This window comes from Marmota flaviventris, chromosome 17 (assembly GCF_047511675.1).
Source record: "Marmota flaviventris isolate mMarFla1 chromosome 17, mMarFla1.hap1, whole genome shotgun sequence".
Classification (NCBI taxonomy): Eukaryota; Metazoa; Chordata; class Mammalia; order Rodentia; family Sciuridae; genus Marmota; species Marmota flaviventris.
In genome coordinates, this window is record NC_092514.1 from 18,017,424 (window position 1) to 18,161,602 (window position 144,179).

Sequence of the window (144,179 nt, forward strand, 5' to 3'; positions counted from 1 at the left end):
TTGAACATGGATCCCTGAAAAGGGCAAACTCTCAAAATATAAATATGGATTCTAAGTACCCAGTGCTCAAACAGAATGAGGTGGGCAGCCTGTGGCTCCATTCCTTGAGAATTTAATGAGCAATAATAATTGGTTAAAAGATATGAATGTGACCATAGGAAAATGGACACTGTAGGTAGCATGAATGGAATTAAGAATATCTACTTAATGGAAAGGTAGTAGAGAGAAATTTATAGTTAGAAAAAAATTGCCTCTAAACAGGTTCCCTTTTCTGTTAGGCACACACTTCAGCATCAAAAAGAAAATGACAGAGAAATCATCACTTAACAAGCTTACCTTTCTCCTTTCTGTATCAAATCCTCCACCGGCTTCTCTTGCTTGCTCCTAACTATGTCAAACAGGGGAGAAGTGGAAGGGAACAAAATGTAGACTTTAGCAAATAGTTAACTGGCATTATACAAAACTTTAAGGTTTGGGTATCCACTGGCCCTTTCTGTCTCTTGTTTCTTTTCTAGCCACATGATGAGGTTGAAGAGGTTCAGAACAGTTCCAGAAATGGGAAGAAGCTGCACACAGAGCAAAGGAAAGAATCTGACAGCAATACTGCTGTTTATATAGTGTAGAAAAGAAAAATATTCTCCTCTTCTACCTGTTTAAGTTTTTGGTTAAGGCCCCTAGGACAAAAGACAGATTAACAAGGGAAAGTACTGACATTTATTTAATATGGGTTTTACGTGTGGCTTGAGAACCTTCATAAGGAAATGAAGACTCAAAAAATAGTTAAACCTGAGTGTTTTTTTTTTTTTTTTTAACCATAGGTTTGATGAAGAGTATCAAATAGACAAAAGGGGTATGAGATGCTCATTTAGATTCTCTCTGACCCTTTGTCTTTGGAGATAAGGATGTCCCTTTCCTGTGGGTATGGGTAGAATATTTCTTTTCTGAGGGTCCTGTGGTCCGCCTCTGGGGAAGGTCAGAAAATCCTTCCTAGATTTTCTGATCAACATCAGAAAATCAGAGACCTTCCAACTTTCAGGCATTTTATCAAATTTCTTCATTTTCAAATATTCCATATGCCAAGGTGCCATATTTTAGAGAAACATGTCCTGATCTCAAAACAGAAAGCTGTAAAATGTGGATCAACAAAGTTAGCTTACTGGGTTTGAAAATGAAGATTCACTAGCATGTAGGTGTATCACGGCACAAATGATGATGCAACTTAGGGATTTCAGTTCGGAGATGAAAATCCTTGTGCTAGATCCATTTGATTCAAGAGATCTGTAAACCTCTACCCAACTCTTGAGTTCAGTGATTTCATTTGGGGACCTTGAAATCAACCGTGATCGAAGAATTTACAAGGACATTGGCTGAGCCTACATATTGGGGATTCTGACCCCTTCGGAAGGGGTGAGTTACCAGAATTGCCAGAGACTTCAATTGTGCCACCAAACCACTGGTATCAATTTCTCCATTCTTATTACTTTTCCTCCTACTCTCAGTTGAGACAAGAGTAGAATTTTTTTGCTTGTTTTCATTTATTCATCACCCGCTCTGTCCAAAGCAGTGCTGGGTGCTCTGGAGAATTCTAGAATGACATAGACAATGTTGTCAACCACTGTCAGTCAGTCAAGGGCAGACTGTTGCAAATTAAATGAATTCAATAACAAATCTCTCTGTCCAGTGCTGTGAGGGCTGGGAGATTTCCATGGATGAGGTGGCATATGAGTTTCTCTTTGAAGAACAGAATAGGATTTTAATTGGATGACAGGGAGACGGAGGGCACTTGCACATAGGGTATAATGAGGACAAAGGGGCAGGACTATGAAATGTTGGAATTTTAGGGGTGGGAGGGTTGGGAGGGTCGGGTGGAGGGACATAATTCAGTCATCTGTGACCAAAAGGAGTTTGTAATTTATGAAGAGTCATAGTGAGAGCATATTTTTCAGAATTTGAGATGTGGTTATCATTTATAGGGAAATTAACATGCCACTCCTTCATCCATATAGTTAATTAAAAAAATATCAGAGTATTCATTTTTGATCATAGTGTGTATCAAATTCCAAGTGTTCTTCACAAGACATGCCTACAATCTGGTTCGATTTTATTAAACTCCTTAGCTTGTTTAACATGAGCTATGAAAAAAGAAACAAATCTAGTTTCTCATTGTTTTTAAAACACTTTCAAGAAGAATCTAGTATGTTTCATATGTGATGGTATTTAAAAATATATATCTATAAGTAACATTGTGAGCAGCAGAATTCTGGATTAAAGGGCACATGTATTTAAAACCCCTGAACGATATGGTTATAATTCCCTCCAAGAAATTGCACAACTTTATTTATATCCTACCACATCTGTGTAAGAGTGCTTATTTATTAACACTCTAATCTGTATGGGGTATTAGCAACTTTTTAAAATGCCAGCTTGAAGAGTGAAAATTGTATATTGGTATATTTCCATTTTTCTAATTATGAGTGAGAGATTATTTTCATGTTTCTCGGACATTACATTTCTTCTTTTCTGTAAGCTTCTTGCCTCTTACTCTTTATTCTATTTGCTTACCACCTTTTTATATTGATTTGTACAAATGTTTCACAAACAAAGAGAATTCACCAGCCTGCTTTCTTATATTGCTCTGATTTTTGTTCAATTGCTGTTTGTCTTTCATTTTGTTTATGGTATTATTTGTCTGATACCACAGAGATTTTAAAATACTTTTTCCATCCAAATTAATGAATATTTTTCTTACGGGTATGGTACTGGAGACCTGTTCAGAAAGCACTTAAAGATGATACATCAGATCTTTCTGTCTTTGTTATAGAAAACTGATGACTTTATTTCTTTTTAAAAATATTAAAATGCCCCCTTTAAAATAATGTATAACAGACATCCATTTCCACAGCAAATAAGTGACAGAGTTGTTCATTTCCATAGCATTTACTTAAAAACTTCAATGTAGATACAGAAATATGGAGAAAACACATTTTTTTTTCCTCTAAGAACTTTCCCTGCTGGGGAGACATATAGCTTGTTAACTACATATATAATTATATATTTTTCAATTATGTACAACTAAGTATGTCATGGATTTAATTCATCAAAAACTAGGGAGCCCTCTGTGTTCATACATACTGTATAAAAGCACACACAATAGAACCTATTCATCAAAAAACCAGGGAGCCTTCTCCTGGGAATAGAATAGATAATCTCTGTTTTAAAACAGATGTTCTGTCTAAAGGTGTCCTAAAGTAGGACGGGACCTGCAGACACAAGAGCAGCTGCCCAGAGCAGTTTTCAGGATGATGCTGGAGCAGATGGACCACAGTTTTATTGGGGGTTTGCAGTGGGGGCTGGGCTGCCAATTAGGTGATTCCCTGGGGATCTGGTCCCTTTTCTTTTCATGTTCAGGTGAATCTGAAAACCTTATATCTTCCTCGCAGCAGAAATTGGTCAGTGAAGTACAGAGAATGCTGACATAGGCATGTAATCTGATAGAATTAAAAAGAATCTCCAGGGAGTTATTCTTAGCTGAGAAACAGCGCAGAGATTTGAACCCAAGAGAAATAGCTGAAGGCTCCGAAACTGTAGACAAATTTCAGGAGATATTTGGCCTAAGAAAGTTCAGTATTTCTCGAAGCAGCAGCTATAACGACCCATAAACCACAGCCTGTGTACCTATACTGGCTTCATTCAAAGTGCATAACCACATAGATTCACAAGGTGAACATACATGGTTCCATTTTAAAGAAGAAGAAACAACTGAGGTTCAGAGAAGATAAATAATGTATCCAAAGTAAAATTCTAGTGAAGCCCAGACAACAGCTGGTCATTAAAATGAAATGGTTGCAAACATCTGTGCTTCTAATATTTTACTAGGGACAAGTATCCTATTTAAATATTATATTTATATGGCTCAAGCTCTGCTTTCTCCCTTGGGTTCTTGTCTGGTGTTCTAGGCTTCAGCCCTGTTATCTTGAAACTGAACTCCTCTCCCTATGAAACCTCAGCTGCTGACCATGGAGAGTTGGTTGTATGGATGGCTAAGATTTCAGTTTTCTGGGCCGGACGGCTCACTGTCAGATCTCCCCATCTGAAAGTCTGCATCCCTCTGGACCAATCATTCCAGGCAACCCCTCCTCTAAACTCTTAGGCTAGCTCTGCATCCAAGGCTCCCTATTATCCAAAAAGCAATCTCATTCAAGATCTGGTTCATCTCTAATTTTTCTACTTCTCTTTAGATACTGAAAAGTTGTGACTGCCTCCAAACAATGAGGGAAGATATGCTTTGAGACAAAGAATACCTGCTGTTTCTAAAAATCTATGGCGGTCCTTATAGCCATCCTTCGAGCTTAGCGGTATTTGTTCCTGATTTTGTACCTGCAGCTGTAGGAGTGTCAAGTGCAATAGGTATGTGCTCTTTCCTCAGAATCCCAATGGAAAAGAGCTCTTGGCTGCTGCCCTAATCTGGCCTGTTTTGGGGAGCTATTTAGAATCTTAGAACAAGGCCAGGCCCCCATGGCTGTTGTGTCAGTCACAGGATGATGAGGCTGCTCAATCTGAGCACTGATCTATTTCCAACCTTCCCCCAGTTCTTGCTTGTGGTTAAACCCCAGTGTCCACTGACAAATGAAGTTGACTCGACAGGAAGAGGGCAGGACTGGAAATAGTGCTTTTCTTACAAAGTCTTCTCTATTCATTTAGTCCTTTCCTCCCTCTCCCCCGTGATCCCCCCTCTGACCTACTGCAAATATTTCATAATTATGAGCTCTCAACTTGTAAAGGGGTAAAGGTCTTATTCATGTAAGGTACGTTTTCGTTTTTTGGTCCCTCTCATCTCGTTCACCTCCTTGTCAGTCTATGGTTCTCCTGCTCCGGCTAAAGTCACCCACAGCTTCCAGGCCTACCGCTCACTGCACAGACTGGCTGATTGCCTGGATGCTTAGAGCCACAGCATTCACAGCCTGCCTGTGGTGGAGAGAGTGTGAGCTGACTCCTCAGGGAGGGGTGGAGGAATTGGCTCATCCGCCTCGCCTTCCATTACTCGATGGATCTATTCCCCATCCTGTTTATTTCTCACAGCCCCACCGCAAACTGCCATTGCCTTATGCCCTGGGTATCTCCCCTACTAGGGGCACAGATTCTCCCTTTGCTCAGTGTATCCACCCTGTATATACTACCCACCTGTTAGTCACTTAGTAGCCATCTTGGTTATCAGACCAACTTTCCCTCTATCACAATGCTTGTATTCAAGTAGCTCTTTTTTACTTAATAATGACCCAAAGCACAAGAGCAGTGCTGCTTCCAGGTTGGATATGCCAAAGAGAGAAGCCATAAAGTGCTTCCTTTCAGCGAAAAGATGAAATTCTCAACTTAATAAGGGAAGAAAGCATTGTGTGCTGAGGTTGTTAAGATCTGTGGATACATCATTCAATACTATCTGCAGTTTCAGGGATCCACAAATATCTCTTATAACTAGTTAATAGTTCTTAAAACAGTTCTCAATTAGCTTTTCTAAAGTCCTTCCCTCTACTCTGTATTTTTGAGGAACTGAATAGTCACAGATTTTTAGCAGGATTTCTCCTTTCTCTTGCATTTTTTATCTTCTTTATTAGCTCAGTAATAACCCTACTCCAGTCAGTTCAACACAACTCTGTTCACAGATACCGAAAACAAGGTGCATCAAAATCCATTTGTGGAACTATCTTTAAGCAAACTGAGCCCAGTAGCTGAGAGAATCCCTTGGATCTCTGTATGCAGTACCCTGCAGCTCCACAGGGTGGTGGGTATGGTCAAGAAATGTGAACAAGGGGCCTGTTGGAGTGGAAACAAATTTATAGGAAATGTAATCTTTTTTGCTTTGCAAGACCCACTGTCAATCTGATGTTTAAAAATGTACAATTTCCTATATTCTTGAACAAGCCTTATTCTGTTTATAAAATAGGAAATAGACAGGTTATAAAATGGCCTTAAGAGATGAGAGAGTGAGCCCAAGGATGACAGGCAACCCAAAAGCAGCTCCGAGTGGAACCAGAGACAGGCCAGGGGGCCAGGAGCCACTAATTCTGACATCACTAAAGTCACTTTATAGCTCTGGGCTTCGCTGACTTCTCAGACGAGTTAAGAGAGGCGGGTGTGGTATTGATCGGCTATTAAATTTCCCTCCTATCTGAAATCTTCTGATTTATGGGAAGGAGGTTATTTACACAGTCTTAATGTGAGGCAAGGGTCTGATCCAATATCGTGGTGTTAGGAAAGGAAAAGAAAATTGTAAAAAGTTATTGCTTCAGGATACCTGAGGATAAATAAGTGTCATGTTTCTTTATTTTTTTTTAAGGTCAAATCAAACCAGACCTCCAAGAGGCAAGGACTTTGGGGAGAAAGCTTGCAAGATCACTTTTTTTTTTTCATGGAGGACCTACCCCGGAGAAAATGAGAGTTATTGTCTCCACTGCGATACCCAACAATGATGCCTGCTCAGGTAATTTCCCTGCACCAGAAGAGATATAAGGAAAACAACTAGCAACATTGACTCTCGTCGATAGCGAGTCAGTGCTATTAAGCTGGGATGATGGGTAGAACATTTAGCATTTTTAATTTAAAAAACATAGAGGGAAAAGGATGCAATTGTTCATTTACTCACTTATTAGTCATTCATCCACCCCTCCATTGTTTTTACTGAGCCACAGCAGGGGTGCTGTGGTAACAAAGTTCCTTCTGGACTTTCTGGTTACACCCCAGAGATAACTGAACTAATGAATATGCAGATAAATATGAGAACCCTGAGTGTGATAGTGTGGTAGGTGCTCCAGAGGCCTCTGTGAAAGCCAGGAAGAAGAGGGGAGTTGAGAAATAGCCAGGATGTAACATTTAATCTGAAGTTTCCTGAAGCATTTCTGTACCAGGTGGTCTTTGTTTTTCTCTTTTATTTTTATTTATTTTTTTGTCTTTCGGTTGTTAACACATAGATGTGTTCAATAAATACACCTTAGTTATATTCTTTGATCCATGTGTTCAATAAATACCTCTTAACTATCTTCTAGATGGGATGTTAGGTTCTGGGGCTGTAAAGACGAGCTCGTTTTCAACACAGGCTGGGTATCCCGTAGAAATGCTTGGAATCAGGAGTGTTTCAGACTTTGAGGTTTTCGAATTTGGCAATATTTATGCATACATAATAAGATATCTTGGGAATGGAACCCAAGTCTAAACGTGAAATTCATGTGTTTCATAAACACCTTATACACATAGCCCAAAGGTAATTTTATGCAATATTTTTCACGTGCCTGCATTTTGGCTGCTAACTATCCCTTGAGGTTAGGTATGGGATTTTCCACTTGTGAGATTCACATTTGTGCTCCACCAGTTTTGAATCCTGAAGCATTTTAGATTTTTGGATTTTCAGATGAGGGATGTTCTCCCTATACTACCAGCATTAAGCTATCATCAATGCTTATCACCCACTAGCTGGAAACCTTGGATAAGATAATAAATTTCTTTATATCTCGCTTTACACATCTGTATAGTGGGAATAAGGATAGATTTATTGTAAGAAATGATATATCTTAAGTATAAGGCATTTAGGATGACACACTAAACGATGTATATAGAATGATAAAAAGAACATAAATATTAGAAATAATATAAATATCTTAAGAAATATACAAAGTCTCAAGTGCTTAGCACAACAGAAAGCACAAAATGCTACCTGTTAGTGCAATTATGAATCTTTCAAGAGATCCCATTCTATTTATTTTTTTTAAGAGAGAGAGAGAGAATTTTTTAATATTTATTTTTTAGTTCTTGGCAGACACAACATCTTTGTTTGTATGTGGTGCTGAGGATCAAACCTGTGCCGCACGCATGCCAGGCGAGCGGGCTACCTCTTGACCCCTTTTTTTGTGGAAGGTGAACTGATAATTGGGTGCTAATACAAAGGGCTCCAGGACAGATAGGTACAAAAGAAGACAGTGACCAAAATAGATTCAGGGGAAGTCTTCGGAAGGAAATGATTCTGAATTGAGTTTAGGAATTTGCCAGATCCTAATTAAAAAAAAAAAGAAAAGGAAAAGAAAGGAAATTTCAAAATGAAAAAGAAAGAACAAGAGCATCCATTATTTCTTTGCAACAGGAAAGAGCAAAGGGCAAAACTAGGTGGGTTGTGGGAAGATCAGCGTGCATTATCTGCATTTTCAAGCATTAAATATCCTCTAGATGGGATCAGGGCACCGAACTGGACAAGTGCTTTGTATTTACATGAAAGCCAGAGGTGAGCCGAGCTAGAGTGTTTGTGTGTGTGTGTGTGTGTGTGTGTGTGTGTGTGTGTGTGTAGATCGACAAACACTCCCGGTCCACCCTGGACCTCAGGAAAATGAGTTTACTTCTAGGTCAACATGAAGCCATGCAGCTGGTCTTACTGAAAATTTCATTGGGTTAATGATGTTTAGATATCAGGGAGAAACAAGCTAAAAGAGATTGATGGGTAGTTCCTCGCCCTGCATTATCTCAAGGCTATTCAAGGTCCTCGGTGGAGACCAGTGGGAAGCTCCATGCATTCTGTGTAGCCAGAAGGCAGAGTGACTCACTGGCTCTATGTAAATAAAATCAATATGCTTTAGGGTATCTGGACCGGATTCCTCATAGGGTGAGGAAATCTGCTTTCAATGCCTTTTGAAAAAAATCTCTGATTTCAGTTTGGCACTAAATGACTAATACCATTTGATCATCACCGAGGTGTAGCTATAGTGAAATATGGAGGCAGCATCTTTGTGAATGGTTGAGTTTCCCTTTGTAATTTCCACAAAATGAATTAATCAGAGGTACTAGAATGTTTCTCTGGCTGGCAACTGTACTCAGTATACTGGCTGACCCTTCTGTAGGAATGCTTGTGAGACATGCTGATGAAACATTCAGCTCTGGCTTTCCACCTCCCTTTTATTTCCTGTTTGATAGCTATAGTAGTCTTTTTTCCATTACTATAATGAAAGACCTGAAGTTGGGAACTTTATAAGGAAAAGAATTTTATTTAGCTCACAGTTTTTTTTTTTTTTTTAATTTAGCATTGTAAGCTAATGCCAACATTGTATTGGGTCTAGTGAGGACATCATGGTGGATGGAATGGCAATGGTGGGAGTACATGTGGGAGGCAGAGATGACATCTTGAGACAAGAAGCCACAGCATGGGCAGTAGTTTTTTTTTTTTTTTTTTTTTTTTTTTAATAATAACTCATTCTTGTGAAAATTAACTCAGGGTCTCCTAAGAACAACCTTCCTCATTTCTGAGGCAGTGACCCAACCAACCTCCACTAGGTTCCACCTCTTGAAGCTTCTGCCACCTCTCATATTGTCACACTGGACACCAAGGGTCCAACACATGAATCCTTGAGGGACACATTCACATCCAAATTCTATCAATGCCATTAATGGATAGGAGAGAAAAGTCATGGATTGAATCTTTCTGGACAATCCTTCATGACCCACAGAAGATACTGAGATGTAGAACATAATCCATGTCTTCATTTAATGTACTCCTTTGTTGGTATCCATCTGTACACAAAAGCACTTGTGGCGTTGATGTTCAAGAGCCTCTCTGTTCTTATTTCGAAGAGCTGGACATCTAAAACATTTGTTTCTATTAATTTCTAATGGCAAAAACACTACACATGAATGGTGGAAAGAATGGAGATATGTAGGGAAACTCAAAGGAAAAACAATAAAGCCACTGATTGTTCTGTTTCCAGAATTAACATCTGCCAATCTTTTATTATATTTATTTCCAGTTCATTTCAATGCATGGATTTATAACTATTTGGGATTTTTCCCTACAGATGATTTCTAAAACTTATTTTTCATTTTATTTATCATTAGATTTTAATCTTATCCTTGGATATTCTTCTGCATATCTATATTTTGAAATTACTCATTCTATAGGTTATAGAAATAATCTGAAATATTTACATAAAATGTTTGGACAATATAGAGACCTGAGGTCTATCAGTCTTTATAGAAAGAGTTTTTACATGACGTAAGCACTTAAAAGCACAGAAAATAATGGAAAAATTTCTATTGCATTCTATGAAGTTAGCAGAGCATAGCTCAGAAAGACTGGCAAATGTAGACCATAAGAACAGAAAACAGCACACAAATATCACTTAAAAATAAATATTAAAGGAACATCCTAGGAACAATAGTGGCAACAGAATCAATATGATAAAAGAGTACTACATCTTTAAGAGGTAGGGTTTTTGTTGGTTGCTTAGAAACCTAGGGTTGATTCAGTTTTAGAAACAGGTTAGTAATAATGACTGCATAAATAATTTGGAGCAAAGGACCATAAGAAATTTTTCATATATGTTAAAATAGTTTTGAAACTTTCCTGCAAAATTTGAAAAACTATTAATCAGCAATCACAGGATACTTATTGACCAAGAAAAAGGAGATCTTCAGAAACAAACCACCAATGCCATTATTCTGGGAAAGACACCAAAGACATCTTGCACTAATGTTAATTACAAAACCAGGATGTCAGGTGCCCTCTGGACAGCCAGTCACACAGAAATACATTAAATCAAACCCCTTACTGCATATGTGCAACAACCAATTGAAAATTAAAGTAAAACCAGATATAATTAGCAAAATCAAGAAAATCTATAAAATGCCTATGAGTACATGAAGAAAACTATAAAGCTTACCTGAGATGCCTAAGCAGGGCCTCAAATAGTTGGAGCAATTCCCACCTATTATCTTATAGAAAAAACTCAATATTATTAATATGTCAAAAGTCCCCTAAACTGACCTATTAATTCCATATGGATTTTTTATTAACATGAAAAGAGCATTTTTTTTAAAAAAAAATTATAAATGATTGTTTTGAGCTGCAAATAATATGGGAAAACTATAAATGAACTATATTTACCAAATTTAAATGGAAATATATATATCTCTAGATTTTGAACATTGCTACAGATTGCACAAAATTATCTATTCCTTAATAAATCAACTTTGTCAGCTTAAATATTGAAACATGTGGTCAAACCTCACATCTGTACCCATTTCTAAACCTGCTAACAGAGCATTCCTTTGACACCATTGTTTGTATTTTTCCTGATCTAATGGCAAAGAAAATACACAGCCTGGGTTTTCTTTGCATTTCTTTGATTTCCAATAAACTAAATTCAAGGTCTTGTCTGAACTGAAGCTTTTTTCCAAATAGTTAACCAAGTTTTTAAATAGCATATCTGAAAGATCTCTGCTAAGGTGAACTGAAGATTTCACATGTATTATTATGCAATGTGCGTGTCTGTGTCACCATGGATATTATATTCTTTGCTCATTTCTATACCGATATCACATTGGTTTTAATTAAGTACATTTGACTTTCTGATACAGTAAATCTTCTTCATTGTTGTTTTAAATTTTTTTTCTTATTTATTTCCCTCCCATATCTATTATTCTGAGGAACTTCATAATTCTGGAGACAATCCTTACTTCCCACTACTATTTATCAGAGATTCCCAATAGTAACCAACACCGCCACCACCACCACAGAAACTTCTTAGATTTTAATTGTCAGTGCATTAACTTTAAAAAGTTATTTAAAGATGGAAGTATTCACAGAATTTCTTTCATAGACAAAGTTATGGTATGCTCATGTACATTTTGATTTTATGCTATCAAGCTAAATTTTTTAGCTATCTGCTTTTCTGACTTTGACTTCTTGGCATTTGGGTAGAGCACTTAGATTTTGTACTTTATTCTTTTTGCCAGATTTTTATATCTTCTGCTTCAAAATAATTTATAAGCAGATATATGACTTGTTTTTTATTTTATTAAAATCTCATTACTATTACATCTGGTCCATGACATTTGGGGGGTTGTATTAAACAATTTTTTAAGACACTTGCATATTTATTTGTTTGTTCAGATTTTCCCTCGGGGAAAAGAGTGAATTTGTATAGCTTATGCTTTTATAGAAATTGAACTTTCAAGGAGTACATATGAGTACATGCTACTGTGTATATGTATACACATGTGTAAGCAGACTATCCTCATGCATATATTCTGTTTATCTATCATCTAGCTTTCATCTGTCCTCCCTTTCCCTAGTGTAATATATTTACTTTTTCATCTTTCTTTTTTAATTTAGATTTTTCTATTTCTATTACAGATTTTTTTCTATTTAACTTGTACTATGAAGAAAATATTCTTGGAAAATCATTTGGGCCAATAGATATAGCTCTGACTCCTTTGTCACAACTGAATAATATTCCCCAACACAACTGAATCATGTTTGCTTTAAGCATTATGCTAATGAGTGACATTCAGGCTGTTTCCAAGATATTTGTAGAAGATGATCCTGAAATGAATGGTATTGTACCTGTAAGATTGATGTTTTTATTTTTAAAGATTAGATCTCCTAATGTGAGATTGTAGAAACAAACATCTATGAAATCAAACTTTTAATGGATTTTAACTAGAATATTTTTCAAAGATATTTTAGTAATTCATACTCATACCAGCATCAATGTATTAGAGTGCCCATTCATGCAAATTTTCTTAGTATGAGATACCATGGCTTATATAATTTATGCCAGTTTTGATGCTTTATTTATATTTTTTTGACTTATGATTTAAGTTGAGAATTTTTTTTAAAAAAAATATACATACCAGGCATTTGTATTTTCCTTTTCTGTGTCTTACTTGTTATAGACTTGGCCCGGTTTTCTATTGACTTGCCTTTCCCTCTTTGATTTATAGGCACTTATCATCTTCCTTTTTGATTTATAAGTACTTATGATCTTGGGGATTTGAGTTGTCATTTGAGATGCCAATGTTTGAGCAGTCCTGTTAGTTTGATTGAAGATGCATTGTCTAGTCCAATGCCTAAGAGCAGACGTTATTTTTTCTGCGAGTAACCCAAGTGAAGAAACTAGATTCCAAGTATCAATACAAAACCAACAAGCTTCCATTTCATCTTTTGTCTTGCTAGTACCAAGGCAGTATTAATCTAGTTTCTGTAACAAAACACCTGAGGCTGGGTAAGTAACTTCATAAAAAGAAGGTTATGTAGCTCCTGGAGGTCCAGTGAATGGCAAGAGCATCAGTTTGGCTTTGGTGAGGGCCACATGGTGGATAACATCACAATGGCAGGAATAGATCATATGACAAGACAGGAAGCCAAAGAGCCATTCAGGGGTCAGGCTCAGGATAACAACTTGACTGCAAACAGGTCCTTTGAGAACTACCTTAATCCCTTCTGAGGGCTGTGCCCCTAGTGACCCAAGGGTCCTCTCACTAAACCCCACCTTTTAAAGGTCCCACCACTCTGTAATATCACTACACTGGGGATCAGGTTTCCAACACATCAACCCGTGGGGGACCAAGCACATCCAAACCATACAAATTCCTAACTCAAAAAGCAGTCAAAGCTTACAACGTCTCACTGTGCTGGCAGCAGAAAGGGCCTTGGATGTGTTACTGAGAATCTGTATATTCTAAGGAACAAATTTATTCTTAGTAGTCTCACCAGTGATTCTCAGCTGGTACAAACGTCACCAGCAAGAACTTGGTGTTGTTATGTTGACTCTGCCTGCTCTTGGTACTAGCTTGATGGCCCTCACTTTTGTGGAATTTTGTGATTTTTAAATTGCCTGTGATTCTTTTGAGATTATTAGACACTCAGAGGCTGGAGTTCCCAGACCTGTGTTTCTATGGATCTTTTGAAATGACTGGTGACAGCCATTCCTGTCTTTAATTTCAGGCACAGCATGGATATATACATTTAAACTATTGCCAATCAAGATGCACCAGACTGTTGTACATGAAAGGCCTACAGACATGGCTATAGATTATATTTTAAGTGTCTCTCTCAAAGGCCCATGTTTTAGAGGGTTGGTCCTCAGCGTGGCACTATTGGCAGGTTCTAGTATCTTTAAGAAATGTGGCCTAGTGGGAAGTCTTTGTGTCATTGAGGGTATGCCCTTCAAGGGAATAGTGGGACCCAGGTCCTTCTTTTCCCCTTTTCAGCCATGAGGTGATCAACTTTGCTCCACCATACATTCCCCACCATGATATGCTACCTCACCACAGACCCCAAAACAATGGGACCGACTCCCCAGGGATTGATATCTCCAAAACTGTGAATTTAAATAAAAAGAATAAAACTTTTTGCTTTATAAGTTGATTTATCACAGATATTTGCTATAATCATAGAAAGTTGACTAACAAAGTCTTCAACTAATTTGACAATTCAGAGATTGAAGAGAGAAAACCTCACTGTAATTATGGGATATGCCAGGAGGAGGGCCTACAACCCCACAAGGATTTTCCTAGGCACCTTTACTATAATATCCATCATCATTTGCTTTTTGACTTTGAATATAGTAATTTTTTGGGTCATATAAATGGTTAAAATTTTTATGTCTTTATGGGGTTCTGAATTTCTGTAGCCTTGCTTGAGGAGATCTCTAGCACTGCATTCTTCTGACTTTTCTTCCAGTGTTTTTATTTTTATATTTGCAAATTTACTTCCTCTGCAGTTAATTACTGCAGATGGAATGAGTCTGGCTTAATTTTTGTCTGAATAGAGAACAAATCATGCTAACATCATTTGTTAAATATTATAATGTCTGAAGAACTCTTAAAAATGAAAAAGAGGTTTATTTTAAAAGTACAATGGGAGATTTGAATGTATTCCCATCGAATTTGACAAATAAAATTGCAAAATAGAGGTCGATAGTTGCATTATATTTGACTAACAGTCTATAAAATAATATACAATCAAAATTCGGCTCTTCTGGTCACATTTACATACACATGAACACCGACAGAGAGCAGGGTTGTGAGGAGAAATGGGATTCTATTTTACGTCTGTAAAAACATTCACAAAAATTTAATGATGTATTTAACCCAAAGAAAACTTTAATAATTCATCCAACATAGAAAGTTTACAGACCATATTTTTCTATCATAATCCAATAAAACTAGAAATCAACAATGGAAAGTGGACTCCAAATGATTTTTGTATAATTTGGGAAACTCACAAATAACACCTTAATCAAATCATAAGGGGAAGCAAAGTCTAAATGTAATGAAAGAGAAAATATGTCAATTGCTAAAATCTATGGGACAAAACTGAAATCTATAGAAAATCAGATAGTCACTGTCTTCAATTTTGAAAAATACTAATCCCAAGTGAACAATGTAAATAACCTCACACATTAGAAAAAACAAAGGAAAATAAACTAAAGGGGGAAAAACCCAGTAGGTTGGGATGCATAATGATATAAAGCTTAAATTGATTCACTAGAAAAGAAAGAGTTGAAAAGATAAATGAAACCAAACGTTGGTACTTGAAAAGGCAATAAAACAGACATCTCCCTGCTCATGTTGATGAGATAAAAAGCAAGGAACATCATACCATGTTAGTAACAAAGAAAGAGATATAAATATGGAAGAGATTAGAGGAAATTTTAAAGATTATTATGTGCAACAATATGGCAATGCATTTTAAAGTCTTGAAGACACAGAAGATCTCCTATTAAAATACTTACCTCTGAAATGGTCCCAAGAAGGCAACATACACAGAATAGACTGAAATGGTAATTACAGAGCTAGTAGTATTTAGAAAAGGGACTGGGCTCAAATGGTTTTGTAGAACAGAAAATTCTAATATTTATTTGAATGATTCCAGACCCTAGGCAAGATAGAAATTTCCTCATTTATGTATGTGTATTTTCTATATAGATATTATAATATATATAATAATAAAGGGCAACAGAAAAGAGAAAATAATTGTTCAATTTTACAATTGCCTGTACTTTTTTTTTTCAGTGAAGTAATATCTTATACATCTTTGAGAATTTAAAGTTCTTCAAAAAGGTATCTCCTGGTTTCTGCATTGAGTCTGTTTGGAATGAAATAATTCACTTTGATTACTTATATCTGTCTCCTTTTGGATCATTCATTCTTTTTATTTTATTTTATTAGTGCATTATACAACAGTGGGGCTCATTTTGACTCATTATGTTGAATGCATATAACATAGTTTGCTCCATTTCAATTGCACTCATTCTTCAAGAGGTCGGTCAGCCTTAGTCTTCCCATTACTGTAGGCTTGGATGTATTTTCTTGAGATCTTTAGGAGCAGACCAATAAGAAAGGAAAATTTCATTTTAAATTATCTTTGCTGTTTTAGATTCTGTGGTCCCCTGTGGGCAAAAGAGAGAGACACTCAGGTTGCAGGAGGCAGCCTGGGGAGGTGGGGTGAGGGAGTGTCATCTTCCTGGGGCCATCCTTCCATGATACCTGCTTTGGCAGCCAAAGACTGGGGCGGGCAACGTATTCTCTCCAACATGGATCCTGTGCACTGAGTGCTGTTCCGAGTCACTGACACTTCTTCTCATTGAACATAATGTCAATTTGTTTTTATTAATAAATTCAAAATCCCAACTTTGAATCATGATTCTTATTAAAGAATTTAGCTGTCTATCAAGAGGTCTTGTCAGTTGCAGTTCCCAACTGGAATAGCCTTTCTGGCTCTGCCTCTGCTATTTCCATTTCAGTCCTAGCCCCTATCATCCCTCTATTGGACACACCAAGGACCCCTGACTTTGTTGTGCTTCTCTTGCTCTTCCCCAATAAATCCCTTTACACCCAGCATCTAAGATCATCTTTGAAAAACAAATAACGTTTATGCCATTTCTAAGTTTAAAATGCTTCAAAGACCTTCAGGCACATTAAACATAAAATCCAAACTTCTCAAGACCTGCAAACCCTTTAACTATCTTGTGTGAATTCAACTCCCAAACTTATCTCATCCCACTCTCAATCTTGCTGACCTTCTTTCCATTTCCAGAATACCCTTAGGTCTATCCTGTTTCAGGGCCTTTCTGAAAAATGTACCCTTGGTTTGCAACAGTCTTCTTGATGTTTCTGGTGTGTCTAGCTTGTTCTCATCTTCAGGTCTCCTTGTTGTAATACCTGTTTACTTCCTTTCTTAGACTTTGTGACCAAACATTGTGTTTTTGTCTTCATTATCCTTTGCCCACCGTGGAAGATTTCTAAGTATGACTCTCAAGGTGGATTTTTGCCTTTGTATGATCTTCTCTTCTTTCAATTTGGGTAGAAGCTGGGAATAGTATGAGCTATTCCTATGATTATGTTATCCAGCAAAAGGGGAAGATACCTTAATGGACTTAATCTAATGACATGCTCCTAACAGCAGACAGTTTTCTCTGACTGATCTAGAGAAGGAAGTTAGAGAAAGTCAAAGCCTGAGAAGGACTGTAGGTCCCATTATTGGTTTGAAGATAGAGGGTACTGTGTGAAAAGGAATGTGTGCAGGGGCTGAGAGAGGCCCCTGGCAGACAGCCATCAAGGGACTGGGGACCTCAGTTCTACAACTACAAGGGGGTGCAAACAACCTAAATGGTTGTTTTCTTATTCTGTTTTCTGTGGCTACCACAAAACAACCGAGACGAATATGTTAGTCAGCATTCTGTCACTATAATAAATATCTTAGATAAATCAACTTATGGAGAAAAAAATTATTTTGGTTCACAGTTTTGGAGGTTTCAGTCTGTGATTGGTTGGTTCCATTGCTTTGGGCCTATGGCAGTGCATCATGGCTAGAACACATGATAGAACAAATCAATTAACTCATGACTAGGAAATTGTAAAGAGGAAGAGGACGGGCTTCAAGAGCATACCCTAGTGCCTAATGACTTCCCACTAGACACCACCTCTTAAAGGTTCTACCACCTCCTAATAGTACTATAAGCTAAGGACCAAACCTTTAACACATATGCCTTTGGAGAACATCCCAGATCCAACTGTAGCTCTGGGTAATTTGCAGAAAATAGAAGTTTACATGGTTTACTGTTCTGGAGGCTGGAAAGTCCCCAGGATAGAGTACTGACTTCCGCTGGGCATCTGGTAAGGTCTTTCTGCAGCATGATAACATGGAGGAAGATACTGCATGACAAAACAGAGCAAGCATACTTGTTGAGGTCTTTTCCTCTTCTTATAAAGCCACTAATGCCATCTTGGGGGCCTCACCCTCATGACTTGTTAAGCTTAATTATTTCCCAGAGGCCCCCTCCCAATACCATTAAGGTAAATTTGGGGATTAAATTTCTAACACATGAATTTTGCATGTGGGGGACATAATCAAACTGTAGCAAAGGTCTAAGTGGATTCTTCCCTCCAGAATCCCTAGGTAAGAGCAGAGCCTGACTGACATTTTAATTTCAGCCTTGAGCAGGGACTCCAATTTACCCTTCCAGACTTCTGACCTAGAGAATTGTATGCTATAAATAGGTACTGTTTTCAGCTGCTTAATTATTGGCAATTTGATGCACAGTGACAGAAAACCAACACATCCAGTAGAATGTGTGTTTCAGGAAGGCGAAATCTTTTGTGTTGGTTATTACTCATCCAGCTCCTGGGAGAGCCTGGTAGATGTCAGACACTCAAAACACGTTGACAGATTGGCCCCGTAGTTGATTGGCAGATGGACAAGAAGCATTAGGTGGAGAACAAAATAACAAAGTGGAGGTTCTACCATGCCTAGATGGCGATTGCTTCCTGGAGTCAGTTACATGATTGGATTAACTTTTCAGAATTTCTATTAGTTCTTCAGCCTTAACCCTTATAATTTTTCAAAATCAGTTGGGTAAACTTTCTGAATGGTGTATTCGTTGTAATAGAAAAGCAGGACATTCAAAGTCTTTCACGTTTCTACTGCTTAGTTTGGGTCACCTTGGGCAGGTCATATAAGGCTTCTGAGTCTCCATTTTTTTTTTGGTCTGAAAAATGGAGATTATGGGGATTCATAAAATAGATATATTTGCTCTTGTAAAATATGTCTTTGGCGTTACAGCATGAAGGCATTATAAGAGCCATTGTTTCTTTTCAAATACTCATTACTCTTCAAACTCCCATCTCCTCCTGCTCTGTGATAGAAATCATATGAGAATCTAATATGCCATTTTACCACAAGAGGGTGTATTTGACCTTTGCAGACAACAAAGCCTAATATTTAAAGCCTCTCTTCATAGACATGGACTTTTCAGGTTTAATATGTATGAGATCAATTCCAAATGTCATCATCAAATTATTTAGAAAAGTTATTCGTGTGTGTGTGTGTGTGTGTGTGTATGCCCGCGTGCACATGTGTGTGTCCAGGAAGTCTATACATCCTTTCCATGTGTTTCCTGATGACTGCGGAATGAGAAACATATCTTGACAACATTTCCTCCATCAAACAGTAAATCTTTGGCATTAAAAGAAGAGATTGTCCCATGAAGAGGACAAGAGTTTTCATTTGGAATCCATTAAAAACACAAAAAAATCCCAGCTCAAAAGTACTGTTGCAAAACACGTCTTGCCTTTGGGAGCAAATCGAATGGCTCACAGGTGGAAAATCTAAGACCCAGAGTGCCAAGTCCAAGGGCACCTTACTGTATAAATTTCCTCATTTGACAGTTCAGGTTGTTTTTTTCGGCTCTTCAAACTTCTTCCTATTGTTGTTTTCTTTATAGTAGAATTCCAGTTTAGATCCTCTTCTGCATGTGAGAAAACTTTTGGGTTCCATTTCCAGTGGCCTTGCGGGCTCATGCCACTAAAGGGTGATATATGCTTATCCCATTATTCTCTTGCTCTTCTTTTTTTTTTTTTTTCCCCAAAGCTAGAACATTAGAAAGTGCATAAGAGATGAGTCAGACTTTGAACATCAGTCTTTTCCTGGCCACTTACTAGTTGGGTTGTCTTGGATAAATTAAAGCTTCTAGGTTATAATTTATTCATCTGAAATCTAGAGATTGTAGTAATTGAGTCACAAGCTTTTCTGTGAGATTTAAGACATGATATGAGTGTGGCAATATACTTTTTAAAAAATGCAGTTATTTTTGGACTCCATCCAGTTTCCTCTCTTCCCTCACATCTATTCCCCCCCCCCCAAATAAACTTCTCTTTTAGGAATTTTTTGCTTGGAGGAAAGGATTCCAGTTATAGCGGAAGTTGCCTGCAAGCCACTTCCCTTTCCTAGCTTCTGTTTTACTAAATCCTGAATTTATTAGTGAAAATCCACTGAGGAATCCCTTTCGAAGGCTACCAGGAGAGAAGGAGCATGGGTAGGAGAGGAAGACGGTCAGTTTGTTCCTACAGGGTAAAGTTTGAGGATAGAAGCCAAGCTGGGGTAAGAACACAAGCTGACAGACCTCAGAAGGTTAGAACACAGTAGAGAGTCAGGGCTGGTCTCTTCAGGTTGCTGGAACCCAGGAGGTTGGAACCGAGGTTCTGAGTTCCCCTGCCCCCAGGTGGCATGGAAGCAGAAAACCCTTAATCTCAACATAACTATGGATTCAGACAGTGAATACTTCTGCAGATCACAATGCACGGGAGACAAGAAGCCCTTGTCTTCATTGCCAGCGATCACATGAGACTTCTTCAATTGGCTGCCTTTCTTGGAGGGCTGAGGGATCCTAAGATGACCAAATTGTCCACCAGCCTACTTAGGAGATCCTGAAGTTATTATTATTATTATTATTATTATTATTATTATTATTATTATTATTATTATTATTTTGGACTGAAAGACAAAGAAATGAGTATTCCTGTATGTCTGAGTTGTGTACTGAGAGTCACTCCTGCTACATTTGTAAGATTCTGAAACAGATATATAGAAGCTATATAGAACTAGAAAGTTCATGGTGAAACTATCAGTTTTTAAGAATTTACTTGCAGAGCTGGGGTTGTGGCTCAGCGGTAGAGCGCTCGCCTAGCATGTGCGAGGCCCTGGGTTCAATCCTCAGCACCACATAAAAACAAATAAACAAAATAAAGGTATTGTGAACAACTAAAAAATTAATAAATAAAAAAGAATTTACTTGCAATCGCTGAGCATAGCATTCTAGCTCTCTCCCCCGATGACAGAATGTGATGGTGTGATCTGCGCCTGCCTGCAATACAACGTTATTCAGTACCTACACCATGATGGAGACTGTAGCAACAGACAGAGCAATGAGAGTGGAGAGAACTAACTGTGGTCTCTGTTGATGTGGTTATAGGGAAGGAAAGATGGGTGTGGGGGACCAGGCTATGCCATCTGAAGTGTGATGGTTTGGTATGGTGATTATTTTAAATTGAAGAAACTTGGGGATCAGTAGCTGTTGGCAGAGGCTTTTTTCTATCTTGAGACTGTATCTTCCAGAGAGAATTCAATTGTCCTGGATCTCCTTCCCTGGGAGACTGACTTACATAACAGGACTGAAGAACAAAGGTTACCATCGCTGATCAGACAGACTTGGCCTAAGTCTTGTTCCTCTGCCCATTCTCTTCCCCTCGGCCCATCATATGCTCTTTCCTAAATTGTCTATGTCTCCCCCCCGACCTTTTCCTTAAGAAGAAAGTATACAAGCTTCCAAATTTCGCTGGGTGACTGAGTACTCACTTCTCTTTCTTGTGATGCTCCCCATGCACATAAAGAATTTGTAAACCTTTCTCCTATTGATATGTCTATCATCAGTTTATTTAATAGACTCAACTTATCAAAACTTTAGAGGGTGAAGATTCCTTTCACCTATATACTGCTAAAGTAATCCTACATGCAACATGACAATTGTAATGAGTGCTACGATAGAGAGAAAACTGCAAATCTGAAGTAGGTTGTTGGCAAACAGTTGGGGCCAGATTATTCTCAGAAGTCCTATGAGGGCTTATGATGGCTTGTATATGGAGGTCAAAGAAGAGGGAATCAATGTAACTCTAGGTGTCTGGTTTGGATGGATGGTGGTCCCATTTCCCAAGTAGGGAATGCTGGAAAAGAACTCTTTTTGCTGGGAAGATCATCATGTTATTAATTTGGCTTTTTCAGTTTTATTTCCTTTCTATGTTGATCTAGGGCCCGAGATGGTAAACTTTTATGTACTATCTAAAAGGTTTCCATTTTTCTGGCTTCTGGTTGACATTTGCCAATGGCTAAGAGGTCATAGAGGGGTTGAGGTTATGGCCCAGAGGTAGAGCGCTCGCTTAGCACCTCAGCACCACATAAAAATAAAATAAAGATATTTTTTTAAAAAAAGAGGTCACAGAGCAGGAGAAATGATATCAGTATTTATTTTCCCAGTTTGTTGTCTAAGTTGTTTTTTTTTTTTAATCCTGCACACACCTTGGTTAATAGTCCCTTTATTGATGTTTGTGGGGTTAAAGGTCCTTAATTATCTCTATGAGAAGTTGCCATTTCTTTCTTGCCTAAGCAATGAGTTTACTTTTACTTGAGTTGAATCTGAGGGGATTTTGAGAAAAACCACAGGACAGATCAAATATATATGAAAATATGGGACTAGAATTCAGACAAGAGGTCCAGATTAGAGACAGAAATGTGTGAGACTCATCTACTTACAGATGATAACTGCTGACTCTGTCTTGGAAGACAGTGTATGGTGAGAAGAGAAGACCTAGGACCCATCTTGAGAAACTACAACATTTGCTGGTGGGCCAAAGGAGCATGGTGCTTCAGAGGAGACAGAGAAGAACCAGGATATGTTTGGGAAGTGAGACAGAGTGTTTTAAGAAGAAAGGAGTGATTTCCATTCTTTGGAAGGCTGATGAGAAATAAAATGAAAATAATTGAGAAATGCTTATTGTTATTGGGTCAAAGAAGTCCTCAATGACTGTAAGAAGAGCTGTTTCAGGGAGTGATGGGGGTGGAAGCCACTGAATGGGATGGGAAAGTGAGAAGTTAGAGATAGGCAACGCTTTGAGAAGTTAGAATGCAAGAGGCGGGGAGAAAAAGGGTGATATCTACAGAGGAGACAAGTTGAGTGACATATTTTTCCAAGGAGGCATTTGAATTCATAGTATATAAAGCATACCAATTTGATGGAAAGATAAATCAACTTTAATAATTTCCCAAATAACCATTATGCTTTATGTTGAGAACACAGCTGAAGTAGAAAAGTTCCCTCTGCAAAATCTCATCAGTGTTTGGAGACATTGTCTTGAAGAATGGACACATCTATGCAATTGGATTAGAAGAAAGGAGACATAAGATAAAGATAGGAGAATGCGTTGTCTTCAGAGAAAATGGACTTTTTTGGCAACAGGCTCTGTTTCCTCTGTACCTCAACTACAAACTCTTGGGAATGGTGATTTTGGCTTTAAGCAATCCACTAGTCAACATACATGCAATTTTTGAGGGCTTCTAGCAAGTCTCTGATTGTGTAGTCATGAATCCCTTACCCATGAATTTTTTATCTACTGGGTTTCATTTGTACCCTACAGTGAAAATTACACAATATAAGTGTTACCACTGGGATGTCCAGTCAAAGTCCAGGTCCTTGGTGTCATGAACAAAGAATTGAGGGAGGCACACAGAAGTAACAGAGTAGAGAATTATCAAAGTTGAAGATAGCACTCATTAGGTAGAATGGAGTGGGCTGAATGAGAGAGAGAGGCTCAAGGCCTCCATGTCTAGAAACAAGGGTCTTATATCCTGAACCAGGGAGGTGTTCTTTTTCCTGTATGAACCTGATTGAAAAACCTTACCTTAATTTCTCCCATTGGAGAAATTACTGGATTAGAATATTTTCCAATTTTCTCCCTATTGGTTACTTTAGAAAACCTAATTAGAATACTGCCTTCTTTACTTCCATTAGTGATCTTAAAATTTGAACCTGTTTTCAAGGTGATAAATCCTCAGTGGTAGGAATTGTCATGGCAATGGGATTTTTTTTTGTAACCAGGGAGAGGACTTGTCTCCTCATCTTGTCCTCTAGTTGCTTCTTTCTAATACCCTGTCTCTGCCATTTTGGTGACCCTGAACTCCTTCTTAACATAGGCAGCATATTGTACCAAAAAAGGTGAACATGACTTATTTCCTTTCTTCTTTCTAATGGCCACAGCTCAATAATGAATGATCTAGAGCATCCTTATTTCTCCTGGCTCCAAGGTATTAAAGAAGAGTGCTAAGGGCATCTTAAATATAGGAAATACTTTAATTTCATAAACGCTAATTATCAAGGTGAGGTGTTGAGGAAAGGGGAAGAGTGGATACAGACCAGATCTTCATAACTATTTGCATATTTCTAATTTTAGAATGCTTCCTTTGGATATTTATGTGTGTGTATTTTGAGTTTGGGAACGGGGTCTTCGTTCTGGCTATAGAATTTATACTTTGTTGGGAAGATGTATATGGACTCTCCTCTATGGTGAACTAAGTCCTCAAGAGAAAAGTAGGGTAGCTGGAGAGATAAATGAGATAGTTTATAAAATGTTCAGGGATCTGGGCTAGGAGACTTTCTAGCAATTGTTTGGAATTTCTGTGTTGATTTTAGCATGATGGGTTTTGGTTGTGAGAGTTGCGAAATTTACAGTGTTAACATGAACTATACACTATATGACTTTGTTGTGTAGCTGAAGTGGCTTCAAATGGCATCTGACGAGTGGCTCTTTATGGATCTCTCTTTCAGTTTCCACTAAAATATTTTTGAAGACAGTAAGATTAAAACCCAGCCAGATGAACAACTCAATGCCAGAATGTAGAACAAAATAGCTGGGTCCAGAGCTTCTTCCCAAAACACAGGGTTTTCCCTCCTGGTAAGTTCAGTCTTTGCTTCATTCTGAGCAGTGTTCTCAGTGAAATGAGGGAGAGAGTTACTGCATATCTTACCCCATGCTCTGAATCTGGGGAAACCATCCATTTTCTGTATAGATCTAGCCCTTGACATTCTTAAAGAAGTTTCTTCCAGGAAAGCAAACAAACAAATAATAGGTAACAAGGAAATGTTATGGTTTGAGTGTGTTCCTCAAATTTTCATGTGTAGGAAATTTAATTCCTCAGTGCTACAGTGTAGGAGGTGGGACCTCGTAAAAGTGTGTGTGCCTTCAGGACGATGCTGTCATAAGTGGATTGATACATTTATCCCAGGAAAGGTGAGCTGTTGTCGGAGTCAGGCCCCCTTTTCTCTCTCCCACTTGTCATTTGCTTCCTGCCCTGAGGCCAGGTAACATAAGGCCCTTACTAGAAGCCAGGCACAGGCTTGTACCATGGACTTTCTTCTCTCCATAACTTTAAGCCCAAATCATCCTTTATGCTTTACAATTCACCTGGGCTCAGGTGTTTTATTATAGCAACAAAAACCAAACTAAGAAGGGATAAATGCTTGGCCCTGGTGGGTGACAATATTCTAAATGTGGCCCTTGGGGTAATACATGCTATACCATAGAGACTAAGCACTTGATTACTTTGAAGCATCAATGTATCCATCAGGAGAGAAGAGAGACAAATACCATCTCAGGACATTACAACTGAATAAAATGAGAGTCTGGCTCCTTGGTCCTGGAGCTGTGCACAAGGGCCTGTACCCTAGCTCTGGATTTGAGGAAGGATGCAGCTGATTCTGGACTAGGCAGTGAACAGGGCCAAGACCAATAAGAAAATCTTATCTGTTGTAAAATTAATATTTCTTTTTTTTTTTAAAGAGCCCACAGCTCTATTCTTATTCAAGGATGCATAAAAAGAAAATAAGATTCAATACAGGAAGCTATTAAAAAATACTGCCAGAATCTACCTAGACTTGTGATTTGAATAACTAGATTCTGATGACTCCTGTTTTAGTCTTTTGTCCGTTGCTACAACAGAATGCCTGAGACTGGATGATTTATAAAGTCAGAGATTTATTTTGACTCATGATTCTTGAAGTCAGGATCCTGGCTCTTGTATTTGCTTTGGTTCTTTTGAAGGTCTTGTGATGTTCCATTAATGATGGAAAAGTGGTAGGACAGATGGGAATGTGCCAGAGAGAAAACATAGGGAGTAACCTTGCTTGGTAACAACCTTCTCTGACTGTGTTGGAAAAGGGAGAACTCCTAAGATCTGGTGTTAATCCATTCCGGAGGACTCTGTCTCCATAACCTGAACACCACTCACTACCGTGTACCACCTAACACTGCTGCATCTAGGAGTTAAACTCCTAGATGAGTTTTGGTGGGGACCAACCATATTCAAACCATAGCAACTCTCAAATATCTCCAGTCCAGATCTTTCCCTATACTCCAGGCTTATACACCCAGCTGCCTCTTTAGCATCTTCACTTAAATATCTAACAGACATTTCAAATTCAATACTTGTAAAACGGACTCCTAATGTCTCCCTTCCCCAAACCTGCCCTGCCATAGACATTCTTATCTCAATGGACAGAAGGCCTATTCTTCCAGTTGTTCAGAACCCATATCTCATAGCCACATGTGTGTCCTCTCTCATATGTGACATCGAGGTCATCAGGAAGTCTTGTTATCTGTACTCTCAAAGTATGCTCAGAAATTCTTACTACCACACATCGTTGGCTAACCACCCTGGTGTCAGCAAGTTTATCTCTTGCCTCAATTATTACAGCAGTCTTCTATCTTAATCACAGTAGCAGAATGGTCATTTAAAAAAGAATATGGGATTGAAAAATTGAGGAATGTGACTCCTCAGCTCAAAGCCCTTTAATGACTCCCCTGGGCATTCAAAGTCAAAGTCCAGATCTTTCCAAAGCCTTAAATAACTCTTGCATTATTGCTGCTCAACCCCTCCCCAGCATTCTCTCTCTGAACTTCTAAGTTGTTTTTTCATATAAAGGCAATAGGAAGACAGTCTTTGAAAGACAAGACAGCAAAAATATGTGGTTTTGTGTAAGTAAATTATGTACCTTTCTTGAACAAGGTTATTTAAAATCTACTAAAACCATCTGAGATGCCTTAAGATTGTACACAATCTTAATTAAAAAAAAATTAGTGGAGGTGATAAACACATATAGCAAATAAACATCAATTTGAGCTTGAATAAATTGTTTATTCAAAAAGTTTGAATGTCAAAAAAAATCTTAAGAGAGAAGATATTTAAGATAAAAACACAATTTATAATGATATGGGTTCTGAAATCTCAGACTTTATTAAATAATAGCAAACAAGAAGAAGCCAGCAATAAAAAATATAAAATTAAAAAAATGTTAAATTGTTTATCTAGAACAGGAAAGGCTTTTAAAAATTCAGTTTTTACTTTATAGTTGAAACAAAAGGTTAAATGTAATTTTTCTAAGCATAGAGCTAACTACCATTAGAACTAAACAACAGTGTATCATGAAAATACGTAGCCAAAGAAGGAAAACAATTAAGATTCCTAAAGCCAGAAATCATATAATAATAGAAATAATTATGGGTAATAATAGTAGTTACCATTTATTGTGTATTTACTATGAGCCAGGACCTGGGGCTTATGAATTTATAAGCATTATCTCTCCAACCTTATTATTATAATTTTATTAGTGAAGAACTTGAGGCTTAATGAGAACCTAGAATGTATAAGGATATAATATGTTATAAAGGTGACATCTTAAAACATTAAAGTATGAATCATTTAATAAGAGTTCATGGGGAAATTTATTTTTTAAAAAGGTTTGTAATAAAAAGTTTTTTTTAAAAAAAATTTAATTAAAAAAATTCACAATAAAAAACAAACCCTAGATGGATTTGGATTAAACAACACACACATACAAACACTCTCACGTGTACACACACACACACACACACACACAGAACTAAAAGAAAATATAAGAGAACTGGTTGGGTCATTTTTATCTGTTAGTCACAAGATACCTTAGTCACAGTGGCTTAGCAAATAAAGGCTTTTACTTATGTCCTATCATAAGAATTCTTCATAAAGGGAATCTTACTTTGATTCAGGGGCCCAAGGGACTTTCCATCCTTTGACCCTACTGTCCTGATTAGTTGACTTTTTGTCCTCAGTCACATCCTCTCATGGAAACAATGTGGCGGCAAGTATCCTATTTACATGGGAATTACCTCCAAAAACAGACAGGAAGGAAGTAGCCAGGATCATAGGACAGCACTCCTCTCTAGGTCTCTCACTTTATAAGAGAGGGAAATATTTCCCCATAGCCACCCAAATTAGTCTCTCTTCTCTCATTGGCCAGTACTGTCTCACATGATCACTCTAGTTTCCAGGGAAGAAGGCAAAGTGACAATCTAGCACTTTAAGCTTCTGAAAAGAGGGATGACTTAGAGATTAAATGTCAGGGAAGTGGTGAATTTAAAAATTCACTAGCACAATGACTGTTTTTAAGTGGAAAGTCTTATTAAACATACAATAACAAACATAAAAAAAAGACCCAACTTCAAAAATATTAAACACTCTATTGTCTAATAAAAAACTATGAAGGGGATTTTGGGTTTTATCAAAAAAGAAACAACAAAAAATCAACATCATATAAATTAAATAACACATTGATAAAATACATTTGAAACATATGACACCAAAAGGAATTAGAATCCATTGAGATAGCTGAAAATTTTAATCTCTTTGTATTTCTTGCCCTTCTTTTCTTTTTTTGTTTTTTAAAGAGAGAGAGAGGAGAAAGAGAGAGAGAGAGAGAGAGAGAGAGAGAGAGAAAGAAAGAATTTTTTAATATTTATTTTTCAGTTTTCGGTGGACACAACATCTTTATTTTATTTTTATGTGGTGCTGAGGATTGAACTCAGCACCCTGTGCATGCCAGGCGAGCACACTACCGCTTGAGCCACATCCCCAGCCCCTTGCCCTTATTTTCTTATGTCTTATTTTAATTAATCATTTATTTTAACATAACCCATTGGAGTTGTATGGTGGGAAAACAAAGAGAAAGAAACAACAAATGTTCATCTTTTGTGTTTTTATTATTATTGTTATTTTTAAAACAAATCTAAAGGGGAGGCCTGAAGGAAACCTAGAATAATGTTTAACAACAGATCAAAAAAATACTCTGGAGGAATCAGTCTGCCTTGGGATGCTCGAAGTTGGTCTTGTGTGGAGAGGGAGCAGAATGGGGGACATGGGCCTTGACCTTCATGGACCTTGGGGGAGTTTGGGAACAGAGTCCTAGCTGGGGTTACCATGGCTGAGGAGCATGGTCAGCCTCTGTGGGCAGCACCTGTGAGCCCTGGGGAAGGCAAGCCATCTCTCATAGACCATTTCTCACCCTCCCAATGAACATAGCACTGAGGAGCTTCCAGTTGAGGGGCTGACATGCTTCCTGTTACCGTGAGCTGAGGGCTGCCTTCTACAGTTGCCTGTACATGATCTATGCATTTCCAGCAGAAGAAGGTAGCCCAGGCCTCCTGACTTAGTCCACCCATCCAAATTGCCCTACATGCCCAACTCTCAATCTGCTACCCTTTTGAACATCCCCCGGATACTTATTCAATCTCCTGAAACTGGCAGGAGGAGTCATTGGCACCTGGCTGAGCAGAGATGGTTTAGAAAGCAGTGCCCCAACACCTGAGCTTGGGTGGAAATGGACAGTGGTGAGAGTTGTGAAATATTCCCCGAACAGCTGGAATGTTAGGTAAAACCTTGTCAACATCAAGAAGAAAATCAATTTCCTGATAGTGTTTATTTAGTCATTTCAGTTGAGGTAGTTGTTTCTCAACCTTTTGAAACCCATGTCCACATTTGATAAACATATGCTTTTTTCCAACCACACTTCCCAGGTTAGGATAAATCTCCGTGTCTTAAAATCAATCAGAGGCAGCTGATAGTCTTTGCTGCTCTATTAAAGAAAAATATTTGGTTGAGTTTCACTTTCTGTAGTTTGTAAGACGAAGTCCGTTGCATTTTTCAGCTATAAATCATTTTCAAAGTATAAATGTACACTCACCTCTCAAGAATAAATCAACACTAGAGCACGTGTGTGTACTCAGACACACACACACACACACACATATTCACACATTTTCACATTTGAGTTAGAAGCTGAGATGAGAAAATTCATGTTTTAGTATTATGTTGAGGATAATTAATTGTTAATAGCACTCACACAGACATTTTATAAAAGGCCAGCAATAGGACTAAGTGGCTACTTATTGATTACTTTAATATTTTTGAGAACCAAATCTCTAAGTTCCTGGACAAGTAGGCACTTTAGTTCAAATGGGAAAGTAAGATACTGCTGTTTGGAAACCCAGTGGCTCTCACGGACAAGGGTCTTGATGATGGGAAGGGAAACCCCATACAACTAATATGCTGAAGGCCACACAGAGAAAGTGTCAGGTCCGAGCCCTCTGAGTCTGGTACTCTGACCCACAGTGGGCAAGCATGCATTATGTTGGCAGGGGAGGTGATGCCTGAAGGCTGAAAGAAGCAAACTTATCATGTCACTGTCCTCATATCCTGCTCATGAAGAAGGACAGGCTCAGGCCTTCCAGAGGGCAAGAGAGCTGGATCCTTCTCTCCAAAATCTGAGGTAATGAAAGCATTAGGTCAGTAGAGTGGCTGAGCAAAGAGGCTGCTAGGCCAACAGCCCTGGCACTGTCCAGAGAAGGCTGGACGGTGAAATCCATGTTTGTCTGGAATGTTATTCTTTCTCTGATGCTTGAGTAGAAACATGTCTTGAAGGCAGGAAAAAAAAAAAAAGGTCCATGCCATTTGCAGACAGAGCTGACAGATTTGTAGCCATCTGGCAAAAAGCCATCATTTGGTTCCTTCAGGGGATGAAACCTGTGCCCAGAGAGTGTGAGCAAATTGCCCAAGGCCACAAGACCAGTAAGGGAGAAACTTCCAAATCAGGTTCTTCTCAGTTGAAGAGAGTCAATAAGATGGTTTACCAAGACTTATCAGCCTGGACAAGTACAGTGGGAAAGACTTCTTCCCACTTTCCTTCCAGGGAAGAGAATTTTTCAAAGGATAACCACCTTCTGTGGACCCCTTGCTTCCTGGCCTTTGGAGAGATAAGGTGATTTCACATGATTGGCAAGTTTGAAAATAATACCAGGACACTGCCTACAGATAGCTAGAGTTCTCTATCACTAAGTCTTACTGATCATGAACCCTGGCCATCTTACAGGGTGAGGGAGAGATCAGCCTCATCCACCACTAGGCAGCTTAATTCTGAGATGTACTCTGAGCTCTCACACTAAGAAATATCCTCTAATAGCCTCCAGTGATAATAACAGTGGTTTTTTGGTCCTTATTTTTAACCTTTATTATATTTCTCAACTGGTTTAGTACCAAGGTAGAAGGACGGGACCATATATATTGGGGCCCCCTTTGGAGATGCCAAAGATCCACTGTCTTGGTGACACCACTTTGACTGCAGGCTGAATTCAAATATAGTAGCACCTTCCTCTCTCTTTCTCTCTCTCTCTCTCTCTCTCTCTCTCTCTCTCTCTCTGTTTTAGTGATTTCAACTACCAATAGTCAACTGCAGCCTAAACATATTGTACAGAATATTCCATATTGTATAGAAGATTGTATAGAATATTCATGTTTTAAATTGCATGCTGTTCTGAATTGCATTATAAAACCTCAAGTTCTACCCAAGCTGTGAATCACACACTTTCTTTAGTGTGTCCATACTGTACATACTACCTGCTCGATAGTCACTTAGAAGCCATTTTGGTTATCAAATCAATTGCTGCTGTATCTCAGTGCTTATATATAGGGTTAAGTACTATCTGTGGTTTCAGGCATCCACTGAGGATCTTGGCTGTCCCCTGTGGAGAAGAACCTGGAAAGAACAATTTTAGGGGAAGAAAAGTTTATTTAGGGGCTTATGGTTTCAGAGGTCGCAATTCACAGTGGAGAAGGGTGGGGACTAATGTAATGGAAATGCATGTTCTTATTGGGACATTTTACCACAAAGGGATATGGCCATGTACACTATGGCCTAGATCATTAAAGAAGATGGAAATGAGCAATGTGATAGGTAACATTGGAAACTGAGCTTCCTGTTCTCCTGCAGACAAAGCAACATGGTATCAAAAGCACATCAGTGTTACCCACGTTTTTTTCTGTTATTCCACCAGGTTGGGGTGACTGTTAGGGCAGTGTGGCCACTGTTTCTAGCAAAGAACATTTTCTGGTTATGATGGCCCTCTCTGTCAAGAAATTCTGACCTTATTATCAAAAACATCTATTTTGGCTGAACTGGATACTGGGATGCATGTGCTCTGGGTGGAGTCCTCTGTCACTCCTTCCCCATTTTTTCCATTTTTCTTTAAAATCTTAGAAAAGCCATTGTCCATTCAGTCTTTGCCTCCATCAATTCATACGTAGGCAGAAGAGTCTCCTTCCCAAAAGGAACATCATCTCTATTGTGCTTAGGTTATAAAAATGCACCAGATGTATCTGGGGTTATGATATCCACAGTCCAGTTATATGAAGGAACTATGGTCCTAAGGAGGTATTTTACACACTGGTCAGTGAAACCAGACTTAGTGACACAATATGTCGGGGTTCAAAACTCATTCCCAGCACAGTACTGGTACAGAAGGACCATGTAGTTTCCATCCCACAATGGGGACATGTTTTAGTCAGCTTTTTTTTTTTTTTTTTTTTTTTTACTATTATGGCTAAAGAACCTGGAAAGAACAATTTTAGGGGAAGAAAAGTTTATTTAGGGACTTATGGTTTCAGAGGTCGCAGTTCATAGATAGCTGGCTCCATTCCTCGGGGCTTGAGGGGAGGCAGAACATCATGGTGGAAGATGGCAGAGGGAAGCCACTCATATGATGATCAGGAAGCAGAGAGAGACTCCACTGGCCAAATACAAAATATATACCCCAAAGCCACACCCCAATGCCCACCTCTTCCAGCCATCCTCTACCTACCTTCAGTTATCACTCAGCTAATCCCATCAAGAAGTTCATTCACCGATTTGGGTTAAGGCTCTCATGATCCAAACATTTCTCCTCTAAACCTTCTTGCATTGTCTCACATGTGAGCTTTATGGGGACATTTCACATCCGAGCCTTAATAGGACACCAGAACTCTCGATTCACCAATGGCTAGACTGCAAAAGAATCTGATGCAAAGTGGTCAGGGAGAGTGATTGGAGTGGGTGTAGGAGATTCAGCGTTGGAGGATTGAGAGCCTCAGGCAGCAGCAATGTGAGTGATTAGTCATTTATTCATTCAATTCACTCATTTCACAAATATTTATTTGAGCAGTGTTCATAGGCCTGGAACAGTAGACAAGAGGAGATCCTTTCATAGAATTTACAATCCAATGGGAGGATTCAGACTTCGGATAAGGATATATGCACCAAAGACATAATTACAAGGTGTGAGAGTAGTCCTTAATATTGATACCTCTAGGGAAGCTTTCAACTGTGCAGAGTTAGGAATTCCTGCTGGTACAGAGTGTGGTCCCCAGGGCCCATTGTAATTTGACCTAAATATTGATGGGCGTTCCCTGGCACTTAGGGGCTTGGGGAGTTCCCCATCTGCAGGGTCCCTTAGCCTCTCACTGTGTGTTTCTTAGTTCTGATCAATCATTTTGTAAAAGTGCACTCATTGGTTTAATCGCCTGCATTTGTTTTGCTTTACGTTTTGTTTTTCTTTCTTGCTTTAACTCTTCTGTCTCCCTCTCCCCTCCTTCTTAGCCTATTTATAACTTTTGGGTGTCAGTTTTACACTTAAACCTGGAACACTGGAGGTGGAACGTCACTTTGTTCTGACACCCAGGTGATAAGAGGTGCCCAGCCTTGCGCCCTTTTGTTATTTTCACCAGTTAGGCATCTGCCTGTCCCTCAGAGAGGTGAGCTCAGGTTTCAAGAAGATGTGGCTCCCTTGTGGGTCTTTGGCTTGCTACTTGCTACAGGCCCATGCCTACTCTGTTCCATTTCCTTCCTCACAGTTCTCAGGATGCTTGAGGGATGAGAAGTGATTGTTTCCACATAGGAAATCTCTGGAGGCTCAGCCACTGTCTTAGGTAGCCATGCATTTAACTGGTGTTCATGAGGGCATTTGATTATGCTCCTAGTATTTGAAAAGGAAAAGTGCTTAATGCTCAAAGTTTTAAACACATTAAATTTAACAGAATTTAATTGAGTAAAGAGTGATTTCGTAAATCAGAAAAACCTTAGACCCAATTCATAAAACTCCCCTTTGCAAACGGGCAGGAAGTATTTATGAACAGAAAGCCTAAGTGAGGTAGAGAGATAGCTTGCTCTTGATCAATTATAGCTGGGTTTGCCTTATTGGGCATGGTCTACTCAGTTGGCCACTAGTTATTGGCTTAAACTCAACTGCTGTGATCGGCTGACACTCAGCCAGTTGTTACAAAACAACCTTAGAGTTTTCCCTCTGCACCCATGGGTTCTGTATGCACGATCTCAATCAACCACAGATGTAAAATATTGCACCTGGGTTGGGGCCGTAGCTCAGTGGCAAAGTGCTTGCCTAGCATGAGTGAGGCATTGGGCTCGATCCTCAGTACCACATAAAAATTGGCAAAATAAAATAAAGGCATTCTGTCCATCCATACTACAAACATTTTTTTTTTTTAAATATTGCACCTGTACTGAACACAAATGGAATTTTTTTCCTGTCGTTCTTCCCTAAACAACACGGTACAACAACTATTTAAGAGTGTTTGCATCATGTTAGGTATTACACACAATCTAGAGTTGATTTAAAATTATAGTCATTCTTCAGTATTCATGAGGGACTGGTTCCAGGATAATACTAGGATCCCAAAGTCCCAGGACGCTCAAGTACTTTTTATTGTGTGTGTGTGTGTGTGTGTACAGCATTCACATACTACCTACATAAATTGTCCTGTATACTTTGAATCATCTTTAGATTACTTGTAATATCAATGCTGTGTAAATAGTTCTTACACTATATTCTTTAGAGAGTAATGACAAGAAAAACAGGTTTGTACATGTTGACTGCTGTTATGGGGTTTTTGGCTTGCTACTTGCTACTTGCTACTTTTGGCTTGCTATCTTTTCCATCTGTGGTTGGTTGAATTTGTGGATGCAGAATCCATGGATTGAAAGGGTTAACTGTGCATGACAGGCTGCATATAGGTTATATGCAAATACTACAGTTTTATATAAAGGACTTGCGCATCCATGGATTTCGGCATTTGAGAGGATTCTGGAACCAATACCCTGTGGATTCCAAGGACTGGCTGACTATACACCTAATTAGGTCTCTAGTTTGTTTATGTACTAAATTGGGTTGTAGTTCATTAAATAGGGACTCAAGGTACCCAGGCAGCCTCAGGCCACATGCAGTTTAACAGTAAGATAAAGCTTGGCTACTTTCTAAGCAGCCCAGTGTCTGCTCTGTTGTCTCACTCCAACCTTGTCCTTGCTCCTGAGGGTCTCTGAGTTTGCTTGAGGGATGGGAAGTGATTGTTTCCACATAGGAAATCTCTGGAGGCTCAGCCACTGTCTTAGGTAGCCATGCATTTTACTTGGAGTTGCAGAGATGCACCCAAAATTCCACCATGACAGCTAATGAGTGAGGTGGGAGGAGACTTTGCTTTTTCCTCTGTGCTTTTCCTACCATTCCCCCCACTTCTTGATGCTTTGGCAAGTAAGGCCTCACACAAAATGTAAGAGCCTCTGCCAGAGCCCATTGTGAAGAGCAGTGGAGATCTGGTTGCTCTTCTGGGCCATGCAAGCACATTGTGGATCCTTGGTCAAGTTCTTTGTTCCAAGACTCTCTTCCATACTGCCCAGTGACCCTGCTAAAAGCCCCTTCCTATGATAGCTGCTATCAGTCCATGGGTGATCCACCAATGATCGTGCATAATGATCTCCTGAGTTAAATCCCTTGTTCTGGGGCTGTGGATGGAGACACAGGTTCTGAAAATTTGTCACTCAAAGTTATGGAGCCAGTAACAGAAGATATTTTAAGCAGTGTTTGCCATCTAAGAAATAAGACACTGGCCCTCTTTTGAGCAATTTCAGCATTGGCTTACTTCTTTTTTTGTTTTTAAATATTTATTTTTTAGTTGTAGTCAGACACAATATCTTTATTTATTTATATGTGGTGCTGAGGATTGAACCCAGGGCTTCACACGTGCTAGACGAGTGCTCTACTGCTGAGCCACAGCCCATTTGGCTTACTTCTTAGACTGTAGGTGGCTATTGATAATTGGAGCAAACAAGGGATAAAACCTGGACTTGGTGGTTCTCAAAACAACCAGTTCAGAAAGTTCTAATAAATACATGACTGCAACTTATCTGTATGACCTGGTAGTTCCCTTTTGAAAAGAGTTGCATTGCGGAAATTCATGGAATGCACTTTTTATTGTATCATCTTTCTATATCAGGTAACTACCAAACGGTGGCCATAAAGTTAATTCTGCCTCCTCCCCCTTCCTATGGAGTGGGCAAATATTGGTACATTGAGGGAGGAGAGATCTGTGAGGGGCTGAGACTCCCGCCCTCACACCCCACCTCACTAACTCAGTGTGTTTCATCCCTCGGGTCACAATTTCCTTGTCCATAGAATGTTGGAATTGGGTTTTTTCAATCCCTACAACTTTCTAAGTGATGTTACTGCTTTATCCCAGCTCAATGGAATCAATTAACATTTGCTCTTGCAAAATGAGCCCTCTACTCTCTGTGATACCTCACAGGGGAAGTTTAAATATTCCTGCTAAGATAACAAAGTCCAAAAAGAAGCTACTCCTTGTAACAATCAAGAACAGGATTCAGAGCACTGGCCTGCCCCCAGTCTCTTTAACAAGGTGCAGGAATGAGCAGAGAGAAGGCAAAGCCCAAATTTGGCTACATTTCTTTGGCAGACATTAGGAGGTAAACAGTTCTCTAATTTATAGCAGCCCATTACTCAACACCTTGGATTCATTGTAACAAACTGCTTGGATGGAAATACAATGCCCAGCTCTCTCTCCCCCACCCCCACTGACTTCCTCCATCTGCTTATAATATTCACTTCTAAGCACATAAAACCCATTAATGTCTTCAGGAGTTGGCTTGTTTTTTAATCAAGATAAATATGGACAACTTCAGAACAATTAAAAAGGTACTGGGTAAAAATTACTTCAACATACAAAATTCATTAATAGTATATTCTAGGCAGAGCGGATCTATATTGCTATCATATTCTTCAATGACCCACTCTATAAATGCTGGCTTTAGTGTTTTTCTAATGTTGTTAATTTATCTATGGCTGTCACTCTGGGGCTGTTAACTTTGAACAAATGACTGGTATTAATCACTAAGGGCCATTAGATGCCAAGGCCTGGTGTTAAATCAGCCCAGGAGTGGCACATGTAAGCACATGTAAGTAAATTTTAAAATCTGCTCCAGCAATTGAAGTTTGTCACTGCAACTGGGATTTGACCCTCTGGGTGTTGTAAATGTAGAGGATCCTGGGACAGGCTTGGTAGATCAATGTTGATATTGAGCAAGAGTTTTGAAAAAGGGTAGAAGTGGGAAAATTGTCTTATGCCTGGTGCTTCTTGGTACATTGGCTCTCATGCTACTCAATGTAATGCTGGGCTGAATTCTGCAGTGAAATTTCCCATGAAGAATGCAGGAAGCTCAGAGGCATGCGGCAGACCAGGTAGGTAACGGAAAGGAGTGCGTTAGACCAGGTGTACCGCTGAGTGAACTGGGAGTGGTAGGGGTGAGTCCTAGTAAACAGGTAATACAGGTAAGGGGCCAAGCAAGCTGCTTCCATGAGGGAGTGTGAGCTGTAGTGTAAATTGGAGCCCCAAACCTCTATTTTCATATAAAAATTCTTAATTTTGATAGTACTGGCTGGCTTCAACTGAGACTAAAGGAAACCATATGGGCTTTTTAGGGACAATGACATTTGACATCGCTTATGGAGGGTCCAAAAATACATGGTGATTCAGTACTATCTTTTTTTTCCAGACTACTACTCAGAGATGTTGTGAAGATCTGGACAAAAACCAAAGAAAGGGCTGTCTTAGGTAGGGATGTGTGGTATGGTAGATATTTTTTTTAAGCATCTGTTCAGATGAATGAATGTGTGCACCAAATTTGTACCTCTGATTTCCAGACTCAGTACCATGGTTTGGAGGTTGAATGTTCCCCAAAGGGACTTGATTTTGATTTTGCATAAACAAAGCAGAACAACTTACCACATTCAAGGGAGAATGGGCAGCGGTTCTCAGTCACGGCTGCACATTAGCATCACCTGGAGAGTTTCAGTTCCTAGTGTCTTAGCCATCTCCTACTGCAATGAAATCAGAATCTCTCAGTTCAATCCCTGGTTACTCCCCTCCTACCCCCCAAAAAAGTGTCTGACATTTATTTTTATTTATTTTATTTTAAATTTATTTAAATGACTAATAATTTTATATTTTAATGGGGTATAGTGTAATGTTAATTAAGCACATTAATTGACATACTCATCACCTCACCAATATATCCATTTGGGGGGTAAGAATGTTCAAAATTTATATTAGCAATATATATACTGACCAGACATCAGTATTTCTTACAGCCCTTCTGGTGATTCCATTATCCATTCAGTTTTGGGAACCACTGGATTAGAACACATGTTAAAAAAGAAATATTATCAAGCAGAAGGGTGGTTACCTGAAACTGGGGCAGGAGAGTGAGAAAAGGGGAGATATTGATCACAGGATACAAAATTTTTATTATGCTACAGAATGTTTTAGTGATCTATTGCACTACATGGTGGCCGGAGTTCATAATAATGTGTTGTGTATTTTAACACATTCATAATGTGTGCAATGCATTTATATTTGCAAAATTCTAAGAAGATAATAAGTACCTATAAATATATAGAGATATATAATATGTTGTATATATATTTAAATAAATATAGATGTTTATGTTTTCATAAACAAATTCCAAGGAGATAATAAACTATAGACACATACAAATGTGCAACATCTTGTATATTTAAATAGTGTATCATATATTGCTAATATAAATTTTAAACATTCTTATCCCCCAAATGGATATATGGGTGAGGTGATGAGTATGTCAATTAGTGTGCTTGAACCTTTCTATAACAAATACATGTATCAAAACATCACACTGTACCCCATTAAAATATAAAATTATTTGTCATTAAAATAAGTTAAAAATAAAATAAATTAAAATAAATGTCAAAAATATTTTTGGGGGCTACCAGGGATTGAATTCAGGGGCACTTGGTCACTATTTTGTATTTTATTAGAGACAGGGTCTCACCGAGTTGCTTAGCGCCTTGCTAAATTTCTGAGGCTGGCTTTGAACTTGCAATCCTCCTGCCTCTGCCTACTGAGCTGCTGGGATTACAGGCGTGTGACACTGTGCCCCACTTCAGACACTTTTTTAAAAGTTCTTATCAATAATAGTTTAATATAACCTTGTTTTTTCTTATCAGGATTGCTGGGAGCCATTAGCCAAGTAGGTATGACAATTTCCTTGCCAGCGTACCCCATGTTGCTGACATGTTGCAGCGACATTGAATGTAGGTGACCTTGCTCAAGGACCAGGGCGGATTAGGGTGTTCCAGGTTTAAGATAATCGTGTTTAGGGCGTTCCCAGTTTAGGTTCCAGGTTTAAGGTTTAAGATTATTCCTCCTGGGAATAGGGCGTATCCTGCTGCCTGAGTTCCCCTTGAGTTCTCATGGGATTCAGACAATATATTTTGGGAGACAGAAGCCCAGTGGAGGTGAATTTGGGCAGAGAACGTGGATTTCCCCAGAACGTGATTGTAGACGGCTGGTGTGAGTTCGGGAATAAAGAGTTGCTGTTTGAATCTACAAGCTGTGTGGTGGCTCGTGATTGTGTGCCCAGCCAGACTGCGGCATTTGTGCCCAGCCAGACTGCGGCACAGGATTAAATAGAAAACACAGTGAAGCTCTTGTTGGAGACAGACACTATTTATGGAAAATAGCAGTGATCATTCTTCGTTCAGAAGACTTCAGCTTCCATAGTCCCTAAAGTGGTCAGTTTTTGGGCCTCATTTTAATTGTTGGTAACATGCTGATCTGATAAGTGGATTCTGATCCATATTGGGGGTGGAGGGCTGGGAGGAATGGAGGAACTTTGGATAGGGCAAAGGGGAGGGAGGAGAATGGAGGAGGCATAAGGATGGGAAAGATGGTGGAATGAGATGGACATCATTACCCCAGGTACATGTATGAAGATACAAATGGTGTGACTCTACTTTGTGTACAACCAGAGACATGAAAAATTGTGCTCCATTTGTGTATTAGGAATCGAAATGCATTCTGCTGTCATGTATAACTAATTAGAACAAATTAAAAAAAAATCCCATGCTGAATTCCAAGTCTCCATCTGCTCCCTTGAAGATAGAGGAAGTTGGTTTTCTCTTCTTTTTACTATTGGATGCTTCAAGGTCACTAAACAGGTATGCTGATCATTTATTCCTGATTAATAGGGTTTAACTCTTGATGATCATAAAGATAATCCAAAGAACTTGTAAATGCATGTTCCCTTTGGAACCTTTTAGAATTCTGATCCAGTAGTTCTGCCTTGGAGCTCAGGAATATAAATGTTTAATAATTCCATCAGGTGAATTTGAGGAAGGTTGGTTCAAGGACCAAATCTGATTATCAGGAGATACCAGTGTGCTGGAGCTGGTTCACATTGGCTTCTGAGAGCCAGTTATTGTACATTCAGGAGTTCTGAGCACCAGTCTTTATCCTGGTGGTAGCCTGAGATTAGCCACTCATCAATTAGTGGGAGTTTTTTTGCTGTGTTTTCCTTGGAGAGCTAGTTTACAGATACTGAGAACCCTTAGATCACATTTTCATGGGTTTTGGCCTAATTGCTTTTAGATTTAGCTTTTTTGGGGGGGGTAACTTTTAATTTTGAAATAAATATAGAGTCACAGGGAGTTGCACGAATGTCACAGGGAGTCAACTATGAGCCTATCACCTAGGTTTCCTCAATGGTGACATATTTTATGACCATGATATAACATCAAAACCAGGAAATTAAGATTTGGTAAAGTGTTGTTAACTGACGATCTTGTTCAATTTTTGCCAGTTTTATATAGATGTGTGAGTATGTGTGTGTGAGTGTGTGTGTGTGTGTGTGTGTGTGTGTGTGACTTTTCCATCTCTACAAAGGACTGCCTTGTGCTGTTTCTTTATTGTCACACCCAAGACTCTACCCCTGTCCCTTGGGAACCACAAATCTGTTCTCCATTAATAGCTTTGTCCATTTGAGGATGTTAATCTATATCATGGAATCATATAGGATGTGGTTTTGTAGAGATTGACTTTTTTCACTAAGCATGAGGCCCTTCAAATGTACTCAAGTTTGTGTGTGTTGATACTTCCTTCCTTTCTTTGTTTCTTTTTTTTTTTTTGGCTTAGTATTACATTGTACAAATATACTTTAATTTACTTAAGCTATTTACCCAGTGAAGAATATTTGGATGGTCTCTTCACTTTAAGTATTATGAATAAAGCTGTCATGAGCATTTGTGTACCAGTTCTTGTGTGAATGTAAGTTTTCATTTCTCTGGGAAGAATGCCCAGCTATATAAGTGCTGGGTTGTATGTAGCTGCATGTTTGCTTTTATAAAAAATTTTTAAACTGTTTCCCATGGCGGCTGTGCCATTTTTACATTCCCACAAACAATGTGTGTGAGATAGATTTTTCTCCTCATCCTCCCCAGCATTTGGTGTAATCACTATTTTTTTTATGTTAGCAGTTCTAATAGGTATGTGATGATGTATCATCATGGTTTTAATTTGAACTTTCTTACTGGTTTACAAGTTTGAAGACTTTTTTTCCTCTGTTTTATTTTTAATTTTTTTTTTTGGTACCAGGGATTGAACCCACTGAGACACAAAACACCCAACCCTCTTCATTTTTCATTTGCTAAGTTGCTTAGGACCTTGCTAAGTGGCTGAAGCTGGCTTTGAACTTGCTATCTTCCTTTCTTTGCTTCCTAAACTGCTGGGATTACAGGTGTGTGCCAATGCACCTGGTGAATTTGAACATTTTTTTTTGTGCTTATTTCCTGTCTGTTATCTCACCTTTGGGTGAATGCCCATTTGTATCTTTTGCTTCTTTTCTAATTGACTTAGTTTTTTTTTTTTTTTTTTTTCACATCTGAGTTTTAAGGACTTTTTATTTTACATACTAGTCTTTTCACACTACATTGTTTGCAAATATTTTCTCCCAGACTGTACCTTTTCTTTCATCTTTTTAGCAGTGTCTTTCACAGAGTAGAAATTTTAAATTTTGATGAAATCCAACTTATCCAATTATGGAATTATGTCATATGTCTAAGAATTATGTCATATGTCTAAGAACTCTTTGCCTTATATTGATTTTATTATTATACTCTTTGTCATTTCAAAAATTGCTGTAGAAAACAGACATATTCAATCACTTGGCACATTTGTTGTAAAACAAACAAACAAACAAACCCCACTGTGGTTAGATTACCTCTTTTTTTTTTATTTTATTTTTATTTTTTGGTGGGGAGGGTACTAGGGATTGAACTCGGGGGCACTCAACCTCTGAGCCACATCCCCAGCCCAATTTTATATTTTATTTAGAGACAGGGTCTCACTGAATTGCTTAGTGCCTCACTGTTGCTGAGGCTGGCTTTGAACTCCTGATTCTCCTGCCTCAGGCTCCTGAGCTGCTGGGATCACAGGCATGCTCTAGCTAGATTACCTCTTTTGTTACTCAAGATCTCTTGTATAAAATTCCAGGTGAAGGATGACTTTTAGCATAATTCTTCTCAAAGTTTAACATGCATCTGAGTTGCCTGGGCTCTTTGTAAAATGCAAATTCTTATTCAGTAGGTCTGGAGTTGACTTGAATTTTTCATATCTAACTAGCTTAATGCTAAGGCCAATGTTCCAAAGACTACCCTTTGATCAATCAAGGTTTTAGAATTCATTGTCTCCCTGATACCATACCATGAGGACTGCATAACAGATCATGCTTTTATTTTTACCAGGCAAAAGAAGACCTAAATTTGAAGCAGAACTGTAAGACAGGGTTGACATATGTTTAGTACTTCTGTGTTCTTATTGTCCTTGTTTCTAGTTTTCTCTTGCTTATTTCTAGTTTTATTTGCATAAGCGTATATATTCTTATCAATTTCGAAAAACTTTCTAGAACAAGGTAGGCTCTAAACAAAAATAAGTGCTTGAGTTGGAGAGGGAAGTTCCCTTGGCCCCGCGCTGGGTGTGCATGGTTCCGTGGTGGGTTTCCACTCAGGAAGTGGTTTTCCCCCACTTATGCTTTCTGTTATGTTTCTCTGTAAATTTGTTTTTAAGCCTTTTTGTACATCTGTGAATATTTTGCTTCTCCAAACTAGATGATACATTTTCTAGGAGGGGGCCGTGTCTTTTTATTTCTTTTACAATCTCCCACTGATCCTGGAACACTTGTACACACATGGGTGGCGCTGGCGATGGTGGGAAGTGGGGGAGCAGGCCGATTGGACGTGGCTCTCTAGGAAACATGTGGTGCTGATGAACAGCACATGTCCCTCTTAGCTATAGGACTTACTTGACTTTGACCAGCTGTTCTACAGTTTCCCCAACGCTTCTTACTTGGGATGGTTCAGAATGCCGGTTTGAAAGACCAGTCCTTAAGTCCTTGTGGGCACCAGGGCAGGGGATTAAATTCTGAGTCCTGGAAGGGTACATCTCCAGCTCCCTAGAGGTTCTCAGCACATATCATGGTCAGAAGGACCAAATGGCTGATGTTTTCCTAAATTGTAGGGTACCCAATACCATAGCCATTATTAAGACCAAACATCTCAAGGAAACAGGGCTACAGCATCTCATAGGAATGGGTTCTTGGGAAAGGAACTAATCTGAGTTAGAGCTTTCAACCCTGAGGCCAGTACTCCCATGTGGATTTCCCTAGCCCCACTGAGCCTATTCCCAGGTAAGCATGAGCTCAGGGAGGGGTTTGCTCCATTCCTAAGCTTAGTGCAAAAGATCCCAGGATTCACACTCATTCTTTCCCTCTCTTAATCACTGATCTGCCTTTTGGAGAGACAGATTGCTCTCTTTCTGCTACCCTTATCTCCAGTGATACCTCCTTCCAGTGCATTTTCTAAACTGCTGGTGGAGTGATGGACCCCAAGGGCTAATCTGGCCATGTCAAAGCCTTTTAGTTTTTAGAGACTCTGTGGTGAGATCCAAATTCCTTAGCCTGACTGACAAGACACTCTGACTTTCAGCCCTGACCTTTATGCCTGCCTCTGTTTACCTGTAACCTTCACACTTACCCTACTCTCCAAACACATATATTTTTCTCTCCTCTTTGTCATTCCACAGGCTCTGCCCTTGGTCTAGAATATTCTCTCCTCCTTGATTTCCTAGGTGACTTACTATTTTGAAGACAGAACTTTAAAAAGGCTTTCCTGATTATTTATTGGATGGTATTTATTCTTGTATTTGTCCAATAAATAATCAGGGAAGTATTTATTGGACAGGCTGAGTGCACACCTCAGTGTTTCCTCAGCATCCCATGTCAACCTTGACCTTGGCACCCATCCATTTTTACAATTGTCTGAGAACTTCTGGGTCTGTACCAGTGACCTGAGTCCATGACCATGTTGTTCACATGCAATCTAACTGCTGCAGAGAGTTTGGACGCTGAGATGTCTCAAAATAATCGCAAAATAAATCATCGCCATCCTCATCAATGATCAGGTGTGCAATGATTCAGGTGCTCTACTACAAAAGACGGGTGTTGCAGAGAAGTTAAAGACAGATCCTAAGAATCATCTTCATCAGTCTCATGAGTATGTCTAAGGGATTAGATTGGTAGCCTCTCCAGCAAGCTTTACTCTGAAGATAACTGTCCATCAGTTTATTAAAGAAAAGTGTTGCTTTGGGGTATGTGGCACCAAGGCAGGGGATTAAATTCTAAGTCCCAGAAGGGTACATCTCCAGCACCCTGATGTACATCTCAGACATCCTGAGTTGGTTGACTCTCTACCATTCCTAAAGAGTAGCTATATCCATGGGACAGAGCTGCTACTTCAAAATCCTTCTCTCAAGAGCAGCCACCAACCATAGGGATGTAGAAAATAGGGGAGTCTGAAGTGAGAGGGAAGGGAGGACCTTCTCATGTCTTCTATCCCAATGTTCCTCTTCCTCAGAGAAAGGAGGAGTGCTTTTCGTGGTCTGGGTGTTTCTCCAAGCACTTCCCTGGGATTCCACACAGCAAGAGTTCCAAGTCTATTAGGAATGATAAGATTCGCATGTGCAGCTTCTTGGCAAGGCTATCGATTTAGCCTGGGACTATAAATTACCTACAGAGGTTTGAGACTGGGCCAATCAGTTAGGCTTCTGGAAAAACTGGCTTTGAAAACCTTCAGGGTCATACTTCAAACAGTAATGTTTTACATGTTTTTTTTTTTTTTTTTTCCCGCCCCTCTCACCATATTTTAATCACCAAGTTGGAGGGGCCAAGATAAAAGGTGGATTTGGGTTTCAGGACTTTGTAACATGGTTCCTTCCCCCTGCCTCTTGAAAGAGGGAACCCCAATGGATTGTTTAGTCATATACGTATTCCTTGTCTCCCATTGGTCTAAAATCAAGTCACTGGTACAGACTCAGAAGTTATAAGACAGTGGGACCTGTGCCAAGATCAAGGTTTATGGAGGATGCTGATGAAGCACAGAAGTGTACATTTAGTCTGGGATAATCAGGGAAATCGTTTTACAGTTTCCCTTTACCTAGTTGGACAGGCTTATTAGAGCTTAATGTTAATGGGATTGAGGTGGCTGGCTTACTCCCCAAATAGCTCACACGGATGAAAACTATTTTGTGACCATTGCCTGAACTTTTAATCCCAGTCAAGAGCTTTGCAGCCTAATCTTAGACACACACTCACTCCTGCACCCTTAACCATGCAGGGTGCTCCAGCTGCAAATCCACTGGGGGAGAGCAAGTACATGATTCTCTATAATCTACATCCTCTGCTGGCGAAACTCAAAGAATATTCCTTGCTGGTGATGTGCGTGAAGTTTAGCATAGCAGGAAATTCTGATTCGGTTGATTGGGGGACTCTGGGTCGCAGATATTGCATAAAAACAGTCACGCCAAAATGTAAAAATCATGTGGCCTTAAAAAGTCTTGCCAGTTAATGTGCACACCATCTTGCATCTGTATCTCCCATTCCATGACCTTGGGGAATGATGGCTGAGGAATGGCGTGAGTTTCAAAGATGGACTCAGGGTGATAGGAGATGTGTTAGGGCGAGCTGAGAAAGTCTGTTTTGTACCTAAAAGATGTTTTGTTTTTAGGATTTATCAAACTCAGGGTTAAAACAGCCACATCAAAGAGATGGCTTTGGCGTGGATCTGAGAACAACAACAACAAAAGAACATGAGTAAAACAACTGGTAAAATCCAAAACTGTGTTTAGTTAAAAGTAATCAACCAATGTTAACTTCTTGGGTTTGACAAATATAACTTGTTTGTATAGAGTTGCTAACATTAGAGAAAGCAGAATAAAGGGTGTGAAGGATGGATTAGCAATAAATAATAAAAGATTCTGAAAAGCCCTGCAATAGGAACAAAACCTAACTTGGCTTTGAACTCTGTTTCTCAAACTGATTTGATCACAGTACTTTTTTTCCCCTCAGATTAATATTGACTTCCAAAGCAGCAGATGTTCATGGAGGCTGGAATTGGGGTCGTGAATTGTGAGGTTTTGCCTGAGCTGGGTGAAGGAGAGGTTTCAATCTCCTGAAGACACAGTTCCTACTCTTTGCTCAATGTGTCTTGATCCTGTACATTTGCTTATGCTCTTCCTTCCCCCTTGTGGATAAATCTGTTGCATTTCTTGATGTTGCATGTTGGATTCACTTTGTTGTAGCACATGTTGGCTGTGAGTAAGGATTAGCGAAGCCCTTTGAAAGGTCGCTGAATCATTCATTCAGCGCAGACCAGTAGGGGATTAATTGTGTTCAGCTGAGGTACCCTGGGAGTTGCATGCTTTTATTACAACCAGGAAGTCACTGAGAGGCACTTGCAAGTTCTTAGAACCAGGAAGAGCCTCTAAGTAGGAGGTTTGGGGCAGCGCATTATAACTAAAAGGAGGAATCCGTCTAGGGCAATTAAAGGTAATGCACAGTCCATTCTTCATTAGAAAGAACAGATTAATACAGAATTAAAGGGCTTCTGTTTAAAGTAGTACTAGTTATAATTAGTGGAGCAAGAGAATGGATGATGATCAGAAAATGATCCCAAGAGCGGTTCATGTGGCTCATGCCTGTAATCCCAGCAGTTTGGGAGGCTGAGGCAGGAGGATTGCAAGTCCACAGCAACTTAGTGAGACCTTGTCTCAAAATAAAAAAAAAAAAATAAAAAGGGCTGGGAAATGTGGGAATGTGACTCAGTGTTAAGCATCCCTGGGTTTAATCCCCAGCACCCCTCTCAAAAATTAAAAAAAAAGAAAAGAAGAAAAATATCACAAGTCAATTAGGAATTAAAATATACTCCTTGTACTTTGTTCTGCTTTTCTCCTTTGTTTTTTTTATTTTTATTTATATTAAGGGCAATGCAACATTTTACTTTGTTTTAAGAAGTGTCATGCACATTTCTATTATTTCCACAAATATACGTTTCACTAAGTTTTTATTAACTGCCAGAAGGCAAACCTTGGAAATGATTTATCACCAGGAGAAAATGTATATAACCCCCTGTGACAGAGGTGAAGAAAATGGGTATTTGGAATATAAAGTGTCCCCCAAAAGCACATGTATTGGAAACATGATATCTGATGTCACTGTATTCTAGAGGTGAAATCACTAGATTATGAGAACTGTCACATAATCACTTGATAAGTTAGTAATTTGAATGAACTACTGGCTGATAACTATAAGGTGGGGTATGGCTAGGAGATGTAGGACACTGGGTCATGTTCTCGGGGATAACATTTTGTCCTTGACTCCTTGCGTGCTCTCTCTCTGCCTCCCAGCTCCATGAGCTGAGTAGCCTTCCTCCACCAAGCCCTTCCACCATGATATTCTGTCTAGTCTAGAGCAATGGAGTCCACCAACCATGGACTGAGCCTCTGAAACCATGGACCCCATATAAACTTTTCCTCCTCTAAGTTGTTAAACATCGGTCAATGGGGGACATATTTTGAACTAGTTGTCCACCTGTAGTATATGAGCTGGTAGGCTGTGACATCACCGGAAGGAGAGCTGGGGGTTATATTTTAGTCAGGTATTTTAGTCACAACCATGAAAAAGCTGATAATAGGAGTCCATTTACATTCTTGTTTTGATTGCACCATTTTGTTTTCAAATTAACTTTTCTCTGAGAATCTTGTCTGAGACGTACTCTTTCTTACTGTTTTCCTATGGGTTTGTCCTTGCTCAACTCCTCCCACTTCAGTAATGGAAGATGCTTTGCCTGTTCACCTCCCTCCTTTCCCTCCATCTTTCCAAGTCTTACCCATTTCTCAAAGCCCCCATGCAGCCCTGACCTTTATAGGCAGGTCTCAGGGACAACCCCCAGTTCCCCCTCCAGTGACATCATGGTCTACTAGCTTGTATAATACAGGTGGACAACTAGTTCAAAATATGTCCCCCATTGACGCAAAGTTTCCCAAGGGGGAGAATTTTTCTTCTCATTTTTTTAAAACTACATAAATAGAGAAGTATAATTTTTTTTCCACCTCCCTCCCTTTCCTCAAACAGTTTTAGATATTTAGCATACATGGGATCATGCTGTCTGTATTGTTCTTTAATTTGTGTCTCTACCATGTACTACATCTTAAAGATACTTCCAAATGCAACTGACTAAATTGTTATGTGCATGTATGAATATGTAACAACTGATCTCATCGATATACATAATTACAATGCACCAATAAAAATATATATAACAGCCACTTGGTTGTGTGTCAGGCCCTATTCTAAGCACTTTACAAGTATTAATTTATTTAATCTTTATAACACCTCTAAGAGATAGCTACAAATTATCATTTTTATCTACTGCCTTATGCCAATATTGATCTCCTTGCTTATCTGAAAGGTTCAAAGATTTAGAAAGAAGATAGAATATAAGTTAGAAGGCAAATTAAAGAATCTAAGGTTTTGTGCAGCTGCTACGAGCTTTCTGTTTCATGAAGATAGATGATTTGTGCATTTTAACAACCCCAGTATTTCATCATTTAATGAGGATGTACATTTAAATTTCTCTGCTATGACATCCTAACATGCAAGGATTATACTAATGCTATAAACCCCTGTATATCTCTTTCAAAGTAAAAAAAAAATTCTGATAACTTCTCTTACTATGTATAGAAGTTATTTTTATGAATTTTGGGAGCTGAAGTTCTCAAAGTGTGATCAGTGGACCCCTGGGGCTCCCTAAGATCTTTTCAAGAAATCCATGGAGCTGTGACTATTTTCACAATGATACAAAATTTTTATTTGGATTTTTCCTCTCATTCTTTCATAAATATGCAATTGAGTTTTCCAGAAGCTTCTGATCTACCTGGCATATGATATGGCAACCAGTTAAATATAGAAGCAAATCTGAGAATCCAGATGACTTGTATGATGCTGAACATTCAATGGCTTTGCAAAATGTGAAACAGTGCCACTCTTCTCAAATTATTATTGTTTTGGGGAAAATTGTTATTTTTCATGAAATACATTATATTAACTTATTAACATAATGGATTTACTTTTGTAATTTTAAAATAAGTTCTGTTTTCTATCAGTGCATAGATTTCATTATATGGGTATCCTATTCATCTTTTATAAAACAACTTTTGTGTTGAATGGCATTTTTGCTTTGTTTTTTATGGGTGAAGTGTGATTTTTTTTGGTCCCATATTTGTGCTTGCACACAGGAGATCAATATAATTTGGTATTTCTACTTTGCTTCTTTTGTATGTCCCCCAGAGGTGGTACTTTCCACAGTACTGCCACATAATGGCTGGGCTGCTCCTCATAAAGTCTTTGTGTATGTCTGTGGGGTACTACGATAACCCTCAAAGCTGGTTAACAATGGCCATGACAGTGAATTAATCGCCAAGTGACTGATGGGTTATATGGTAACCATGACGATGATTATGACTACAATAATGATGGGGATGATGATAACGATGATGTAATGATTCCTTGAGCAGTTTTCCTTTTATGACTTTCTATGTTACGAAGAGTAAATCACGCAGAACTCCAGAAGTGCTTTCAGGATATCTGTTTTGGGTAACACCTTAGAGAGGAAGTGAGTTGAAGCAGGGAACCTGGGGCGGTGGGGGGGAGTCCCACTCTTTTGGGCTAAACCAGACATGGACACAATGCACATGAGAGCAGAACAGAGAGTTCACTTATTCAAAAGATGCAGGGCAACACTACCCTGAAACTCCAGTTGTGCTAGAGCAAGGGCTACCAACAAGCGTGAATGGCCTGTGGGGACCCAGTGGCTATGCAGTTAACCATCCATGTGGCTGTGCAGGAGCTGCAATCTCATCTATGAGTTGAACAGAACAAGCTGGAACCTTTCTCAAAGAGCCTGCATTGTATGGGGGCAGAGAGGCACTTGGTGCACTAAGGTTCTCTAACAAACCGGGGAAGAGAAGGCAGGGGGAAGCAGGCTGATGATACTCACTAGTTCATTCAAGGGCATCCTCGAGTAAAGACGGATACCAGAAAAAAGTTATCAAGTGTAGGACATGTAACTTGACATGCTGAAGAGTTGAAGGAGAGCCAGACAGAACAGGAAAGAGATTGAGTGCCTTTAAAATAATGTACTTTGTTGATATTTGGTCTCTTTTTAAATTTCTAGCCAAGGAGTCATTTGCAGCTGTGTGAATTCCTGTGCAGACTTCAAAAATCCAGAGGTGTTATGAACAATGGATACTTTTGAAATGAAGAGTTTCAGAATCATGGATTGGCCAGTGACAATGACTTTGTGAGCTGGCACTTTCCAAAGCACAAATTCATCTCTCTCTCCCTCCCTCCCTCTCTCTCTCTTTCTCTCTCTCTCTCTCTCTCTCTCACACACACACACACACACACACACATACGGTCATGACTTGTGCTACACGTGAGTTTTAAACTAGCTCCCATAATAACACCATAATAACATCCTTCAAGCTCTGCTAAGCGGGTGTACTTCTTGGCTGGCAGGAAGCACCCCAAAATTACTTCCTACTATTCTCCACTTCCTTCCTATTTACTCTTAAATTCTCCGTGCACAGCCTAGAGTTAAACCAGAAATACAATGAAAATATTTCAAATAATGGGATTTTCATGTGTAGGCTTCTGGGATAATGGTCCCCAATATGCCCCTGGGATCAAATTAACTGTAAAGGTTTGCATCACTGACTTGGATTTCCTGCTGAATTTGCTTTGAAAGAGCAAATACGCGTGTGGAATGAAAGTGCTTTGTAGATTTTTCTCTTTACACAAAGTCCTCCCTCTGCCTTAATCACCTGGATTGACTCCATAAAAACAAAAATGGATGTAGTTCACTGAAGAGCATTTCCGAAACAGGTGCCTTTTCCTGTGATAATGTATAATGAATCACCTCTGGGCAAGACAAACAAGTCAAGGTGGCTTTTAAAGACTCTGTCAGTCTTTCTTCCTGGATCTGCTGCTGTCTTCTGATTTTCTCTGTTGCAGGTGACCACACAAGCTCATTGGAGGCTCCTTTGAAACAAATCACCGCTCTCTCCCCCTGGGTGCCAAGGCCAAGTCCATAGAACAACAACAAAAACACATGGATCAGAATCAACACATACAAATCTCAGCAACTTCCAGTATACTTTCAATTCCCTCCTCCTCCTCCTCCTTCTGGCTGTCACCAGTCTTGGGGTCCATTATACAACTGCCTTTCAGTTGCCTTGCGTCTGCCTGTGGTAACACCTCTGTTGGGAAATGCTGCACTCTTCAGCCTGTGTCCCACAGCAAGGATGCTCAGGGACCACCTGCACTGGAAACTCTCTTTCTTATTAGACCCAGAAAGTTTCTGTCCTCTGATAAAAGAACTTAAACCATTAATGATTAAATTAGAAAGGGTTAGAAGCAGGGATGGTGATGGTATTTTCTTTGCTCATTCATAAAGAATTATCTGGGATTAGTGTTTGAGAAATAAAGATACTTCTATAGGCAGAAGCTGTGGATGGAATTGTGACCTTAAAAAATGTGTTGAAGTCCTAACAAAACATCATGTTGTACTTCGGAAATATGCCCAAATTATACTAGTCAATTATACTAAAACGAAAAGATGGAGCTGGTATGTAGCCTAGCGGCTCAGCACTTGCCTAGACTAGCATGCCCAAGTCCCTGGGTTTATCCCCAGCACTGAAAAAGAGTGCTCATTAGGACAAACCCTAATTTAATACTCTCTGTGTCCTTATATAAAGGGTAAATCTGGACACAGAGATGGACAGGTTCATAGGGAAAATGCTATTTGAAGATGAAGACAGAGTTGGGGTGATGTTATCTATAACCAAGAACAACAGAGCTCTTCAATGTACTACCAGGACCTGGGAGAGAGACATGGAATAGCTTCTCCCATATGGCCCTTGGGAAGGGCCTTGATATACCTTGGTCTTGGCCTTTTGGCCCCCAGAACTGTGAGACATTACATTTTTATTTTTCTAAATGACCTAGTATATAATTTTTTATGGCAGCTCGGAGAAACTAACATGATAATTTTCCAGGAAGGGTTGAAGGATTGACCCAGTGTATTAGTCTACTAGGGCCTCCATAACAAAACACCACAGACTGGGGGGTTTACACAATAGAAATTTATTTTCTTACTAAAGCTGGAAGTCCAAGATCAAGGTGCAGTAGGGTTGGTGTCTCATGAGACCTTTCTCCCTGGCATGCAGATAGTTCTTTGTATGGTCTTTTCCTTTTATGTGTGGCGGTACAAGGGATTGAACTCAGGGCCACTGAGCCACATCCCCAGCCCTATTTTGTATTTTATTTAGAGCCAGGGTTTCACTGAGTTGCTTAGCTTTTGTTGAGGCTGGCTTTGAACTGACTGGCAATCCTCCTGCCTCAGCCTCCCAAGCTGCTGGGATTGCAGGCGTGTGTCACCGCGCCGGGCTCATATGGTCTCTCAGTGCACATGTATCCCTGGTATCTCGTCTTCTTATAGGCACCATCATTGGGTTGGCCTTATTTTAATACAATCACCTCTTGAAAGACCTTATCTACCAACATGATTGCATTTGTACCCTCTGAGGGGCCCTGTTTGTCTGATTGTAGCCTCATAAGATCAGACTCCCCCAAACCTCAAGTTGTCTCTGGTTCTGGAAGCCACCATGGGCAGGCCATGTGTAAAGGCTCAGGCTGCCTATTTCTACTTTTCAGAGTTGCTCCAAGTCCTAGAATTCCTGAGCTATGGTTCCTGCCATGTTTATTCTAAAGGGTCAGAATTGTTACCTAGGCAAAGTGCTTAGTGCATTCCTTTGGACCTAGTGCCAACTCCCTTGCCAAAGGGAGCCTAATGATCCCAATGGGGGCAAGGGAGAAAGATGAAGAGAGGGAAAGACAGTGAGCTGAGAGAGGGGAGGGCTCTTGTCCAACAAGAACCAGCCTTGCCTAGCATGATTTCCGATGCTGCTCCTTGAACAGGGTCACCCGCACATGTTTCTTCTTGACAATTTTAAAGAACAAAGTCGGGCACATATTAAACAGTTAACTAGGATTCTGAGGCCGAGACTGATGTTCAAGGGGAGTTAAGAGAACCGTGTTTGGGAATTGCTGTCTCAAGTGGAGGAAATTAAATATTGGCTGCTAGACCAGATGTGAAGGAATCTGTGCAAACAGAACAGCCCCTACCTCCCCACCCTCCTCACCTCTCCTCCGCGTCTCTGTTTGATTTGGGACTTATAATAGGATAATGGAAACTAAAAGCATTTTTTTTTTTCCTGGTAAGATCTAAACAGTAGCCACCATAATATATTAGGCCAGAGTACAAATGCCATGTTAAGATAAAGGGGGAAATGATGTATTTTTAAAGAGCTCTTATTTGGTTCTAACTTGAAAGCAACTGTGTAAATTTCTTTCAAGTAATGTTTCCTTAATTATTCATTTTCCTTGGCACTAGTTAAAGAGCCAAGTAATGACTTCTGTCTCTTTATATTTAGTCTATTATTGTTTGAAAAAGGCCAGAGGAAGGCCAGAACGGTGCAAAAAAAAAATGATATTTGCTTTTTTTTTTTTATTACCAACAGCCAATGTAAAGGGTAATATAATCACCGGCAGCTGAGAGACAATGACATTTTTATAGACCTTCTGGCAACACTGGAGTGTGAAAGAGTCTGACAGGTATTTGGCTTTTCAGTCTGTTCTTTCAACTGCGTTTCTCATCAGACTCACTGCTGGGCGAGTAGGCCCGAGGCAGCCCCACATCTCTCTCTCCACACAGCATTTTAAGAACTTGAACAGCAGCTGTCTGTTTAGATTGGGCAATTTTATAGATGGGAACCAAAGAGAAATGCTTGCAGGACCTGGTTTGCACAGCCCTGTGGGTCCTTCCCTGTGGCTGCATAGAATCGCCTCTTGGATCCTCATAATTCCTTGCAAATATCAAAGACTGGGAGAATACTACTATTGCATTGGGACACTATAGAATGATTTCCATTTGGAACCATTTCTTTTTGATTGTGATCTTTCTGTGGAATCATCTGAATACCAAAGTTTATGCACAGGAATCCATTGTTGTTCTCTCTTTACTAAGGAGCATAGTTCTAAAGAACGTAGGCCATTCTCTCTCTAACCCATGGTTCGAGTAAGCTCCGGTGTGTGGAAACTTACTAGGCAATGCAATTAGAAACCTCGGAGGAGAGTCTTGGAATTTAGAACTCAGCCAGGACAGAAAAACAAGGATCGGATTTCTACTTTGCAATGGTGCAGTTCAGATGCAGGACAATTGAGATGGTTATTCATTTCTTTTGATCTTTTAAACTGTGCAAAGGACACAGGGTCTCACACTCATAACTGGTTCTACTTACTATTTTTTTTTTTTTTGCCTTTGTGATATTGTGAAAATGATATGAATTCAACAGAAATCACTTTTGAATTTAACTTTTGAATTTTGGTCTTGTCTTGGGCTGATGATATTGGTCCCATCCTCTCTTTGATGCTGGGCAGTGTCAGTGAGCTGCAGCTTCCCCTTCCTCCCAGGGGAAATGACAGACTTACTATGTGCTATGTTGCTAAACCATGGTGTGTGGTAGGTTAGATGGATAAAATGCATTTTCTACTTATTATATTCCCAGTTTATAATGGGTTTATCAGGAAGGAACCCCATGGTAAGTGAAGTGGCATCTGTACTAGGATGCTCCTTCCAGGTTCTGAGGGACCTGCTCCTAGAGGGGTTCAGATTAAAGTCTTACATTCTTGTGCAAATGATCTAGAATGCTTGCTTTGTACTTGGTGACCATGGAACACAAAGAATCACAATTCGATGATGAAGTCGGTAGGTAAAAACATACAACAGTAGTAAATGAGCTAAAACTAAGAATAGAGGCTTTCCTGAGGATGGACCATGTGCTGCAAGGATTTTTCCCATTTCATTCTCTTTTTCCTTTAACCATTGACTGGGTCCTCTGAGGATTTGAAATTGGGGATATTTGGTTTGGTGAAATAAATCCCTTTTTGAACTTATGTGGAATATTTGAATTTTTGTTGTTGTTGTGGTTGCTTTTGGTGCTTTCTGGAGTTGGAAGCCAGGGCGTTGCCCATGCTTGCTCCTACCATCGAGCTATATCCCAAGCCCTTTTTATTTTGAGACAAGGTCTCCCTAAATTGCCAAGAATGATTTAGAACTTTCTCTCTTCTTGCCTGAGCCTCTCCCGTCACTGGGATTACAGGCGTAAGCCGCTACAAGTGGCTGAAAACTTGTCTCTTTATCTTGTTGTAGTCTTCAGGAGGGACCCTCTTTCTATCAATTTTCCTATAATAGTGGTGACTCCTTTTTAAGCCAGAAGAAAAAAACCTCAGCTAATGAAGCAAGCCATCTTTGTTAATGCAGTTGGATATGATTTCTATATACTCTTCTTACATAGTCCCATGGGATTATTGGTATATATATGTGTGTGTGTGTGTGTGTGTGTGTGTGTGTGTATGTATATATATATATTTCAAAACTACATGGAATTCAGACTCTAAGGTCACAAAACAGCTCAAAAGTAATCTTAATATAGAGAAGAAAAAACAATGGGCCTGGAGAAGTTAAGTGACTTGTACAGTGAGATAAAGGTATAGTTGTCCCTCAGTATCCATAGGGGATTAGTCCCAGAATTGCCCCACAGACACCAAAATTCATGGATGTGGAAGTCCTTTATATAACCTACACACACTCTCTAATATGCTTTCTTTTTCTTTTTTTTTCAAATTTTTTTTTTTTTAGTTGTCAATGGACTTTTATTTTATTTATTTATGAGTGGTGGTAAGAATTGAACCCAGTGCCTCACACATGCTAGGCAAGTGCTCTACCACTGAGCCACAACCCCAGCCCCTCTGATATACTTTCAATCAACTCTAGATTACTTGAAATACCTAATGCAGTACAAATGACATGTAAATAGTTGCCATATTGTATTGTTTAGGGAGTAATGATGAGGAAGAGTCTGTGCATGTTTACATAGATGTAAATTTTTTTTTAAAAAAATATTTTCCATCTATGGTTGTTTGATTCTCCAATGTGAAACCTGCAAGAGAGGGCATCATGAGATGAGGCAGAACTGAAGATAAAACCACTGACCACTCAGATCTTTCCCCAAACTTTCCCACCCCATGCCTCACCCACTTCCTTAAATTAAATTTCTGTAGATTATTTCAATCTTAGCCACCTCCTCCTCCTCTTCACTATCTTTAACATACACCTTGATCTTGGAGACAGCAAAGAGATTAGAGATGATGAAGGAATTTAGTTATAAGTATCACTATTAAAAAAAAAGAAGTGTCAAAAATACTTGATTCTTCAACTCTGGTCACAAATTAAATCTGGCATTGTGTTTGATTTTTATCTTCTGGCGAAAAAAAAAATGTGGCTGAGGGAATGACTTGTTTTTCTCTTGAGATAGTTCCCAGGTGCAAAACAAGCAGTTTTTACCTGTCCAAGAGACAATTTATCACCCTCCTTCATTAATAACTTCTTCAGCTTCCTGTGAACTGAACATATACACATTCAGAAGAAGGCATCTTCCTGTGGACGTGTAGACATATCCTTATAAAACTTGGGCACTGTTGCTATTGTAGAAGTGTTTGGAGGCAGCAATTTTTTAAAGACTTGCCTTCTATGAAACCGGTTTTAAATGTTAGCCATGACCTCATGACAGCGAGGGGAGGGGTCACACTTCTCTGCCACTCCAGTTCCCATCAGGATCTCTTGTCCTTTGGTTTCTAACTGTGTTCAGCCATTGTGAGGAGCCAGCAGGAGAGTGGAGGACGAAAGGAAAGCGAGTTCTGCTCTTTCTTCCTTGCTCTTTGCTGCTGTGGACTCCTTTCTGGCCTATGTGTCTTGGTGACCAGGTTCCTGTCGGGCTGCCCGTCCTCCTCAGCTCCAACCACACTGCACTGCCTTAAAGTAAGTGGGGCTGCCAGATGAAGTATAAAACATCCTGTTAAATTTAAATTTCAGATAAGCGACTAATAATTGTTTAGTACAAGTACGTGCAATGCAGTTGGCCCTCCACATCTGCAGGTTCTGCCTGTACAGACTGAACTAATTATCACAGATCAAAAATACTTCTAAAAATGAATCTGTAGGATACACATATAGACCCAGGCCTTTTTTTTTCTAGTTATTACTCCCTAAACACTATCATAGGACAAAGCATTTACATAGTATTAGTTACTATAAGTAATCTAAGATGATTTAAACTATACCGGTGGATGTACATTGGTTAAATACAAAAACTATGCCATCTAATAGGAGGTACTTGAGCATCCATGAATTTTGGTATCTGTGGGAGGTCTTAGAATCAATAGTCCTTGAATAATGAGGGCTGACCGTATCTGGGATATACTTGGGCTAAAAAAATATTATTCACTGCTTATCTAAAATTCAAACTTAACTGGATGTCCTATATTTAATTTGCATCTGCTGAGCCTTGGCCTGAGGGTCATAGGGTATCACATTAGTGTCTGGATGCCTCACCATCCTTCATCCCTACCATCTTTCACATCCTGAGATGTGTCCACAGCTCTGCTCCATGTCCCTCCTTTAGGATAATTACCACCTGAGTTAGATCCTGTTTTCTTCTGGGATGATGACTGACATGTTTCTATACAGCATAGGCCAAGGTTAACACCAGGTAAGGGTTACTTCTGGGACTACCATTCCCAAGATGAACAAATTCCCAGGTGCTCTTTGCTAGGCATGTCAACCTTTTGGAATTATGATGAGGCTGAGGGGAGGGAGTGGGTTAGGCAGAGAGAAAGCACATAGGGCCTCGAGCTCTGCTCACTTTAGAGAGTCATTCCATTTTGTCCGTTGTGCCAGAATCAGCTTTGAAGCTAAGCTGTTCTATTATGAAGCAGCTATAAAAGCTTTAGCTTGTATTTTCTTAATTCACTTAACAAACATAGAAAAAAAAACCTTGATATGGTCCTAGTTCTGGACAAGATGTTATTTTTTCCATTCTTCTAAATCTGTTCCTACTTTTATACTTATAACTTTTGACAGATTTTCATAGGGTAGTTCAGATTATAGATGCTCCTTGACTAATAATGGGGTTACATTCAGATAAACCTGTCATAATTTGGAAAATTGAAAACGCCTTTAATCCACCTACCTTCCCGAGCATCGCACCTTAGCGACATAGTAGCGTGTCAGTTGTTTTCCCTTGTGGTTGTGGGGTTGACCAGTAGCTGCAACTCGCGGACACTGCCCAGCACTCTGGAGAGGATAGTACTTCCTAGCCCCTGGGAAAGATCCAACTTCAAGTTTCCTAGTTCCACTGAAGGTGAATTGCTTTCACACCATTGCAAAGTGGAAAAATTGTAAATCAGAGACTATCTGAATTTAGTGTTGGGACAATTTTTCTTGAGCAACTCTGGGAAATTGCAGCCTGTCTTCAATGCTCTGTCTCCTCTCATGTCCAACAGGTGATTCCAAGGCTACTACATTCTGACAGCTTGTGACAAATCCTGTTTATTTCTCCAAGAGTGAGAGGAAATTCTACTCTGCTCCCTTGGATTTTTCCTTGTTGGAGGTGTGATGACGATTCCCATTTAAAATGATGTTAGAAAAAGAGGGGTTTATTCCAAATTCAGGAAATAGTCAAGGTCAAACCCAAGAGCAGAAGTGAGGAATAAGTAGACTCTGTGGCAGGGATTCTGGTCTCTAATCCACCAAACGCCTTTTTGTAATGGTGTTGAGCTTTGAAGGAAGAGTAATGTGTCCTTTAACCACTGAACTTGTTCTCAAGACTCAATATATTGGCTGTCACTATATATGAATCTTGAGTTAATGCAAGTAACTCCTTGTCAATACAGAACTAGGCCATTGGGCATATTATTGGGTTACAAACTAGTTGCCTCTTGTAAATGCCAAATTTGAACCTGAACTTTCTTTTCACTTTCTAAATCAATTACATGACATATAACTTTCATATTATATAATGAACCTCTGTTAGGATGGAGTTTGGTGAATTGCCAAATGCATACATCTTTATAACAACCACCCTAATTAAGACATAGACCAAGTCCATGGCACCCAGATTCTTTTGTGCTCCTTTGCAGCCAAGTATCCCCCAACTGACTGCTTTTGATGGGGAATTGTCCAACATATTGTATTAGTCAGATTTGCTTTGCCAAAACCAAAATACAAATTTGAGAGGGAAAGTTTATCTTGGCTCAGGGTTCCAGAGGTTGTAGTCCATGGTAGGTTGAGTTTATTACTCTAGGCCCAAGGTAAGACAGAACAGTGTGACCCAAAACTGCAGCAGAGGAGAGCTGCTCACCTTGTGGCATCCTGAAACTTCCTTGGGGATGCAAGGAAGATGAACTTTCCCAGAGAAAACCCCAGTGACCTACCTCCTGCAGAGATACCTCACCTTCCTACAGCTACCTCCCAGTCAATCCATTCAAACTAGTGTGGACTGATTAGGTTCCAGCTCTCAAACTTCAATCATTTTACCTCTGAACATTCCTGCAGAAACATAGGGGCTTTTAGGTGACACCTCATGTCTAAACTGTAACACACATATTTCCTCCACTTCATTCCTCATGGATTCTGAACATAAGTACTTTTGATATTGACTGCTGGAAGTGCATAATGAGTATCAATTATTGTGGTATTTTCAGAAGTGGGTAAAGGGATTACACTATTTTACTTTTTCACTACATAAAACTGAATTATTTTGCTTGTGAGTTTCTTGTTTGCTTTTGAAAAATTTATTTATTTTTCTCTAACACATACCTGTCACTTTTTAAAATGCATCATTTTGTTTAAAATCAGTATTTCCTCTTTTAAAAGTATCCTTGCCCCATTTTCTTACTTGCTTCTTCCAATCTATAGGTTTTAAAACCATATAATCAATCTTCTTATTAGAACTGTTTAAATTAAAAGTAAATAGGGCACTCCTCTGGATAAAGGAGCCCTGATTTCATGCATGGACTTGGTAGCATGTCTTTGCTTCACTGTTTTTAGATCTTCCCAACTCTCAATTTTGAGTAACTCAAGCCTGACCATACTTAGTACTCAGCTTCCCTCTGTCTTGCTAGAGAAAACCAAGACTGTTTCTCTGGTTGTTGCAGTAGGGCTGGGCGGCTGTGCTGGAAAATCATTTTCTACCCTTTTTCCAAAGTTAAATGATAGTGATTTCACTCCAGCCACGTTTATAATTTTCAACTGCTGAACATGGAAGTTTTCTGTTAAATTCTAGCAGTGTTGTTGGGTGTGGTGGCTGTACACCTGTAATCCCAGCTGCTTGGGAGGCTGAGGCATGAGGATCGCTAATTTAAAGCCAGCCTCAGAAAATTAGCGGGGCTCTAAGCAACTCAGCAAGGCCCTAAGCAACTCAGTGAGACCCTGTATCTAAATAAAATACAAAAAAGGGCTGGGGATGTGGCTCAGTGGTTAAGCGCTTCAGAGTTTAATCCCTGGTGCAATCAATCAATCAATCAATACACAAACAAACAAATAAATTCATTCTAGCACTGTTTTCTTTAAGGATTTTGGAATAATTGTTTTACAGCAATGGTTCTGAATGCTTTCTATGCAGTAATTTCTACAGTATCCTATGGTGTCTCATTAAGAGCGTTTTCAAGAGCGTTCAATAGTTTTCTTGGCTTCTTACTCAACCCCGCCTCCTTTGTCCTCCAAGGCTCCACTGAGAGTTGTTGTGTAAATGCAGACAGTGTGGCTCTGGGCCATAGTAGATGAACTACCAAAGGGGACTCTTAGGACTCTCTGCCTTCTACTTGGAAACAGTCAAGAAGACCTGGGAAGAAGATGAAGTTTGATCTGGTCATTTCCAAAGGACAAGGGTAAACACGTTGTGGATTCTTATTTTATATTGAGTCCAATATTTGGCTTTAATACAAAAATTCATGTATAACTAATTAGAACAAAAAAATTTAAAAAATTAAAAACATTCAACAGAGGTGCCCATTTGGGAAACAGGTATTTTGTAAGTGACTCCTACCCAACTTGGTGAAAAGGGATTACTGAGTCCTAACCTCTGAATTCCAGGCTGGCTTGCCTGACCTGAGCCATTCCATGAAGAACGGTACTCATCACTCGGTACAAGGGCATGGCCAGTGGTCCCTGTGGCCACAGCAACATACACTGATTGTGTAGCCTGTTGTTACATGTTACAGGGTGTTTAGGGTGGTTCAGAAAGTAGAAGGCAGAAGAGAAGAGGGGAAACCTCAGAATAATTAGGAAAGAGGACATGTTATATAAAACCTGAAATTTATTGGAAAAAGTTTCTAATTAATAAATTGATCTAATTTCAGAAAATTCTATATGTAGTATTAATAAGATTAATGTTAGAGTTTGTCTCAAATGCAAGATAAAGATAAATTTCTTTCCAATGTTCAGTGTAATTTTCATGCAAAAAAATGAAGAAGGATACCACAACTCTTTTGTAATGGATAGTTTCTGAATAGTCTTATTCAGGGGTCAAGAGCTACCTGCTTGGACTGAATTTATATTTTGAAATCCTAACACCCAATATGATGGTATTAGGAGGTAGAGTCTTTGGTAGGTAATTAGATCACGAGGGTGGGACCCTCATGAATAAGATTAAAAAGAGGTCCCAGAGAGCTCTCTTGTTCTCCTTCTGCCAAGTGAGGATACAAGGAGAAGTCAGCTGTCTGAAAACCAGACAGAGAACCCTCACCAGAATCGAACCATGCTGCACCCTGACCTCAGACTTCCAGGCTCTAGAACTGTGGGGACAAATTTCTATTGTTTATTTGCCACTCAGTCTATGGTACTTTGTTATAGTGGCCCAAGTGGACCGAGGCACTTTTGCTCAGGACCTACATCTCTGGGCCTTCTCTGTATGTCTCATCCTGCTTCAGTGTTCTCCTGCATGGTATGAGCCACTCACCCATGATGTCCTGACTTTACATTCTGTACTTATTTGCTGACTTGTTTTAGCACCTGTCTCTCTCACTCAATGAGTGATCTTAGATGGTTTTAAGCATCTCTCTGAGTAACCCACTCCCCTGTCTCTAGCAAACTTCCCCACCTGAGGTCCATTTTCTGCATTTATCATGAGGGGTTTCACTTTGTCTGTCCTGTTCGTTTATATATTCTTACTATCAAAGAAATGCCTGGCATATTAAAAAAAAAAAACACTCAATGTACATTTGTTAAATGATGGAAGATTTTGATGTTAAGTGGACATCAGTGGCAGGTTCTCTTTATTTTATTTTGAAATTAATTCATAGCATTTAAAAAATCTGGTGATAAAAGTTATGATTTTCATGGAAGATATTTAGAAAATATGGAAAGCAAAAGAAAAATGAACCCCAGTTTCACCAGATGGACCCAGCACCCTTATTTTAACATCTATACATTCAGGAGTTTTCCATTCATTCACTCATGTGTCGGGGGCTGCGTGACACTGCACATTAATGTTGATCAAGAGATGCTTCCAGTTCCACACTGGCCCAGGGAAAATGCAGACAGTCTCTTCACAGCAGATGCCTATGACTTTCCTCAACACCCGAATGGCTTTCTATGGTTGGGTCCTAAGGCTGAGTTTGGGTATAGTGCCTTCCGGAACGTAGCACTGGGAACTGAATCACTGAAGGCTTGACTCAGGGCTTGGATTCTTCTCTGAGGGCAGAACAAGTTTGGAAGAACTAGTTTTGTTGGCAGCAATAAGAACAACAGAAAACTCAGGCTGAGTCCTCTTAGGGGACTGGTCATACTTTCTTATTTTCTCTGGGCCTGAGGATTTGGGACAATACATGAGAGGGTTAGGAAGAGGAGCTCAAGAAGGAGAATCCTGGTTTTCCTGCTTATGTGAGCTTTGGGGTCTTAAAGCTTTTATTTTTAATTAATTGGTAGTCATCAGTTTGCCTCCTAGGAAGATTAAATGGGCCACATTTATAGTTAGATACTTAAAAAAAAGGCACAAAGGTTACTTTTGTTTTTATTTATTTAGTTATTTTTTAACATTTCTGAAGACTTCTGAAAATAAAAACCTTCCCTGGACAAATACATGTTTTTCTGACTTTCACATATTTTCAAAAGAAGAAAAATTGCAAATAAAGAAGACCTCAAGGCCTATAGTCTTAGGTTTGAAAACCTCGGAAGGAGATTTTGTGGTAAGGACTCAGGTGCAAGAAGTTTTTATTTTGGAGGTGATCCCAGGTACCACATGGAGGGGTTGGGGAAGTGAGAATAAACAAGAGGGGAAGGAAAACAATACAGGTGCCAGGTGTGCTCATGAGCAGGGTGCTTCTGTGGATACTGGTGCTCTGTGCTCTTTCCTATTCATGGCATTATTCAAGGGGGCTGCTTCCATGGTGGTCACTTTCTGGCTCTTCTAATCTTCCCTGTGCAAAGGCTGATGATCCTCCTGCAGCCAGAGAAAACCAGATTTGGATATTATGGGAATTTGCAGAAGGAAGCCATCCAGGTGAGTCAGGTAAATGCCTGCCCTCAGAGGGGCTATGGGTGCACACCAGAAGCATCTGCTGCAGCTGAGATGTAGTTTTCTGACCTCGGTTCCACCAGGCAGCTCTAAATGGAAGGTTATTAGGTCTACGTATCTATTAGTAAAGTGCTGTTTTGATTTTCCTTTGGTTGTGTTTCCTTGCTTATAGGCTCCTTGAATGGAAAATATGACTGCCAGTTCGGTACCTGGGTTGAACTTGCTCAGAGGCAAGATTCTCTTCAAGGATGTGGCTATAGAATGAGGTATCTACCCATAATTACCATAGTTTAGGAGAGCTCCGCTCTGGAGGTGGGAATCTTTGGTTTAATAATTTCCTGGGTGGCAGTTCTTTTTTTTCCCCTCCAACTCTAAACATCCTTGGGTCTGTTGTGGGGGTCTGGAATGATCTTAGATGGTTGTAAGCATCTCTTTGAGTGACCCACTCCCCTGTCTCTAGCAAAACTTCCCCACCTGAGGTCCATTTTCTGCATTCATCTTTGAAATTATAATCTAGCAGCTCATACTGGGCTCAGGGCTCCCTAATAGGTAAGGAGAAGCCTGAAATGGAGGAAGAAGACAATTATAGCTTTAAAAAATGTACTTTGAAAATGAAATATCCCAGTACTGCCAGGGGATCATTTCTATTGTTATATTTGTTGTGTTATAAAAGTGTGAGGTTCTTTGGATTTCCCCATCAGTTTTTATACTCCCCCCCACAACTTTTTAAAAAATTTACTAGGGATTATTTGCATTGTCTATTCTCTATATTTTCTTGTTTTTTCAGAGATTTAGGCAGCATGATTCAAATGATCTATCTAGATATAGACATACAAATACATATAACTAATTCAAATATTCAAATCTATATATGTGCACGTGCATGTGTGCACGCACACACACACATATTTCTAATGATATATTTGAAAGGTAATATATACATGTATATTTGTTCAGTATGTCTTTTGAACTAAACCCTTATGTATTGCTTGATGATATACCACATACTGTTTTTATAATAAACTAATCAAGAAAGCTGTCTATGAACTGACATGAATGATAACCATGTATTTTCTAACCAGGTAAAAAATTAGTCACAGAAAAATTAAGAAAGAGTAACAATCTCTTTAATTCTCTCTCTTTATCTCTCTCCCCTTTTCCATCTCTCTCTCTTTCTCTTGCCCTCTTTCTTTCAGAGAAAGGTCTGGAAGACAACACGTCACATATTGAAGGGTGTTTTGATGTGAAGGGGAGATACTGGGGTAAGAGATGGTCATGTTTTACTTTTTACACTTCTCTCTTCTTTATATCAGCAGGCTTGTAATTGGAACTATAAAAAGAAGCATCTTTCCAGAGTTGCACATGGTGGCAAAGGGCTAAAAGAGGAGGTATAGGTCTCTGCCTTCTGAGAATGACCAGGCATTGTTCTGCAGCAGGGGAGACTGGGGCTGTTAAGTATCACACTGAGCAAGGGCAGAAGTGGACAGAAATGGTTTTTTGGCTTGGGAAACAAAGCATCATGGGAGAAATGGAGCCCAAAGTTCAGTCGAGTCAGTGACATAAAGGCAGCAGAATACAACAGACACTAGTATGGCAATATGTAAATCAATGGATGTGTAGCTGATGTGATTCTGCAATCTGTATATGGGGTAAAAATGGGAGTTCATAACCCACTTGAATCAAAGTGTGAAATATGATATATCAAGAACTATGTAATGTTTTGAACAACCAACAATAAAAATTAAAAAAAAAAAAAAAGAAGCACGTGTAGTGTACTGTGTGGTCAGACACTTAAAATGACACACCCACAGAAGGGTGGGGGGGTGAATGGGCCCCCCGCTTCTTGTGTCACATTGTCTTTGCTCAGTCACACTCTGACTGCCCCCAACTATGCTCATTTGACTGCTCAGAGTCTGAGGCAATTATTGAGACACATTGCCTAGTGCACAGAGTTAAATCACATTAAAAAGTCATACCCGGGAGTGTTATTTTCTGCTACTCTCTGTGTCTCCTCTGAATGGTAGTATTTCTTGTTCCAGTAGCTGGATCATGGGCTATGTGAATAAGAGGACCTAGAGGAATTCGTGGCCTTTGAGGGGTGGACAGAATCCCACCCTGCATTACTGGAGCATAAACCTAAGAGTGTTATGTAATACCTCTCTCCTGGACTGCGTCCTCCATGCAGAGTCTAGGTTCAACTGGAGAAGAGTGGAAATCCCTCTTAGACCTTGAAGTTTTCTAAGCATATTGTCAACCTGGGTTTTACCAGATTCCCTTAAATAAGGAGTTTCTGGGTTGGATGAATTAATAACACAATTACTCACATTATTAGGAGTAGAATGCCTTCCCTGAGCACTGCATGATGAGGAAGGTAAGCAGAATTTGGACATTTATGGTACCTCGCTGTGATAATATTTAATGTTAAAACCACCAACCCTTTTAAAAGATTGGGAATTGGGTAGATTGTGGGAAATAATAACATTTTGTTTAAATGTCTTAAGGTTCAAATGTATTAAGATAATTCTGATAATAGCACCTATTCTACATTTTAAATATTTTCATGAGTACTACCAAAAAGAATACCCTAATTTATATTCTATGTATAATTACTTTGGAAGTTGATATTATGATTGGGCTGATGTGGGTGATATGTTGTTTTAGCGTGAATATTTTAAAAACCAGATTGTTCTCTTCTGTATACCCAAGAAGACGTAGGAATTAAAACATAATAAGTCCAATGATTTTAGTCAATTGGTTGATGTATGCTTCATTTATTTTTAAAACATTTGAAGTAGCTCTATGCCATCTTGATGTTGGGGAATACAGATTCTGCTTGACGGAATATCAAAATGCATTCCTGGAACAACTACTCAGAAATATTCTAAGTTTTCAATAGTCTGAAATAAATTTTCTATTCCAGTTCTGAATATCTGGCCTGTTTCTCAGTAGCAAAATTGTCCACACTTTCATTTTTCTTTAAACAATCAATGCAAGAATATTGCCACTGCATAAAATGCTGATAACAAAACTCTTAAAGTTATTTTTTTCTGCTTTGTTTCTCTATTATTTAGTGGAAATAGACTCTCAAACGTAATCACTATAATGCTAGTCATCTGATATGGCAAATCTGACAGATGCCATTTTCTGACTTAGATGGGGTGATTTCTGAAGCATTGAAAGGAACCCTCATTGATTCCATTCTCAACATTGCTGCTTTCCTTTGGTTTAGTTAATATTGCTCCCATTTCTTTCCTCATATACAATCTGGCTTGCAGCTTTTAACTGTTACCCTGAGTAACTTTTTTTTCACGTAGATCGTTCTTCTACCTTGACAATCTTTTCTCAGTGTTTACACCATATGCCTTATGTCAAAGGGGGGAACCACTGAAGGCTTTTGAAAAGGTCTATGGTAAAAATATATGTTTAAAGAATTACTCTAGATGTAGGATAGACCTATGTGGACCCAGGAAAAGAGTGTTGTCAGTAAAATGGGTCATTGGCAATGGGTATGGGAGAGAAATGGTTCAGAAACAGCATGTAGGAAGGACAGAGGAAGGAGACCATTGGCAGAATTTATCAGTAATTAAAATAATGAGAACATTTTGAGCCTCTGCACTGGGATGATATAGTGCTATTAACCAAGATATTCTGTAAAAGGAGAACTTGTGAGGAACACTTGTGCCAAGGAAGAGATATCTGATAAGTTTGACTTGAGATGCCTGCAGAGAGATGCTGTCTACCTAGGATGCCCTTCAGGTAACTGGAGATTTCAGTGCAAAATTTGGGAAAGCAATTGGAACTGGAGACATTGGTGTGTGTGTGTGTGTGTGTGTGTGTGTGTGTGTGTGTGTTGTGAGTATAGACAAATCTGTGGGAGATCATAAGAGAAGTGTCTTAAATGAAAAGAAGATCTTGGTAATTCTTACACGTACAGTTTTATGGACAAGAAAGAGCTAAGGAGGTGAATCGAAGAAAAGGAGGAAAACATAGAGCCTTATTTGTGAAGCACAATGTCATATTGGGCTTATCCATTCAATTCCAATTTGATCAGCATTTATTAAACTACTAGAGAGACACACTGCTGGGCTCAAGCAACACAAAAAGGGCCCTTGTTTTTAAGGAACTTAAAAGAGAATTGGAGAGATGGACATTTATTGGGTTGAAATATGGAATGCCAACATTGTATACCTCTGATCCACAAAAATGGGAATTTCCTGTGGACCGACTTGGTGTAATTTAAGATGAATGTGATTTCTGTCTTCACCATTCTTTCTTAAAAACAATATTATTTATAGACACAGAGGATTGAAAGGCTCCCCAGATGTTTTGACAGATACACTTGTTTTTTTTCTGGATGATTTTTATTTTAATTGCCTTGATCTCCAGTCTCTTCTGAAATGTCAGCTTTAACTGAAGGCTGAGTTTACCCTATCATCCTGATTTAGACCAACTGCATTCCATGACAACCCTGAAATATGGAGGGGGAATTCCATGGATCAATAGCCTGTGGTCTGGGATATCATGCATCATGAGTTTGAGGAATAGTCAACTCTGCAAAAACTGTCAGCTACTGTTCAGTGAGCGAACAGATGAGGTGCAGAATAGGAAAATAACCATTTGTGCCACTTCAGAGTTTAAGTGTCAGGGGGACACACTATGGATGTCAATATCAGAGACATCTAATATTGGATATAGGGAGACCAGTCAGGAGATCATTTAGGGAATCCTGACAAGAAAAGATGAGATCATGGGTGAACTGAAGGCAATGTGAGTCAGGAGGAGAGAGGGATAAATGCAACCTGTGGTAATGTAGAGCTAAGAGAATTTAAGGACCAGATTGATGAGGAGGGTGAGGGAGATAGGATGAAATTACAATGACTTTTCCATCCAAACTGATGGCAAAACTGATGGTGCTATTCCTTGGGAGAAGAAAGAAAGGGGGAAGATCTGTAAGTTTTGGAGGAAAGATGTCTACATCTGTGGTCTTTTCTTTTTTATTTTGGCTGAGATGACCTCAGATTATGAAAGTGGAGACTTGTTATGATAGATAAATAGTTTTGGACTCAGAAAAGGCAAGAGATACAGAATTGGGGTCCACAGTGTGAGGTCGAAGCTATGTGCATGGTTGAGATCTTCCTAAGTACAGCATGCAGGAAGGACAGAGGAAGGAGACCATTGGATGCAGGGGGCAAACAAAGTCAGAGAAGAAAATTCTGTGATGTGAAGTAATATCTTTCAACCATCATTTCCTTAACTGAAAAATAGGGATAATAACAACAACTCTCTCTCATAGCCTCATTTTGCTGATTACCTGAGGAAAGGTATAGGAAAAGCTTACCTGGTACTGACATGAAAGGACTATGTGCAAGAATTTTCTATGTCCTGTTTAAGGTGCTTACATGGAAAAAAAATCATTTAAAGTGGAAAAGGTTAGAATGAAAAAGAAAGTGGTCAACTGATAAAGTAAGTTAGGGCTGATGCTCCTTGTCCTCTTAAACATGAGTGTCTTCTTGGGAACCAGCCTAACTATGTTCTCCATCTTAGAGACCCTGGGAAAGGTTCTCCAAGGTTGTTTTTCCCTCTATAAAAGAGCAATTTTAACACATAGTTCCTGCCTTGGTTGGGGTTATTTAAATAAGAATGTATGTAAGATTCTTAGCAGAGTTCCTGGCACATGATTAAGAGCTAGAAAACACTTTGAAAGAGTAAGACCTGAGACTAATGTCCCAGATGCCCATGGAAGAGAGAACTGTGCCAAACTATGGAATTTTCTCATGCAGAATGAAGACAAAGGGCCTCCTCTAGACTTTGAAATGAGCAAGGGATTGATAATCCAGGAAGACGTAGTTTTGGAAGAGTGGCGGAGGTACAATCTGGTTGCAGGAGGGTTGGAATACAAAAAGAAGGTGAGAAAAACAGATAGCATGGTTTTCAAGTATGAAGATAGGGAAAGAAGATAATGAGGGGTCATGAGTGTTTTATTTCTTGGTTGGTTGGTTTTGGTTTTGTGTTATCACAAAAATAGGTCTGTTTGAAAATTCTTTGTGTGATTCTAAGACAACCTTTCAACTCGGATTTTATAATGAATTCTTAAAAACAGTGATCATCTATTGCTTAAGATGGAGACCTTATTCTTCATTCACATTTACATAAGACAGGCTTGTTGGGATATAAAGCCTCATTTCAAGATTAATGGCTTGAAAGTGCTAGAAGTACTTGGTTTTCTTTTCTCTCTCTAAATCACAGTCTGTTTAAAATCAACTTAATCAAATAAGACAGGGAAATTGTGCTGTATTTGGAAACATGCACAAAAAAGATAAAGAGAGCTTGTGTTTGGTTCTTACTCTCAGCTGTCTCTGAGTACAAATGTTTTTCTGCGTAGCAGATGCATTGGTAGTTAACATTCACACACACTCAAACACCCACACCCCAGAGCCAAAGATCTCCATAAGACACACATCAATTTTTTTGGTGAAGTTTGTTTCTGCCATATCAAGCAGTTGGTCAGTAACGGATGCAACATAATGTTAAGTTCTGTCATATCCCAGGCGGGTTCTTGTTTCATCACACCGAATTCAGGTAACTGGCATTTATCTATTACCAATTCTGTGAAACCAAATTACATTTTTCCCTCTTCTCCCTGTATCTCCATAGCGTGTTGTACATACCTCTTTTAATAAAAGATATTTACCCTATATTATTATGATAATATTATGATCTCTCTCTTTCATTAGGACCTGAAAGTTAAACACTGACTTTCTATGTATTTTTTTGTTGTTACTGTTAAGTCTGTGGTCCCACTGCTCTCCTCTGCATATGGAGAGTCTATTAAATACTTGAATTGATGGTAAAAGAAATTTTTAATATGATTTACATTGATTGTGTTTAACAAAGTTGCATGGAATGATGGACATGATTGGAAAACTTGGGATTTTTTTGTGCACATGTGACTAAAATACTCTGACCTAATCCAGAGCCTGTCCTTCAAAAGCAAAATATCTTCTCTCATAGCCTTTCACACACCCCTGGTTATAGATGTCATGGAAGCATGTGCACTTCTAGCCCAGTTGGGCAATTTTCTTTGGAAATGGGATGATTTCCATGGATCTAAGAGGATCTGGGATATAGCCATAGTGAGTTAGTTTCCTAGGGTATAGTTTATTGTTTTACTTTTGAGTTCTGATGTCAAAAGACCACTCTAAATTAGGAAATTATCCCAATTCTGCCTATATCTCAACAGATAAATAATGGGGGATATATATACTCCTTACACCTAACCAAGCCTGCCACCTGCCTTGGTAGACTTATGGATGCCTTTTGAGTCTGCTGACAATACCATCTAAGACCAAATACCCCAGAATGGAAGATAGTGACCATTTAAAGAGTCCCACTAGATTCCTTTCATCGTTGAAACTAGAGAAAGTTGGGTCTTTTTTCCCCAATGAGTAGAATAAAATCTTACAGTATTGATCACTCTTCTACTGATCTCTTTCCTTCCCCTTATACCCAAACATCACTGATATCCCATTCTCAATTTCTTGTCACTTCTCAAATCCTTTGCAGTTAGATTCCAACACCAACAATTCTTAACTACATTGATATTCATCAAATTCCCCAGATATGAGAAATGAATGAAGAAAATAATCAATTCTGATGCCAAAAAGACATTGGTAAGCCACCTTACATACATACTATTATGGTGAGCTTCCCACACTTGAGAAGATACAAAGTCAATGTGCTGAGAAGAGGGGAAAGGAGAGGGAAGAAGAGAGGAAGGAGGTAGGAAAGGTGAGAGTGACAATCTTAAACCTTCAAGAGAAGTTGGACTGCTCTCCTCGCTTCCACTGAGGATCACCAAGGGTGAGAGACAAGCTTCTAAAGATTTTGGCTAGTAGCCCTGCTTCTGCCTTCTTAGAATCTTACCCCTCTTCTGTTTTCCTTTACCTTGGGATAGGTATTTTGCTTTCTCTACAGTTCTTTCTCTCTCTCTCTGACAAAGAAATTTTGGATGCCTTTGCATCTAAGAGAGGCTACTGGTTACTGCAAAACCAAGAGAGGGATTGCAAGAGAATGAGAGCCTCTACAGGCTTGGAGCCCCTCGGGGTTCCTCTGCTCCTTAGACTCCTATGGTTTGGTTTGGTCTCCTGGATTTTATTCATGCCTGCCTGCAGGTCTGCTACCTTGTTACTGTTCTTTAAAGTTCACCATGGATAGAATGTGGCTTCTCAAGTTCTCCCTAGGAATAGGAGAGTAGTAATCAGTACTCTATCAGTTATACCTTCTAGAAACTCAATTTTAACTAGTCTATGCCAAAAGGAATTGGATCATAATACTAAAAACTGCAGGCATTTGGTTTTATGCATGGATGGATGTGGGGGTCCAGTGGACAATATTATCACGTTCTGTCTCTCCCTCTTTTCTTCCCTCCCCACTTATTGGATATGCTTTCATCTGTGTTGACTTCATTTTTTTTTTTTTTATTAACTATCTCCTGTGGTAGGTCTTCTCTCAGCCGAAAAGGTTCTTATACTCCATGCTCTAGGAAGGACTGATCACCTTTCAGGATTCTAGAGTCCATACAAGTCTCTGAAAAAGAATTCAGATTGGCCACAGTTGGGCCTTGTGCCCATCCTAGAACTGTCTCTGTATCCAGGAGAGTGGGATATGCTATTTATCCTCAGCCACATCAACAATGGGCCTGCAGAAACTGGCACCTTGATTGAAAGTTGAACTAGAATTATAGTTATGGGATGGAGTGTGTTCCCAAAGAAAGCTTTATGGACTGAAGCCTACTCTGTACACTACTTGAGATCTGCCAGGGTTCCAAAAAGCAAAGACATCACCATAGCAGGGTGAAAACATTTTTTTTCAATTGCAAGGTACTGGTTTTCATAGTCATATCCATCAGGAATTTGTAACCAAGTCTTAAAGTGTGCATGGAATGCATCTGTCAGAATAGGCTAGGTTATGCTATGATAACAAGAGATATCCAAGTTTTAGTAACTAACACAACATTGGGTTTCTCTACACCCATTCTGTATGCTCATCTCGGATCCTGGGGACCTAGCTGATGTCGATTGTTTCTTGACATCAGCTTCTATTATTGCTAAAGTCGAAAAAGAGTTGATGAATTCATACATTAATCTACAAAAATACATCAATTCTACTCTCATTTTTTTGGACACACCAAGTCCTGAAGCTACAGCTATCTAATCCCACAGTGGGCAGGGCAGTGTAGTCCTTGTCTGTGCCCAGAAGATGGAGTTGGAAAATAGTGCTGACAACAGCCACAGCTGTTGGCTGAAAATTCTTTTTTTTCCCTCTTATCTTTTGGAAGGAAACACAAAACAAAACAAAACAAAAAACAAACAAACAAAAACCTTAGCCTTATTTGATATTTGAACCAAACAATTACTCAGGAGTTTTTGAACAATTCTATGGGGGGAAGGCCTAAAAGAGATACTAAACCTTCTGGTTTATAGGAGAAACCTTTAGAAATTAGTTGATAAATGTAGAGAGGTGGCTGTTTTGACATACCAGAGAGGTCAAATAGATCAAATCAGGTTTGTGTGCAATGAATGGATCAATGTAACTTCACTCAAAAAGAACTATGCCTGTCTCCTGTAAAGATCTTCTGTGGTTCCTCTTCAATATTTTCCTACAGAGATCCCAATCATTCAGTTACACTATTCCTTTGGATGAGAACACACACTCCTCTCCCCTGATAAGAAGACAACCAGTTATATCCTTCTCCCAGTAGGTCTTACAGATGGGATCAAAAGATTTATTTATTTATTTTTTAATAAATGGGAGTTAAATGCTGATAAGGGACATTCAAGCATGAGATGTAATAAAGTTAGGAAAGCTTGGGTTTTATCCCAGAGCACAGAAGTTAACAGATTAGAAAATTCTTTTGTTCTCGTCTATTGAATCCTTCTTAAAAACTCCTAAAGCATTCTTTTTGTAGTATGACAAACAAAAATAGAGATATACTAAGAAAATCCCAAATGCTCTCTCCCAGTACACCCAACCTCCTGAGGTAATCAGCACATAGTTATATGTGGCTCTGTTCACATTTTTTTTTCTGCATGCACACACACACACACACACACACAAACACACACACACAAGTCTTTAGAGAGTACATACATACAACAGGCAATCTTCCTCTTTTCTTCTTCTATAAGTGAGATCTAAATATATACGTCACTCAGAAACTTGCTCTTATGCTTTAATATTTTATGAGTACCTCTCTAGAGGCCAATGTTTTTCAAACTGTGGGTTTACCTATTTGTGTGACATAAAATCAATTTGCTTGGATTTTTCAAATTTTAGATAAAAACTCTTAAACTTTTTAAAAAAAATGTGTCCAGCAATTTTTAGGTGAAGTAATGGAGTAGAGAAGTTAATAGCACTTTGAGAACAACAGAGAACTTTGCACGTGGTAAGGCTGGTATTGTTTCCTGTGTAGTGAAACAATATACTTTCCTAATCTATAATTGGGGATAGTAGTAGTGCCTCCCTCAGGAGTTGTTGATAGGATTATTTGAGCTATTATTTGTGAAATGTTTAAACAGTGGTGGCTCCTTATAGGAGTGCCATGTATATATAATTTGGATGGTCATTGTCATCCTCTTATTTCTTCTCACTATTGTTTACATTTTTTTTCAATTCCAAGAGTGATGAAGGAAAATGTCTTATTTACTTAAAAAAAATTTTTTTTCACAGTGCTGGGGATTGAACCCAGGGCCTGGCACATACTAGACTCACGCTCTACCTCTGAGCCACATCTCCATCCCTGTTTGTTTTGATTTACATTTGCCCTTTCACTAGTAGGACTGAGCATCTTTTCATTTAGTTATTGGCTCTCTGCATTTTGGATATATTTCCTCTTGGTTATGCCAGGCTCATTTGTCAGTTGGTTATCTGATTTTGAAGCAATTTATCTTTCTTTGTATAACAGGGATGTTAACCCTTGGATTTTCAGCTATACTGGGAAATACATTTTTCCAATCTATCACAGGCCACTAGACTTTATTTATGGTCCTTTTTGCCATTTAAACATTTTTGGATTTTTGAAATAAAATTATTTAGGTTCTTTTTTGCTTTTAATAACTTCTGGGGTCTTCTCTTATTTAATAAAGACTTTCCCACCCAATGTCTGTATAGATATTCTCCTCCACTTTCTTTCAACAACATTTAGTGCTTTATTTTGATATTAGATTAATCCATCTGAAGTTTATTTTTGTATGTGATCTGAAGTAGAGGACTAATGTTGTTTTGTTCCAGATGAATAGCCAATTATTTCAGTCTCATTTATAAAATAAACCATTCTTTCATGATTGAATTTAAATACCACCTTCATCATATATTAAGTTCCTATATATATTTGGATCTATTTCTAAACTCTTCTAAGAGTTCTTTGAGCATTCTTGTATAAGTACCATGCTGTTTTGATTGCATTAGTTTCATTTATAATCTCTCTTCTCCTCTTTTCTATGCATTGTTTTAGGAACTCTTATATGTTTTCATTTTGTTATAAAATTTAAAATGGTAGTGTTCACTTCCATTAAAGAACACTATGAATTTTATAAAATTAATGAATATTGTAAAGGATTGATTTTTTGTGATATTAAGTTTTCTCATGCATTTATTTAGGGTTTCTTTTTCTATGATTTTCATTGTATTTTCCAAGTAGAGTTTTTTAAATTAATTCTTTGGCATATGGTTTCTAATATCAGGATTAATCATTGATGAAGTTTTTATGCTGTCTTTTCAATTCTAAATGACTTCTGCTAGTACAAAAGATGACTTTTGAATTTTTGTGTGATTATTAAAGCATTTTAAAAACCAACCTTAATTCTTTAATTCTAATGTTTTTTTTAAAGCTATGATTGTGATAACTATGGTATTATTAACTATTAAGTTTTTTAAAAGTATGGTTATATTCACTTGGGGGCTTCAATAACATGGTTATATAATTCATACATAAAAATATTTTCTTCTTTTTTTTTTCAAATTTGAACCACTCAGTTTTTTTTTCTATTTTTCATTATTACATTAACTAGAATCTCCAAAACAATGTTAAATACAAATGATGCTTGTGTGAGTCCCTGTTTTTATTTGGTTTTAATGAGATTGATTACTACTTTGCATTTTCATATGAAGCTAGACTTCAGGCTTTGATGACAATGTTTATCTTGCTTGGGGAGCTGCACATGGTTCTGTTTATTTGAGCAATGGTTGTGACTGCTGAATTTATCAAGTGCCTTCTCATGGCCTAATCTGTTGTTGCAATGAGTTTTTTTGGATAAATATCAATATCTGTCTATTTAGCATTCCTGGAACACATGACTACTTTGAATGCAAAGAGTGAAAAAAAAATGGTAACAGAAAAGAAAAGGCTGTTTGTATGTGAATGTGAGTGGAGAGAAAGCAAAGAGATACCAAAATGCAAATAGTGAATGTGGTATCATCACTGATGTTTGGATTATCATGAGAATAAAGAAAAGAAAGGAAATGAAATCTCTAAGAATGTGAAACAAACAAAACAAAATCTTGTTTCCACATAGACCTAAATTACTTTTTTGGCAAGATATCAAGGGAGGTTATGTCTTCTGATCCCTGAGTGAATTAGTAAACTGTTGTCCATCTGGTGGACAGGGGTCTTGGCATAGTTTTTGTGTAAAACTATGGGACAGATGTTGACTGTGGTCTTCCCAGGATTAGGAAAGGGCAGCGAAAAGGGTTTCTATATCTACTACTAAATGAATGAATTATTTTTCTCTTCCAGTGTCCACATTTTGTGGGTCATTAGTAGAGTTATCTCCAGATCCTGACGATCTTTCAAAACTGACCTTCTCTGCACCCATTGCATTTGGACAGGTCTCACACTTTTCCATGTGAAGGGAGAGAATATCAAGTTTGAAGGGCAAAGATCTCAAGGGACTGAGCTAGACACAATAGAGGTTGACATAATGAAGTGGGACCAGGGACAGAGACAAATGCAGAGACTCACATTAAAACCACAGGAACAGCCTAAGCTCCATCCTATATTCTTATTAATTGGTCTGGTGTGGGGACTTTGCATTTTTAAAGTATCTCAGTCCCAGTTAATTTTAATGCTCAGCCTGAGTTGACAACTAAGGTGATGTGCTATTTAATGATGCTTTGGTCAAAGGTGCACTGCATAGACAAGGGTGGTCCGGTAAGACTAAATGGAGCTGAAGAATTCCTATTGCTTGGTGACATCATAGCCATGGGGACATCACAGGGCAACCCAATACCCATGTGTCTGTGGTGATGCTGTGTAAACCACCCTACTGTGCTTCTAGTTGTAAAAAAAAAAAAAGTACAGCACATGTGGTTAGGCATGGTACTTAATGCTTGGTGATGATAACACACAGCAATATTACTGGTTTATGTATTTGCTATATATACTTTTATCGTTATTTTACTATATTCCTTTTACATGTAAAAAATGTTTGCTGTAAAACAGGATGTAATGTTTATGTGGGCAGAAATCTCATGCATCTCATGTTTCCCAAGTCTCTTGATAACATCATTTTCTCTTGTGATTGATTTCTTAATCTCCTGTTGTTTTGTTTACCATGTCCCTTGGAGCTATTATACACAACACACACACACACACACACACACACACACATGCACACACACTTGTTCTAGGAGTATAGTAGTCTATACACCTAGGTTTGTGGAAGTACATGGCATTGTTAGGTAGGTTAGTCAGCCATGAGCAAGTAGGTAGGGGAAGGACAATAAAGGGCAACTTAAAAGCAGCACAGAAAGCCTTTCTAATGGACAATGTACCTGGAAGATGGGGACCTGGTAGGTCAAAACCTCCCCAGCCTTAATTAAGAAAAACTATAGTTTTCCAACCATGCTGTCATTATCTTTTGTAACCAAGTCTCCAAGACCCTTTCTACCTTTTCTTATTACCAAAACTATGCCACAACCCCCAATCACTCTGATACCCCAAACATCAAGACACTCAAAGAAAACACCAGTGAGGCCATTCAAAGGGTAATAAACTAATTAATGGGACCAGGGGGAAATAGAGGCCCAAAAAGAGGAACTCTACAATGAATTCATTAAGCGGAAATTGAGACAAAAACAGGGGACACTCAATTTCCTTAAAAACTCCAGCTCTGTGAGTACCATAATGTGCTCTTCTCCAGGTGGCCTGTGCAGCTTCTCTGATATACTCTACCCTCGCTTCTCACTCTATTAACCTTTTGTGTACTACTCTGTGTTTTGCTTGAATTCTTTCCAGGGAAGTTCCAAGAACCAGCATGCAAGGACAGCAGCAGCGGCCCTGACTAGGTGGGACAGGCCCCAACCCGGGAACACTGTGATGTTTGTTCAGTGAGGAAATTGCCTGAAGACACCTTTCTTGTATTTGAGCAGTGGTTCTGGAATAGCGGGCCTTGGACCAGTTAGTTACAGCAGCATAACTTAGGAACATCTGACTTGCAAATTCTGAGCAGATCTACTCAGATCTTGTGAACAAAAACTCTGAGGGTGGGGACCAGCAATCTGCCTTGTCACAGCCCCAGTGGCATTGTGATGTGGGTCTCAGGTGAGAACTGCTACCCTGACTTGGAGAGTTGCTAGGTGGCTAGAGAACATCACCCTTGAGAGATCACTGACAGTTCTGAAGTCTGGGGACTAAAGATAACACTTCTGATTGCTACAAAATTACCTAGGATGATGTATATCCAAGGAAGGATGTTGGCAATATTTGATAAGGGGGATGAGAGGTGTCCCAAAGCAGTTTCAGTAGAGCTGAAGGTGGTGGGAGTCATGATTCTCAGGGATAAGGGGAAAGAGAGGTCAGAAAGAGGTGGGAGCAGACTTGGTCTGTTTGTTACAGACCCATGACTCTTAAAGGAAGCAGAAAACTGGGGATAAAGCTAGAGGTGGTGAGAAACTGATGTGACTCCATTTTTTAAAAAAGCTTCTACCTCAAAGCCTGACCAAGGAGGGGGGGGGGCGTGACCCTTGTCCTTGGAAAAACCCACAGAGAGTTCCTAGGCACATACCCAGCCTGCTGAGTTGTTTGTCTGCAAATAACAGGAGAGATCTGCTGCACCAGGTGTCCTTGACTCAGTTAGGCTAGGTGAGGACCCATAGAAACCCCCTAGCAACCACCAATCAGCATGAGACAGGGAAAATACCTGGGATGCCAGATGATCCCCCAATAGTTTATGGTGGTTGATAACATGTTGGGAAACCATGGAGTTTAGTACGTACACCCCTTGTGGCTTAAACCAATCAATTCAAAGGAATCCCCCTCTTGTACTAACCAATCACCCCTACCCAACTTGTTCCCGCCAGTGAATGTGCTAATCAATGTTAAGAGTTATTTGATTTTCCCGCAATATTGAATGATTTGCTGTGTGATGTTGTGACACATAGAGTATCCCCCCAAAACCTATAAAATCTCACTGAACAAAGGTCCAGGATTCACTCCCTGGGACCACTGCATCAGAAAGGGTTATGAGTCCAGGCTTGAGCTTGCAATAAAGACTCTTGTGTGCTTGCATTGGATTCGGCTCCTGGAGGTCTATTGGGGTCCCACAAATCTGGCATTATATTGGCAACCATCACACAAAGTGGGTTTGTGTTTTTCCCTTTAGGAAGAAGTGGTACCAGGTGTTTACAGAGAATAAGTTCCTGCATGCAGAAGAGAGTTGGAAATAAAGTGATTTTCATTTTCTGGGTCAGGACGGGATTAACTACAGGTTAATGTGGGTAAACCAGTAGTCCCATTTCCTCCCTGTTTTGTGTTGACCTTGCGAAGCAAAGAAAGACACTTTAGGGAAAAATAAACAGGAAACAATTTTCTTTCCTTGGCCTGATTGAGAATGGGGAAATGCTTTGATGACTGTGTTCCTGGGTTTAACAGCATCTTCCTGGGTATCTTTTGTGGACCATGTGCCAGGTTCTGCTGAGAGGGACCCAAGTGCTCCCTTTGTTCTTCTGGGACCCAGCTTCTTCTGGGAGCTGCATCAAATCCAATCTTTCTCCTTTATAGGTCCCTCTCATGTCTGGAGACAGCACAGATACCTTGTCCCAGGCACCACACTGCCACCCACCTTGACTTGCTGTTGACTTGATTGCTTTTCACCAACTGTGAAGTTTTTATTTTCTTTGTTGTGGAAGATAAGTTTCTGGCTTGAGTTTTATTTTCTCCATGCGTTAATGTCCAGAGAGGACGCTCCTTTGTGGAGCTTTGCCTTCTTGCTTCTCCTCCCTCCACACTCCCGGCCTCCCTATCTTATTCATGAGGTTCACAGACTCAGACCTTATGCTGGTGCTTGTTAATGCTTGGTTCCAGCACATTCTCTTTGTTCCCAGATTAACCTCTCAGCTTCCTCTGTCACCACCCACCCCCAGGGCACACCTGGGGGTCCTATTTTAAGGACTTCTACTGTAAATCTCTGACACAAGCTGCTTCCTGCTCTGGAAATCTCACAACAAAGAGGTTCTCTTTGATTAGCATAATTACTATAGTTCCCGCATGCATAATTGCCCTGCCCCTAAACAGCAATTCACCATTCAGGATCCACAGGGCAACAAAACCCAAGACCAAATGTGACTTGGACTAGGGATTCTTTACCAGCCGCCTGCCTGTCCTTTTCTCTCTGTAATGTCCTGTCGCTCTCAGGAGGATAGCAGGGGAAATTCTGGGAGTGTAGATGGCAAGTTAGGAAGGGTGAGGGGCTTAGAGAGTCTGTGATGTCATGTTTAGTCAAGAATTCAGAGCAAGATTGTTAGAAAAGCTGGGCCCCGGACTTATCATTCAGAGATTTGTGTCTCATTGGCTGGTTTTATTGCTCATTATTTTGTTTTCATTTTCTCTAGTGTGAATAGAGCCCTGGTGCCCCAACGAGTGACCTTTCATAACCTTGAAGCCAGAGCCTGTTTGTAATAGCAATGGTGTCCAGGCTCTTGTATTTCTACAGGGGCATTATTAGCATTGCACAGTTCTTTCAAAGAGATTGTTGATCTCTTTGGAAGCTTCATATTCTAATAAGGAGTCCTGATCTTTGCTCTAATTTTTAAGCATGAAGGAATCACACTGCCTCAGATGTCAGGTTGCTGGATGTCCTTTAACAAAAAGCAGGAGCGTCCTTAGGATGAGAAGTGATGTACATGCTGGCTAGTTGCAGAATTTGTCATATTTTTATTTGTTTTAAATAAGCCTTTTATTGCAAAACAAATTAGATAATGTTAAGAAAACACTAAGCTCACATTACATGAATTATTGTTACTGATTCAAATAAATCCCAGTCTGAAATGTTGATATTTCTTTATGATCTCTATTAGTTTTTTTCTTTCTTTCCAAATAATAGAAAGTTCAGTTTTGCAGATGCAAAAATAAATAAATGAGTAAGTATAAAAAAGAATGAATTAGCTCATGCATCTTAAAACCAGAGGTGGTTTTAACTTCATGCATGATAAACTTCATGCATAGTTTCTCCGCATTTATGGCTTAGCTTCATGAGTGGTTTTAGCTTCATGCCTTCATTTGATTTACAGGTTCAAATGAAGTGGTCAGGGCTGGATTTCTCTCTTTCCTTTTTGGCTTTGACTCCCTTGATTTCCTCCTGAGGCAAGGACTCCACCTCTAGAGAAAAACAGCTGCAGAAACCCTAATATAATGCTGAAAGCACTGTGGGAGGCAGAAGCAGGGGACAGGTCTGTCCGGATTCTACTATTTCTAATCTTGTGGGCTTCTCCCAAGTTACCTTTTAGCTACAAGGCTCAGTGTCCTCATCTGTGAAATGGGCTCCTAATAATAACACCTCTCTCTTCTAGTGACTGTGAGAATGAAATCAGGCATCTCTGCAACATATCTGAAGGCTTCTTGCACATAGCTCTTTCTAGTACCTGTTGTTGGTTCCACTGGATAGAGCATCTGCCTGTCTCCTAGAACTTACAGCAAAAGAACATTCCATCCTGCAAAGCTTCCAAAGTTTCTGTAGTTAGTTTGTGCATGAATAAATCACTCTGCTGGTGTAATCAAGTGAAACTCAGAACTTTGGCTAGGAGCACAGAAACAAGAAGTCCTCCTCTTTCTTTGTGTATTAAATTTGGAATGGCTGCAACTTTTTTTTTGTTTGCTTGCTTGTTTGTTACCACAAAATCCAGCCTGGGATGAAATTTTCACAAAAAGAGATGGCTAACTGGATAAAATATCACCAGAAAGGAGCTGGAACATCAGGATCATCATGAACTTCAAGATCAAAGAATGACCGAAGGCCATCTGCCACTGAATTCAATTCTGTGTTTCAGGTTTTTGGGTTCCCTGTCTCTTGCAATCATTGGATCTTTATTAATACAGGAAACCCACATAGGGATTGCCTATTTATTTGCCAAGAATATAAAAATCAAGGTGAAACATCTCAGATTTGACGAATTAATAAAGATATATCTTGCTATTAATAAATGTATAAAATTACACAAGTTTGAAATGTAGAACAATCTTTGAAATTCAATATATTAGCCTTTTTGCAGCACTTATTTACTTTCTGGGATTGGGGATTTAATCCAGGGGCAATTTATCATAAACCACATCCCCAGCCCTTTTTATTTTGAGACAGAATCTCACTAAGTTGTTTAGGGCCTCTCTAAGTTGCTGAGGCTAGCCTTGAACTTGTGATCTGCCTGCCTCAGCCTCCCAAGTAGCTGGGATTGCAGCCATGTGCCACCATGCCGGGCTGCAACACTCATTTATAATAAACTCTATAGATTAAAAAAAGTATACTGTGAATTTTACTGGTTCATGAATCAGCTTTTAGAAACCAGTTAGAAAACAGAATGCTTATAGGGTGTGGCACACATAGTAAGTGTTCAGGAGATGGCACCTCTGTGTAATTGGTAGAGACATGGGAAATTTGGTTATGACGCTTGCATAGAAGACTAAGACTTCTTTTCCTGTTCCTCATAGAAATTAACCCATAAAATGCAGTCTGCAATGTTGAATGAATGAACTTCCATTGAGGATGATGAAGTCTATAGATATAGGAAAAGATAGCAAATCCAAGGAGGACATGGCCGTATTCTCAGGAGGTGCCAGCAAGATATCCCAGGGCAGAGGACAGAACCCAGTCACCTGCTCCACACACATTCATATGCCACTGCTGCAGATTAGAGGAGGTGACAGATAATCTAGGTAGAGTACAGTAGAAATACCTCTGGGTGGCGTGGGGCAGGCTGCAGGGCAGGAAGTATGAACCCAAGCCTTATTTCTCTGAATACTGCCAGCCTTATTTCTTTGAATACTGAGGGGAGTGATGGCATGAGGAATCTACTAGGGAACAGAGAAAAAAGACTTCTAGGTTTTTTTTTTTTTTTTTTTTTTTACTATTTAGCTATAACGCAAAATATGTTGGGTTTAGGTTATTAGAGAGGGTGAATTTGGAATGCTGTAGAAACTTCTTTTAATAAATCTGAAATAGATAGTGTATTGGAATGTTTATTTTCACCATACTATTGAATTATATTGTTCAAGCCTAATAATAGGGAGTAATAAGTCAGTTTCATTCTTGGCAGATATCTTGATCCCAAATTTCAAGGTTAAATTTTTTTGGGGGAACCAATATCATTTTTAGAATCTGATATTAGGAAATGCAGAAAACACAAATGGGAGTACCACCTAGAGTCTACCCTCAAGCTTCAAGTCTTGTGATGAGATTGGACCAAACTTGTAAATGTAGAAATCCAACCCTCCCACTCTTCACAGTAAATATTTCAAATATTTTCCATGATGCTTACATTTCGGAGTCTGAGCCTCTCTAACTGGTGACCTTGACTTTTTCTTTACAAAGAGAAAGGGTAGATGGGATCTCTGTCAGCATCTCCATTTGTAACTCTTTCCTTTGTATCTCTTTTTATGATGGAGAAATGCTCCTCTTCAATGACCAATCTATCTCTTATCCTCTGAGTGCCTCCCATCTCTTCTTCTGAAGATTTTCCCTTTGGTCTGTGTTTACGGAATTGACTGGAGGACATCCCTCAAAATGTAACACTGGAAAACAGCTACTCTGGTGCTGGACCATATGATACTGGTTTCAAAAAGTGAATTCTGAGCATCTCTGTCCAAGTTCAGGTTCAAGGATGTCACATAGGTAGCTCAATATTTACACCATAGAAATTGGCCAAAGCTACAAACCCATTTTTCCCCCCAAGGGAGCCAATTGTTCAACATTTGCTAACATTGCTAATTAACAAATATATCTCACTAAAAAATATTTTAAAAAAGGCAAGCAAGCTAACTAGTCTCCTTCCAAGCCCAAATATTCCTCCTTACCCTCAGTAGCTCAATGTCATTTGAAGGGTTTTCATACACATGATCCATCACCCCTGCCACGTTCCTTTTTACTTTATAGCTTCTGCCTCTAACATGCAATTGAAATCTCTTTGCCAAGAGCTGCAGAGACCTCTAGGTTTACTGATCCCATGCTCTTTGTCATTGAATGCACTCTTAAGGAATTTACATTGATGATCACTTTCTTTTTGGATTCCAAAGCTACCTTCTCAGCTACCTATCAGAGTTTCTTTTTTCTAAGTTCTAATTCAGCATGGTTGTGTCAGAGGGAGTATATTTCAGCCTTTTAACCTCCAGATCAAGTTTGCATGTTCACTCAAAAACACATCCAATTTTAAATGATTTGAGACACAGGATTTCTTTAATACTTAAGTCCTCTTTCTCTTCCTTGTCTTTTTTGAATTGCATTTTCTTTCTTTAATATTCAGGACTCTTATCAGAAGCACTGAAGAAGGCAAAAATATCATAATAAAAATTCCCATCTTCCATTGGTGATAAAGAAAAAAAAGGACTTGCTAGGGACTTGTAGCAAGATTAAGGAATATCAAATGAGGGTCAGCTAGAAAGGAGAGTTTTCCATGAGACCAGGGAATGTCAACAAGTAAGATCACACTGACAAAGCCATTCACTGGAGGGGCTCAAGAGTAACAGTGCTCTGTTGGAGTCAGCTGCCAATTACTGTATTTCATTTACCTGCAAATATTTATTGTACACCAAACTGGATTTATTTGGCCTCTAATCAATCAGTTTTTTAATTGAGCCTTTTTTCCCCATGCAATTAAATGACATTATTTTAGCACCAGATTAGCCACTCATTGATTGCTTTAGCCCAAATGAGTTGTTACAATAGCCCTAAGTGTTGTGTTGCCAGTGTTTTGACCCCGTGTTGTTATCACCTGGTCACGCTTGCTGCTGCATTTACACGGTCTCCTTCAATCTCCAGTGGTGCATCTGTGTCCCTCCCTTTGGAATACGAGTTGTCCCTGTCTGCATATCCACAATAAACCAGAAGAGGGTGGGACAATATATTCCCAGTTCTTTCGGACTCTGGCCGGGATTACTGGGCTCCAGGGAATTTGTTGGTTTTGTCTTCTGTCTTTTCCCAAAGGGGCAGTTGGGAAATCATTTCTGGTTCTGAATTAGGAAACAGTGACCTTTCCTGGTAATGGTGAAGGATTTCATTCTTCACATGCTGAACACATTCAAGAAGCAGATCGCTACAAAAGGCACATGGTTTTGACGCATGTGTTTCTCACTGGCTCACTTTTTATACAAATATAATGGAGATCTGCATCATCTCCTCAAAGTTGAGAGGCCATGGATAATCCGCATGTCGAGTTATCGGAACAGACGGTAGCTGCTTCCTTTTGTTCGGTTTGATGAAAAGAAAGTCTACTTTTAAGAAGGAGAAAAAGGGCTTTGAGTCACTCAACAGTTCAGTTAAATAAACACTATAAATCCTAGAGCATGGATTTAGATTTTCTGAAGACTCTAATAACACATCCTTATTCATTGATCTTCACTTGTATATCACTTTATTGATTGATAATTATTATTTTGGTTTCTTTTTTTAAGTTCAATGTTGCTGATAATAGATTAGAACTACACTCTCTAATGTGATCGCCTGTGGCCACGTATGGCATTGAGCCTGTGAAATGTGAATGGTCTGAATTGTGATGTGCTGAAAATATAAAATGCACACTGAATTTGAACTTCATACCAAAAAAAAATTCATAATAATGTTTACATTATTGAGATGCTGAAAGGATAAGATCTTGGATATATTGTATCAAATAAAATAGACTTTAAGAAGTTGTTTCACCTGCTTCTTTTTACTGTTGTTAATATAGCTAATAGAAAATTAAAAAGGACTGTTTAATGCAATTGTGGCTCACATTTTGTTTCTGTTGGACAGATATACCTAAGACATCACCCAAAATGAGTTCCAGTGAATTATGCATAAGACATAGTTGATCTGAGTTTGGAATCACAGCCCTAAAAAATCAGAACTTATAACTTAAATGGCAACTGTAAGACAGGTTAGTAGGCTCACAAGAGACACATTTAGATGTGTTTATATAAAGCTCGCCAATTCATCCCTCCAAAGACACACATACACTTGAGTTTATTAAGATTGATGGGTGCACGTGTATTGGAGGGAAAGGAGATGGGGATTCTTCTTTTTCTTTCAATCTGCTCATGGTAAGGCTGTGGCTCCACACCCACTACACCTTAGAGACCCTTTCAAAGAATGAGGAAGGGCTTATGCTACTCTCCAGATGAGATGCATTTCCTGTTTTCCAGCCAGTAACCAAGGAGATGTAGAGTCACAGTGTTGCACCTCTAGTTCTAATACCCCAGTGTTCTGCCGTCCTCAGTAGCACCTCCTTCAAAACCCTTGCACTCTGTTTTCTTAGATGAATCTCTAAGCTGGACACTCTGTCCTGGCCATAGCAGGTGGACAATTTTGCAGTCTTTTCTGGCTTGCCAAAAATGTGAGATACGAATGCATTAAACAATCATTTTTAATTTTCTAGTGGCTACACTAACAATAGTAAAAAAAAAAGCAAATAAAATAATTTTAAATGTATATTTTATTTAATATAATATATCCAAGATCTTATTGTTTCAGCATGTCAATAATGTTGGCCACACTTTGCATTTATTTAGCAACCTAGTGGAGTCACACTAGCAGGACATTTGAGTGGTCCAATCGTATCTGAAAAACAGATTTGGTGGATCATAGCTCCAAAGGATAAACCAAATGGAGGGACTTAGAATTCTGCAAATTCTGGGCCTCTAAAAATCCTCTAATTACATATTGCAACCTCAGAGATGAAGTAGTCAGAGATAAAGGGAATCAGATGGTACAGGTGGGGTGAATATGAAAAAAAAAAAAAAGTAGACCAGAGGATGAATGAGGTGTGTATGGTCTTGCATTAGGTCTAGTTTCTGTTGTAACAAAACAAACAAAAAATCTTATCTAACCGACCTTTCAGGTGGTAATGACTTATGCTTTATCATTAGTAAGATAGATCTTAGGAATAACAATATTGTATTTCCTATTATGTTTTGAACAGTGTTGACAATGAGCATTTCCTATTATGTCTTGAACAGTATTGACATGAGCATTTTTCCCCCCTTTTGAACCTCAGGATATTATGGGAAGTTGATAATCTGTGATGGTGTATGGAGAGGGTATATTCATTAATCTGCCCATCTGCATGGTTATGGTAAGGCCAAGGTTCTAATCCACGGGGCAGTTATCTCTCTTACCAAAATGGTAAAGTAAAGCAATTGCTATCTAGAGCTATTTTACTTCCGAAGCACTTTGAGGATAAGAATGTGAAAAAGCATCCATTGGGCCCGACTGGTACCTTGGCAGTGTTCTAAAGGAAGGCCAGGTCATTGGCAAATTGACCACAGCCTCTTGTTCAGTGGGCCTCTCTTTCAGAGAACCACTCTTCAGAGAAGCAGATTTTCGTAGCTTCTTTTTCTAAGCATTGCTTTCCCACAGACATGTTTGATCTGAAGAAGGAACACATTGGATATGAAAGCTTCTGAGAGAAAATAAATACAGTAAAGCGGTGATATCATTTTCACAGAATCTCTTTTCCAAACATATCACTGCAAGAAGTGTAGAGAGAAATCTCTTCCTCTCAGAGACCCCCCCACCCCAGATGTGGGTTTCATTCTCTGCTTTGAGCCCAGGGGCTCAGCGAGGAGAGAACAAAGGCCATAGTAGAGCCAAAGGAGCATCTGATTCAATGTTCTCCTTGCTTATGAATCTTCTGAAGAAAACAGTGGCTAACAGATTTTTCCCAAGGTCTCCTGCCTTGGGATTTCACAGACCTTTTCTCATGGTCAAGGTTTATCCTGATGAAATATCAAGTTGAACACTCATAGGACGATCACAGTGCAATTGGTGAAATGGTGAGCAATTTCATTCTCAGCAAGCACAGGCTTTCTGTCTGCACTGGCATCTTGCGCTTAGTAAGATTTTAAACTAAAATGTGCATCTCCTTAAAAGCGCAACAGATCCTCTGAGTTACTCTGTTAAAAGTGAGAAACTGATGTGACTCCATTTTTGAGAAACCAGCTTCTACTTCAAGGCCTGTCCTAAGGATGGGGGCGTGACTCTTGTTCTTGGAAAAACCCATAGAGCACTCCTAGGCACATACCCACCCTGCTGAGTTGTTTGTCTGCAAATAACAGGAGAGATCTGCTGCACCAGGTGTCCCTGACTCAGTTAGGCTAGGTGAGGACCCATAGCAACACCCCTAGCAACCTCCAATCAGCATGAGACAGGGAAAATACCTGGGATGCCAGATGACCCCCCCCCCCCAGTAGTTTATGGTGGTTGATAACATGTTGGGAAACCATGGAGTTTAGCACGTACACCCCTCGTGGCCTAAACCAATAGGTTCAAACGAACCCCCCCTCTTGTACTAACCAATCTCCCCTACCCAACTTGTTCCCGCCAGTGACTGTGCTAATCAATGTTAAGAGTTGTTGTTTGACTTTCCCGCAGTATGGAATGATTTGCTGTGTGATGTTGTGATGCATAGAGTATCCCCCCAAAACCTATAAAAATTTCACTGAACAAAGGACCGGGACTCACTCCCTGGGACCACTGCATCGGGAACGGTTGTGAGTCCAGGCTCCAGCTTGCAATAAAGACTCTTGTGTGATTGCATCGGATTTGGCTCCTGGAGGTCTATTGGGGTCCCACGAATCTGGCATAACAAAAGACCTTGACTTGGATGTTTATGATTCCCTTTGTCCTGGGAAGACCATCTCCCCGTTTTCTCTTTTTGTTCCTGACATAGAAAGTCTACTTGTGCACCTCCTCATAAATCATCATCCTTGTCTAGAATGCCTTCTTCTTTTTCCTCTCATCTGACAGGGAGGGAAAAAAAAAACAACTTTCCTTTACTCATCAATATGTTCCTGGCAATATACATATATTTGTATTACAGAACAATATACAAATGAACAAGAGAAAAGCATGACAGATTTACTTACTGAAAGATTTACATGGCACAGGAACCTCCAGAAGACCCAAAGACCCAGGGAAAACTATGTTTAGAGTAGTCATTTGGAATTCTGATTGGAGAACATAAAGGCATGATCTAATGGTAGTAAAGTGTGTGTGTGTGTGTGTGTGTGTGTGTGTGTGTGTGTGTAGGGTCAGATTCAGCAAGTCCTGTTTGTTCAGATTCTTCTCAACCTATGTGACATCCCTTCCTTCCAGGTATAGGGCAGGACCCCTGTCTTCAGGGGAGGATGGAGGAAGAAGGTCAGAGAGTGACTGTCTTGGGTTTCAGGTCCTAGTTTAAGCAGCTATCTTTGACTTGTTAGCTGGCACATATCTCAGACACATCTCCTCGGCAGTGTCTCTCCCTCTCAGCCTTTGCCCGGTTCCTGCCAACGTGCCAGGATTTTTAGTGACCCAGGCTTCACAGTTCAGTGCTTTTTTCCATCCTTGGCTTCTTCCCTCCTTGTCATGTGGGAATCTTAATCCGTCTTAAATTATCAGCAAATTGAGATGATTTCTCCGAGCACATGCTTTGGATTTTTTTTTCTTTCCCAATCCAATTATTTGTCTGATCCATTTCCAAGCTAGATTCTCTCCTACCATGGCTCTATTATTTACTCAGACTTTTCTCTCCCAAACACAAGACTTTACATATATCACCCCCTTTGATCAGAAACAAACAAAAAAGTCATTTCCATGTATGCACAGGACAAAATCAAAACATCTTGCTGTGGCATTCCAACCCTCCACCGTCTCACCACCACCCATATAGCCAATCTCAGTCCTCACAACTCAACTTCTGATGCCTTGGCTTCCACTAAACGATTGCTCCAAGATGTGTCTACTCCACCACTTGGAATGTCAGTCCCAGTGCTGGCCATTCTTTCTGTCTTGGTTTCCCTCTGGGCCCCTGCATGTGTTCAGCTCTTCCGTGAGGCTGTTCCTTGTCTCCATTCCTACTGCCTTTGGAACAAGCAAACCCATGTCATTATCCATCTCTTCTTGTACATTTCCTGAGCCCCTATTACCCAGTGAACTTCTAGAAGTTAGAGGATTTGTCTTTTTTGCCTTAAGCACATGGCAGAGCCCCTGTGGGTCAATGGATACTTATAGACATGTGTGATGGCTGAAGTAGTTGCTCTTATAGTGTGAGTTGCAATTCCCCTTCCCTGAGCTCATTCCCTAAGGAGCAAGGGATGTCATGCTGCTCTGTTTTTATATGAACAAAGTCCCTTTACTCTTTTACCTGAGAGACATACCTGGGTGAAACCATGCTCTGTGGGTCTCAGGAACCTGCTGGACGTTTTGTCACGCTGATGATTGCAACTCTCTCAAGGACACAGACAGCAGTGAAATTTTTTCTTTTAGAATTGAAGAAGCCAGTACTCCAAGTGTTTTGGTGACCGGCAGAAGTTCACAGAGGGGGTCAGTGACAGAAAACCTTACCAAGTGTGCAAGTCTATTGTGGGGACAAGTGCATGGAGTACTGCATATGTGGCATACTTTAAGGGTGTCTGAGTGGCAGGCCACTCCCCTCGTGCTAGGTGTATGAGCAGCAGGCTGCTTACCCCATAGGCACAGCCCTGGGCGTCAGGCCATGTGTTGCAGTCCCTGTGCTTGCTCCACAGCCCCCTCCTCCATCGGTCGCTGCAAGGGCAGTTAGCAGAATTTGCATTGGTGGCTGTCTGAAATCTGCTTAGCTACTGCCTGAGTGCTGGGAGCCATTAGCAAAGTAGGTATGACAATTTCCTTGCCAGCGTACCCCATGTTGCTTAGTGGAAGGACTTGTGGAAATAGGACATTATGCAGTGACATTGCATGAAAGGTGACCTTGCTCAAGGACCAGGGCGGATCCGGGTTTAGGGCGTTCCCGGTTTAGGACAATCCAGGTTTAGGGTGGTTCCAGGTTTAAGGTTATTCCTGCTGGGAATAGGGCGTATCCTGCTGCCTGAGTTCCCCTTGCCTGAGTATATATACATGGTATCTGTGCAATAAAATCAGACCTGCTTTATGCTTGGTCTGAATAGTGGCTCTGCAGCCACACTCTCCTCTACCCTGCTCTGTGGACCTCTTTCTCTGGACAAGAGTGAGCCCATGCAGTCTGTAGCATGGTAGAGCAAACCCTAGCACACTCTCTGGCTTGTTTAGAAGAGGTGATTTTGCCTTTTCCATATTACAGTCAGCTTCAGTAAAGAGAAAGTAGCGTTTTCTTTATTTTCAAATTGTACTTGACTTGGGTGACTGTCACTCCTGTCTGGCTGCACTGCCTTCAAATGGGTTTAGACTCCTTCTGTGCATCAGAAAGAAAGCTTCCAACTCTACAGGCCTCACACCATCAGGGTTCATGCTATGGGCTCTGAGGCCACCACTGCCCTTATGTGGGCAAGGTGCTATAAAACAGTGACAATTAAGCTGAGCCTGGTACCCAGCATCTCCCCCACAGCCTTGTACTTTTCCAAGCTTCTCATGTAGAACCAGCACTGATTTCCCCATAAAGCTCTGTAGTCATTCAGTCAATGGATGAACAAGAAAATCACTCTTATAAGATACCTGGGCGGCTCCAATGGGGTTCACGTGGGAGAAGAGTTATAATCAGTTTGAACACCTGGTGTTCAGGAAGTCGGAACACAAATAGATAAAATAATTCGACCTCCAGCTGAAATCGGCATCATAAGGGGCCTCTTATATCCCTAAATCGGTCAGAAAGTATCATGCCTGTGCACATTTAGTTCAGACAACACTTATGAAGCATCTACTGTGCTCAGGGGCAGTAGTGATCAGAGACCAATTGTGGATGACCAAACTAATTCCTGCCCTGGAGGAGTCCACAGCTCCACTGCCAGCTGAAGTTCTTTACTTGGATTTCAAAACTTGAATGGAGGTTCTATTGCCTCTCTTGTTTGTGGTCTGTACCTCTCCTCTGCAAAGATCCCTCCAGAGGAATGAGGGTATCAGAACAAATGCTTCAAGTCTAAAGTCACCACTGAGGCTGGGAGGGATTCTCATTTTTCTTCAAAAGCACTTTTTAAAAATAAATATGTTTTCTTGGAGTAAAATTTTTTTTTTTTTTTGGTGGTGCTGGGGATTGAACCCAGGGCCTTGTGCATGCAAGGCAAGCACTCTACCAACTGAGCTATATCCCCAGCCCCCCCTTGGAGTAAAATTCTAACTGTTCAAGTGTGAACAGATTGTGTGGGCACTATACCTGACCCACCTCTACAGCTCATCTTAGGTCTTTCCCTTTGCTTCTAACTTTCCAGACACTGGACCCTGTGGTTCTCAACACACCCCAATAATTTTCCTTTCCAGGCTCTGTACTGGCTCTTCCATCTCTTTGGATTATCCTTCTCCCTGGAAAGATATCGCCTCCTCTCCACTAAGCAGAATCATTTTAAATGTCATCGTCTGTGAAATGCCATTTTGATCAACTCTCTCTACCAGGTCCCTGTGGACTATTAATTTTCCTGGCCACGCTGGTTCCAATGTGTATCTGTTGAATGCACTTATTTGTTTATGGGTTTACTCTTTTCCTTTCCCACTGACATATAATTCACTGAGACCAGGGACCTGTATCTGTCTTGATGTTTAGCACCTGCCCAGCATACAGCAGGGCCCAGTCAAGTTCCAATAAATGAACGAATTAATTAAAACAGTAATGCCAAAAATAGAGTGAAAAGTCTCTCTCCCAGTCCTACTCCATGAAGCTAACTACTGGTAATGGACCTACGTCTTACCTGCTATGGTTCCTTTCAAAATTCAAGTGTTAAGACTCAATGGTCAGTGTAATAATATTAAGAAGTGGGGCCTTTAAGAGGGGATTAAGTCAGGAGTGTTTCCTTCCTTGTGAATATGATTGAGGCCCTTGTAAAAGAGGCTTCATACAGTGTCCAGCTAGCTTGCCTTTCTGCCTTCCACCATGTGAGCAGACAGCAATGGGTACCATCTTGGAAGCAGAGAGCAGCCCTCACCTCACTGAACCTGACACTGCGACTAGATCTCCAGATCTAGTCAACTTCTGTTCTTTATAAATTACCCAGTCTCAGGTATTCTAACAGCACTGAAAAGAATGTTTTACTCTGCATGTACAACAGCACCCACATACCACACATGTACCTTTTTTTCTCCTTGCTGGAGAAAACATGGCTTTTACACTGGAGATCTCTTAGGGAAAAACTCCCAAATGCAGGCATGGAAGAAAAAAACACAAAAAACCCAGAAATCTACTATGGTCTATGCTAAAGATGACTGTTTGAGCTTTGAACAGACATAGAACTTCAAACTGCAAATGTAGCTGCTCATATTGAGGGTGAGGAAAGCAAGGCTCCTTATCTGAAAAGAAATTTGGAATTCAGACTTAGTAGTGGAAAGAAGTCTTTTATGTGGGTAATGAAAACTCAAAATGTAGCCTAGTAGTACTTTATGTAGGCAGAGCTCTTTTTATCATTACTTTTATGATCAAAGGTTGACTTTCGAATGATGGATCCATTTTTATGAATTGAGAATAAAATGCAACTCAGCAATAAGGACTAGAAATGCACATTTAACAAAAATCAATAGCAACATGTAAATGAAATATATCCATCTCTTGGAATGCTAGCCTGGAAGAGCCCACCCATACAATGCAGATATTGTGCAATCTTTACCAAAATAATGGTTATTCAAAACATGAAGTGATTTGAAGGAAATCATAATTGGAAAGCTATATTTGGAAACTGTCTCTGATGGAAATAGTATAATTCATTTATTTTTTCACCTGGAAAACCTGGATGATCTGAGAATTACTGGATAAATGAAATTCCTAAAAATCACAACCACACTCTGAGACGCCAGTTCTAGAAGATCATGACAGGAATACAAGTCTGGAGATGGCTAGTGTTCGGAAACTTAGGCACCGACAAGTGATAAATGCTTTTGTCATTGTCTGATAGTGAGGTTTCTCAGTCATAGTCAAATGCCGTCTCAGCGTGACCAACTAATGCTATGGATTTACTGATTGCCTATGAGCCTGATTTACTGATGCACGCTTCGTCATTCTGGTTTGGTACAAAAATCTGTGGCACTGTTTAGTTACATGAAAGGACTGTGCTTTTATTTTTCACCCAATCGAAAATTATGTTTTTGACTAGATGTGATGCAGGGTACAAGAAGAAGCAATGCCAGAAAGTTAAGATAGGTGAAGCCAGGAAGCTCTAGGCATACAGGTGAAGGGGTATTAATTTGGGGGCTGGTGAGCCTACGAATTAATATGACAGAGTTGCTACTGATCACTAAGTTTTACCATTCATTTTCATAGCTGTAGACATAATAAAAAAATGAATATTTTATTCTCAAGGCTTTGGAACATAGACACAGTCCCATGGTCCATGGTGAATTATTACTTTGTTTCAGGAGTTGCCCTATAAATAATTCCTGAGGCTGAAAACTCATAAAAATAAATCTCCATGTGTTTCTAACTGGAACTTCTGGTGTTCTCAATGTCATCTCCAAAATAAAGCAATCACTGTTCAGGTTTTTTTGGTTTTTTTTCCCCTAGCACTGTGTGTATTTTCTTGCCCCCTTCCCTGCCCCCCTCTCCCTTATGTGCGAATGATTTAATGTTTGCAGAGAAAGGCAGACGCTCGGCTGTCATCCTCAGAGATCAGGGATGCTTTAACAACTTCACTAATAGATTCCATTTCTCATTCTGATTGGTTGCCAGAGGGCCTGTCACTAAACACACTTAGCAAATCGATGAAGATCTTGTTGTGGCACTTTGCCCTCTGAGATTCAGTGGTACCCATCTGTCCGTCTTGTTACCATTTCATCCAGAGAAGAAATTGTTCAAAACTCTTACAGTTTCAAAAATGAATACATCAGTTATGCATTAGAAGAATCTGTAAGGGACGGTATGTTTCTTCCCTTGACCTATATAAACCACTATCGAAAATGCCTGCTTGGATTGACACGGGACCTGGAGGCAGACCTAGTCATATTTTTTCTTTGTCTGCATCCCCACGGTTGTATCAGTGGCTCTTAGCACACCAATCCCAGCTGCCAATCAACACACGTCACAAATCTGCTCAAAGGAACTCATGGGCCTAGAGAAGTCATTAAATTGCCACTGATTCAATTTCTCAGAAATTCTAGAAAACTCTGGCAGGGGCCATAGGCATTATTTTAACTCCTACAATGTATGATCAAGTTCGATCTGACTGGAGACAGGAATGGCAAAATAATCAAGTGGCAAGTGTTTTATGTTTTCAAGCTAATGTGATGATGAAGGAAAGAACCACATCCCATTCTCAGGGGGAGGGCATGGACTGAATGGGAATTTTAAGAAAGAACATTCCTTCTCCCATGCCCAGTAGAATAGTAATAAATTTGGAAAATAATAATAAATAATAAATAGTAAAAAAAATGGAAAATAATAATAATACCCCAAATTATCACAAATGAGAAATAAACATCGCTAAAATTTTAATGATAGTGACCCTCAGCACCACATAAAAATGAATAAATAAAAAATAAAGGTCTTAGGGCTGGGGATGTGGCTCAAGCAGTAACATGCTCACCTGGCATGCGCGGGGCACTGGGTTCGATCTTCAGCACCACATAAAAATAAAATAAAGATGTTGTGTCCACCTAAAACTGAAAAAAAAAATATTAAAAAATTCTCTCTCTCTCTCTCTTTAAAAAAAAAATAAAGGTCTTAAAAAAACCTTAATGATAGAGGTTTGCCTATCTTTTAATCTATAAATATATTTCCTTTTTACTTTAATTATATACAATTATGTTTTGTTTAAATAAATTGGGTTTTTTTTTTTACAATGTTACCTCAGTATTTTTCCACTCCTTTGTAATTCCTAAAAATTGTTTTAAAAACATGACTTTTTTTGTGTGTGTTGCTGGGGCTTGAACCCAGGGCTTTGTGCATGCAAGGCAAGCACTCTGCCAACTGAGCCATAGCCCCAGCCCTAAAATATGACTTTTAATGCCTATACATATTCAATAATGTTTAACCAATCTTTAGACATATAGATAATTTCTTCTTTTTTTTTAATAATACATGTTACCAAGAACATCTCTCCTTGCAAAGCTTGGTGTTCAGCTCTGATTATTTTTTCATTAAAAATTCATAAAATTGTTATTACTGGGATGAAAACTATAAATATATTTTTCTTTTTGTTATTGGGGATTGAACCCAAGGACACTTTACCACTGAGCTAAGTCCCCATCCCTTTTTATGTTTATTTTTTAATTTTGAGACAGCGTATCACTAAGTTACTTAGGGCCTCACTAAATTGCTGAGGCTAGCTTTGAAAGTGTGATCCTCCTGCTTCAGCCACCTGAACTGCTTGAATTACAGGTGTGCACCACCATGTCTGCTTATTTTTTTAGGCTTTTAAAACATACATTGCCAATTTAAACAGTGGAAAAATTATATCATTGACAGTTCCACAAGTAGTGTATGAATAAAGTAATTTTCCCTTCCTCTCATCAAATAATTGAGTACAAGAACAAAAGCAGAACAATTTACTTAAAATAAATAAACAAAAATTATCTTTGTCATGTAACAATTGACAAAATTTTTTTTTAAAAAAATTTGCATTTGTTTCTTCACTAGCATTTCTCTGTCCTCTTCTCTTTTGGTATATATATCTAGTAGACTTTTAGAACTCTTCTGTCATTTTGTCTCTATGAAAGGCCTATTTTTAGGTAAGAATGATTGAGTTCTCTCTTTTTTTTTTTTTAGAAGATCTATTTATATATGATGGCTAATAATCTTTTAACTAAAAATATCTTTTTATTTTTTGAGGTAGTAATGCTTAAATTTTAATATGATCAAATATATTGATTTACAAAACTGTTTTTGATAGATCTCATTTTCATGTCAGCTAGTTATACATATGTAAAATTTTAATTTATGTTATAAATTCGCATATGTTAAATGTGATTTTAAGATTATCATATATTTAATTTATTTTGTCAAATGATAACACTAGTTGCATTGTTACTGAAAGCTGGGTCCTTGTCCCTGGTGCTAATCCAATATTGAAGACACATTTTTGTGAAAAAGGGAAAAGAAGTTTTATTGCTTTGTTAGCAAAGCAGAAACACATGGTACCTCTGTCCCAGAGAATGTGATTCTGCCCATCAGGAGGAACAGGAGATTTTTAAAGAGGTGATTCAAAGGCTACATTCCATGTGTTCTCTGTTCAGAGTTGTAATTCACTTGTTAATTTGGGAGACAGTCATTTGCCATCCCCCAAGTCTGTTCCTATGGGGGGGTGGTGTGCTCAAGGACAAATAACTCTGCCTAGGATGGGAAAGAAAAGCAATCTTGTCCCCCCCTCCCCCAAATTAAGGAGGGGAATATTAGGGATGAGAGATTAGGGAGGGAGGGAGAGAAACAGGAAGAGAAAGAAAACTGTTTTAAAAAGAAGTTGAGGTGGAAGAGCAGCAAGGGGCTATATTCAAAGCATAACGTGGACCAGTGTTACAGCATTAAAAATGAAATTTCTCTGATCCTCCCTCCTCTACAGTTTGGAACCAATGTAGTATACTGGATGAGCATACAAACTCTGAAAGTGGACTGTTGGTTTTACATGGCTGAACCTAAACTAACTGCCTGGGTTTGTTACTTATGTTCTTGACACTTGAGTTACTCATTGATCGAATGATGATAGGTATAGTTCAATGCTCAGAGAGGGCTGGCAAGTAACACATGAATCAATACAGCTAGAGTGCTTCAGAAGATGTTGCTGTCATAGAAATTGGTCCATAAAGAGTAGCTGCTTCTACTGCTCATATGTGTGGTGGGTTCTACCAGCAGGTATATAACAGTTGTATAGGATATCAGATGTGGCTTAGAAACCACCATGGTTGGAGTAGGAATTCCAAGTGTGGCAGACTAGAGTCATGTGACTTTGAACAGGACACTGAAGTTCTCAGAAGCAGTATTCTCACTGGCAAAATAGTTTATCTGTCTCAGCTTTATAAAAATTTTGATGTTCAAAGTATATATAATTTCGCTTTTGACTTTTTGTTTGACTCAAGAGTTATTTGGAATTGTGTCATTTTGTTTTGATAAATTTGGAGATTTTCCAGATATTCTCCTATTACTGATTTCTAATTTAATTCTGTTGTCATCAAAGAATATACTTGAATCCCATCGGAAATTTATTGAGACTACTGTATAGCCTAGAATAGAGTCTATATCGCTAAATATCGTATGCTTATTTGAAATACTACTTTTTTTGTAGTGGTGCTGGGGATTGAACCCAGGGCCTTGTGCATGTGAGGCAAGCACTCTACCAACTGAGATATATTCCCAGCCTTATGCTTATTTGAAAAGAAAGTATATTCTGCCATTATGATGTGGAGTGTTATATAAAAATCAAACATGGTTTGGTTGATAGTCATGTGCAGGTCTTTAATCTCTTTCTTGGTTTTCCATCTACAACTTGTTCTCAGAATTCCTAATTATTTTGGTTATTTTTGGTCTTGTAATCCCTTAAAAATTTTCCTATCAGCTCATCAGTTTCTTTAGAAAATACTATTGGAAATCGATTAGGATTGTGTCAAACATAAAAAAAAATAATTTGGGGAAAATTGACATCTTAACAACACTGAATCTTCTAATCCATGAATATAGTAAGTCTTTCCATTTATCTGAATTATTTTAAATTTCTTTCAGTAATATTTTAAAGATTTTTATATACAGGCTTTAAATTTGTTATTAAGTTTACTTCTAACTATTCTTATATTTTTGGTGCTTTTATAAATAGTTTTCTACGTTTCAACTTCTGATAGTGTGTTACCCATGAAAGAAGAAAATACAATAGACCTTGCTGTATATTTACCTTACATCCTTGGATCTTATTAATTCTACTAGGTTTTTTTTTTTTTTGGTAGATTTCTTAGGGTTTCATGAGTATCATGTCTCTTAGAAGAAAACAGTATTACTTCTTCCTTTTTCATCTGTATGTCTTTTTCTTTTTCTAGTGATGGTACACTGGCTTAGACTTCTAGTGCATTGTTTAGCAAAAGAGAGCATCTTGCCCTGATATAGCAAGGAGCATGTGCATCTGATCTCATTACCAATCTCAAGTTACCTTCAGTCTTTTTATTTTAAGATTATGTTAGCGGCAGCTTTTTCATAGATATCATTGATCATTTTTTTAAAAACATATTTATTTATTTAGTTATTGGCAGACACAACATCTTTGTTGGTATGTGGTGCTGAGGATTGAACCCGGGCCGCACGCATGCCAGACGAGCGTGCTACCACTTGAGCCACATCCCCAGCCCTCATTGATCATTTTGAGGACACTTCTTTCTCTGCTGAGATTTTTTTTTATCACCAATGAGTGTTGGATACTGTCAAATAATTAATCTGCTTCTACTGATAAGATGATTTTTATTCCATTATTGTGCTAATATGGTGAATTAGACTGATGTTAAACACATCATACATTTGTTTTAATATTTTGATGGCTGCATTTTATTGTAACTGGTTTCTTTTAAATTCAATATATCTTTCTGCTTTTAATATTTTTTTTTATTTTGAAATAACTTAAGATTCAAGTAAGTGGCATGAGTAGAGTCGGATATTACCCCAACAGAACTCCAGCGTGCACTGTCAAAGCAAAACAAACAAACAAAAATGATAAAAGCAAAGCAAAAAAATAATACTGATTCAACTATGGATCTTATTTGAATTTTACTCATTTTTAAATTATTTCATTGTGTGGTAAAAGTAAATGTGTGGTAAATGTTATCACATATATAGACTTGTTTTAATCATCATTATGATCGGGATACAAAACTGTACCAACACCACAAATACCTCTTTTGTGTTACCATCTGTTACACCCACCCCTGGCAACCATTATTCTCATTCACCACTTATAATTTTGGCATTTCAATAATATTTTATAAATGAAATTTAAAAAATGTATAACTTTTTGAATCTTTCTTCACTCAGTATAATTTTCTTAAGGACATGTAAATTGCCCTTGTCTGTATAAATAGTTTGTTCATTTTCATTGATTAGTAATATTCTATTGTATGAATGCACTACAGTTTGTTTATCCATTCATCCATGGAACATAGTTTGTGTTGTTTCCAATCTTTGGATGTTTGAATGTTAAGCCAACTTAGAATTCCTAGAGTAGCAATCACACTTGATTATGGTTTACCGTCTTGTTTATATACTGCTATATTCAATTTTTTAGTGTTTTGTTGAGAAAGTTACACTTATGAAGGATGTTAGTATTTAATTTTACCTTCGATATCTTAGTATTTGGTTTGGAATCTGGATAAAATTGGTCTTATGAAATTAGTTATTATACATTTTCTTATCCTTTATTTTCTTAGAGAGTTGGTATAAGATTAGTCTCTTTCCTTAAGTGCCTCGTAGAATTCACCAGGGAAGGCCAACTGGGTCTAGAATTTTTATGTGTGAAAAGAGTCTAATTACAAATTACTATTACCTTTAGTGGACATAAGGATATTTAATTTCTCTTTCATTTGGATAATTTGTATCTTTTAAGAAACTGTCTCATTTCATCTATGTTGTTGAACATATTATCATGAGGTTTTCATAATTCCTAACTTTTCATTTATGCTTGTAATGTCTATAGTAATGACATCTCATTTTTCATATTGAAAGTTCATTTCATATCTCTTTATTTCTTTACTAGTCACTATATAATTATCAATTTTGTTGATCTATTCAGAGAACTAGTTTTGTTTTCCCCTCTTAAAAATTTTTCTATTTCATTGATATCCATTCTCACTTTATTATTCTCTTCTGTATTAAATTTTCATGGAACTTATTTTATGTAGATTTTAGAGGTAATGTTCAAGATATTAATTTTGGAGGTTTCCATGTTTTTATTATTTACCTTTCAAGACATACATTTCCCTCTTTTTTTCTTAAACCTGGTTTCTACAAATTTGTACATGCTATGATTCACTATCATTCAGTTCAAGAATTTTTCAATTTTTTAAAAAAATTCTGTTTTAATGTATGAATGATTTAGATATGTGATGTAAAATTTCTGAATAATGATGGATTATCCAGATGTGTTCATACCAGTTATGAACTGATGGATTTAGCATTATGAAATGTTTCTTTGACTCTGGGTAGAAGCTTTTGTTTGGATGTTGATTTTATCCAGTAGTTGTGTAATCATTCCAGTTTTGTATTCATCTCCATTATATTTAAATATTTTGTATATATTGACTTTGCCTCTGACCTTACAATCTGTCTTTTAGGTGTATAATAATGGATATGTTTAGGTTTGAATCTACCTTCTTATTTTGTTGTTTTCCATTCTTTTATCTATTCTTTGTTCTACGTTTCATTGCTCTCTGTCTTCCATTGAACTGAGTACTTTTCACCTATATTTCTTTCTCTTGGTGTTTGCGGTAGGGTCATAGCATGTATCTTTAGCTTATGAATCATAATGATGTTAGTGATAAGTCTGCTATTTTGCTTTTCTTCCCATGTACCGATTTGAAATTTGGTATTTTATTGCTTCTGTTTTCTTGCTTTCTTCTTCTTATTTTTTTCTGCTTTTCTACTTTTTCTCTTAAAACTGGCTTTTTAAATTTCATTTTCCCCCTCTTAGTAAAAATTATCTAAATTTTTTTTTCAAAAAATTTTAGTGGTTTTCTTAGAGCTAAAAATTGGTATCACTAACATATCAAGTGTGCTTATTGTCAGTATGGTACTGACTTTTGAAGAGTATTTTTCTGCATAACAAGATAAACAATAGCAGCACCCTTGTGAAAAGGAAGAAATCAAATTTGAGTTACTTGTATTCTGTCATTTTATATGCAAGTCATTTGACAAACCCTACAGAATGCAACCTTTGAAAAATTTCTTAGTGTTTTAATACACCGTTAATTTTAAAATCTTAGGCTTATTTAAAAACTTAAGATAGTGCAAAGAATTCTCAAACATTCCATACCTAGTATGCTTTTTTATTGGTGGAGAGTACCAGGGATTGAATTCAGGGGCACTCGGCCACTGAGCCACATCCCCAGCTCTGTTTTGTATTTGATTTAGGGACAGGGCCTCACTGAGTTGTTTAGTGCCTAGCTTCTGCTGAGGCTGGCTTTGAACTTGTGATCCTCCTGTCTCAGCCTCCTGAGCTGCTGGGATTATAGGCCTGTGCCACAGCACCTGGCCAGTATGCTTTATTTTTAACAATTTACATTCATATGGTATATTTGTTACAATTTGTGAAACAATATTGGTAGATTATTATTAACCAAAGTCTATATAGAGTCTTCTCGCATTTCCTTAGCTTTTACATAAAATCTGTTTTTCTATTTTAGGATCCCTTCAGGATTCCACATCACACTTAGTCTCATACCTCCCTTTTGGCTACAATAGTTTCTCTAAATTTCTATTCTTGATGATCTTGATCCTTGCTTTACCTTCCTATATCTCACATTCACACGTTTTGTCTTTTCAACAAAATGTTGCACCGAACTGTGAGGAAACATGAATGAACAGAATATCGCAGGGAGAAATATGTGGTTACTACCAATAAACTTCTACTACATAATTTCATTCTGGATTAGTGTGTTAGGCAAAATATACATCCCTTCACCCTGGTTTGTGTGGGGATCCCATACAAATCTGCTTTAACAGTTCATAGGTGCTAGTAGTAGCATGATAGCATTTATTTCTTCTCCAACCACCTCTCCAAATCTCAGTTTGAAAGAAGCTTTGTTTGCTTGGTTTTCCGGGTACAGATTTAAAATATGTCCATTTTCCATGGATTTATTAACATTTGACCATCCGTGTGATGTGCCAATTCTTATTTTGCCCTTCAAAGATTGAACCAACACTCACCTTTAGAATTTCCCTCACAAAGCACGAGGAAATCCCTTCTAAGGCATACTGAACCATCTATAGACTTCATAATTAGCTTCTGTAATAAAGTACTTAATCGGAATAGAAGCCCTCACTAATTACAGCAGGAAGTTGGGGCAGGCGGTTTATCCACAGCTGGAGGGAAGCCCAAGAAGAGGTGTCTGGGAACACACACTCACAGGGGTCCAGGTCTGCACAGGAGCCCCAGGCCTTAATTAGCTCCAGCAATTAAAAATGAAAACAATCCTCCATTTTCTCATTAAAAGATAAAAGCCCCTCCCCCACCACATTACTCCGAATGATAATTTGGCTGCACCAAAGACCAATTCTGCCTTTGTAGCCACTGCTGATTACCAAAGACAATGGTTAGTTCCTGAGCTGGAAGACCTCAGTCACCCCTTTGCTTGCAAAATTTCAGGCCCCTCTGCATAATGGGAGATTGATTAGGGTTAATAGACTTATTTTTACAGGTCAACTCACAAAACGCTTTGGGTTGCGGGCGCTCTTGCTCATAATATCACAAGCTATAAATCAAACTGCTTAAAGGAAGCGCAGAGCTTTCTGTCTGTGAACTTTGGGTAACAATTGACTTTTGTTTTTCTCCCCAGCTACTCTCTCCTTTTATTTTATTCTACTGCTTCTTGTAAATGCAGCCACAATCTCAGCCTGATCGATGGGGATAGGGCTTGTGATTTATTTACTCTACTATTTTTCAGAAATCTAGTGGGGAGGGCTGTCCCTGTATGGTCCCTTGGAATTTCTGTGTTTGCTTTTCCTCCATTTCTAAGATAACTGGTGCTTAACAGCAGCTGTAACAACTGTGGACATCTGTCAATCTCACCTGCACTGGATGGTCAAAAGCAGTAGGAAGGATGAAAAGATTTAAAAATTTAAAATGAAAGAAAACTGACCCCCAGAAGATAGTTGTGAGTATTTAGTCTATGGGATGTTGGAGGACCAGAGGAGGTCACTGAGTGTGTTTGGAATGCAGCTGCCATGGGCAAATTATCCTGAGACTTTCCAAGATGGCTTCTCAAGGTATTGCATAAAGAATAACAAAAGAAATGAACTCCACACGAGGAAATGTCAGAAAATGCTTTGCTAGAAAACTTAAAACACATTCAGAAGAGTGTCTATGAAAATTAAGAACATTAAAAAAAAATCACACCTAATCATTTCTGCTTATTTTCTTGCCCTAAAGGATGATATCATGAGTTTTTGTTTTGTTTTGTTGTTTTTTTTTTTTTTTTCTTCGACCAAAAGAAGATGAAGCTGACTTGGGTTTGCAAATGGTTTTCTTTCATCAATTAGTTTCTCCAAAGATCCATTTTCACAGACTCATTCCAAAGAATCACTTTAAACTAAGATGCTTTCTTAGATTCTAAAATGCAATGGAGAGATATAGTTGAAGACCAGCCAGAAATACAGGTAATGATATCCACAAGTTTCTCTGAAAATTTATTTCCTGCCTCCTTTTTTGTCTGAACTTTTTTCCTACATAGAGCAAATGCGCAGAAGTCCTTCTCAACTTAAAAGAGCTGCTGTTCTCCATAGCCTCTAACAGATAACCTGGGATCGGTTAAATAAAATAGCTTGAGTGGAGGAGAGGGTAGGAAGGAAAGACCAGGAGGAAGTATAACAGGCTACATAATGTTCTATAAGAGAAGTGAATGGAAGCTTCCTAATACCAGAAATAAGAGAAGCAGCTCAGTCACCATACTCCTTTCAATTCCAGCATCACTGGCATCTTTGCTGAAGGGCAAGGGCATCATCAGAACTGGGCATGGGGCTATGAGAATGAGTCTTAGGTTTTATTGCTCAACAGGGCTGGGGAAAAAGAGGGATGTCTTTGGATCTGCCAGTGCGTGATCTCATCTATGGGGAACCATAACTGGGATTCCCTTTATATACCCAGGATCTTCAAAGAGCTTCCAAATTCATTCAGACGAAAAACTCCATCTATGGTTGGAGATATAGCAAGAAAGTAAAATGTCTTTATGAGGCTTTAAGTAGATTTTAAAGAATCAGAATACATTCTTTGAGAAATCCAAATGTTATCTACATTTTGTGTGTGTGTATCAATTCTGAATTTAGATGCAAGCTGTGTTCATTTCAAAGTTTACATAAAGCAGTCCAGGACCCACTGTACTCCCAGGAGAAGGCTGTAGAACCACCAGGCTGTATAAAAGGCATTCATATCTATAACAACCCATCAAGGAAGACCTCACCACAAGGGAATCACAATCAAGACAAGAAGCAAGAATCAAGGTAACATGAGAAATAGTACCCTCAGAATTAGCAATGTAGAAACAAAATATTTTGAAAGACACTTTAGAGTAAGATCTAAGATCTCTGTACTATTGAGAGAAGGCATAGAGGTTGATGAAATATGTTGAGTATATTTGTGAAAAAATACAAGGATAACCAATAAAGGAATAGCAAACGAGACATAACTTTTAAACAAATTGAAGAAAAACAGAAAAAAAAAAAAACCACACACAACATTCAACAGAAGGCAAGAAAAGAGGAAAATAAGTTCAGAATAGTAATTTGAGAACTAGAAAGTAGAAAGGAGTTCACATATACATACCTATAATTCCAATGTAAATGCATTAAACATACCTGTTTAAAGACAGATTCTCAGATTAGAATAATATAATCAAGCCAATAAGATTCATTTATAAGTCACTCCCAAGAGATATATCTAAAATATTATCATGCAGAAAGGTTGGAAGTAGTGACATAGAAAAGACATACTAATGAAAAGGAAGTTGACGTTACTTTAATATCAGACAAAAATCAACTTTATCAGAGATAAGGAGAGTCCTTTCCTACAGATAAGCATAAGTCACTTGGAAGATCTAATAATCTTGATTACAAAGCCTCAAAATATATAATGGAAAAATTACCTGAATATAAGGGGAGAATCCATTGTTATAGGGGAAGTTCTGATACATTTTTATGAGTTACTAAAAATAGAGACAAATTTCCTAAGAATATATATGTTTTAAATAATACACTTATAAAGTATAATATAATGAATATATATTAACCCAATCAAAAGAATATACAGGGGTGAGGATATAGCTCAGTGGTAGAGCGCTTGCCTAGCATGTAGGAGACACTGGGTTCGATTCTCAGCACCACATATAAATAAATAAAATAAAGGTCCATACACAACTAAAAAATATTAAAAAACAAAAACAAAAAAAAGAATCTACACCCAACAAAAAAGATTTACATATTTTAAGTGGATATAGCTCAATTATATGCATTGTTCCTATATCTGATCATAAAAGAAGCCCAAGTAAATACCAAAGAAACAATATAACTCAATTTATGTCCTCTGATGAATATGATGTGAAATGATGAATTATTGACCAAATGAGAATTTTAAAAAATTCCCATTCACTAGGAAATGAAAAATACTTCTAAATAATTGATGGGTCAAAACAAGAAATCAAAATTCTAATCGTGAAATATAAGAATAAGATAAATTGAAAATGCTTTGTAACTTGTGGCATGTGGTAAAAGTGACACTTATAAGGACATTTAGAACCCCTAAAGCTCAAAATTCTTGTATTAGAGAAAACAAAATTAATTAATTCAACATTTGTTTCAAGAAGTGAAAAAAAAATAATGATATAAAGCCTCCGAAAGTAAAAGAAACCAGTCAAAAGCATAAATTAAACAATTAGAAAAAAAACCCTAGTGCTTTGTCAGACAAAGTAAATGGAGTTAATAAAAATGAAAATATAGACAAACTTAGCCATAGTCTGATTAAAATATTATTTTTATGTGTTCAAATATTTTTTCAAGAAATAAGAGAGTGCCTATGTCTACAGTCTGTAAATCAATTAAATCACTAGCCATGTTGAAAACAACAACAAAAAATTAGTCAAAAGAGAGATGAAAATAAGCAGGTCATCTTTTAAGAATAATAAAGAAATAAAGAGGAGCTTAGAGCTTGTGTGGAAAGTTAGCAAGTACATATGTGTGTGTGTGTATTTTTTTTTTTTTTTGGTGCCAGGGATTGAACTCAGGGGCACTCAACCACTGAGCCACATCTCCAGCCCTATGTTGTATTTTATTTAGAGACAGGGTCTCACTGAGTTGCTTAGCACCTTGCTAAGTTGCCGAGGCTGGCTTTGAACTTACAATCCCCCATCTCAGCCTCCCAAGCCTCTGGGATTACAGGTATGTGCCACCATGCCTGGCAGCAGGTCATATTTTAAATTTGTAGAAATCAAAATTCGGTGTGTGTGTAAGAGAGAGAGAGAGAGAGAGAGAGAGAGAGAACCAGTGGAACAGAGTACAGCATTGAGAGTTGAGAAATAGCTGGTATAGTTCAGAGAAGTCACTCCAAAATATAGACCATTCACAGGATGCTGGGTTCATTGACATTGCCCGTGGAAAAAAACGTATAGATAAATTCTACCGGGCAGTGTCTAGACTGGGAAGGTAAGATTCATAACTTTCATGTGGGGCTTTCTGCTGTATCCATAATGATTTATTTCTTTAAAATAGTGTCTAAAACTAAATAAATTAAATATGACAAAATGGTAATATCTGTTAAATCTAAGTCCTTGTACATTAATGTCTGTTATATTTTTCATAGCATGTGTGAGGCACTGGGTTTGATTCTCAGCCCCACATTTCTTTGTTGAAATGTGTGTGTGTGTGTGTGTGTGTGTGTGTGAGCATTACCTATTTATATGTGGGATACACTATATAATAAATATATAATGTATTCTTTAAAAGCCAGCAATAGTTAAGTAGGAGACAAAAAGCGAAAGGCCTTTTCTACTATGCTGAGAAGCCTGGATTTTCTCCTGAGGGAGTGGGGAGCCACAGAAGGGCTTTTCAGAGAGCAAAGTGACATGACTGTGTTTTCTTGTTGAAAAAAAGATTGCTCTGTCTGCAGTGTGGCCAATGGATTAGATGCGGGTGAGGCTGGAGGCCCAGCCATCGCTGAAGTGGCTGTTTAAGTATTTCTGGGCAGAGATCAAGGTGGCTGGGAGAGAAGACTTGGTGGTGATGGTGGGAAAGATAGACAGAATGGAGAGGCAGCGATGAGGCAGCATTTGTAGGCCATGTGGCTTCTTGTATATGGATATGCTGTGTGTAGTGGGGGGGTGTCTGGCACATTCCCTGGGTGTGGGGCAAGGACAGGGGGTTCCATTCCCTGAGAGAAGCCGTGGGAGCAGGAAGAGGGGAGAGTAAGGGCAGATGATGGGACTTCAACCTGAAAGTTTTATGTTAAAAGCAAACGGCAGAACATCCCAAGGTAGATCTGCTGGGTGCAGGCATCTTGTTCCATGGATGAGTGTTTTAATTAACGTTTTCTTAGAAGTTGAGGAATCTAGCATGGCTGGAATTATCTGTCACTTAGAGATTCTTTATTTGTAGTTGACCACTGTCAACGAATAAATAATTTTGTTAACCAGCTTAGAACTCTTAGAGAAATAGAAAACAGAAATTAACTTTTGAATAAAATAGAACCATAAGGTGCTCCTTTAACTAGTTCACATATTTAATGTTTTAGTCCCTCTTTCCACACGTCTAAGTTATTAGTCAAATAACGTCACATAAACCAAATGCTGTGTAAAATAGGAAGGGCAGCAGAATAGAATAGACATTATGATTGCTGTATGTATATAGGTGACTCTATGACCAGTGTGATTCTACAATCTGTACAATTAGAAAAGTGAGAAATTATACCCCAATGATTTAAATGTATGAATTGCCAAGATCATTGTAATGTCATGTGTAGCTAATAAAAAAAATTAAATTTTTTAAAAAAGTCGAGAAGCTTCTGGGAAGAAATATAATCTATTATAAAAGACTTAATTTTTAATTCTTTAAAGGGAAAAAACTTAAGTTCACTAAAACTACAAATGTTCCTTTTTTAACAAAATAATTTTTAGTGTTAAAAAACTATCTATTATAAAATTGTTATTTATGAAAAATTAATTTAACTCAATAAGTGATAAGCACATTAATTCATCGTTTCATAAGTTACTATTACTAATAGAATGCTTTCTCAGGCAAGTCAACATTTAGTTTTCCTTTTCTCACTTATTTCTCTGCTATTGAGGAAACATGTAATTTTAGAAGAGAGATTTTTAAATATATGTAATTCATCATTGGCAAAGTGTTCTCAGGGGCTATTTTCATAGTTATTCCATGAAAGAGATAAAAATGATAATTTGCTAAAGTAAATTTAGGGGATGATACACCTTCCTCCCTCTGAGAGGTCCATGTGCGAAGAAATGGGTTTTAATTTCTTTGACACAGCATAAGTATTTCTGAAGCATTTTATTGTTTTCAGGAAACACCAGAGTAACCTTTTGTGGAAGTCCTAACATGGGCCCGGGTACACTAATGCTCCCAGGGATACAGTTTGGGAAATAGTGACCTAGTCCATTCTCACCAGGAAGGAAATGAACGCAAAGGTCTATTCATGTGACTGACCCCAGGTCATACAGCTGATTGAAGCTAAGCCAACAGTTGAACTCGCACCCCCTGAACCCTGGATTCAATAACTTCCCACTAGAAAAGAGGTAGCATTGCTTATTTTGACAAGTAGTGTGAGGAGTTTTGAGTTCTTTCTCTTACGTGTTCACATTAAGAGAAAAGGGGTCTTGACTCAGTTGTACCACTCACCAAGGCTCCCTGGACCCCAGTTTGTTTGCCTCCCATACCATAATGATCCAGGGCTGAGGCTCCTCTGAGATCCTTGCCTGGAAGGACCTGGGGGGTGGGGGGCGCGGGGAGCCTCATGTGTGAAAAGCTTCAGGCAGCTCTGGAAAAGTGCCCAACCTTGGGCTACCCTCATGAGAGCACCAGACATGGAGTTGGGAGAAGGGCTGAATACCTCCAAATGTAGGTTTGAAACAAAACTGGGATTACTGTGGAGGCCGTGGACTGCAAAAGCTGTGCACAGGGGCCTAAGAAAAACTCAGGAATGGTAGCATCCCACTCTCTGAGATTCTTAGGCTAGGGATGGTAACAAACAACAAAGAAATAATCAAGTTCAAAATCCTATTCTGGAGAGCCAGAAAATTCCACAAAAATAAGGGCCACAACTTCCTGAATATTTGGCTGAGGACTGACAACATTTCAGTGTTTTAAAAAATTGATCATTTGTATTTCAACCTTAAATAACCCATGGAAATTGATGTCTTCATCCACATTTCAAACCTGAGAAAACAAAGCTCAAAATACTCAGAACAATGTGCACTTTCTCTGGTTATATTATGTATTATCTATTGTATTTTTATACATATTGTCTAATCATACCGTCATTCATTGAGCACTCACCCTGAGCCAGAAACAGTATGACACACTTTATGTATATTAGGTTATTTGCTCTCTACAATAGCACTGTAGGGAAAGTACTGATGTTTTTTTTTCAAGGTGAGAAAATTAAAGCTCAGAGAGGCTGATAGTTCATCTAAGATCCCATAGTGACTGAGAGGAAGTGCCTAGAGTTCCAGTCAGATGTGGATCCTTATGCAGTAGACCATGAATTCAGAACTTGGCTTATTCCTACAAAAAAAGTGGAGTTTGGCTTCATTTCACTGGTTCAAGTCATGGCTTCACACGGTAGAAGGAGGTGAGGAAAGGAAAGGAGTTCACCCCACCCAACCCCCATGAACTTGATTTTTCATTTTCTCATTGAAATATGAACTGGTGAATTTCGTGTTTGAGAGTTTAAGCCAATCACTGCGTTACCCTTTTTGTCCGTATCAGGAGGAGGTTCATGCTCTCAGGACTCCCTGAGATAGTTGCTATTCATTGACACAATCACTGCCTTCAAAGTTGGAAGAACCAGAAGAAAGTATAGGAGATACATATCCTCCATGGATAAGAGGTATCTGGTCCCACAGTGGATATCTGAGATTGTGGATAATACCAAACCCTACAAACACTGTGCTTTCCCCTATATACACGTACCTATGATAAAGGTACGTGTATATAAGGAGGGTGTAAGTCACCCTAAAACTTGAATTATAAATTAGGCACAGTAAGAGATTAACAATGATAACAACAAAATATAACAATTACAACAGCTGTTTTTTTTTTACAACAGTTGTTAGGTAAATGTGGTCTTCCCTCCCCCAACCCCATCTGATAACTGAGGACTGCTTCTAAGCAATTAATAGGGGGATAATGTATACAGGATGGATACTCTAGACAAAGGGATGATTCACATTCCAAAAAGAATGGAGTGGGATGGTGGGTGATTTCTTTGTACTACTCAGAACATTGCATTTAAAACTTATGAATTGCTCATTTCTAGGATTTTCCATTTAATAATTTTGTACCACTGTTTTCACTGGTTGTAAGAGAAACTGCAGAAAACAAAACCCAGATAAAAAGGGGAACCACTATATGAATTTTGTAAAGGACTGAAATCTAGATGTATTAGTTTTTTTCTCTAGTTTTGTCAATACTTTTTTAATATTTAAAAAAAATTATAATGGAATGGAGACCACTGCCAGCAGAAGCAAATGTTGGATGTGACCTTATCTTTTCCTAGAGAAAGGCATCAATCAGAAACAATGAACAACTGGTTCCTTAGAGCAAGACCACCTTTTATCTTAACCAGTAGTACTTACTAGTAAGGAAGTATGGCTGCCCTTTCTTTGCCTAATAAACAAAAAAGAATTTGTTTTGTTTGCTTTTTCATCTCTCTCTCTCTCTCTCTCTCTCTCTCTCTCTCTCTCTCTCTCTCTTCCCCCATCTCTCTCTCTTAAGGGGGGCAATGGCCAGCATCTCATTGGGGGTTCTTCTTCCTGCCCAGGAGGGTGTAAGCCACCCTAAAACTTGAAGTCTCAAATAATTAGTGAAGAACAAAACACAAATCATCAGAAATATATTTACAAAAGCGAAGCCCCTGATAGATCTAGTCCACATGGGTTCTGGAACTAGACAAAGGAAAGATGGCTCCTGTGATTTACTTAAGGGGGTACATCAAAGGCAGGGATAAGGTTTCAAGGGCAGAGTCTTTCTAGTAGTAGATATCTAGTAGTCAGCAAGATGATTGGCATCTTCTCAGGTCCCACCCATCTCAGTTGCTGTGTGGAATCTTTGGCAAAGCTTGAAGGGGAAGTTCACCTGTATCAGGTGATCAACCCCTGTGGGGGTGACACGGGAGGTTCCCAATGCCAGACTTATCCCCTCATAAGGCTATGATGCGCAACAGCCCCAGACGTCTTGTGACTCTCTCTCTCTCTGGCTTCTATCCATGTCTTCTCTCAACCTAAACCATAAGATATCTGTGTAAAACTAAGTCAAGAAGTTCTACTTTTCTATCTGTAGGACAAGGATGGGCGTCCTGATCCTACTGCTGATTCATGTTGGTTTGTCCATATAAAAACAGCATTTAGTGGACAAAGACAGTCATTATCTGAGGATATGGATTTCTGTATATAAGTTTCCATATGCAAATGGCTCAGTGAGAAGCAATACAAATATCAGTTTATTAACCAAGCCATAATCTAATCCCTATTTCAACATCTTTTCCACTTTACTTTAGGAATGGATCTGTCATATCTGGGGAATCTGTCATCCCACTCACTGGGATAGTTATCAGGAACAATGTCATAAATACCACAAAAAAGCAAAGTTGCAAATCTTGCAAAATATTCAGGACTTTATCAAGTCATTGAAGAGCTTCTGGAATCAAGCAAGATCTTTGACAGATGAGGATATTAAAGACTTAAACCAGTTAACAACCAAAGACATGAAAACAAACAAGGATGATTCCATGGAAAAACTTCACACAGAATGATTTAGATATTAATACATATGAAGAGGTGGATCATTGAGAAAATGAATGAAGTCCTTGAAAATTTTTGCAAGAAGAAAAAAAAAGAACCATTCCTCTTATAATCATGTGCGAAAGAAAAGTATTGAGAAGATCTTAGTATGCTCTTTGCAGTTTTTTGAGGGGAATTCACACCCCTTACACCTTCGAATCAACACTTTATTTTTTGCTTTAGGAATTAGATCATTGTTACAATTTTAAACTTCATTATTAAATATAAAATACTATAATTTGATTTTCTATATATTGTATAATTTTCATCCCTTTTGAAAATTCCATGGTTAGTAGCATGTTTGCGAACCCCAAACTCCTCAAATAATCAGCATATCAAGAAGTGGTATAAGGATTTTAAAAATCCATGTACATTTGTGATAAATAAAGAGGAACTTAAGCATTAACAAAACCTGTCATATAGTCTCTGCTATTCTGGCTAATCCATGGAAATTTAATTCTTTTCCTGGGACCTGGTGGGATGGCAAACTCAGGAATGTGGGAATCAAGTTGAGGTAGGTCACCAAGTGTTGAAAGGTCATGGTACAGGCTCTCTCAATATACTTAAGTCATCATAAATAGCACCAAGTTTTAAAATGAATTCCATTGCCAAAGTGAGAGTCAAGGATAGGCAGAAGATGTACTGGAATTTTTCTTTCTTTCCTTCCTCTCCTGATCCTCTGTCCTCCTCCCTCCTCTTCCCCTCCCCTCCTCCCCCTCCTCCTCCTCCCCTCTTCTTCTTCTTCTTCCTCCCCCCCCCTTTCTGAATAAAATGGTACAATTGTCACAAGATTAAGAAAATCTTCCAAAAAATTTACCAAGTGGTTTATGATTGACTTCCTAGCATGTTTTCAAAATATTTAGGGAAGTATTAATGGGGAGTGTGTTCATACTTATTTTTATTCTCCAATGAGATAAGAGCCCAAGAAAATGAGCACCAGAGACTTAAAGTTGCTGAAAAAGAAATGTCATAATGACTCAAGCTCCTCTTTGAGGAGAAAATAAGTAATTAATGGTGCTGGCTATCACATAGCTCTTTTGAATTCACAAATTGCTTCCACATTCACTTTGGTTGGCAAGTTATCCTGATTGCATGAGGCCAGACAGGCAGAAATGTTCAGCCCATTCCACCCGCAGGGCAGGGGCACTCAGGCTGCCTGTATGTGCTTCACTTTCCTGAAGGTATTCCAAAGTGTGAACCTCTGTCCCATCAGAGGACAAGGATTTGCTGATCTCATGGACCACAGCCCTTTGTCACTGCTGAAGTCCTTGTTCTGAAGATCTTCTGGATCTGGGTGCTTCCTTGAAGCCCATGTGTTCTGATTGTGCCTGAACCCTTGGTGTGCTGGGATTTGTGGTTTATTGGATGCTATATGGTTTGGATGTTTGTCCCCTTCCAAACTCATGTTGCATTTTAGTTATTGTGATGGTGTTGGGAGGTGAGATGTTCAAGAGGTGCTTAACTAATGCAATTATCACAGAAGTAGGTTCATTACCCCTACAGCAGGTTCAACCATTCTTGCTCTCTTTCTCACTATCCTGTTAGGACACAATGAGGCCCTGACCAGATCCCGGCACCTTGATCTTGGATTAACCAACCTCTGGAACTGTGAGCCAATACCTCTCTGTTTATTATAATGAGTCCCATCTGTGGTATTCTAATGTAGCACAACAAAAGGGACTAAGATACTGGATTCTCCTGTCTGAGAAAGGTAGGAGATTCTAAGGAGAAATATATCTACTGATTCAAAGAGAAGATGCAAAGAGTTTTGAATTCTCAAAGATCCTTAGTGGATGGGAGATAGTCCAACCCTTTTTATCAACTCTAGCAAAACATCAAATCCCTGCCAATCTTAAAGATTTGTGAGTCTACAAGTTTGTACAGGGGCCAAAGGGGAGAAGGATATATATATATATATATATATATATTCCCTTTGGACTTTGAATACACAGAATATGGGATTCCATTTATGTGACTGAATACAAATTCCATCACTTCAGGGTAGGGCTTCATTCTTCTGCAGATTATTCTAAAATATAAATCCCTGGGGGAGTGGAAGGATTTTATCGTTCATTTTGCTGGGTATCTGAGCAAGAGAGGAAGTGAGGGCTCCTTTTTTATAGCACCTGTGTGTAAAGATAACTTGAGAAGTCATTGAAAAGTGTGTAAGTGATCATCTCAAACCAAGTCTGGAAGAGCTTCTGTTTTTCTGTTAGGGGAAATGGTGCGACTAACATAGTCCAAAATTGATCATAGATTGCTTTTCTGCACCCACCCCCAATGGAAAGGTGGCTATAGTTTGATTTCAGTTTCACCATAAGGTCATTTAGCTTAAATATATCCCTATTTGTTATGACATTTAAAAAATTAAGCTGGGCACAGTGGTACGTGCTTGTAATTCCAACAACTTGGGAGACTGAAGCAGGAGGATCACAAGTTTGAGGCCAGCCTCAGCGACTTTGGGAGACCTTCAACAACTTAGCAAGACTCTGTCTTGAAATAAAAAAAAAATATATAAAGGGGATGTACCTCAGGGGTAAAGTGCTCTGGGTTTCATTCCCAGTGTGATAAGAATAAGAATGATTTCCCAAATTGAGTGAAACATAAATTTACAGATTCAAAAATCTCAGTAAACACCCATAGGGTAAATAAACTTATAACAAAGAGGTATAAATAGAGATCTTTGCACATTTGTGCAGAGGAGAGAGAAAGAAAATTTTCAGGGAAGAGCCCTGCTGGACTCTTAAAAGGATATTCAGAGATCACCCAATTGGGGCCCTGTGATCTAAATTCAGTGGGAAGGAGCTGTCTATCACTTGCACCCATTTGTTGCTATAACCCAGACTCCTTTCCTAGACCCTCTGTTTTAGGGAAACCTGTTTTTTCTTCCTCACTCCAGTCTCCTCACTCTTGAATTGAGGAGGGTGGGTGGCCATGAGTCTGTTTTGCTACTCTTGGGCCACACTTTAGGCACCAGGGATCACTGAGCTCCCTAACCAAATGGCCTCAAGCCATTTGGGGCCTCTTTTCTGGGTCTATTCCTAGGAGAGGAGTGTATACAGAACTTGATAATGTGGGTTACAATGGAGACCATGGAGATAGAGACCTCCATTTGTATTCCTTTTTTGAGTCACCAAGTGTCAGAAGCAGACATGCATGAAGCCTATTTTCTGTAGTCTGAGGTGAGAGAAGGGAAATCATAGAGATACTCAGTAACTTCCTTAAAATCATAATGAGTGTCAGATGTGGAACTTGCCCACAATTACTAAAATTTTAAATCTTGAAATTAAAAAAAATTTCTATTTTCCTAGGAGGACCTATGAAAATACGATTTATTTGTGTCTATTTATCCATCTGATCTTTCTTTCAGTATCATTCTCCCTCCCTGGCTCCCCACTTTGAAGGAGCTAACAGGTGTGGCAAGCACATGTACTGTGGGCTGCAGATGACATTGTACTCACTGTCTGGTGCCATCCAGATGCCCCTTCAATAGAAGACTCATTGTTGCTGGATGTGTTGTCGGCACATGGTCTCCAGCTGTTAGCTGCTTGAGGATTGCCTCCACAGCAGAAAGTCCCCTCACACAAATGCGTGCCCCTTCCTAGGGAGGTTCATGTCTAGTGAGTGGTAGACACAGGGTATAGTGTCCTAGTTAATACTGCCTAACTACAGCCTTGCTGATTTGGCTGCAGTTCTCCCTGTAGTATAGGACAAAGCATTCATTTGGTCTTCATTACAACTCATTGTTATCTTCTGACCAATTCTGCTTCCTTCCTTTCTTCTGTACAGATCTTAATACCAAGGGCATTGTCTAATAAATATCCTGCTTCCTGAACTATATCTTAGTGTCTGCTTTCTCAAGAACCCCATTACCATTGACAGGGTCTTCATACAAGATAACAGATAAAATCTTCTGTTTCCTATACCTTGGTAGGGAAACTGAATGAGGCATAAATATAAGTTAAGAAAATATTAGATAAATGTTGTAAGAAGTAGGGATGTGGGAGTTCCGATCACCCTGTGTGGGATGATTAGTTTGTCAGAAGTGCTAAGTATTTCTTCCATGCAGATGTACCTCCTCTTTCCAGAGTCAGAGCTTTCCACATTTCTGGAGTGAGTAGTCAAAGGTGCTGTGTACTCATATACCTTCTTCTACAGTTGGCCAGACTTGGAGGTGGGCATCGGACTCAGGGGAAGTCAACACAATTGGCTTGGCTTGGCCAATCAGCTTCTCTTCCCAAGGAATTAGGAAATGGGGGCACGTTGAGAATGCACTCAGTTTCCATTGGACTCTGGAATTGATGGGGCAGATGAACTATTAGGAATATTCAGAAAACAGAGGGCCAGTATGGAGACAGTAAGAATATCAAAGCAGACATGAAGAGAGAAATGGACAAGTGGGGACTTGTATCCCCAGAGAGATTGAAAATTACTGTAATTCCTCTGACTCCAGTCTAACATGAGACCTGACTGCATTTGATGCTTTCAGTTGTGTGGGTTAGCCCTGCGGGTTTGTCCAACAAAATTAGCTCTTTTGGCTAAAGGGGTCTGTTTTTTATAATAATATTGGAGTAAGACTATCATAAGGAGGAGAGAGATTTGAATTGGGAGTTGCTGGAAACGTGAGATTTCAGGAGGGGCGGATAAAGTGACCATGGAAGTCAGGGGAAGGAGTGCATCACCCACAGAGGTGCTGAAACACATCAGTTGGATGTATCTGGAGGATGATAAATAGGCCAGTCTGGCCAATATGGTGGGAACGGAAAGCCAAATAACAGGCTCAAGGCTTTCAAGACTGGTGAGAAAACTGTGATTCATTGATGGAACTGGTCAGGATTAAAGGATCTATTCACTCTTTTTAGAAATTCCCAGAGGCCATAGAAAACATGAAGGGTTGAAAACAGTAAAGGATGACTATTGGAAGTAGTGAGAAAATAAAAATAGGGCAATAGTGTCTTGTGGTACGGATAAGAAGAGATTAATGAAAATGGACAATGAAATAAAAAGAATCAATGAGGAACTAGCAGGAAATTTTGTTCTCCTGATGAATGACAGGGAATGGGAAAACTAGTTTCTCAGGCACAACGTATTTGCCGTATAGGGCTTCACAAGGACGATTTGGCACAAGGACTCCAAATGTCGGACTTCCCCACTACAAAGACTTCAACATGCTTGGTGGCCCTGGGATTCTGCAGCATGGGTGGCCTTGCTTATAGGGCAGACCTCTGTGCATTGCCTCAAGACCTTTCAAGTGAAGCTCATAAAATCCCAATTGATTCTGGTTTTAAAACAGAGACATTACTGGCTCATTCAACTGAAGAGTGAGGAGGTACACAGGTTTCAGGTGGGTGATTCAGAAATTCACAAGATCAGGGCTCTGCCTCCAGATCTCTTTGAGTCTTTCAAAGTGTGTGTGTGTGTGTGTGTGTGTGTGTGTGTGTGTGTGTGTTGACTTTATCCTCCAGTTAGGTCATTTCATAATAACCCCAAAATATTAGTCTGAGATCTGATTTTTAAATAACCTCCTATTTAAAGGGAATAGAATCTTCTTCAATGGTTTTTCCCAAACCTGATCAAGTATCTTCTCACATTTCATGGACTTAAATTAAATCATGCTTACACAATAGTTGTATAGGTGAATATTTAACAATTCTCTCATCCTCTTATTTTACAAAAGAAAGTGGGGTGGGAAGCAAGCCCTGATTGTATGTAGCATTTGATTTTAGTGGTGTAAATTCTCTCACCATGGCTAATTACCAATGATATCAATGAACCCAGAGTGGAGAAAAGGTGTACCCAATCAACTCTCTAAATTCCATGGAAGCTGGTTCCAAGGACCCTGCTATGCCTATCCTTAAACAAATTATTTGACTAGGTCAAAAAACTAAGCTCATTGGTTTAGGACAGTCAAGGTTGGCTTGTGAAGCTGTTGGGATCAATTCCATCCTTCCACAGGTCAGGACAGATAGGGAAAAGAAATAACACTAGGGCAACTACCAAAGTTGTACTACTGTTGAAATGAAGGGGGGACAATGAGGAGAGGCAGGCAAGCTGTCGAGACAAGGTGGCACAAACGGTGGGGTGTAGAAGTGATGTCAAGGATAATGAGTGGGTGGTACACCACAGACCTGAGGCATGGGAAACTAAAGAGAACTTAAGTGGGGAACCAAGACAGATCCACCAAAGTAGTCATCTTCTGAACATTAACTCTCTTTTAATACTAAAAGCTCTCCACAGTTTAGACCCACTATTTTCCAAGATTATTTGGGGAGGCTGTATCATTTAATGGTCAATAGTCACAGGATCCTGGGCAAGGTGTGAAAGCTATTATGAACTTCTGTCCCTCTCAATACACAGTTCTTCATATAGGGTAGCGTAAAGACTAACTCAGCCTAAGAGAGGGCCTAGGGCATAAATGACTGCATAACAATGTGATCTCTGGGGCTGGGTTCCCTGGCTTGAGTCCCACTACTACCAGCCCTTTTCTATGAGTCCTACAGAGAGTTGATTTAAAAAAAAAAAAAAAAAAAGGAACACAGATTGTTTTAATCTGTAAAATGTGGACTACAGTAATTTCTATCCCAGAAGTTTGTTGTGAGCATTACATGAGTTAATACAGGTGAAGTGCTTGGAAAATATCTGAAACGTTACAAATGATGGTTCTAATCATTATGTAAAGTATTTAGCAGAGTGTCAGACACCTAAGGACTATTAGATTAGCATTAGCTACATTCATTATTTATGACCATCTGCTACTGTCTTCCCCAGATTTATCCTCCAGCCAATGTTTACATTTCTTGCTGTTTTCTGAAGAAACACTTGCAAGACTGAGTGAGAAACATACCCTACCCTCACACTTTGTTTCTGCCTCTGTGTCTGTGGTTTCCTGGTCACTTACTCTTTTGGTTGGGTATTTTCTTTTCTGTGGTTTTCCTCATTTTTAGCTCACATTTTTGAGATGAGACTAGGGCTTGGGTAATCCTTGTCACCAAGTTTCTCAGTATGGTGCTGTGACTGTGGCAGGCAGGGGTTAAATCATATTGAAAGATATGTGTTCCCTGGAGAGGGGAGAAGGGTCTGTTGATTTCAGTGTTTCAGACTCATCTTAGCATAAGATACCTGTCTGTAGGACCTGGATTTAGGCTTTTCCTGCTGTTAAACAGGAGAAAATAATCGGTTAGGATGTTAGACAAGAGTCCCAGCAGGAAATAGAATTCACCCAGATGTTTCAAATGAATGGGCAACAATGAATGGCAGGATAAAGGGAATCAGCAAAGGATGACAGGGCACCCAGGGACTAGAAACAGTGGGAAGCTGTTATCTCCCTAGGGCTGAAGTGACAAAGGGACAACCTTGTGCTGTCAGAGCCCAGTGAAGGTGATGGAGGAGGAGTCACAATGTCGGAGCTGTAGTCATGGAGACATCCAGCATCTCCAAGCAACATGGATGTAAAGTAGGGAGTGCAGAAGAGGACAAAAATGTGCTGACCTCTCTCATCCTCACACCTGCCACCAGGGCCATCCACTGGTTAAACTGAATCTCCATCAAGGAAGCCAGGTGCCTGGGTCCTCAGAGGTCACACCCTCCCAGAGCATGAGATAGGACAGAAAAGAGCAGAGAAAGGATAAAGTGAGTTTTAAAAGTACACTTTAATATAATACCACATATCCCCGATAATATCACGTCAACACATGAGCAATATCAAAACTCTGAGGTGATGATGATTTACATTAACTTTTTTTTCAGTACTGAAGATTGAACCCAGTGGTGATCTACCATTGGGCTGCATTCCCAGCCCTTTTTATATTTTATTTGGAGACAGGGTCTCACTGCATTTCTGAGGCTGCTATCAAAAGTGCAATCCTCCAGTCTCAGTTTCCAGAGTCCCTGGGATTATTGTGCCCAGCTTGATGATTTGCATTCTTTTTTTTTTTTTTAAATGTTTTTGGTACTAAGTCTTCAATTCTAGATGTCTTTTACATTCCCAGTACATCTCAATTTGGACCAGCCACATTCTGAAGGGTCAATATCCACATGTGGCCCGTGGCTGTCACGTTGGAGAATGTGGCTCTAATCTGTTATCAGTATCATTGAACTTAAAAACTGAATCCAAGAAACTAATGATGATAATCAACAAAACAATGAAGTGGCACAGTGGTGGAGAATAATTGTCTGAGGATATGCCATTAGAGTCTTTTGGTGGTCCAAGCCCACATTCTGGGATTTAGAATGTTTATTAACAGAGCTGATAAATGTCTAAAAACCCTTCTCACCTTCTAAAAATAGATACTGCCTTCATCAAACAGAACAAAAGAAACCAACTCTCATTTATTAACATATGCAGATTATTCTTGACCTTCTCAATTTTGGGGACCCAATGTAATTGCGGGTCTATGTTAAGTATAAAAATTAAGTTAATGATAAAAACATGTAACAAAATAATGAGCCTATCATAGTGATCTGCTTCTAAGCACTTACCAAGTGTGTGCAGCATGTGAAGAATGAATGTCTTTGTCATCACTGGGAAAGGTCACTATGTTCTACTCGGAATTTTCCTGGAGTGTAATAAAGTTCTCTGTGGAACTTCAGATGGCTACCATTGCTTTTTCTGCAAGTGTAGATTGTACTTTTGTTTTTTTCCTAATTTTGTGAGATTTCCATTTTGTGATGAGGTTAATATCCTTGCACTTTGGGATAATTGATAGATACCTCATTTCAATTCTCCCCAGGAAGTGGTTTCTCACAATAAAACAAAAATTAACTGCATCTTTAGTTTCCCTGGTTTTTATTCTCAGCTAGGGAGATTTCTCCTGCTACTTCTGGGTGCTCCCACTTTCTCTTACCAAAAAGAAGAAAATGTGTCAAATCAAATGTGCGTCCTCCTAAGGTCGCAGTATAATGCTGCTGAACGGCATTTGTATAATCGCACGCTTTCCTGATAGTGTGAGGTTTTGAAAAGCAAAATAAAGCAAACTCAGATTCTGTCCATTGTAATTAGAAATTGGACTGAAATAAGCCAAAAAGCAATTATTACAACCCCCTGATTGTGTGGTCTATTTTCAGCAGGAAAATGTAAACATACATCAGATTATATTAAACACAATAAAAAATTTTGTGAGTTTAAAGTTCTCCTGACCTTCAGCCTTTTCTTTCTCCTGGAATATTTTATTTTCAGTGAAGTACAGAGCACAACATTATGAAAGGGACAGAAAATGCTCAGCTTTCATGTTTTTCTGCCTGCTCTTAAAAAGGCCAGAGAGCCAAGGACTCTTCCAGAAGCATGTGTGTGTAACCATGTGAAAATTCTAAGGCATTCAGAAACATGACTTTGACTTGATGCTAACATTCTGAAAAGTCTGTATTCACATTGTAAGTACTTGATGAAGAGTCCTCAGAGCAAACCCCTGGCCAAAGATGGATCGCCTGAGCATATTCAAAGGCCAGATATTTTCCAGACATTTACTTTGGATGGAAACACATGTCTGTCCCTTGTCAATAATTTCCTTGTAAGATATATAGGCAACCCCCAACTTGGACTATTCAGAAATTTCATTTGAAGGCCAGTTGTTTAGAATGCATGATAATTTCTTTCCATAGAAATAATATTATAAATGGCAGGCAAAGAGCCATACTAGCCCCCAAATTCTTATTTAACACAAAGTTTGGTTGAAATAGTGCAATGAAGAATATTAAAAAATTATAAGGGCCACCCAGTACTTTGTATCTCTAGGAAGTTGTTGTACATGTGTTATCTCATGGTAAAAATGAACACAATTTCTGGGATAGACTGAGCTTGAATTCCATTACTGGATACATATTCAAAGGAATTGAAATCAGGGTGCCAAAGAGACATCTGCACTCTTGTGTTCCCTGAAGCACTATCCACTGATAGCTAAGATATAGAAATAACCTAAGTGGTCATCAATGAATGATAGATGAAGGAAATGTAACATATAAACAATGGAACACTATTCAGTCATAAGAAAGAACAAAATTCTACCATCTGCAACAACATAATGAATCATACCATCTGCAACAACATGATGTACTCTAGAGTATATCATGTTAAGTGAAATAATCCAGGCACAGAAAGAGTAGTACCAGATGGTCTCATTCATATGTGGACTCTAAAAAATCCTGATCTCATATATTCAGAAAGTATAGTAGTTATTAGAGGTAGAGTAGGATTGGGGGTAGGGAGATGTTGATTGATGGGTGCACAGTTACAGATAAGTATCAGGAAAAAGTTCTGGCGTTCTATTGCATAGATAGTTGACTATAGTTAAGAATAATGTATATTTCAAAATAGCGGGTTTCAGATGTCTCACCACAAAGAAATGATACATGTTTGTATTGATGGACATGCATACATCATTATACAACATGTTCATAGATCAAAACATCACGGAGTGCCTCATAAATGTGTACAATTATTTTATGTCAATTAATATTTTTAAATTCAGGAGCTGGAGGTGTAGCTCAGTAGTAGAGTGCTTGCCCAGCATGCTCAAGGCCCTGAGTTCAGTCACTAGCACTGCAGAATAAATATATACATAAATATATATAAGTAAATTGAGGCTTGGACACCCACTGGCTCTTTGGTGTGTGGGGGGGTCACTTTTCTTTTCAATATCTTCATCTGTGAAAGGGAGACAATATTAAAATCTATTTCACAGAGTTGTTATATGAAATTTAAATGACCCCCACACATCTACCTATTAGAAAAGTTCCCAGTGAACACCATGTGATTGTTTGGTTTTAGTAACTGGCGAGGTGCTGATTCTATTTATATCATTCAGTTTTCATTGCACATAGAGCAATATTGGTGCAATATGAACAACCAAACAAAATGGGAAAAAAACAGTGTAGATTTTTCCTTCATAGTATTGTTGTTTGAGGAGAACAAGGTAAGAGAAAAGAGAAAAAACAGACGGGTACTGATGTTGTATTTGGGGATATTTTCAATGATTCCAGAGTTTTTTTTTTTTCTCTTATGCATCACCAATAGTTTTGAAAACACAGAAAAGTTAAAAAGAGAAAGAGAGAGAGAGAGAGAGAGAGAGAGAGAGAAAAGAACTTCAAATCTGACCTTCCTCCCAGATGCTTATTGTCCATTTGAATTTCTTTCAACTATCTCTTCATAGTCTCTGACCATTTTTATTGCTCTTCACTCTTTCAATTTTTCTCTTCTGTTTTTTCTTAAGGAGACATAGTTTTCTTTGCATTTTTACAATGCAAAATGTATCTGAAAAATTAAAAACCTGCACTGTTTGTTCCAAATGGGACATTGTTATTGGAAAGAAAGGTTTAATTAGAAAGCTTTCCATTGCTATGAGAAATAATTAATATAAATCAACTTAAAAAGAAAAAAAGCTTTCTTTTGGCTCTCCGTTTTGAGATTTCCATCCATGTCTGTTGGCCCCATTGCTTTTGGGTCTGCGGCGAGGCAGCACATAGTGGCAGGAGCAAGTGACAGCTTATACCTCATGGCATCTGGAAAGAACTGGGGTTCCAATATTCCCTTCAAGATACACACCCAGTAGTCTAACTTTCTTCTATTGAAGCCCCATCTCTTAAAAATTTCTATGACTTCCCAATAGTGCCACAAGCTGGTGGCCAAGCCTTTAACATATAGACCTTTAGGGAACACTTCAGAACCAAACTATAGCAGAGGTGAAGCCTGCAGGGTCCCTCACTGAAGCCAATAAGGAACTAATCTTCCATGCCCCAGTTACCTCCTGCAGCTTTATCACTGGGACATGGAGGAATTAGATGCAGAATCCACTGGCTGCATGGGGTATGTACAATACCCTGGGAATGAGCAGTGTTTGACATATAAAAAGGTTTAATTTTTATAGGCATTAAAGTCTCTGTGGTGATTTGGCTATAAGGTGTCTTCCAAAAGCTCCTATATTAACGCAGGAATTTTGGGAAGTAGAATGATTGGATGGAGAGAGCTGTAACCTTGTCAGTCCCCCCTAGTCTGAATGGACTGGGTGGTAACTTTAGGCAAGTGGGGCATGGCTAGAGGAGGTGGCTAAATGGGAGTGTGCAGCTCATCGCCGCCCCCTGCTGTCTGGCTGCCATGAGCAGAGCCACTTTGCTGCACTCCATGGGTCTGCCATGATGTTCTACCTCAACACAGGGCCAGAGCAATGGAGTTGGCCAGCTATGGACTGAGACCTCTGAAACCATGAGCCCCAAGTAAAATTTCCCCCTTCTAAGTTGTTGGTTTTTGTCAGTTATTTTGGTCACAGTGACAAAAACGCTGCCTAAAACCAACTCACTGGAAAATTGAAATAAGAGGAAGGAGAATTAATATGTGGAAGATTTTGAAAGTATCAGACAAGTTGAATCAAACAATTCTGCTGCCTTTCTGGATGTCAGTTAAGTGATCTCATATTTGAAACAGTTTTTTTTTTTTTTGCATATTCTATGAAATAATAAGGATAATATAGTCCAAAGACCATTGCCATCTGCAGTAAGAGCAAGTTGTAGACAATAAATGCTTATTCATTTTTTTGGGGTAATTTATTAAATTATGGTTTGACTGGGAAGAAAAAGTCAAGATATTCAGTGAATTTTTAATTTCTCAGATAATTTAAATTCTGTCTACATAAGATAAAAGGCTGGAGGCTAGGAGTCCTTCTTTACAAAGACAGTAGAATTATGAAATGGATAATTTGGCAAGAGAGCCACAATGTTGAAAGAAAATGTTTAAAAATGGGGGGAAAATGTTGTATGTAAAGGGATCACACAAAAAAATTTCCACAAACATAAAATAGAAGTGGGAAGTTAATGTATTTTAGTTAGCTTTTTCACTGCTGTGACTCCAAGACCTGACAAGAACAATTTTAGAGGAGGAAAAGTTTATCTGGGGGTCCATGGTTTCAGAGGTCTCAGTACATGGACAGCAGGCTCCATTCCTCAGGCTTGAGGTGAGGCAGAACAATATGGCAGAAGAGTGTGGTGGAAGGAAGCAGCTCACATGATGATGAGGCAGCAGAGAAAGACTACACTCCCCAGGTAGAAAGTATACACCCCAAAGGCACATCTCCAATGACCCACCTCCTCCAGCTACTCCCTACTGGCCTTCAGTTACCACTCAGTTAATCCTATCAAGGGATTCATTTGCTGACTGGGTTAAGGCTTTCACAACCCAATCATTTCTCCTCAAAATCTTCTTGGATTGTCTCACACATGAGCTTTTGGGGAATACCTCATGCCCAAACCATAACATAATGCTATTAAAAGATCTTTAAAGTTTGGTGGTGTAAGGATTGGTCGATATGATACAATATGAATTACAAGTTAGTGGTAAAATTCTATGGAAAGATTAGAAGTTTTAGGAAAAACGACCATGGAGATTCACTTGCTAAAGAGCATGATAATTATATATTCACAAAATTGTACTGGTGAAATTATTGAGTGTGTAGTATTTGATTTAAAGAGAGGCTAGATGCTAGATTAGAAACACCTGAGGGATACTGCTCTTGGGAGATCAATGGTGTGGTAGAAATGCATGTAATGTAAAAAAGTTAGGAGAAAATGATTAAGAGGAAAGAGTACTTCCAAGTCAGGGTGTTACCTGCAGCAGCAGGAGCCAAAATATGAACCCAGAATGAGCCCCATGTGGAGTTCTTCACCCCAGGGGGTGAAGAGAGGTGGGATTCAGAGGGACACTCTTGGCGTAGTGCAACATGACAGGGCCACTGGGCTCAAGTCAGGGCACCGGGGAAAATCTGCAAGGTGGGTAGAATGTGGGGTGGACCAGAGAACTCACAAGTGGGAAGCAATAATGAGATTGTTATGGGGTTGGATAGGGAAGTCTGGGATCCAGGTTCTAGGCAGTAAATGAGAATTTATGAAATAGGCTCCTTTCCCATGGGAAACTGGCTAGATCATCCTTGAAGGACCAAGTGTTGGTTAGCACCTGACTCATGAAAGGGCCTATTAACCCCTGGATCTGCCTTACTAGTTACTAGGTTGCAAGCTGGGGTCTCAGACTTAGGGAAAACATAGGAGATAAACTACTAGGGAGCAAAGTCCTTGCATTTTGAATCAAAGCACCTTTGGTTAAAACACACACACACACACACACACACACACCACACACACACACACACACACACACACCCCTCACTCTGAGGATCAGAATATGGCCAGTGCTGAATATAGGGAAAGTTGGGGACAAATAATCTAAGCAGTAAAAAAGAAAGAAATCAAACAATAGGTAGAAGAAAATAGAAAATGGGGAAAAAATATGTGGTTTATTCAAGTATTTACATTTGGAATAGAAACTAGCATCTGCAGGAGGAAATAATTTTACAGTGTTGAAAAACATAAATTGGATGAGGTCAAAACCTTTTAAAAATACTTTATTCAGAATTCAGCATGTAGTTCTAAATAGCCAAATCCAGTCCCTCCAACTCCTATGCTTAAAAAAAAAAAAGGTTTAAATATTTCTAAAATATATTATTTCATCCCTGACTTAAAAAGGGTCTATTGAACTTTTGGCACAGGTTCAGGGTCAATACCATAAACATCTCGTAGCGTTGCTGTGGAATTAGATGCTCTGTTTGCATTTCAGCTCTTCAATTCTCCCCTTTGGTATTGGACTCTCAGCTGTTATTTCTATGGTCATCAATAAAGGGCTGTTTCTTTCCATTATCTCTCAGATTTATTTCTTTTTTATTCCATGAAATGTTGGATCTTGTTAGGATTAAGATAAATTCAAAGAAGGAAGAGAAACAAAGTAGCTTGATGACTAAACCCACAGCAGAGGTAGTAACCACTGGACCAGGAGAGTTGGGTTCCATCAGGAAACGGTGGCACCTCTTTGTTGCCTTCTACCTCTGGCTACAATGCAGTACAACTATATGGTGGGTAATATGGCTTCTGGCATATCCAGATATTGTAACACCCCAAAGTATCTTCCAACTTAATTAGCGAGGAGAAAAAAAAAAGAACCCAGGAAGAACTCTGATTTTGGGTCAGGTTTGAATTATACATTTATTTCTTGAACTGTGGCAGGGGAGCAAGGGTGAGATTCTGTGAATGACTCACTTTGGTTCACTTGTGTATTAGTCCGTTTCGCATTGCTACAACAAAATACCTCAAGCTGGATTAGATATATAGAGGAAAAAAGTTTATATAAGCTAGTAGTTTTGGAGTTTGAAAGTCCAAGTAACGCGTGGTGATAGCTCTGGCGAGGACCCCATAGCAAAAGGCATCACAATGGTAAGAGTGCATACAGGAGGGAGAGGTCACATGGTCAGACAAGAAGCCAGAGAGAAAGACTAAGGTACTAGGAAAAATATGTTCATCCCTTCCAAGGACACTCCCCAGTGACCTTCCATAGGCTCCACCTCTTAAAGGTCCCATTACCTCTGAACACGACCACTATGGCATGTTCATGGTTGGATGATGTCTAATTGAGTGCAGAAATGGCAACAGTTATGGGAATATTAAGGAAAGAACATGGATAGCATATGTTATTACACACCAGGAAATTGTTGCTCTTTCTTGCTGTTATCACCATCTATGCCCATAACCAACAGGTCATGCAGTATAGACTCTGACAGAGAAGAGACCATCTCTGTCTTAGCACCAGAGCTCAGCTTTGATGTTTTTTGTTTCTTCTGCATGCTGTATCTCACTGCTGACACAGATTTCTTTAGACATTGTTTTAGTCAGACTTTTTGCTGCTGTGACTAACGGACCCAACCAGCACAACTGTAAAGAAGGAAAAAATTAATTTGAGGGCTCATGGTTTCAGAGGTCTTAGTCCATAGAAGGCTGGCTCCATTCTCAGGGCTCAAGGTGAGGCTGAACATTATAGCCAGAGAGGGTGGCAGAAGGAAGCGGCTCACATCACAGTGATCTGGAAGCAGAGAGACAGAGAAACTCTATGCTCCCCATACAAAATATATACCCCATAGCCACACCCCCAATTAACACCTCCTCTAGCCACACACCACCTGCCTCCAATTCCCACTCAGTTAATCCCATCAGGGATTAATTCACTGATTAAGTTTAGACTCTCACAACCCCATCATCTCTCCTCTGAACCTTCTTGCATTGTCTTACACATGAGCTTTTGAGGGGACACCTCACATCCAAACCACAACAGACGTTGTAAGATTAAAATTAAAATACCTCAACGGATGTGTAACTGATGTAATTCTGCAATCTGTATATGGGGTAAAAATGGGAGCTCATAACCCACTTGAATCAAAGTGTGAAATATGATATATCAAGAACTATGTAATGTTTTGAACAGCCAACAATAAAAAATTTAAAAAAAAATAAAATAAAATAAAAAAAAAAGAAAAATTCTCTTATAGGCCAGGTGAAGTGACATAGAAAAAAAAAAATTAAAATACCAGCTGGGTGTGGTTTCACACACTCATCATCCCAATAACTTGGAAGGCTGAGGCAGGAAGATTGCAAGGTCAAGACCAGCCTTCCTCAATTTAGTGAGACCCTAAGCAACTTAGCGAGATCCTGTCTCAAAATTTGAAATCAATCAATCAATCAATGGAAAGGGCTGAGGATGTAGCTCAGGGGAAAAATGCCCCTGGATTCAATCCTCAGTACCCAAACAAATAAAAACAAAGCACAAAATACTAAAATACCCAGATTTTGGTTTCTTACGTATCTGGTGATGACATCCTTTATCTTTCATCTGATGCCTCCACCAAATGTTGCCTGGCAGAGCTAAATCTATAGACCTGACAGAATGACAGCAGGACCCATCTATTATTTCACCCCAGTGAAATGCAGTCTTTTAAAACGATAAACTGCATTGAAAGGCTGTACCAACCGCTCTTCCAGGGAGTGGGAACAGAGCTATATTATTCCAATTTTTTTCTTAATTATCAATCAGCCTAAACAAACAAACAAAGTGTTTCTTCAAGAGGCGGCGGTCTGATTTAGTTAAGATTTTTTTTCCCCAGCACCCATAGAATAACATGAGCTTGAAAAGCAGATTTCACTTGAAGTATACGTGTGTGTGTGTGAGAGAGAGAGAGAGAGAGAGAGAGAGAGAGAGAGAGAGAGAGAGAGGGAGAGAGAGAGAGAGAGGGGGAGAGAGAGAGAGAGAGAGAGAGAGAGAGAGTGTGCATGTGTTAGAGAGGGAAGAGAGAGATCAAAAAGGCCAAGGGGAAAGCCAACAAAGCTCATGATTTTTCCTTTGGCAGTTTTACAACCGAAAAAAAAGAGGGTCAAAGAGAAAAAAGTGAAACCTCTCCCCATTCCTGTTCTGATTGAAACTTTAATTCTAAAATAGTCTTTGGCTTGAAAGATGGAACCGCACCATCTTTCCATATAAATGGCAAGGCAAGACACACTTTTATGTGTTGTTTTATGAGTTTTCTTCGCATCTTTAATGTCTAACCATTTTATAGTGCTTGGCTTTGTTGGGCCCCAGAGATAACCTCCCTGGCAACACGGTTCTTTTATTTCGAACACAGGAATAGTTAAGAAAGTGTCTGCACACCAATGACAGATTATTGCAATCTTAACTAGAAATAAGGTAGTAAAGATTGCTCGGACTAAAATCTGTGAAAGCACAGAGAGGGAAAGGAATCTTCTAAATAGAAAAAAAAAATGAAGTTAATTGGTACAAATGAGTGTGCCTTAAAGATGGCACCTGAAGACTAATTGCATTTTTTTTTTTTTTTAGGAAAAACACTCAATTTTTAATAAATAGAGGAAAGAAAAAATAACAATGGACTTAAGTTTATAAGTTTCAGGACAATAATTTGAGGAAATTTTCACTTGAAGACTTTAGCTGTTTTTCCCCCTATATGAAGGAGAGGTCATTTGCTGATAGAAGAGAGGTGAGGAAATTAGCGCCAAGGGTACAGGGAACAAGGTTTGAAGTAATGTTGAGTGCAGGGACAGGAAAGCATAGAATGCCACAGAGTGCTGAGGGCCAGGTGAAATTGGTGAACCTAAAGTTGCCAGTTGTGTGATTTTCTCGAGTGGTAATTCAATCCTTGGGTGCAGGCATTTATAAAGTAGATGCTTGGATTATTGCAGGTTTGTGGGTACTAGACAGTGAGGAAAAAAAAAAAGAAAAAGGGAGTTTAGGATATAAACAACCAAATGGGGGTACATGGATTTTAAATTGGTTGGGGAGGGAAATGAATGCAGAAAGGAGCTAATTGATTTAAGGAGGTGAAAAAAAAAAAAAAAAAAGTAGAGGAGAATTAATGTCCTAAAGGGCAAAGGGTGGGCAGAAGACTGGTCAGCCATGTGGGTTTTTTTTTTTTTTTTTTTTTTTTTTTTTTTTGGTGGGGAGATGTAAATCAATGGATGTGTAACTGATGTGATTCTGCAATCTGTATACGGGGTAAAAATGGGAGTTCATAACCCACTTGAATCAAAGTGTGAAATATGATATATCAAGAACTATATAATGTTTTGAACAACCAACAATAAAAAAATTAAAAAAAAATAATGTCACGTAAGAGAGGAGGGTACTTTCTAGTCTGTTTCCTAAGAAAATTGTGATAGCCTATTTTTTTTAAGAATTTGGACTTATTATCCATCATTGATATTTCAAGTACTGTATAAGCCAATTACCATTTTTTCAAAGGAAACAGATTAGTCAAATAATTGCATTTTGATAGCTGTAAAGTTCTACTTTTTTAAACCATCAATTTGGTGACAGTTTTTTTTTTTTTTTTTTAAACAAATTTAATTCCGAGGGTTTGGAGAACATTTTTGAAAGAGTTCATATGGGGAGTCATAGCCCCAATGGATGAGATTTTATCTATAGAGGTGTTTGTTTATTTGGTGTAAACTCTATTGTCATTGAGATATGGTTATCTGCACATCATGAAAAGACCATTTTCCATCTGTTCTTATGTGTTAACTGCATTTTTTGGTGTCATGAGAATGCAGGTTGTAATGATGGATTATGTTAAAAATATTTGAGGTTTTGTTTAATCAATTATTTTAACCATTTGATTTTTCCTCCTTCTCAATTTTATTTCAATAATTTCGGAAGGTAATGAAGGCGACGGTGAAGAACTAGCTTTAGTTTCAGAAGGATTTTAGTCCAAGACCTGGCACCTGAGATGACGACTTAACTTCATCTAGCCTTGGATTTTACACCTATCAAAGGAAAATACTGACATTGTTACTTCATAAGTATAACATTATTATAAGTGTTAAATGATATAATTATATAGCTGAATCATATAATATGATTGTAATATGATCGTAGTATGTAATAGTAATATGATATAGTTAATATAACAGAACATGATATAATTTAATAAAGTTTAGAATGTTAAAACATTTAAAATATTTGAGAACAACATCACTAATAGCAAAAATATTTTACTCAATGGATTTTGTCAGATAAACTAGATCTTGTGTTACTGTAGCACAAGAAACAGGTGAGAGAAATTAGAAGAGATGTCTCAGTCTTTGGTTCTGGGCTTGGTATTTGAATACACATTTACATATTTAATAGCTACAGTTCTTTTAAGAAACAGTGAAATCTACAAAAAAAATTCTCTGACCTCTTGCAGGTCTTTAGGCAAAATAGAGCTGTCTTGGCAAGAATATTCTGACCCAAATATTTTATATGTAAGGCAGAGAAAGAAAATGTTTAAAATATGTCTATAAAAGTTGGAATTCTGTGTTTTAAAGTCTTTTTTTTTTTTGTACCAGAACCAATTTCTTATCCTAGTAAGGAGATGACAGAGCATGAGGAGGAAGGGCTTTCAAAAAGTCTTCCCAGCCCTTTGCTTCTTAGATGACAGGTACATGACCATGGTTGGCTCAGACCTCTCCTCTGAGTCTTGTGGGTTCATTAAGACTCATTTCCCCACATGGGAGAAACTTAGAATGTGGCACACGGGGTTTATGTGAGAAGAAAGGAGACATTGTCTAATCTATTGTTTCCCAAAGCAATTACTCAGAAATGTCCCAAGAGAAGCTCCCCACCCCCACTCTCTTTTCTATGACCAAATATATTTTCTATGCTCAAATAAACTCCCTTTTCTTGAAACTTCACCATCCATATGAGTATATGAAAAGTCCTGGGAAGTCTTGAAATAAAGAAACTGGTAGGACTCAATTTCTTTAACTCATTATTTCTCAAATGTCTGTGTCCATGACCTGCTTTTTCTCCAGTGATGACTAACATACATGAAATTAGTGTCTCATGCAGTAGATTTTGGTTTTATACTGGGCATGAATTATTTCAGCCTGCTACTGACAATTCAAGTTGTCATAGTGAAGATCCAAGTCCCCCTGGGTCCCATGCCCATTGTCCCTGGTCTAGGTGGTCAGGTGTGTCTCTGCATCTGCAGCTCCATGGAGCCCACAACATGGGCTGCCATTTGTTAAGTCACAAATTGTAGAATCGGGCCACTGGTGTTCTAGAGCTTCTGTGTGTGGATATGGGATACAAACAGGAGATGCCGGCTTTTCCCATGGAGAAGCATGGCTAAGCAAAGTCTTTGTAAAGACTTGTGGAGAAGCCCAATAGGATGTTCACCTTTGTTCTAGTTTGTTTCACTTTCTTCTGCTAAAGCTGAATAAAATTAGCAGATTGCTCTTTTTTTCATGTTCAAAATGCATTTTAAAATAAAAAAGAAGAGATGATCATTAAAAATGAATGATGAGATGCTTATGTTTGTGAGAAAAGAAAAAAAAAAGACTGTCTATTCAGATATTAATAATAGTGTTTGAATCCTCTCTAAATATTCCACTGCTTCTCAAGGGACTCTTACTTTGCAAATATTGAAAATGGGAAGTATAAGAAAATCCATTTATTCCAAAGAGGAGTGCAAGAATGAAGAGGGGAAAAGCCAAAATATTTCCATAGTTTTCCTTCCAGTTTAATTTTGGGGGTATACTAAGACTATATAGCTATGGACTTGGCAATTTTTCTTTTCCACACGTCCCCTGGGTTTTCTCGAGGACTGGAAACCATTTGTGATCATAGGAAGAAATGTTCTTGCTGACAGATGGGCGTTTCTTGCTGTGTAGGTTCCAAACTTTTTAATGACAGCCATTTAATATCTGAGTTCCTTGTAAGCCTTTGTATGGCCTCAGGCAGCTGAATAGCCGTAAGCACCTGGTGGGGAATAGATAATATTTTGTTGCCCTTTCTGCCCTGGGACAATGAATGTTTCCCTGGGTGGGGGTCATCCAGTGGGAAGGCTTCCCAGGGGACTGTAAAAAAACAACTTTCTTTATCACACAGAACAAGTAAGGCTAAGGGAGAAGAACTTTCTCTAGAATAGTGCTTTTCAAATAGTGCTGGACCAGCAGCATCACCTGGAAACTTGTCAAGAATGCACATTCTAGGGCCCTGCCTAAAATCTACAGAATCAGAAACTCCTGAGGTAGAGCCCAGCAATGTGTTTGAACAAACCCTAACCTCCAGGTGTTTTTGATGCTACTGAAGTTTGTGAACCACTGCTTTAAAAGGAAAACAATCTGGCTAGATGGGAAAGAACCTCACCAGATACTCTTCAGATAGGGTCGTGTGTTGCTTAACAACAGGATACTTTCTGAGAATGACATTGTTAGATGATTTTGTTGTTGTCTGAGCATTATAGAATGTGCTTATATAATCCTAGATGGTATAGCCTGCCACACACCTAGATTGTATTATAATCTTGTGGGGCCACTGTTCTATGTTGGTCCTTCATTGACTGAAACATTGTGGCACATGAGATTCTAGTGGGCAGCCAAAATTTATCCTTCTAAAAGGATAAATAAGGCTAATGAAGCCCGGGGAAACAAAAATAGACCATCAGTGCTGATGTGGGCAAGGTGTTTTTAAAGCATAGGATTCCAAGCCTGAACACTGAGGATCATCCCTAGACATATCTTGATTTTTGACACATCTCAATGGGCACCTTTCCTCACCCACTCTCTTTCTACTTTTTGTAGACCACAGCTTCTAGGAGCCATCTGATTTCCTAGCCTCCAAGAGCAAGTACACCCAGATATCATTATTTATAGCTTTTCTTGGCTCTAAGACATACACAAAGACAATTTTGACAGATCCTGTTGACTGGGCACTGATGTCATGTTAATCTCTCTCTCTTCCCCTGCCCTCTTACCTCCACCCTTGCCCCAACACTGTATTGTCCACACTCTATGGTATAGTCCCGTGCAATGGCATAGCCCACCCTGTCTCCTACCTCAGGTCCTTTTGGGTCTCAATGCATTCAAACTTGCTCTTTGTATTAGAGTTCTCTGGAGAACCCAAACTGATAGGTCATATAATATGTTATATTACAGAATTATACAATATATAATATAATACATAATGCATATTAAAGATACATATTATATAGATACATAATATATTGGTATATTATATATCTGAACAAGATATATCTATCTCTCTCTATATATATAGATATAGATAGATAGATATGCTACATAGAAATATGCAATATATTTATTACATATAAGCACATATCATGTATCTGTATATGTAATATAGTATAGGCTATAGAAATATTTATAACATATATTACATATATATATATATATACACACAAACAGATTTAATTTCTGACTTATGATGTTTTGAGAACAATTTTTTGACTCAACAATGGTGTGAAAGCAATATATATTTAGAACTTCAAATTGTGAATTCAGGTCCTCTCCCAGGCTGGCAATATATGGTATCATACTATCTTATGATGCTAGGCAGCAGGAGTGAGCCACTGCTCCCTGTCAGCCATTCAGTCAGTGAGGGTAAATAACCAATACTCTACAGTATGGAGATTTGGTAGATAGGTACATTAAAAGATTTTTGACTTATGATATTTTCAATCTATGATGGGTTTATTAGGTTTATTATAAGTTGAGGAACATCTGTGTGTGTGTGTGTGTGTGTGTGTGTGTGAGTGTACAAAGACATTTATTGTCTCATATGGTTATGGAGGCTATGAAGTCTCATGATCTCCCCTCTGCAAGCCAGAGAACTAGCCTGAGAGCTTCAGATCCAACTGTTTTGATTGCAATCTGAGTCTGGAGGCCTGAGAACAGAATGCAGAGGGAAAGAGAAAATAGCTATCCCAACCCCAAGTGAGGCAGAGAGATATCTTCCGCCATTTTACTCTATTCAGTTCCCTCAATGGATTGCATGAGATCGGCCCCTAGTGGGGAAGCCAATCTGCTTTACTTGGTCTATCAATTCAATTCTGATCTCTTTGGAAATTATCCTTACACATATATCCAAAAATAATATCTAACCAGATATTTGAGCTTCCTATGATTCAATCAGGTTTACACATGAAATCAACTTGCATAGTCTTGCTGGACAAGGCAGGAAGCCTGGAACAACTGGGTGGGTCTTCAGAAAGATTGCCTAAAGTTTGGAAAGATTAGGAATGGATTGTGTGTGTATGGGTGGTGGTGGCGGTGGTGGTGGTGTTGGGGATGAAACCCAGGGCTTCATGCACTTACACATGTCAGTCACTGTACAACTGAGCCACATTCATAGCCCCACCCAGTCTTTTACTTTTTTTAATTAATTTTTTAAATTTATATATGACAGTGGAATGCATTATGATTTTTATTACACATATAAGCACAATTTTTCATATCTCTGGTTGTATACAAAGTATATTCACACAAATGTACTTTGTACATGTACTTTGGATAATAATGTCCATCACATTCCACCATCCTTACTAACCCCCTGCCCCTTCCCTTACTCTCCCACCCCTCTGCCCTACCTAGAGTTCCTCTATTCCTCCCATGCTCCCCCTCCCTACCTCACTATGAATCAGCCTCCTTATATCAGAGAAAACATTCGGCATTTGGTTTTTTGGGATGGGCTAACTTCACTTAGCATTATCTTCTCCATGCTTTTTGATATTGGTGGGTTATAGGGAACAGAGGAAGTGAGCAGGGAGCAGGGTCACAGAAAATCCTGCTCTTAGGAATCAGCTGTAAATTAGAAATGTTCAGGTGTATGCATATGTGCTCAAGGGCATATTGAGAACAAAACCACATGAGATTGAGTAAAACTTTCTATTTTATTTTATTGGTATTGGAGATTGAACCCAGGGGTGCCAAAACACTGGGCCACATCCCAAGTCCTTTTAAGTTTTTGATTTTGAGACAGGGACTTGCTAATCTGCCCAGGGTCTTGCTCAATTGCTGAGGCTGCCTTTGAACCTGCCATCCTCCTGACTCAGCTTCCAGAGGGGATTATAGGCGTGTGCCACCTTGCCCATCAAGATAAACTAATTTTTTATTTGACATTACTGATAATAGATTTAGAAGGCTACCAGAGTTCCATTTACAAGTTGGTGAGATAATGGGGGAAAGATTAATGATAATTCTTTTTTAATTTCTTGTGTTGTAGTACCATGGATCATGACAACTATCCATGTCATTAATGTGTGTTGATTTATATATGGTGATTCAAATATCCAGAAAGAGTCTAATAAAGAGCCTCTCTGAGCAGGATGAACTAACAGAATAACATTAGGCCAGGGAGACCAATAGCATTAACATGCATAGGCTCGAAGGGGCGAGCTAAGGGAGCAGTTGCACAGAAAGGAAGCCACTCCAAAGACATAACCATAGGTAGAGGCACAATGTGATTGCCAAACCTCACCTGGCAGATAATAAATACTCCAGGCTCAAGTGCCTTGCATTCAGTCAACAGTCTTCACTCCACTGGGGTTTCAGCAACTCCTAACTTAGGGTTCCTGGTGGATTTTTCAATGCCCCCAAATCTTTGCTCAGCAACTACCAGAATTTCTAATGACTGACTGGAAGAGAAAGAAAACACATAGTACCAAATTGCATGAACCCTTTTTCCCCTTTCCAAACCAAATTTGAAAGACTCACAAATCAATGCCTTGCATTTATCTAGCAATTTGCTCCCTGACCCTCAGTTCCACCCCCATTTAGAGCTGAAAGGAGAAATGCAGCAAATTTTGTTATCTCTGATTTATGGGTGGAGAAGGGCCTATTCAGGGAGGTGAGTGCACATTGATGGCTGGCCTACTGGCTTGTTTAGTTCCTCCTGTGAGGACATTATAAGGAATTGAGGAATTAATTTTTATTATTAAAACAAAAGCCAAGTGCTCTTGCTAGCTGTCTAATTACCAGGGCTACAATATTAGGGCATCTTCATTTCACAAATTACCTGTGAACAATTCCTATTAGAGCAATTGCATTAGGTTTGAGACATTTAGCTGCCACTAATCCAATAAGGACCTACTTCCGGGATTCTAGGGTTAGAGACAATGGGTCAAGAAACATCGCAGACAGAATCCTTTGTAAGCTGTATACACACAAGTTATCTTTTTGCTGTGGGCACAGAAGCTGAACAAGAGACAGCTAGGAAGTTTTCCTGCTGTACTAAATTTGTGGGCAGAGAATTCTGATTGCAACTAGGTCTAGCTACAAATGAAGGGTAAGGCTAAGAGTGGAGTCTAGGGGTGAGAAACAGGCTACAAAGGTGGGCTTAGAATAAAGGGAATCCAGTTGAGCATCTCCAGACTTACTTATCTACCTCTTTGATGATACAGCTGTTCCTGGTGGAATTTCACTGGAAACATCTTCATTTTTCTTCAATGGGCTGTCAGGAATCTGAATTAACCAAAAATAAAAAGTAATGATGCTAAAACTTATGAGCTCAAGTTTTTTTTTTTCCCCCCAAGAATCTTCTATATATGAACAAATGTAAAGTGGGCAGTATAATCTGGCAATTAAGTTTGGAGAAGAAATTCCATTTATATGAACTTAGAAGATGAGGCTAGGTTATAAGATCATCAAGTTCATAGTGAGATAAAATGGAGTTGAAGAACTGGGATTGTTCTTGATCCACTCTCTGATTTTATCAATGACAACATTCAAAATATAATTGACAGTATCTAACCAGAACTGCCAGTAGTCCAAAAGCCAGGGCTCCCTCCCTGATTTCCTGGCTTCTCTCCATAACCCACAGATAGATGCATTATTTTTCATGAGTTACCAGGACATTTTTGTCTGATGGATACATGATGAAACCTACATTTTCGGTTCACAAATGATGCCTTCTTCAAAGGGGGAAATCTCATATATGAGATCTTCAGGGCATAGCCAGGACCAGAAAGCTCAAATGCTTTCAGGACTTTGTGTTGGCTTTTACCTACAAGTTGTCTTTCCTCGCATGAAAATGGACCTCTTTTCTGTTGGCTCAGCTATCCTGATAGAGCACACATCTTCCAATAACTCTGCAAATACTTAAGGGGATTCTGGTTGGATGGTAGGTCATATGTATAAGCCTGGAGCAGAGGTGTAGGGTTACCCCCACCTAAAGGCCATAGAATAAGACAGTTGATGGCTCAAATTGGTGAGGCAGGCTGAATCACACGCATGCCATCTCTCTTCTTGGGTGGTACCCTGCTATGGTGTGGACCTGGAATATCTCCCAAAGGCCCATGTGTTTAAGGCTTGGTCCCTAGTTCAGTGCTACTAGGAGGTGGTAGAAACTTTAAAAGAAGTGGTGGTGACAGTCTAGGTCATTGGGAACATGCCCTTGAAGGGGACTTTGAGACTCCAGTCTCTCTTCTCTCTCTTGTTCACTCCCTGGCCTTGACATAAACATTTGCTCCACTATACGTTTCCTGCCATATTGTGCTGCCTTGCCACAGGCCCAGAGCAGCAGAACCAAGTGACCATGCACTGTAAGCCAAAACAAACCTTTCTTGCTTTATAAGTTAATTATTCTAGGTATTTGTTATAGTAATGCCAAGCTAACACAGACTTTGGGCTTTTATATCCCTTCCCACACTCCTGTCTGAACCCTAGAGAAGGCAAGAGCAACAAAACCACACTGTGTTAGGAATGCGTTATTTGTAGCTTGGGGAATTTCCCCAAATTCCATAGAATTTTCAGATCTTTGACTTTGCACACTCAAATTCATGTCAGTTTTCTGAAATAAACTTTCCAATCAAGGGCCCGTGATTTAAGTCTTTGCAATTTCCTTTAGAACATTTGTGTTGATTTAACACCATTACCAGGAATTCCTCGGCCTGACATTTGTGCCCCTTTGCTCCAGGTAGCAGCAGAGCCGGGGCTGAAATCCTCCTTTGGAAACACCTGCTGAGAAGTCACACACCTGCTTTCTGATGACCTCATTCCTGGCTGTCCAGGCACCCGAGGAGGATGCTCACAGTTCATAAATCCAACCCATTCACCATTCCGCGGACTCACACGCTGGATCAGAGGTCTCCTTTTCCGGTTCCTTTCCACCCACACTTTCTGGCAATGGAAAACTTTTGATGTTTTCTGAGATTCTGGAAAACCTGGATCGCATGCTATTAGCAGCTGTGTTTTATAGTTGTAGAGGCCGTGTAGGACTTATTTCTAAGTGTTGAGAAATGTATTGCCACTTCAGTATCCAACATGGGCTGTGTAGAGAGATGTTGTGAATTAAAACACAAAGGGCGAGCCACAGGAAGACATAATATTTGGATATCTTACTTACGGGAATTATTTCACGCCAAAGAAACTAAAGACAAAGTCCTCGGCCCTTCAAGAATGTATTAAATTCCTCCATATTTAAGCTCAAAAACGTTTTCATTGAAGGGTGAGATGTGAATCATACCATCAACTGGTGGCAAGCAAGAGACAATCCTTTTGGGATTCGCACACAGCCAACCACAGGGTGTGGACCTGCAGCTCCATTGAGTTCCCTAATGGAGCTCTGTAAAAGTTGAGACTCATGGGTCATATCCTAGAGTTATTGAATGGCATCTCCAGGGAAGGGGGTTTTAAATATTCAAAGACTCTGAGCAGTGTTTGGGTTGCCAAATTCATGGGGCAAGCAAAGCATTGAAATTAGCCACAGACGACAACTGCAGATTTATCATCTAGGGCTGGTCACTTTTGTATAGAATCCCTTTGAGAACTGCCTGTCCCACTCACTGCTTACCACTTGCTTTTCACAGCCTCACATAGCACATGAAACTCAAAACTCTATTGCCTAGGTTCATGAGGGCAAGGATCAAGGATTCTCACTGTTTCTCTGAGGGCCTGCCTGCCCTCATCTCTTTGCTGTTGGACTCTATAGGGGCTTGTGGCTCATCTCCCCAGCTCCCTGACACCCTACATCTTACCTCCCCTGCCATAGATAATTTCTATGAATGTGGTCAGGGCTAGGACAAACCACAGGGCTGATGGAGTGGTCCATCTTGTTTCTCTGACCTCCCATCTTGGCTACCTACTTCCTTAGTATGGATCCTATATAACAGGCCTGCTTTATAGCCACCATGAATGCTTCTGACTCAGGCCTTTCCCTTTCTGCCCCTTATACTTAGAATTTTTTCCCCCAAATCTGCTCATCTTCGACAAGTCTTTGATCATATGTCAACCCATAGTCGGTTTATGCTTACTATCTTATTTAGAATTTCTAACTGAGGGATGTAACTTGCCTTGCATGTGGGAGATCCTGGGTTCTTTTCTCAGGACTGTAAAAATAAAAAAAAAAAAATTAAAGAAAAAGATAAAAAGAAATCAGTTGCTAACTGTATTTCTCAATGTCCCTTCCACACCATTTTTTGTAACATGTTTCCCCCTTTATCATAAAATACAACTTGCATAAAATACATGACATTCAGTATACTGAATACCATTTACATATTCATTACGTTTATTCTTGATGTTCTTCATCCACCAGAATGTCAACTCTGCAGGGGGAGAGATTTTAGGAAAGCTTTGTGTTGATTGATGTCACAGAGCCTAGAACAGACACTGGTATTGAGTGAAGCTTTGTGGAGGACATGAAAGAATGAATGAAAAAAGGTTCCATTCTATTTCTGCAAAAAGGTTTCGTTCTATTTCTCTCTTTCAATGCTGTTCTTTTTCTAATATGTCCACCTCTTCCCAGGAAGGGCGTTTGGGGTGACTCTGTTCTGAGCAAGTGCATGCACCCCTTGATTCCTTTTCATCTCTCTTCCTGTCTCTTACTCTGGTTTTCAATGACAGCCATGTCCTTCTTTCCCCCTGAAGCAGTAAGAGGTGGTACACTGGATTTGCAGTGAAGTGGGAATTCCCTCCATTCAGGATGATTTGGGAATCCCAGAAGGCCTGGCTGAGCACTCCTTAACCTGCTTTTCATTGCTACTGTCTCTACTCTGTTGATGGGAGGGATGGACGTGTTTGCAATGCCATGTGATATTGAATACAAACCACTTCAGCCATTTGGTGAATATTCTAGATAAGCCTCAGGGCCTATATAGTACTTCTGAATTCATGATATTGCTGATCAAAAAACCTATCATCACCCCTGTTGTGGTCCTCACCACCTAAAATTGTTTGGGCGTGTACTTCAGGCACTGTTCTTAGCTCCATACAGACGTGATCTCTTCATTTATTTACTTTTAATTCCTCACAATTCTATAAAGTATGTTTTATTTCTATCCCCACTTTGAGGATGAGGAGTGTGAGGCCCAGATTACATGAGTAACTTGCTCAAGCTTGCAAGATAATTAATAGCAAGACCTGAACTAGAATGTGGGTTCATCAGAAGTGATGCCTAACCACATGCTCTTTCCACAGTATGAACACTAAGGGTTTCAACATTTGTCCAGATGTGGCAAGATGTACAAGGCGAAGCATGAGTAGCTGTTGCACTGATAATCCTCTAGTTCCATGATACGGTGTGTAGCACTTCAATCTAAACTAAAGCTAACTAAGGTTGCTGATGTCTCAAAGTTTGGGAACTAAATCACTGTTTATCAGATGGTAGCCAGGGCCTCAGTTCAAACACAGTTTACATGTGTCCCAAAGAATGGAACAACATGGTTGGGGCCAGTTAGCAGTCATTTAAATAGCTTTACTACTTTGGATTTCATTCCATTAAATAAATATTAATTCAGTGTTTCCTATGTGCCAATTATGGTAACTCCCCAAGATGCTTGCCTGAAAAAAAGTCATTGCTACAGCAGGAAGACTGGTGCCTAATAGGGAGTGCATAAACCAATTCTCAGATTCTCCCCAGGTATAGTTCTCTGGCAAGGCAGATAGTAAAATACTCACTATGTCCAGGAAATACAGATAAATGTTACAAGGACAAAATTTTCCTCTGTCAAATGAGTTTGGGAGACCTTGGGTTGAAATTAGTAGAGCAGTTTGCTCTACTAAAAAAAGTTCTCAAAGTCTTTATCTCGAGGGTATGAGAGGTAAAGCCAGGAGGAAGAGTAAAGAATACCGTAGTTTTTCAAATATTTTTAACTGAATATTTCCCCATTTTTTTTTTTCTATAGATGATCCCATTTTACTTTGTGAAACTCATGTGGAGAAATGCTGGTTCAAATACAGCATACTCGCATTAAAATAACAAGCAAAACAAAATAATAAATGGTTGCTCAAATTATTCTCCACATAACTTTCTGTTGCCCAAATGTCTATTTTAGGTGACAGAGAAGTAAAGATCACAAAAGCACCCACGGCTTTGCTGTGACGATTTGTCTCCAAGGGGTTTCCTTGCCATGACATCCTTCTGCCCTGTTTCCAATTCCCTCCCTTTTGAAATTAGCATTGCAAAATTGCTTAACGTTATTCTATAATTCACCAACGCGGCTTCTCATCTAATCATGTTCCTTAAATTACTTACACACTTTCTTTCATTTACGAGCAACTTTATATACAAGGATGTGTTTAGAAAGTGCTATGCAATAGTTTTCTTGGAGTGGCCGACTCAAATATAATCCTGGAATATCACTTGAGGGTTCTCAGGATTTGTGAATACTACTTAAAAAGCTGATTAGAGCTATTCTGGTTCTCTTGAAATGAGAATAACAAGACAAAAGGAGAAACCTACTAAGACAACCCTATCTATGGCTTAACGTTTTATTTCAAAGTCTGCAGGAGTGCTTCATTAAAGGAGCCACGGCTGAGATAAAAAAATTTTTTTTGCAAGTTCCAATGCAATTGAATTTTGAGTTTACTTCTTATCATCTCCTTTTGGTTTTTATCTCTTGTATTTGGGAATAAAACATATGTCTTTCCTTTAATGGACGATAAGGCCAGGTAATTAATAATCGCCAGGCTCTGATTGTTTTCATTAGAATGATATCATAGGCCCATGTTGCTCACCTCTTCACAGAGCCCCCAAAATAGGATCATAAAAGGGGAGATGAGAAACTCTGGTTTAGATTAAAGCAAATGGATTGAGGAATTGGCTCTGATGAGCTCCAATTTGCTGTTGTAAAAAAAGTTCACAG

General features: G+C 39.0%; 1 long non-coding RNA gene and 1 other non-coding gene across 2 annotated transcripts; one reads left to right on the forward strand and one right to left on the reverse strand.

The window, feature by feature from the left end:
- The first annotated feature begins 6,457 nt into the window (after positions 1 to 6,457).
- Positions 6,458 to 65,408, forward strand: LOC139702457 (uncharacterized). The gene is made up of 3 exons (XR_011705095.1): positions 6,458 to 6,478; positions 64,032 to 64,125; positions 65,056 to 65,408. It is a non-coding gene; the product is annotated as an uncharacterized lncRNA (long non-coding RNA).
- Positions 65,409 to 92,323: 26,915 nt separating this feature from the next.
- Positions 92,324 to 92,396, reverse strand: Trnaa-ugc (transfer RNA alanine (anticodon UGC)). The gene has a single exon. It is a non-coding gene; the product is annotated as a tRNA-Ala (tRNA).
- Positions 92,397 to 144,179: the final 51,783 nt, after the last annotated feature.